The sequence below is a fragment of the Medicago truncatula genome, chromosome 2 (assembly GCF_003473485.1).
Source record: "Medicago truncatula cultivar Jemalong A17 chromosome 2, MtrunA17r5.0-ANR, whole genome shotgun sequence".
Lineage (NCBI taxonomy): Eukaryota > Viridiplantae > Streptophyta > Magnoliopsida > Fabales > Fabaceae > Medicago > Medicago truncatula.
The window spans coordinates 39,152,488-39,266,233 of NC_053043.1; the positions used below are offsets into that span (position 1 = coordinate 39,152,488).

General features: G+C 32.3%; 12 protein-coding genes and 3 pseudogenes across 12 annotated transcripts; 8 read left to right on the top strand and 7 right to left on the bottom strand.

Moving 5' to 3' along the window:
• The first annotated feature begins 1,601 nt into the window (after nucleotides 1-1,601).
• On the top strand, nucleotides 1,602-5,642 carry LOC25487319 (protein DETOXIFICATION 19). Its single transcript, XM_013609218.3, has 7 exons — nucleotides 1,602-1,953; nucleotides 3,442-3,986; nucleotides 4,192-4,278; nucleotides 4,370-4,426; nucleotides 4,539-4,777; nucleotides 4,877-4,995; nucleotides 5,380-5,642. Exons 1-7 carry the CDS (start codon nucleotides 1,657-1,659, stop codon nucleotides 5,509-5,511), a joined length of 1,476 nt encoding a protein of 491 aa, XP_013464672.1. The 5' UTR covers nucleotides 1,602-1,656; the 3' UTR covers nucleotides 5,512-5,642.
• Nucleotides 5,643-14,949: 9,307 nt separating this feature from the next.
• On the top strand, nucleotides 14,950-20,094 carry LOC25487322 (protein DETOXIFICATION 18). The gene is made up of 7 exons (XM_013609221.3): nucleotides 14,950-15,390; nucleotides 16,556-17,100; nucleotides 17,974-18,060; nucleotides 18,147-18,203; nucleotides 18,510-18,748; nucleotides 18,846-18,964; nucleotides 19,620-20,094. The coding sequence occupies exons 1-7, from the start codon at nucleotides 15,124-15,126 to the stop codon at nucleotides 19,749-19,751; spliced, it is 1,446 nt and encodes a 481-aa protein (XP_013464675.1). The 5' UTR covers nucleotides 14,950-15,123; the 3' UTR covers nucleotides 19,752-20,094.
• A 3,077-nt stretch (nucleotides 20,095-23,171) lies between these two features.
• On the top strand, nucleotides 23,172-27,430 carry LOC25487323 (protein DETOXIFICATION 18). Its single transcript, XM_013609222.3, has 7 exons — nucleotides 23,172-23,593; nucleotides 24,603-25,147; nucleotides 25,821-25,907; nucleotides 26,008-26,064; nucleotides 26,343-26,581; nucleotides 26,676-26,794; nucleotides 26,943-27,430. The coding sequence occupies exons 1-7, from the start codon at nucleotides 23,333-23,335 to the stop codon at nucleotides 27,105-27,107; spliced, it is 1,473 nt and encodes a 490-aa protein (XP_013464676.2). The 5' UTR covers nucleotides 23,172-23,332; the 3' UTR covers nucleotides 27,108-27,430.
• A 4-nt stretch (nucleotides 27,431-27,434) lies between these two features.
• Nucleotides 27,435-30,062, bottom strand: LOC112419212 (surfeit locus protein 6 homolog; annotated as a pseudogene).
• Nucleotides 30,063-31,561: 1,499 nt separating this feature from the next.
• LOC120575767 (protein DETOXIFICATION 18) lies at nucleotides 31,562-36,862 on the top strand. The gene is made up of 7 exons (XM_039830713.1): nucleotides 31,562-31,927; nucleotides 34,544-35,088; nucleotides 35,486-35,572; nucleotides 35,672-35,728; nucleotides 36,006-36,244; nucleotides 36,341-36,459; nucleotides 36,619-36,862. Exons 1-7 carry the CDS (start codon nucleotides 31,649-31,651, stop codon nucleotides 36,781-36,783), a joined length of 1,491 nt encoding a protein of 496 aa, XP_039686647.1. The 5' UTR covers nucleotides 31,562-31,648; the 3' UTR covers nucleotides 36,784-36,862.
• A 262-nt stretch (nucleotides 36,863-37,124) lies between these two features.
• LOC25487325 (ribosomal RNA-processing protein 14-like) lies at nucleotides 37,125-38,341 on the bottom strand (annotated as a pseudogene).
• Nucleotides 38,342-40,901: 2,560 nt separating this feature from the next.
• Nucleotides 40,902-45,847, top strand: LOC25487327 (protein DETOXIFICATION 19). The gene is made up of 7 exons (XM_013609226.3): nucleotides 40,902-41,591; nucleotides 43,028-43,572; nucleotides 43,958-44,044; nucleotides 44,131-44,187; nucleotides 44,647-44,885; nucleotides 44,989-45,107; nucleotides 45,287-45,847. The coding sequence occupies exons 1-7, from the start codon at nucleotides 41,313-41,315 to the stop codon at nucleotides 45,464-45,466; spliced, it is 1,506 nt and encodes a 501-aa protein (XP_013464680.1). The 5' UTR covers nucleotides 40,902-41,312; the 3' UTR covers nucleotides 45,467-45,847.
• A 1,137-nt stretch (nucleotides 45,848-46,984) lies between these two features.
• LOC112419434 (surfeit locus protein 6 homolog) lies at nucleotides 46,985-49,179 on the bottom strand (annotated as a pseudogene).
• Nucleotides 49,180-49,558: 379 nt separating this feature from the next.
• LOC25487330 (proline-rich extensin-like protein EPR1) lies at nucleotides 49,559-52,945 on the top strand. The gene is made up of 2 exons (XM_039830714.1): nucleotides 49,559-49,890; nucleotides 49,977-52,945. Exons 1-2 carry the CDS (start codon nucleotides 49,722-49,724, stop codon nucleotides 52,661-52,663), a joined length of 2,856 nt encoding a protein of 951 aa, XP_039686648.1. The 5' UTR covers nucleotides 49,559-49,721; the 3' UTR covers nucleotides 52,664-52,945.
• Nucleotides 52,946-55,017: 2,072 nt separating this feature from the next.
• On the bottom strand, nucleotides 55,018-63,109 carry LOC25487331 (uncharacterized). The gene is made up of 12 exons (XM_013609230.3): nucleotides 62,818-63,109; nucleotides 61,895-61,959; nucleotides 61,653-61,751; nucleotides 61,017-61,152; nucleotides 60,856-60,915; nucleotides 60,653-60,712; nucleotides 60,246-60,368; nucleotides 59,257-59,325; nucleotides 58,809-58,946; nucleotides 56,451-56,606; nucleotides 56,079-56,180; nucleotides 55,018-55,537 (listed from the first exon to the last, which is right to left on the bottom strand). Exons 1-12 carry the CDS (start codon nucleotides 63,040-63,042, stop codon nucleotides 55,505-55,507), a joined length of 1,266 nt encoding a protein of 421 aa, XP_013464684.1. The 5' UTR covers nucleotides 63,043-63,109; the 3' UTR covers nucleotides 55,018-55,504.
• A 4,581-nt stretch (nucleotides 63,110-67,690) lies between these two features.
• On the bottom strand, nucleotides 67,691-69,443 carry LOC25487332 (GDSL esterase/lipase At5g45910). The gene is made up of 5 exons (XM_013609232.2): nucleotides 69,206-69,443; nucleotides 68,670-68,888; nucleotides 68,425-68,570; nucleotides 68,027-68,300; nucleotides 67,691-67,893 (listed from the first exon to the last, which is right to left on the bottom strand). Exons 1-5 carry the CDS (start codon nucleotides 69,441-69,443, stop codon nucleotides 67,691-67,693), a joined length of 1,080 nt encoding a protein of 359 aa, XP_013464686.2.
• Nucleotides 69,444-77,431: 7,988 nt separating this feature from the next.
• LOC25487333 (GDSL esterase/lipase At5g45910) lies at nucleotides 77,432-79,167 on the bottom strand. Its single transcript, XM_013609233.2, has 5 exons — nucleotides 78,930-79,167; nucleotides 78,409-78,627; nucleotides 78,166-78,311; nucleotides 77,768-78,041; nucleotides 77,432-77,634 (listed from the first exon to the last, which is right to left on the bottom strand). The coding sequence occupies exons 1-5, from the start codon at nucleotides 79,165-79,167 to the stop codon at nucleotides 77,432-77,434; spliced, it is 1,080 nt and encodes a 359-aa protein (XP_013464687.2).
• A 3,637-nt stretch (nucleotides 79,168-82,804) lies between these two features.
• LOC25487334 (F-box protein PP2-B11) lies at nucleotides 82,805-86,254 on the top strand. Its single transcript, XM_013609234.3, has 4 exons — nucleotides 82,805-82,921; nucleotides 84,067-84,207; nucleotides 85,016-85,134; nucleotides 85,735-86,254. Exons 1-4 carry the CDS (start codon nucleotides 82,805-82,807, stop codon nucleotides 86,171-86,173), a joined length of 816 nt encoding a protein of 271 aa, XP_013464688.1. The 3' UTR covers nucleotides 86,174-86,254.
• Nucleotides 86,255-88,191: 1,937 nt separating this feature from the next.
• Nucleotides 88,192-97,103, top strand: LOC25487335 (probable bifunctional methylthioribulose-1-phosphate dehydratase/enolase-phosphatase E1). The gene is made up of 12 exons (XM_013609235.2): nucleotides 88,192-88,531; nucleotides 89,309-89,445; nucleotides 90,157-90,252; nucleotides 91,311-91,430; nucleotides 91,555-91,644; nucleotides 91,832-92,008; nucleotides 92,191-92,346; nucleotides 94,406-94,555; nucleotides 94,634-94,735; nucleotides 95,644-95,753; nucleotides 95,828-95,946; nucleotides 96,689-97,103. Exons 1-12 carry the CDS (start codon nucleotides 88,309-88,311, stop codon nucleotides 96,778-96,780), a joined length of 1,572 nt encoding a protein of 523 aa, XP_013464689.1. The 5' UTR covers nucleotides 88,192-88,308; the 3' UTR covers nucleotides 96,781-97,103.
• Nucleotides 97,104-101,354: 4,251 nt separating this feature from the next.
• Nucleotides 101,355-102,592, bottom strand: LOC25487336 (VQ motif-containing protein 4). The gene has a single exon (XM_013609236.3). It carries the CDS (start codon nucleotides 102,398-102,400, stop codon nucleotides 101,660-101,662), a length of 741 nt encoding a protein of 246 aa, XP_013464690.1. The 5' UTR covers nucleotides 102,401-102,592; the 3' UTR covers nucleotides 101,355-101,659.
• Nucleotides 102,593-113,746: the final 11,154 nt, after the last annotated feature.

Genomic DNA, 113,746 nt, shown 5'->3' on the forward strand with positions numbered 1-113,746 from the left:
CACACCACGTACATTTTTGTGGTAAAATTTACTTTTTCTCTATTATATTTAAATATTCCACCATGAAAACACACCCACTGTACCATTGCTCACATGATTCAAGTGGTTAATTTAACTCTTATATAAAAAAATTAATTTAACTCTTATTTTAAATTATAATATTTTGCATTGTTCTTACCAACTGAGCTATGCTCACGGGACATATCACAATATATATATATATATAATAAGAATGACTTCTTTATATGAGAATCCATTATCAACCCTTTAGATTAAAATGAATGGCTTAGATTTAAACTTCCAATAAAACATCACATGGACCCTCGCCATCTTCTGTCCATCTACAAGATTGAGAAAAAACGATTGATTTCATGTACATGAGAACCGAATCCTCTTTTCCTAATCTCCAAGAACAAAGTCATTTTCATCAATTCAAGAAGGGGGCAATAGCACACTGAATCGAAAAATATAGATGCATCCGATAGACATTATGGTAAAAAGAGGGATAGTAATACAAGGGAAATGAAACAGAAAAAAAAATCTGCTAGCACCAGATCTGACACCCCACCGTCGTCGAACTGTTCTCCGACGGAAATCAAGGTGTCCCATTGGCTATTCCTTCCTTTGTGTGTTTTGAATTAGAATTTAAATTGTTGAATTGGACATTGAAAAATGATATTTGAACATCCATTTTTGTGTAACTTTTGTAACAACTTTCTCTCTCATACTCACATCATATTCTCATTTTCTTTCTCTATTGCTTTGGTTTCTGTACCAAGACTCACATTTCTTTCTATATTTTGGTTGTCCCACAAATTGTCATACAAAATGGTTGTTTAAATAACACTCCTCTTGAACATTATACCTTTTCTTCGGTTGAATATTTGTCCAGAAGTTTCTTGGCCCCATTGTTATATTTTCTTCTTTAATGCTTCTACCGTTAGTTATTGCAAATTCGCAATCAAAACTATTTTTTTATCTCTTTCACTTATTCACTTTTTTCTTAATATGTGTGAAATAAACGAAAGACTCAGTTATAAAAGGACGAATGGAGTATCTAAGAGGAGTAACATCTATCTACTATTAATAATGTCAGAAGTCTGACATATTTGTGATCATAGATCACATCTTATGTGCATCACATATTCTTCAATAAATATTACTGGTTACTCTCCCATGTTAAGTGACACAGTTGACTTTATAACACATACCAATGCATAATTTCGATCTTAAATAACTTTACTAATCTATTAGAAAAAATTATAAAAATTTGATATTTTAAAAAAATTCATCGAGATAAATCCAACGACATCTTATATAAGTATTATTTATCTTTGTATATTAGTAGAAAAATATAATCAAAATATGCTAGGTTAATATTACACATTTTTAAATATGCCATCTACAAGATGGAGAAAGTACTACAAAACGACACTTCTAAATTTGTCAATTAAGTTGCGAAAGCTTATCCATCAACTTATTCAGTAGGGCAGATGAAAATTTATTGGTCCCAAAAAGAATGATAGGGTACAGATGTCACCAAATAATTTATTTTGAAATGCGTGCACACACATTGACGAGTATATATACATATAACAAAATCATAACAGAACACATGAAGGAAGAGAAGATAAGTACTAGTATTTCACAATTCACATGGCAGCAAGTACTATTTTAGACGGCACAGAAACACCTCTATTACTGCCAACAACTCATGATAATGGAAAACAAAACACAAGACCAGAAATGGAGAATAAATGGTGGAACAAAATCTTGGACATAGAGGAAGCCAAAATTCAACTCATGTTTTCATTACCAATGATTTTTACAAACTTATTTTATTACTTGATTACATTGGTTTCTGTCATGCTTGTTGGTCATCTTGGTGAGCTTCAGTTAGCTGGTGCTACTCTTGCTAATTCTTGGTTTAGTGTCACTGGCGTAGCAGTTATGGTAATTAATTTACAGCTTTTGCATTATTATGTTTTGTTCATGCACAATGTTATTAAATAACTTCAACATGATATGTGATGTCTCTTTTTTTTTTTTTTAATAAATATTGAACTCTTTATCAAAATAAAATTCTTGAACCCTTGTATGTCTCCTTTTTTTTTTTTTTTAATAATTCTTGAACTCTTTATCTAATAAATATCAGTTATTCAATGACTTTAAAAATTAAATTTTTTTCTTATAATAAAGACGAAAGAAAGTATTTGCTCTAAAAAGGCTTAAGAGGTCAGTGATTTGTTTAGAGATTTGAATGATGTTAGAATATTACTTCCTCGAATCTTTATTATACGAAAAAATTTACTTTTTAAATTCATTGAATAACTTATGTGTTTAATCTATATCATAAACTACATACATTAGTTATTCAATGACTTTAAATAATGATTTTTTGCTTATAGTAAAGATCAAATAAAGTATAGCGTTATCATGCCCGCCCGGCTCCACTTAGTGGAATAAAAGGCTTGACTTTTTTTTTTTGATCAAAAAAGACTTGACTTATTCATTTTGTAGTTGTAGTATTTACTGTACTATAGTATTTACTATATAATGGTTGATGTTTCACCTATTTAGCACCATATTAAGTGTGAGTTTGGTTGTATGGTGGAGAAAGTTGATTTTGATAGAATTGCTTATGTCGAATTTATTTTTGTCAAAAGTAATTATGATTAAAAGTGATTTGTGTTTGGATACATTTATGTAAAAGTGAGGTGAACCGTAAATTTTTCTGTGAAAATCATTTCTAAAATCAAAAGCTACAAATCCTAATCAATTCTACTCGTCAGCAATCAAACATGTGAGAATCAATTCTACACCTCCAAAATCAATTTTGGTCCCTCTAGAAGCGAAACCAAACATAAACTAAAAAGACACCTCATTATGGAATATAATATTTGAGTGTCTATAGAGAAGGGTGGCTATCGAATCATAATGATAAAATAAATCATAATAAATCATTCTTGTGGGTCCTATTTAAAAAATCATAATAAAATAAATAAATTGTGTTTCAATATAATGATATAGAATTATTTGTGGGATTTATTTAGGAATTTTTTTTTGAAGTGGTTGGAAAAAAATGTTGCTTATGTAAGAATTGGTCATTGTAATATGTGTAATTTTTATTTAAGTCATTTATTTCACTCAAATTGGAGGGACTTTTTTCTCCCATAAAATAAACTTCAACTACACAAGAGGTGCTAGCTCAGCAGTAAGAGTTTAACCTTGTAAATTCAAGATACGAACTTTAAATTTTCTTGAAGACAGCTGTAAAATTATTGTTAATGTCACTTTAATCAAACTTATAATTGATATAACCAATGGAATCTGAATATCTAAAAATGAAGGATTAACATTAAATATTCTACATGTTACAAGACATAAATGTTGTCACAAGATTAAACTCAGTTCCTTGCCTTACTCTTTTCTTTGTCTTAGGTTGGTTTAAGTGGTGCACTAGAAACACTCTGTGGACAAGGATTTGGTGCAAAGGAATATCACATGTTGGGAATTTATCTACAAGGCTCTTGCATTATATCTTTCATTTTTTCAATATTTATATCCATTATTTGGTTCTATACAGAACACATTCTAGTTTTACTTCATCAATCTCAAGACATTGCTAGAACAGCAGCACTCTATATGAAGTTTCTTATACCAGGATTATTTGCATATAGCATCTTGCAAAACTTGTTGAGGTTTCTACAAACACAATCTGTAGTAATGCCACTGGTTATCCTTTCAGCTATCCCAACACTGATTCATGTTGGAATTGCATATGGATTTGTTCAATGGACAGGTTTGAGTTTCATAGGTGGACCAGTTGCAACTTCTATTTCACTATGGATATCTATGATATTGGTAGGTTCTTATGTCTTGTATGCAAAGAAGTTTGAGAATACATGGAGAGGATTTTCAAAGGAATCATTTCAGTACTTGTTTACAAACATTAAACTAGCTCTTCCCTCTGCAGCAATGGTATGGTATGTCCCTTTTGATGATTGATCTTAGAAAACATAGTTTGCAAAATTATTAGGCCCGGTTTACTTTGAGCAACATTTTCAAACCAGTTGAGTTACCCAATCCCCCGGTCACTTGGCTTCTAGTTTGAACACTATTAGACTTTTGTTATTTAATGAAAGATGCTTATATTATGAATCTTACTATTTTTATTTTATATTATGCAAGTTTGGAGTATTGGGCTTTTGAAGTTTTGGTTTTCTTAGCTGGATTAATGCCTAACTCACAAATAACAATTTCATTGATTGCAATATGGTATGGTTCTCATAGCTTTATATTTCTGCTACTAAATAAAGAGAAGAAGATTCATATGATTCACTATTGCTAATCTTAAAAATAATTGCAGTGAAAACACAGAATTCATTGCTTACATGATCACTTATGGTCTTAGTGCAGCTGCAAGGTTAGTTGGTCTAAGTTAACATAATTATTTCCTTCATGACATAAGCATTATGCACTTTAATCTATGTTCTTGTAAATTTATTGAAAATTTTGAAACTTGAACTTTTTTATAGCACAAGGATTTCCAATGAATTGGGGGCAGGCCATCCTGAAAAAGCTAAACATGCAATGAGAGTCACTCTAAAGCTATCTGTCCTCCTTGGATTTTGTTTTGTTTTGATGCTTTTGTTTGGTCATGATATATGGATTCAAATGTTTAGTGATAGTCCTATTATCAAAGAGGAGTTTGCTTCAATAACACCTTTGCTTGCTATTTCCATACTACTAGATTCTGTCCAAGGTGTCTTATCAGGTTTGAATTCCTCATCTCTTTTTAACTTAAGCTTTGTCTCAGCAACATTGTCATTAACAAAAAAAATCTTATGGGTAAAATATGTCTTGAATAATGCAGGGGTAGTTAGAGGATGTGGTTGGCAGAACTTAGTTGTTTATGTCAACCTTGCCACTTTTTATCTCATTGGTTTACCAATTTCATATCTCCTTGGATTTAAGACCAATTTGCACTATAAGGTATAATTCTCATTATTCTCATATAAGTGTCACATTTATATGTAATACTTTATCTCTTTTAAAATAAACGTCATTTTAATAAAAAAAAAAATGAAAATAGAGTTTTTAATAAAATGACAAGTGTAATAGTAAGCATATATACACACATAAATTGTTCAATGAATCTGAAAAGAGAATTTTTTTTATTGATTAGATACATTAGTTGTTCAATGAACTTAAAAAAAGAATTTTTGCTTATAATAGTGACAAGAGGATGTAAATACTATTTTATCATAAAAAATAATTCAATTAAGGATGCTTGTGTTGATATCAAGAAGAATGATTTTAATTTTGCATTATTTTGTTTAATCATTGTGTTTCTTTTTAATGTGGTTTATGATATAGGGTTTATGGATTGGTCTGATTTGTGGGCTGGTGTGTCAAATTGGGACACTCTTACTTTTGACAAGGCATGCCAAATGGACTAAACTTAATCTCTCAGGGGACAAAGATAAAGACCAACCTATTGTTGTTTAACAACTGACTGTAGGACTGAATATGTATGATGTGTTTGGAACCAAGTGACAGATCATATAAATGCGTGGACGCAAATATAGGATGAAAATATGATAGCAACTTGTAATAAACATGAATTTTGTATCTGAAAATGTTTCTTTCTCTTTTTATATGAAAACACCATTGAGAACACTTTTTATTTTTTATTTTTTTTAAAACAAAAATATAATAAATAAAAATAAAGAGATACAAAGACTGGGGACATATAACCTGATCTAGATACAACCCAAATGAGAATAATACAATACAATATAAACTAGTTAGCCCTACCCTAATTAATCTTAATAGAAAGAACCCTCATCACGAACGCAACCCAGCATGCCCGCGTACGAGCACGAAATCAGATTACAAAAAAAAAATGTGAAGAGTGGACAACAATAGAATCAAAAAAGGTTTTGAATTGGCGAATGGATCGACCGCCAACACGGTATCCAAATCCACGTACCAGTGATCCCCTGAACAAAGCAGCAGGTATAATAGCCCTTTCAAACTTAACAGTCCGATAACAATCACAATGACTGAGATCGATTAGAGGACAGTACCAGAAAAGGTAAACCATTGAGAACACATATTGTTGCAAAACAGAAATATATATCAGGAATTTATTCTTGTCATCTCAATGTATATTTCTAGACAAGTGTATACATAGATTAACATTTTAACATTAGTTTAACATTTTAACTAGTTATTTATTTCTTCCCTTAAAAAAGGCTAGTTAAATCTTAACTTGTTAACTAGTGCTTCAGGGGCACTGGTTAAGAAACTAAAATGGAAAAGAAAAGATATGATTTGTATTGAAAAGAACAATATTTCAACTTAAAAAAAAATAGAATACACAATTTTCAAGATTTTTTTTTCCTTTTTTAACTCCTATCTGAGGGCACCGGTTAACATTTCTCAATCTTAATTCATTTGCAACGATTGAAAGAATTTCCAAAATTAAATTAGAAGATTTTACATAGTTTTGGCAACTTTTTGCATAAATCTGATGTAGGAGGGTTTCCTTAGTATTTACTATTTCATTGTTTCAGCCTAATTTTATTATTTGTTTGTTTTGTTTTCAATTTTTTATTTTTGGTCTATTAGGGGTTGTTATTTTCCTATTTAAGCTTAACAATTGTAGTCTAAGAGACAACTTATATTCATTCAATAATATTTTAGAGAGTTTTCTCAATTTCTAGTGGATTCCAGAACCCTATTTTCAAAAGTTTGTCGCTTGCAAACTTGTTCTTTTTCAATTTAGGTTTAGCGCTTGCTAGCCTAAGCTTCCGTACTACGTCAGTTGGTATCAGAGCAGGTTTCTCCTGTTCTTTTCCTAACGTGATCAGCCATGAGAGATCAACAGATGACGGGGGTAGAGTTTGTCGGCATAACCGCGAATCATAGTTGACGACAACAACAACAGAAACAACTGAACAGGGGAGGAGGACAATTTTCGATTATTGGGGTTCGTAATAACAACCATACTATTGTTACGTACCGAAAATCAGAACATATCCGTGGATCTGATTTGGAATACTATGAGCGTAGATATTACAACAAGTTGAATGTTGATTACTACAAGTTTAAAATCTCTGATTCGATATATCGTTATCCATTTTGTTGCAACAAAGATTACTCCTTGACCAACCTTTTGAGACATGCTTCCAGAATGGCAGGTAACTCGCGTAAGACGATTAAAGATATTGTTAAACATTTTATTTTGATAACGTACTCCCTCCGTTTTTTAATATAAGCAAAATTGATTTTTTAGGTTTATTTATTTAACGATGTATGTGGTCCATATTATAAACCACATACATCATTAAATGAATGAATCTAAAAAGTCAATTTTTCTATATATTTAAAGACGGAGGGAGTATATTCAAAGGTATCTTAATGTTTAAGTCGATCAAACATTTAGCATCATCAATAATGACACAAATAAACAATGCATCTGTAGTTGAAAATAATCGAATTATCAAGGATTCAGAGTTTTTCAGATACTAACTTATGTGAATCAACATCGGTGTCTCCTTCTTTGGTGTTTGAACTTCATTATAATAATGCTGAAAGAAGTCGCCACGTAGTGGATGACTCGGTTGATGCAGGGGACATGAAAAAGTCACCATTGTTGGATGCTTTGGTTCCATCCTCAGACTTGACAAACAAAATAGATGTTGGCAATATTGAAAGAAGTAATTATGAAAATCCAATATTTAATACAGTACCAGAGATGCAATCAATTCAGATGGCTAGTGACGGGGAAAATATTTCAAGAACGGAGCTTTTCTAGTTTTTGGTGTTGCTTGCTTGCCTCATCCCTCTGAAACACTCGAAAGAAAACCAAGCAAGCCAATGAGGTCTCATAAATTCGATATACATTATTCAATACCCAAATGTCTATCTGATGTTGCTTTTGCATCAAATGACTCAAGGATATTTGGTTCATATACGCATGGTACAATTAACGTTTGGATTAGAAAAGTAAAGAGTCTACCTTGCCTCGAACTAACATCTGCTTCATTTTGTACCATTAACAACATCCAATTAGATGCAGAAAATAAGATTATTTATGGTGCTAGGAGGCATGGGATCGTGTATGTGTGGGATATTCGCGGTGGAAGAGCATCTACTACATTCCTTCAAGGGCATAAAGGTAACTGCTGTATTTTCGAAAGCAAACCGTCTTTGCATTCCACTCAATGGGATTCAGGAGGGTGGTCTCTTGTTTATTAGAGGAGTCGACATGAATGAGAAGCTCTTTATTAGAATAAGAACCGGGGTCGAGTTCTTCAGAGGTGGAGGAGACTGATGTAGAAGGGTTTCCTTAGTATTTTATTATTTCAGCCTAATTTATTATTTGTTTGTTTTGTTTTCGGTTTATGATTTTTGGACCATTAGGGGTTTGTTATTTCCCTATTTTAAGCTTAACAATTGTTGTTTAAGAGACAACTTTTATTCATTCAATAATATTTTAGAGGATTTTCTCAATTTCTGGTAGATTTCATAACCCGATTTTCATAATTTTGTCGCTTACAAACTTATTCTTTTTCAATCTAGATTTAGCGCTTTCTAACGAATCCTGCATTTGATCCGTCCACATTTGAAAAGACAACCCATTTGCCACCCCATCATATTCTTTATAGCCAATATTTTCGAGAACTTCATGTATGGCAGTCAAGTCCTTTGTTGAACATGCACCGCTAAGTGGGGACAAAGAAACAGCAATAGTAGCACTATGTTGGATACTCATCAATGAGTGGGAAGGCACCCCTGTTTCTTTTTGAAGAGGAGCCAAAGCAACCACTAAAAGACTTTGTATTAGGCTGTTTTCTAGGTTCATACTGCAAACAACGAGATGCCAATCACACCAATTAGGTTCCACCGTCATCAGAAAATTGTCCTTCCAGACAAGAATCTGTGAGCATTTGATGATGTCAGTCGTGAATCAAATCAAGGGCATTAATCTTCTCCATATTACTACAGATTCATCGTTTATTTCAGTTATGTCATTATTGATGATGCTAAATGTTTCATCGACTTTAACATTAAGATGCTTTTGAATATACGTTATCAAAACACAATATTTAACAATATCCTTAATCGTCTTACACGAGGAGTAATCTTTGTTATAGCAAAACGGACAACGATATATCGAATCAGAGATTTTAAACTCGTAGTAATCATCCTTCAACTTGTTGTAATATTTACGCTCATAGTATTCCAAAATTAGATTCACGAGTATGTTCTGATTTTCGGTACGTAACAATAGTATGATTGTTATTACGAACCCTAATAACCAGAATTGGTCATCCTCCTCTGTTCGGGTTGTTTCTGTTGCTGATGTTGCTCTTGTTGTTGTTGGTGTTGTTGTAGAACATTCATCTATATAAGTAGTTCTTCAACATTCATCTAAGTAGAACAATTGATATATTTAGAAGCGCAAGAGACAAGGCGAGCAATACTTGAAATATTAAGCAATATTGAAATCAGGGCCGGCCCTAGGCCATAGGTCGGGGTGCGACGGCCTAGGGCCCTTGCCGATAGGGAGCCTAAAAAATTATGAAGGGTGTGTATATAAAAATATTTTGTTTATTTGGGATATATATATATATATATATATATATATATATATAACAAATTTCACGTAAAGGCCACAAACATTGATATGGTGAAGGGATGGACTAAAGTATGTTAATGTTTTTGGTCTTTTTGCGTGAATTGCTATTTGTACCCATGTATAGCACAAAGATTTCTATATACGTCTTTCCTATGTTTTTTTTTTTTGTTCTTAATAATGTACCAAAAAATTGTCATCGTAGAAATTAGGGATATTTTTTTGGGCCCTTTGTTCCTAATAATGTGCTTCACTAATATTAAAAATATTGGTGATATTTATTATCCAATAAATTATGATAATTTTCATAACAAAACAAATTATATTTTAGTTGAAAATATGGTTGCTCACTCTATAGCTAGAGCATCCCTATCTCACCCTAGCCCCTATATCTTTGATGATGTACCACATATTTGTATTCTTTAATTATTAATGAAATGGCTTAAGCTTGTCTTTGCTCAACAAAAAAAAAATAAAAATCATAACAATGACTAACAAATTTTATGATGTATTATGCAAGGCGTCCTTTTCTCATATTATGCCTAAAACCTCTAAAATTTTATGAACGGTCCTGATTAAAATCTGTTTGAGAGAAACAAACATGCTAAGTTAGAAATAAATTCACAAGTTATATTCATTTCATATACTTCCCACCCAAAGATTATACACTTTTACTAAGCTATAAATTGTATCATCCTCTCTGTGAGAGTAAATTATGTACTACACCAAACACTTATACCTTATTATTGTTGTAACTCCTAAAAGGGCCAAGTTGTTGATGGAGTTTCGAAAGACATAGAGACTTAGTTTAGTCAAATCATTGTAGTGAAAAATCTAAGGTATTATAGAATAAAAACAAGGATATACCTTAGTGATTGTAACCGATTCCAATTTTAATGGATTAAGTCTTCGACTATGTTGAGGCGAAATTTCTCTATAATGGGAGGACTAAAGTAACTATTGGAGTGAACAAGGATAAACATATTGATGATATTATTGTTATGGTGTGTTACTCAGATCTCAATAAAATGATTGTATGATCTCATCTAAACAAATAATTTGTTTGTGATCTACCAAATAACATGCCTCTAAGGTAATAGAATAACACACATCTCTTTTAAAAATTGGACATCCACCAAAATATCATAACGAAAAATGAGGTTCATACTGAAGAAGGTCATACCGAAATCTCCGAGTTTAGAGCATAGATCCTCTCCATTTCAGAAATGAACATCCTTATTACTATAGTTTTAGTGTATAAATATTTAATTAATGTCATTTTTTTGACAAAAATAAACGATATTCATTCATTCAATGTAGATGTCTAGCCTATATTAATACTTCATCCGTTTTAAAAGAGTGTTGTTTTACTAAAAAAAAATTGTTTTGAAATAATATCATTTTTAATTTTCAATGTAATAATTTTTTTCTTTTCAATTAATACTATATACACTACTTTCAATGTATTATTTTTTCTTTAATGAAAAACAAACCAATAGTTGATTATGATAATTTGGTAAAATAACATCTCTCTTTCTTTTAATTAAGACATTTTTTAATATGTGTGTAAAATTCTTAAACGACATTCATTTTAAAACGGATGGAGTAGAAAAATGTTCTCTCCCAACAAGTTTTGTTCACTCCCAACCAAACTTTTGAAAATGTTCCCACGTAAATCACTACAAGAAACATTACCTTTTGCCAGGGGCAAAACCCTTGTCAAAAGGTCAGAATCCCTGGGAAAAGGGACGTTTGTGAGGGAACTTCCCAGGGGCGGAAGCAATGGCAAAAGCGCTCGTCGCAAACATTTTGCCAAGGGTTACACCCCTGGGAGAAAAACGAGGGGCTCAACCCCTAGTATATGGCGTGGCTTTATTCCTGTCATAACCCTTGGCAAAATCCCTCACTTTTTGTTGCTGTGCAGTCTGCTCTCTTCCGACACACTGTCGCGCTTCACACTTCTGACTGACTGATGGAAGGTCAGATCAGGTCAGGGAAAAAACCAAGGACTTGCGAGGGGTTTAACCCCTGGCAAAATGTATATTATTTTTTAAAATAAAAATGTATTCTTTTTAAAACCGAATTTTTTATTAATTAATTAATAATTTTACAATAGTTTTAATTAATAAAATGAATTTAAATAAATTTAAATAAATTAAAAATTCGATTTTTTTTAAAAGTTGTTTTTCAAATACAATTAAATGGTTCAAAAATCATTTTAATTAATAAAATATATTTTAAAAAAATATAAAATTATTTTTAAAACACAATTAAATGCATATAAATAAAGCAATATCACACATACACTACTATAAAGCTTAGTGTTTGACCATTTTTTTTCTTTTACATTCTACTATAACTATAAATTAATATACGTATAATAAACAAATCTACCTAGAAATAAGATATTGAACATGTATATCTTCCAAACAAAATCATCATACATATTTATTACTAACCATCAAAACATATATATTTTCTACAAATAATTTCATTTAACAACATATTTCCAAAAAACAATAACATATACATATTATATGTAAATACATGCATTTAAAATTCGAAATCATAAATTAAAATAACAGAATTAATAATTTTTTTTTTCTCTAATTGCAGTATTTTTCACTACCATAAAAATAATTTATTACCTAAAATCCGTAATAGATTTGCAGGAAACAAAAAAAACAGATCTACCATGCAAATAATTATAACATCATATACATAAAAAAATAAACAATATCATATATTTAAAAACAATAACAAATTCAAAAAAAATATATACAACAATCAGCATGTATAACAACAACAATATTTTGAAGTAGAGAAACTAATAACTTGTTGAGACTTAACAAATAACAGATCTAGAGAACAAGCTGCTTAGCAAGGATCTACACAAGAGGTGGTATAACTTTGACACTGATACAAATGAAATTAAAAATATTAGTGGAGTAGTAACAAAAAATAGAAACATGAAAATATAAGTTAAAAGAGTATTAACAAATTTAAGAGGTTTAGTGCTGCTGGAGAAGAGTAGTTTATATAATATAATGAGTTGATTTTTTTTTCTAAGTGTTAACTGCATATGAGAGCACCGATGCATGCTTATATAGGGAGAGAGAAAAGCCAGGGGTACTACGACGGAATCCCCCCTCTCATTTTGCAATCATAGGTTAGGCATAGGTAGCTCAGAACGGTCATATTTCTCAGAGAAAAAGCCAGGGATTTCATGCAAAAAACCACGGCCTAAACCCCTCACACGTCAGCTTTATCAGCTTTTTGCAGGCACCGGTCAACTCATCTGCATTTTGCAGAGATTCATGTCAGTCCGACGGGCTGTCCGTCGCAGAAGCCCTGGGTTATGGCCTGCAATGGGCTGACAGTCTGCATTCTTGTCTCCCACTTTGAATTCAAAAGTGGCGCCAAAAAAAAACCAGGGATTGTCTACATAAAACGACGAGTTTGGCCCTGGTTTTCTTCATAGGGTCCTACGTCTTTTTCCCAGGGGTTGTCCTTGGCATTTTCCGTGGTATATTTACCAGGGGTTTTAAAACCCTGTCAAAATCCCTGGCAAAAGGTAATGTTTCTTGTAGTGAATTAACTCACGCAAGTGTTAAACTCAACTTAATTAAGTCACACTGAAATACAACCTACTAACTTATAACTTAAGTGACACTAAAAACTCACATTGAACCCCAATATGAGCTAACTCAAGCTGGTTTTCTTTCTCATTTTTCCCATGAAAATCTTGCTCATTTAATTATTTAATATGTTTAATATATTGCTGCTGATATGATTGTGCGATAGGTTTAATGCAAAGTAGAAGGTATCCAGCATGACCCATACCATGATGCTAGCAGTAGTACATACGTTTGTGGTTAGGACAGCAAGAGATACAATGGTCCCATACACTCATTTAAACCATTATAAACATCAGAGGAGCAAGATTTTCATGTGAAAAGTGACAAAGAAAACCAACGTGAGTTAACTCTAATTTACACTGGCCTTCAACGTGATTTAAGTCACGCAACGTGAATTAGCCTCAAAATGAAAAACTATTATAATTAATAGCTTTTTCAAATTATATTAGTAAACAAACAAAAATAGCTTTAGATTTTTTTTTTGAAGGATAATTTTTTTTTTTAAATCTCTAAAAAAATCTTTATATTCTTTTAACTCAAAATCTATTTTTTTTAAAGCTGAAACAAATGCACCCTTAATCTTTATGTACATATGATATAATTTTTTGGGTTAGGGTAACAAGTGTCCTAGGACACTTGTTAAGGATTCAAAAAAGGAAATGATTTATAAATCTTATGTAATAAAAGTTTCTTTTTAAAATATGAATACATTGAATATACAACTCTCAAAAAAAATAAAATTCTTTTAGCTTCTAAACGGGCATTTGTTAGCATTTCCTTAATTTTTTTACATATACATTCAATCAAATTACTTCGTTATGCATTTTTATAAGTTAGTTTCCGAAATGTTTAGACATATTTTCATTTAGTGTGATTTAGTGAGATGCATGTGTAGAAACATTTTACACTATCAATTTAAATTCTATTAAACATATGTTATTGTAATGAGTTTTAGGGATAATTTATCCCTAGAGCTCGTTTACATCTTTAACGCATTTCTTCTTCAACCATTTGCCCCATTTTTCTTCCATTAAAAAACTTGTAAAGTATTTGAGATTGCAAATTGCCTCAAATGCCTCCAAGTTGGACACTTTCATTACCTCATATTTCGTATTGAAATTGTATTCAAATCTTTCATTATCAAGATGTTTGGTTGATGTGTATATACGTGGCTGTACTCTTCCATTCTTTAAGTTGGAGTGAGATTGGAGGTCATTTAACAAATCCTTTTTCACCCATTCTTTTTCCTTCTATTTTTTGTCATGACAATCATTCGGTCCAATTTATTTTTGTCATGACTAAAAATTTTGTTTTTATTAAAAAAAACATTCCTTGATTTTTGTCGTAAGCTATAGCAAAACTTGTATTTTTCTGAGAAAAAAAAAATGATAGGTTGACACCCTGTTTTATGTACCACTCATATACACTTCTGTATGGCAAAGATATTTTAGTCATTTCATTTTACACCATCACTATTTTTTGGATGAGTTTCACTATTTTTGTCACACGTCACAATTGTATGTACATGTCAAGGTGTGTATGCATCTAAGATGATCTATCTATGAACGCTCTTTTAAAAAATAAGATATTGTCTCCAATTTGTACAACTCAATATACTATAAATAATAATGAATAATAAAGAATCATTACTTTTTACCAAAAATAAAAGAAAAAAGAATCATTACAAAACTCGTGATGTGTAACCGCCACCAAACATGTTGAATCACACAGTGACGTGTGTGCGTGCCTATATACACACACACAAATGAAGAGGAAGAGAAGCTAAGAGTAAGATTTTGTCAACAAATAAAAAATCCGAAGAGTAAGAAAGTTCACATGGCGGCAAGTATCATTTCAGATGGCACAGAAGCACCTTTATTAGCAGATGATCATGCACAAATAGAGAAATGGTGGAACAAAATCTTGGACATAGAGGAAGCCAAAATTCAACTCATGTTTTCATTACCAATGATTTTTACAAACTTATTTTATTACTTGATCACTTTGGTTTCTGTCATGCTTGTTGGTCATCTTGGTGAGCTTCAGTTAGCTGGTGCTACTCTTGCTAATTCTTGGTTTAGTGTCACTGGCGTAGCAGTTATGGTAATTAATTTACTATTTTTCATTATTATATTTTGTTCATTTCCATAGATGTTCATATGAAAAATTCTTCTTGTGTGTGTTCATTGATTAGACACGGTCAATCAAAAACATGAGGTACAATGTTATTTAATTATAACTTCTTGTGAAAGTTATGTCTCTTTCTTTATTATTTTAAAAAATGTAGAACTCTTGATCAAAATAAAAATTCTTGAACCCTTATTGATTAATTTATATCCAATGAATATACATTCTTATGTATGAATAACTAGTCAAATGTAAATTTATATGTATGTTTGTATATATGACAGAAAATCAGAAATTTCTTTTTTTTATTTATATGTATTCAAGTCAATGGTTTGTTTAGAAATCTGATTGATGCTAGAATATTAGTATACGAGGTTTGACTTTATTACTTTTGATTGCTTGCAACAACTTCTCCTCTGAAAGCACCAACTGTGACAGAATAAATCAATTAAAGTAAATTTGGAAACGCACCAATTTAGATAAAATTTTAAAAAGTACTTTTTTGTTCATAGTTTTATAAATTAGATGAAGGAAAAGAAATATTAAAAAGGGGTATAAGGTTGGCAAGGGATAAGGTGATGGAGGGTTCTATCTCTATTCTTAACAATTTTTTTATTGACAAATGTTAGTTTCTAGGCATAGGACCCGGGACCTCCTCCTTCAACGTCCCTTAGCTCATCAACCTAGCTCCCTACTCGGAACAATATACTCTGAACATAATGCTAAAATGTCAACCATCGTTTCTAAATTCTATATTCAGAACTGGATTTTGGCTTCATTTACCATGTGCTTAGATCAATGTGAGTGCATGTTTAACATCATAATCACGGTCTCAAAGCTTGTTCAACTGAATACAACCTGATTGAATTGCCTTACTACAGTATATCCACTAACATAAGCACATGTCTGACTGTTTGAGAGAGTTTATGGAAAGCTTATCAAATGTTCATATATTGTTTTCAACTTATTATTAATATAAGCTCTTCAAGATAGCTTATGAACACAGTTTAACTTTGCTTTATCTTTTGTTATAGAAATAGTGATGATAAATGTTATGCTATAAACGCTTGTTTATCCAAACACACCTAAATGTTGTCACAAGATTAAACTCTATGCTCTTTGCTTTGTTCTTCTGTCTTAGGTTGGTTTAAGTGGTGCATTAGAAACACTCTGCGGACAAGGATTTGGCGCAAAAGAATATCACATGTTGGGAATTTATCTACAAGGCTCTTGCATTATATCTTTCATTTTTTCAATATTTATATCCATTATTTGGTTCTATACAGAACACATTCTAGTGTTACTTCATCAATCTCAAGACATTGCTAGAACAGCTGCACTCTATATGAAGTTTCTTATACCAGGATTATTTGCATATAGCATCTTGCAAAACTTGTTGAGGTTTCTACAAACACAATCTGTAGTAATGCCACTGGTTATCCTTTCAGCTATCCCAACACTGATTCATGTTGGAATTGCATATGGATTTGTTCAATGGACAGGTCTGAATTTCATAGGTGGACCGGTTGCCACTTCTATTTCACTCTGGATATCGATGATAATGTTAGGATTTTATGTAATGTATGCAAAGAAGTTTAAGAATACATGGAGAGGATTCTCCATGCAATCATTTGATTACCTGTTTGCAAACATGAAACTAGCTTTGCCTTCTGCTGCAATGGTATGGTATGAGCTTCTATACGCCTCTCACTTTATTTAACCTTTTGGTGATTGATCTTACAAAACCTAGTTTTCTAAAGGCTTATTGATGTGTTTAGCCCTTGCAATTAGGCGGCATTTAAAAATTCGTCCCTGTAATTGCTAATCCTGGCATTTTAACCCTGCAATTGTTAATCGTTTAAAATTTGGTCCTTGGACCAAATTAATCACTGCCACGTCACTAATTTGATGACGTGGCAATCACTGTCACACATGAAATTCCAATTTTGCCCTTAAGAAGAGGACAAAATATTGAAGAAAGAATTGGAAACCCAGGGGTAAATTTGGAATTTCATGTGGCGTGGCAGTGATTAAGTGGGGAGAGGGACGAAATTATAAATGATTAACAATTGCAGGGTTAAAATGCCAGGATTAGCAATTACAGGGACGAATTTTTAAATGCCGCCTAATTGCAAGGGCTAAACACATCAATAAGCCTTTTCTAAAATAGGTTTGAATATGTTTTTGTCCTCTACAAGTACATCATTTTTTTCTTTTATAGCCTTTAAGATTTTTGTTTGTTTTATTTTAATCTGTGTAAAATTTGTTTATGTTTGTTGTCCATGTAATATGTGTATAGTATTCATTTTGGTCCTCATGTAGACCATATTGGAGTGACTAAAATCAAAACCACTGGATATTACAAGGATCAGTTTCAACGTGAACAAATATTTTAGGGACTAAAACAAAACAACAAGGACCAAAATCAAAAATCGATATATTTGCGTAGACCAAAAACATATTAGCTTCTAGTTTGAACACTATCAGACTTTTGTTGCTGTTTAATGTAAGATCCTTAATATATTATGAATCTTACTATATTGTTTTATGTTATGCAAGTTTGGAGTATTGGGCTTTTGAAGTTTTAGTTTTCTTAGCTGGATTAATGCCTGACTCACAAATAACAACTTCATTGATTGCAATATGGTATGGTTCTCATAGCTTTATATTTCTGTTACTAAAATGAATAGAAGAAATATTCCCTAATGATATTCTTCAAAACAACCATGCAGTGCGAACACAGAATTCATTGCTTACATGATCACTTATGGTCTTAGTGCAGCTGCAAGGTTAGTCGGTCTACTTTAACACACTCTTTCGCGGCATTGTTGCATAAATCCTTTTCGACCTGGATTTCCTATAGTCTAAGAAATCGCGCTGTCAAGATATCTCAATCGTTAGATAAAGATCGATGACTCATATGAGACATTAAATTTTTATCCAACTGTCGAGATCCATGACAAAGTGATTGTATGTACAGACAGTCCAATTTCCTTCATAGGGGCAATTTTATTTGACTTGTCTTCTGACATAAGCGCTTTTTTAATCTACATACTTGTACATGTATTGAAAGATTGAAACTTGAACTTTTATAGCACAAGAGTTTCCAATGAATTGGGAGCAGGCCAACAAGAAAGAGCAAAACATGCAATGGGAGTCACTTTAAAGCTCTCTCTCCTCCTTGGTTTATGTTTTGTTTTGATGCTTGTATTTGGTCATGATATATGGATTCAGCTTTTTAGTGATAGTCCCATTATCAAAAAGGAGTTTGCTTCAGTGACACCCTTGCTTGCTATTTCCATACTACTTGATTCTGTCCAAGGTGTCTTATCAGGTTTAAATTCCTCATCTCTTTTAGGTTAAGCTTTCTCTACAAGATGATTATCATTAACAAAAACAACTTAGGGGTAACAATGTGTTAAATAATGCAGGGGTGGCTAGAGGATGTGGTTGGCAGCACTTAGCTGTTTATGTCAACCTTGCAACTTTTTATCTCATTGGTTTACCAATTTCATGTCTCCTTGGATTTAAGACCAATTTGCAGTATAAGGTAAAATTCTGTCTCGTTTCATATTAAGTGTCACATTTGTAATATTTGTTTGTCTCATTATTTATCATTTTAGAAAATCATTAAAGTATTTTTTTTTTTCCATTAGTATACCCCTACTTATTAAACCGAAACCCTAGATGTCCTCGTGAGCTTAGCTCAGTTGATATGGACAATGCATAATATATGCAAGGTCCGGAGTTCGAACTCCGGCCACCACCAAAAAACGGAAACGCTAGATTAAGCGAATGCGTAATCATGATAGGGTTCACGAATATGTGACAGGCTTCATCAAAAAAGAATATAAGTACAGCACCCCATGATTTCCGGTCAGACAAAAATTTAATTGGCCGCCAACCTGTTTTTTGCAACTGTATCATAATAAATTTCTTCTAGATTTATAGCATTGCACTTTACTATATTAATAAGGTTACTTTAGTAAATAAATCTTAATTTATCATAGAAATTATCATAGTTAATGGTTTTCTTAAGCAGTGTGCATAAACTTAAATAACAGATATAATGTAAGAGGGAGTAATGTAGTTATTATTTCACAGAATCAGTGTAATTATGTTTGTGTTGATATCAAGAAGAATCGTCTTGGTTTTTCATCCATTTGTTTCACCATTGTTTTTCTTTTGAATGTTTTATGATATAGGGTTTATGGATTGGTCTGATATGTGGATTGGTATGTCAAACTGGGGCACTCTTGCTTTTGACAAGGCATGTCAAATGGACTAAACTGAATCTCTCGGGCGACAAAGATAAAGGCCAACCAATTGTTGTTTAACAACTTAATGCCTGCCAATTAGGACTATATAAGTTTGTGTTTGGAACCACCGTGGCAGCTCATTTAGATGCACGGTGTGAGCGAAACAATATAACTTGGAGTTTCAGGCTCAGCGAGTGGCAAAGACTCTTCGAATGTGGAGTTTCTATCTAAAAATGTTTCTTGCTCTTTTACATTTAATGAAAATGAAAACACTAATTTTTTTAAGACGTCTTGGTGAGTTGCATACATAAATATTCATTATGTAACAAAGTTTTCTACAAGATGATTTCTATTCTGGAGTTTGACAGAAGTTCTTATTGTAGCAAGCATACTCTTTAAGGATTCTCCCCTGTCATACTAATTTATCATTTATCATTTATGACTTCCATTTATGATTCATTTTTTAAGTTTGGTTTGTTGATTTTATTCAAGTTTGTAAAAAGGCTATGAATTTTCATTTATCTAAACTCTCATATCAAGTTTTTTAATGGGAAGTTAATATAGTTGTCCATGATGAGCTTGTCAAGCCCGTCATATATAATTTTAAGGATCTTGTTAACACACTTTCAAGAATTCAAAATAAGACATTGTTTATTTAAAAAGTTAAATACTTTTTTTTTTTGGTCAAGTAGCCTAGTGGCTAGAGAAATTCACCTTAAAGATGAATAAGTAGGGTGTTCGGAGTTCGAACCCCGACCCCTACACACATTGTGCATTATCCCTTGCCAAATGAGCTAAGCTCATTCTCGAAAGTATTGAATATATCAAATTTTATATAAAAAAAATAAAAAATTACTGTTTAAATAGTTAAAGAATATATAAAAGCATTCATTAGCATATTATATCTTTTTTTGGTAAGGAGCATTTATTATATCTAGCATCACGTGAGAATTAAGTTTCTTCGCCAAAATTAGAGTTTCACCTCTCAAGGACAAACTAAGACCGTCATTGGAACAATATCACTCTCTTTGTAAAAATAATTGTGTAATATATATTCTTGAAACTTAAACTAAAATGACATACCAATGGATGATAAAAATGTACTATGTACCCTACTTTATGAAAATATGTTTACAACATATTACATTAAACTTCAACTCTTCTTAGATTAAATCCTAAAACAGAAAATATGAAAAAATTGTGTTTCTATACCAAATAAAATAATTAAAATTCACCGAAAGCAATTCAAATTAGAAGAAAGTATGAATTATGAAAGCAACAAAGAATATAAATTCTTATATGTAACCAACAAATACGTTGAGCGAGAGCAAAAAAATTTATCCAAAGGGAAAATAGGAAGATGATCGGGTGATACATTATACATATTAATCTTGATTTCATTTCCTAACCTTCCCTCCCCAAAAGCTTAAACTTCTTCAACAATATCTTTACCAAAGAATGCATTTTGTGATGCTTCAAAAATTATGTACCTACAAAAAAGAATATAGCCAAGAATTAGCAAAAAATAATCAAATTATAAATAGAATAAAATAAAAACCGAAAAGTATAGGCAAGATACCATAATAAAGAACATGGCACTATTTTTTTATTCCAATGTTTCTTTAAATATTTTAATGTTGGCAATCATTTTAAGTTCACTTTGTTTTGCATCGTATTTATAGAAGTGGGGGAGGGTATAAGATGAGAGAAAGAAAGAAATAAAAGAAAAACAATATAATCAAAGAGAGAGATAGGACGAGAGCAAATGCCAAGTTATGATTTTAAAATTTTAAATACATTGTTTTAAAGAGATTCTAATTCTAATGGAGCTACTAATATATTGAAATAATTGAAGCTAAAGGTAAAGCATAGAATATATAAGAGACTCTAATAGAGCTACTAATATATAGAAATAATTGAAGCTAAAGGTAAAGCATAGAATATAAATAGAGATAGTAAGAGGAAAAGTGGGTGGGGTAACTGGGGTTTAATGGAAAGTTATTATGTGATAATAACTTCTTTAATGTAAATATCTTGAATTTGAGAGAATCCGGGTTCGAGCTTCACTAGTGTCTTTGGAGAGAGGTAAATGTAAATATCTTTGTAAGTGCTCTTTGAGCCTGAAGGTCTTCTCTACCTTGGACTGGGGCACCATCCCCTCATCCTAAAATTTTGTAAAAAAAAACGTGAGAGTTATGTAGTTGAAAGGAAGAAGGAAAAAAAATCAAGGGAGTGTGGTAGATTTCCCATATTTAATTATTTAATTAATTGTTAATTAAATAAAGAAAAAAAAAACTAAATTATGTGTGTGTGAAAGTTATGCATTAGTGGGAGTATTTTACAATAGTTAGTGGGAGTCCTCTGCATCATTTACGCATTTTGTTTACACATAAATCAATGATTTGTTGTGTTATTAATTAAAGAATATAAAAACACGTGAGTTGTTATATTTATTAATTGAGGTGATCAAACATCGTATGTGGCAAAAAAATTTACATTACTGATATATATATATATATATATATATATATATATATATATATATATATATATATATATATATATATATATATATATATATATATATATATATATATAAATTAAACTGTCATGGTGAGTTTAACTTAATTGGTATGGATAATGTATAAAATATGTAAGGTTCGAGAATCGAATTCCGGCCACCACAAAAAAAAAAATATAATTGCTAAACTCGTGATAAAATTATGAGTTTAATGATGGTGGATTGACGGTCTAAAACAATTTTACATACAATGTGCAAAGTTGCATCAAATCACCATCATTAAACTCTAAAATTATGAAGCATCTCATTTTCAAAAATAAGACTTTTGTATTATTGAAAAAATAAATTAGATTTTGTATCCAGCCTGTACCCGAAGTCAGCATATTTTCTAAAGCCGTTAAAAAAAGAAAACATGTTTTATAGAACTAAAAAACATGGTACCAAAAAAAAAAAAGAACTAAAAAACAATCATTGCAATAAGCCAAATGAAATATCTATGAAACGTGTGGTAACCGAAACCACCGCCCAACATTAAATCCATAAATACAAGACACGATAACCAGATAATAACAAAATCTCGTAGATGAGTTGGTGGCTACCAAAAATAATTTATGCAGGGCTTGGGATTCGAACCCGGATTCTCCACAGATTATGTGTGTGAATTTAGTCACTAACCTATTTGACATGATAGTATATATTTTTGTTGGTTAGTGCTCTCGGCATTCTTTAAACACTTTAAATGATAAGTTTCTTATTAAAAATTGTGTATTTAATACATTATAAATTGTAACAATTGACTTTTTAAATGAATAATTACTGAATTTAAAATCCATAAAAGTCTTTAAAAGCACCCCTTTTCATTATTTCATAAATACCAAGTTTTTGTGTACTGATCTGATCTCCATAGAAAAACCTAAACGTGTTAAACATAAAAGTTGTGGGTCCTTTCCTTTGGATCGAAATTTTTCCATATATAGATTCAAATCCTAACCATTTGCTTAAGGGTTCACATTTTTTCTTTTTTTCAAAGAAGGGTCCACATATCTTATCATTTTTTTACGTGATCAATACGTTGTTATTTGGATACTAACTTAATCATTTAATTATCTGTAGAGAAGCTCAGAGTAAGATAGTTCACATGGCAGCAAGTGGCATTTCAGATGGCACAGCAACACAGAACACAGAACCTGAAATGGAGAAGAAATGGTGGAACAAAATCTTGGACATTAAGGAAGCCAAACATCAACTCATGTTTGCACTGCCAATAATTCTTACAACAATATTATATTACTCAATTACTTTGGTTTCTGTCATGCTTGTTGGTCATCTTGGTGAGCTTCAGTTAGCCGGTGCTACTCTTGCTAACTCGTGGTTTGGTGTCACTGCCGTCGGGGTTATGGTAATTTACTATTTTTAACATCCGGTCTCGGATATAAGCAATTTGTTCAAAGAAAGTTATCATGTATCTTAGGTTTCATCAACTTTCTTTTGATATTAAACTTTTGCTTATATTTAAAAGGGAAATATTAACTATTGCCCCAGGGCGCTGGTTAAGGACCATAAAAAGTAACTTTTTATGAAAGTTTGTATAATCAGTGCATTAGAAATTGAAAACTTTCACATTTTTAAAAAATAATTACTTAATTTAGCATTCTATTTAACACTCGTTAACAAAATCCTATTTAAAACCATAATAATGCTTATGTAAGAATTGATAAACATACTTATGTTGTTTTAAGTTCTTCGCTTTTATGTAGATTTATGGGTTAGGTATATGTCCTCCTATTTTTTTATGCATTTTTTTTTAATAATATATACGAGCACAAATAATTAGAGTCTAGTTGAGACATCTTCTATTCTTTTTAATATCATTGTGCTCTTAATTTTAAAAAAATAAAATGAATTGATGGTCGAATGAACAATTGTATATAAATTTGACATGCTTTATTTTGTTTGTTTAGTATTTGCACTATAAAAACTTAATATTGTATTATATCATTGTTTGATCTACGTAGATGATTGATTCCATCTCTTCAATCGTAATTTTTTGAATATTTAATATATAACTTTTAGTCCACTATAATATTAGTGTTTTCCAAACACATGTTTAGCATTTAAATATCCATAAGCTAGTAAGGGTATTTTAACGTTGAAAAATGTTAGCAACACACATTCTATCACACACTTTTCAACACACTTTCTTTGATCGGTTAAAATTCACATTAGACCCACCAAGTTTATATGGGACCCACATAATTTAGTGGGACCCAAGTGATTTTTAACCAATCAAAAAGAGTGTGTTGAAAATTATGTGACGCTAGCATTTTTTTTAAATGTTTAGTATTTACCCGTTTAGCTCATTTGTCTTTTGAAACATGTATAAGACTAAGGTCATGTTGTTTGCCTAGGTTGGTTTAAGTGGTGCACTGGACACACTCTGCGGACAAGCATTTGGTGCAAAAGAATATCACATGTTAGGAATTTATCTACAAAGCTCTTGCATTATATCTTTTATTTTTTCCATCATTATATCAATTATTTGGTTCTATACAGAACCCATTCTAGTGTTACTTCATCAATCACAAGACATTGCTAGAACAGCTGCACTCTATATGAAGTTTCTTATACCAGGATTATTTGCATATAGCATCTTGAGAAACATGTTGAGGTTTCTACTAACACAATCTGTAGTGATGCCACTGGTTGTCTTTTCAGCTATCCCAGCAATTGTTCATGTTGGTATTGCATATGGATTTGTTCATTGGTCAGGTCTTAATTTCAAAGGTGGACCAGTTGCAACTTCTATTTCACTATGGATATCTATGATATTAGTAGGTTTTTATATCTTGTATGCAAAGAAGTTTAAGAATACATGGAGGGGATTTTCAATGCAATCATTTCAGTACTTGTTTACAAACTTGAAACTAGCTCTTCCCTCTGCAGCAATGCTATGGTATGAGTTTCTAAAAGCCTTTCACTTTTTTTGTCCCTTTTGATGGTTGATCTTAGAAAGCATATTTTGCCTAAAGCATATTTCTGCCTTAATTGTGTTTCACACTAGCTGCCTAATTGTGACGTCCGGACTGCATTCATTGCAGCGTCCATTGCGTTCATTGTTAGGATGTAAAGGGGTGGATTTAGTTCCACATTTCTTAGAGATATGGCCTAAGTAGAGCTTATAAAGTTTGGATAGTTTTCATCTTACAAGTCAGTTTTGTAAGATTAAGGTCTAATCCTAATTTTAAGATGGTATCAGAATCTATCATAGATTTGTTGTTGGGCTTCTTCTATCGTACATGCTTCATGTCTGAGCATGAGAGGTGTGTTGGAAGTTCCGCCTGAATTAACGTTAATCCATAGATGTCTAATTGCGGCATTTGGGTTGTCTCCATTGCATCCTTCAGCACCTTCATTATGTTGGGTGTGAGGAGGTGAATTTAGATCCACATTGTCTAGTAGAGATAAGAGTTAAGGAGTGCGCATAAAGTTTGGACAATCCTCGTCTTACATGTCAGATTCGTAGAATTGAATTAAGTTCAACTCAAGTTTAAAGAACTACCATACATATGTTTAATTTAAGATAAGATCCTTATATTTATGAATCTTACTATTTTATATTTTGCAAGTTTGGAGTCTTTGGCCTTTGAAGTTTTGGTTTTCTTAGCTGGATTAATGCCAGACTCACAAATAACAACTTCATTGATTGCAATATGGTATGATCCTTATATCTTTATATTTCTGTCACTGAAATGTAGATAATAAATATTCATATGATTCACTATTGTAATTCTTCAAAAACTAAAAATTGTGCAGTGCAAACACAGAACTCACCGCTTACCTGATCATTTATGGTCTTAGTGCAGCCGCAAGGTTAGTTGGTCTACGTTAACATACTCTCTTTTGCCGACATTTTTGTATATTCCCTTCTAGACCTAAATTTCCTATAGTCTAGGAAAGCACATAGTCAAGAGATCTTGATCGTTAAATGAAGATCGATGACTCATATATTAACTTTACCAAATCAACTTTAAAATATGAGACATCCACTTCTCATCCAACGATCGAGATCCCTGACAACGTTATTGTGTGACTGCAAGCAATCAAATTTCCTTCATATAGGCATTTTATTGAAACTTGAACTTTTATAGCACAAGGGTTTCCAATGAACTTGGGGCAGGCCAACCAGAAAGAGCCAAACATGCAATGAGAGTCAGTCTAAAGCTCTCTATCCTCCTTGGATTCTGTTTTGCGTTGATGATTGTATTTGGTCATGGTATATGGATTCGGCTGTTTAGCAGTAGTCCTACTATCAAACATGAGTTTGCTTCAATAGCACCCTTCCTTGCTATTTCCATACTACTTGATTCTGTCCAAGGTGTCTTATCAGGTTTGAATTTATCATCTCATTTAACTTAAGGTTTCTCACCAACATGATCATTAACAAAAAAAATCTTAGGGGGTAAATGTCTTAAATACTGCAGGGGTGGTTAGAGCATGCGGTTGGCAGCATGTTGCTGTTTACGTCAACCTTGCAACTTTTTATTTCATTGGTTTACCAATTTCATGTATCCTTGGATTTAAGACCAATTTGCAATATAAGGTAAAAAAATTATTTCACAAAATCACAATTTAAATATGTTGTCATTTTACAAATAAAATGTTAATGGTCAATTTATTAGCAGTAGGAACTTAATACTCTTTATTTTGTATTCTTTTTTTAATCATTGTGCTTTTTAATTATGATATAGGGTTTATGGCTTGGTCTGATTTGTGGGCTGGCATGTCAAACTGGGACACTCTTACTTTTGACAAGATATGCGAAATGGACTAAACTGAATCTCTCAGGAGACAAAGATAAAGATCAACCTGTTGTTGTTTTGACGACTGAATGCATGCCAATTAGGACTGAATAAGCTTGTGTTTGGAACCACAGTGACAGCTCCTTTGATGCACGGCGTGAGCGAAACTATAACTTGGAGCTTTAGACTCAACGTGTGGAGAAAACTCTTTGTATGTGGAAGCTAACACAGGCTAAAAAATGGTTACATGTTGTAATTAACATGATTTTCCTATCTAAAAACGTTTCTTGTTCCTATTCATTTAGAGAAAATGGAAACACTGTTTTCTAAGGGGTGTTGGTGAGTTGTGTACATTAATATTGACATACCGACATACATGATGTAACAAAATGCTAGAATTTCAAGAATTTCAAAAGGGGTGCATAATTCTTAACATATATCATGGGATTGAAAAAAAGAAACATAAATTGATAAATATAAGCAAGTATACCAAACCAGACATTGAAATTTATAGATATTTTCTTGCCTTACCATTACGAAAACCTTCCTTACGACCTTCAAATCCAGGCCGTAATAGCTTCTTCTCTCTCTTTGCAATCTTCCTCAGTTTCTTATCATTAATCCTCTCAGCTATATTTGCAAACCTTTTTTTGTTGTTTCTCTGCCTTCAACTGATCCCTTGATTGAACCCTCTCTTCCCATTTCTCTGCATTTTTATGTTGCCTCTTCTTCCTTTTCTGTACTTTTCCTTATCAATTTAGGATCATCATGATTCATGAACCTTAATTCCCGAAGCTCTCTTTGTTACTACTTTCCATGCTTCCTTCTTAGCAATAGCTTCACCCTTCTCAGAATCATTCTTCTTCACTTCCTCTAACATCTTAGCTCTTTCAAGTTCCTTATGCTTCAAAACTTTTCTCTTCTACCCTTGCATGTAACCATCCTCAAGTTTAACATTGCCGAACATAAGCTCCTTGGAAGCCTCTGTGGCATCCTTTATCACCTTCTCCGTCAAGTCACCAGTTGTCGGCTTACTTTCATCTGTCTCATAAGCTCCTGAAATTCTTTGAGAAGGTCAAGTGTTGTAGCAGCTGGTTTGTTAGGGGTCTAAACGGTCTCTCCGAAACTTCATAATGTTGTCTATCGTTTTTCTCTTTGCCTTACCTTAGACCCTGAAACCATGGCTTCTCGTTATCATCGTTGACAGATAAACTTAGGTGGAATAAGCTCGATCAATTTGTCAAAAAAATGGGCATTCTCATGGATCATAGACTCCAAGTCTTGACAAACACCAAGATACACAACACCCTTTTGCTTCTCAATCTCCATCATTCCAGAATCTCATTGTAACAGCATGAGAGAATAAAAACCTTGTACTGACAAAATTCCAAAATATATGTCACAAGTCACAACAACAACACATGTAATTACATTCGAATATTTTGAACCTTTCAGCACTTCATTATTCAATGTTATTCCCAAATTATTATTGTTGTTGACGTGTTAATGTTAGTATGATGTAACATTGATTCTCGCTTAAGTGCATTATAAGAACAAGTCATAGGAGTGGATTTAATATTATAGGAATCACCGTTTCTCCACTTTTTAATCGAAATTAGCAATCGACATAAACAACAAATAATATAAAAACTAGGAAATTCCAGAACAGAAGAATAAGACAATTTCCAAAGGATTTGAAGAAAAATCTTAACTTCAAAATTAAATCTATAAATAAAATTTAGAAATAGAAGTGAATAAGAAAGTAAGAACTATCAGATCCAAAATCCAATCAGAGCAACAAAATAAGTGAAAATCATATAGTATAACAAATAAGTCAGTCTTGTCCCCCTTGCACTTCCAATTAGAGTTCACTATGTAATATCTGATTACAATTGCTCACTACTAAACTTAGTAAGAGACTTTAAATGCTCAAGCACAACTGCAAGAGATTTCCTATGCTCCTGAACACAATCAAAAGACTTCTATTGCTCAAGCACAACTGCAAGAGACTTCTTAATTCAAACAGAATTACAAGAAAAATGTTTGAGGTTTAACACTTGATATACAATCAATGGTGTTCACAATATAAATCAGATACAGACTCTAAAATTCCTAAGATATGAGCTTTGATAAGAAATTCTAAGTGAACTTTGAGTGCAGAACAATTTCAGCAGAGTTTTGGCTTAGTTAATTCTTGGTATTGTTCTTATGAAACTCTGAGTCTTCACTCCTTTATATAGAGGTGTGAAAGAGACGTTGAATTGCCAGCACATTCAAAATAGAGTCGTTTGAAGCTTTTGATCAATCACCAATGATTCTTTGCCTGATATGGTTATTGTCCTAAGAAGAATCAATTTCAAATGTATTCCCACTGAGAAGAAACATTGTTGCAGGCAGAGCTGTTTTTCTTGTCTTGTAGCAGAGACAAAAACAGAGTAGTGGAGATAGTGGTTGTACACTTCGTACAATCGTATTATGTCAACGTTTTTTGAAGAATAAGCATCTAATGCCTTCCAATCTGTCCAAAATAGTCGTTGCTATACTTTTCCAGTCTTCTGCAATCTTTAGACGAGTTTGAATCCTTTAAACAGCTTTTGAAGTTTTAAGTTGCATCTCCTGATGAACTACAACTTCTAGTGATTCTCAGCTTCTGATAAACTTGCTTCTGATGAACTTGCTTCTGATGACGTCATCACTTCAGGAGCACTTTGTCTTCAGGAGCACTTTATCTTCAGGAGCAATTTTCTTCAGACGTTTTAAGCTTCCCTTTTTGTTGATGTATTTGCTCTTTATTTGTTTTCCAAGACCTTTATAAGATGTTAAATTTTTGTCTATAGTACTGTACACTTGAACAAATATTAGCATATCCAATTGACAATTTTTAATATTTTGTTATTATCAAAACTCTTAAGGGTTATTGCTAAACACATTTTGTTCCAACAAAGTACCCTTAACGGAGTACCCGTTAATGGGATCGAGTAACCACCTCCACTTGTCAAAAGTGTGATCCAGCAAAACAATATCATGCAGCAATTCATCATGGAAAATGTTAACGAGTGCTTTCGGCATTCTTTAAGTACTTTAAATTATAAGTTTTTATTAAAAGTTGTGTATTTAATGTATTAGAAATTGTAACAATTCCTTTCAAAAAAAAATAAAAATTGTAACAATTGACTTTTTAAATGAATAATTACTAAATTTATAATCTTTAAAATCTTGAAAGACACTCGTTAACAAGACCCCTTCAAAATTCATAAATACCAAGTTTTGTGCACTATAAAAGTTGTGGGTCCTTTCCTTTTGATGGAAAATTTTCCATACATCAAAGTTATAGATTCAAGTCCTAACCATTTGCTTAAGGGTTCACGTCTCTTTCTTTTTTTCTTTGGCTTAAACTTACTTTTTACCTCCTAAGTTTGTAAAAGTTGTAATTTTGACCCTCTATTAAAAAAATGGCAAAAGCTACCCCCATGTTTTCCCCCTTTTGCAAAACGTCGATTTTGACCGAGTCAACCATATGTGGCATGCCACATGTGTAAATTTTTAATTAAAAAATATTAAAATTGCCACGCGTGTATCTTTTGAATTAAAAAAAATCAAAAAAGAAAATAAAAATGGAGAGGCACGTGAGTGAGAGAGTCTCTATGCTCTCTCTTCTTTCTTTTCCTCCCAATTCTTTCTTCCTCTTCCTTCTTTCCTAATTGCCGCCTCCCTCTTCCCTTTTTCCGGCCACTCTTTCCGGCCACCCAACGTGGTGCTTCCAACCATCCTTTGTCAAACAAAATACATAATATTTATTCACCCTTCCTTCTCTATCTCATCATAAATTTATTTTTGGATTGGAGATATTTTGAGTTTTCAAACCACCACCTTCATTGTTAGATCTAGACCACCACAAAACGTTTTTCGACAAATTGCCACAATAAAAGTACTCTCCTTCGTATTCCCTACAAAACCCACAAAAAATCATGTTTGGATGACATTTCTCCGACGACCACCGCACCGGTAAACATCACCACCGCGCCGGAATTGAAATCTATTGTTTTCAGTTTGTTTTTCAGAAGTTACACTTCTTATGACAGTTGCCGATGATGAACTGCTACGTTTTTCCATGGATTGCTTCTCAGTGTTGATAATTTTAATAATTTGCAAGTCTTGGTTAGCAAAGAAGGAAGAGGAAGAAAGAATTGGGAGAATTTTTTTTTGCAAAATGCATTCTTTCCAGCATTATGGACAAAAGAAACAACAATGGTGTTATGTTCATTCACTCACGTGCCCTCTCTTCTTATTTTTAATTTTTAATTTTTTTATTTCTTTAATTATACATGTGGAATTTATGGATTAAAAAAAATAAAAAATAAATACCCAAGTGGCATGCCACATATGGTTGATTCGGTCAAAATCGACGTTTTGCAAAAGGGGGAAAACATGGGGGTAGCTTTTGCCATTTTTTTTAATAGGGGGCCAAAATTGCAACTTTTGCAAACTTAGGGGGTAAAAAGTGATTTTAAACCTTTTTCTTTCAAAGAAGGGTCCACATCTTTATCATTTTTTTTACGTGATCAATACGTTGTTATTTGGATAATAACTTCATCATATAATTATCTATCATAGAACAAAACAGATGTATAGAAGCTCAGAGTAAGATAGTTCACATGGCAGCAAGTATCATCATTTCAGATGGCACAGCAACTGATGATAACGGGAGACTGAACACAGAACCTGAAATGGAGAAGAAATGGTGGAACAAAATCTTGGACATTAAGGAAACCAAACATCAACTCATGTTTTCACTGCCAATAATTCTTACAACATTATTATATAACTCAATCACTTTGGTTTCTGTCATGCTTATTGGTCATCTGGGTGAGCTTCAGTTAGCTGGTGCTACTCTTGCTAACTCGTGGTTTGGCGTCACTGCCGTGGGAGTTATGGTAATTTACTATTTTTTGCATCCGATCTCAAATATAAGCAATTGTTCAAAGAAAGTTATCAAGTATATCTTAGGTCAAGTACATCAACTTTCTTTTGATAAACTTTTGCTATATTTAAAACCATAAAAATATTTTTTGTCTATTTCTATAGATGCTAATTTGAACAATCAATTATTGTATCTGTTTATCAAAAACATCAGATAAAATGTTATTAAATAACTTCTATATAATATTTGATGTCTGTTTTTTTTATTAAATAATAAATCTTGAACTAGTATTGATAAATTATATACAGTAAACATACATACTTATGTAAGAATTGATAGTCAAATGAACATTTGTATAAAAATTTGGCATGCTTTATTTTGTTTGCTCTATAAAACTAAAAACTCGATGTTGTATTATATCGTTGTTTGATCTACGTAGCTGATTCCAACTCTTCAATCATAATTTTTAGAATATTTAATATACAAATTTTAGTCCACTGTAATTTTAGTGTTTTCCAAACACATGTTTAGCATTTAAATATCCATAAAGTTCCTTCAGAGTTGATTGTTTCAACATTCATCTCTCCTCACAAAGTTCCTTCACAATTGAGAAACCATTGGCTCCATTGTTAAATATTATCAATGATTTCTCTTTGATTGTGTCTCCTATCAACGGGGAAGAAAATCATTGTGCATACAAGCTTCTTGATTATACTTTTAATGTGTGGGGCTTTACTTAGTGGAATGACATTCTTTCTTTTGTTAGAGATGACTTTTGAATTCTGCTCTTTACCCAACAAAAATTGCTCGCTCTCAACTGAAATATCGAAATTACCTCTGCATGAGTTGATTCATGCTAGTTATGTTTTCTGCATGAGTTAACTCACGCTGCGTGATTTAACTCACGCTGCTTTCTTTTTCTATCAGTGGTGTTGCTTTTCAACCAAAGGTCAGTTGCGTTGCTTTTCAATCTTCCTTTTCAATCTTTTTGTCATATAGTGAATTAATGGATGAATGCTGTTTGCTGCAAGGAATCCTTATTTTATGTCCACGATATTTACTGCAAGGAATTCATTATTTTTCCTTAAAAAAAAAGTAATTCATTATTTTAACAGATAAACTAACTAATCCGATAAATTGAGCCGCGTTGGCTATGCTAATCTAATATTTTAATAATCTTTGGGACGTTTCTACGACCAATTTATGCTAAAACCTGCTTTAATGGAATCTGAATCATATCATTCCACTTATGTCTTCCAAGTCTACTACTCTTCTTCTCTCTCACACATACACACATGACACACACAAAGAAGAGGGAAATTAAAAAAAGTTTCATGTTAACCGGTGCCCGCAGACACCGGTTAAGGAAGCAAATATAGTAATATTTGCATTGAAAGCTGAGTAATCAATGCATTAAAAGATTAAAAAGTATCTTTTTTGACTTTCACTTTCTTCTTTTGGCTTCCTTAACCAGTGCTCCCACATGTGCTTCGAAGGCACCGGTTAACATTTCCCATTAAAAAATATGGATGAAGGTTGCTAGAAAAGTGAGAAAGAAACGTGTTGGGAGAAATAGAAAAAATGAGAAAGAAAACCAGCGTCACGCTGGTGTTAAATTTTAACGTGAATTAATTCACGCAGAATTTAACACTAGTGTGATTTAACTCACACAGCATGGAGTTAACATGCGCAGGGACATTTTAGTCTTTTCAGTTGGGAGCGGACAATTTCTGTTAGGTAAAGAGCAGATTTCATGACTTTTTTCGTAGTAGAATTAGTGTTCCTAACTTTCCTTTTCCCTAATTTTGTCGGGTTTTGGATTTCACCCTTTTGCTTGTGACAATATTGGATGCGTTTGTTTTAACTTAAAAATATATATATATATATATATATATATATATATATATATATATATATATATATATATATATATATATATATATTGTGTTAAAAGAATCTAGAGATTAATTTTTAGAGATTTAAAAAAAAAAAAAATATATATATATATATATATATATATATATATATATATATATATATGAAGTTATTTTTGCATGTCAACTAACCATAAAAATCCATTTTTTTTTTAAAGAAAATGAGTTTTAACATGTACATGTGTTACCTCCTTGTTTTTAAAAAAAAAAAAAAGATTTTGAGAAAAGTTAATCCTAATAGTTTTTCATTTTAGGGTCAAAATAGTTTTTTTTTTTTAGTAAAACGATTTTTCTAAAAATCCTAAACAAACAATTAAAAATGGAAAAAGTGATTTTTTTTTTTTAGAAAAAATATATTTATTTTCTTGGAAAAAATCCAAAATAAACGGACCCATTATCACTTACAAAAATGTTAAACTGCACGACATCAATTTCTCGTGCTACCCGCACGACTTTCCACCAGGGCGTAATTTCATATTGTTTTCATTTATTTTAATTAAGTTATATTTAAACAATGGATAATGATGCCACATACATGTCGTGTGCTTCGTGCTGCATAGTGTCGTGTGCTATAGCATTACTCTATCACTTATATGATAAACACTTGTGTAGTTGTGTTATAAGTGCTTAATTAATATGTTTATCCAAATAGGACGTAAGATTAAAGGTTATGTTGTTTGCCTTATTATTCTTAGGTTGGTTTAAGTGGTGCATTGGATACACTATGCGGACAAGGATTTGGTGCAAAAGAATATCACATGTTAGGAATTTATCTACAAAGCTCTTGCATTATATCTTTTATTTTTTCCATCATTATATCAATTATTTGGTTCTATACAGAACCCATTCTAGTGTTACTTCATCAATCACAAGACATTGCTAGAACAGCAGCACTCTATATGAAGTTTCTTATACCAGGATTATTTGCATTTGGCACCTTGAGAAACATGTTGAGGTTTCTACAAACACAATCTGTAGTGATGCCACTGGTTATTCTTTCAGCTATACCAGCAATTGTTCATGTTGGTATTGCATATGGATTTGTTCAATGGTCGGGTCTTAAATTCAAAGGTGGACCAGTTGCAATTTCTATTTCACTATGGATATCTATGATATTGGTAGGTTTTTATATCTTGTATGCAAAGAAGTTTAAGAATACATGGAGAGGATTTTCAATGCGATCATTTCAGTACTTGTTTACAAACTTGAAACTAGCTCTTCCCTCTGCAGCAATGCTATGGTATGAGTTTCTAAAAGCCTTTCACTTTGTTTGTCCCTTTTGATGATTGATCTTACAAAGCATATTTCGCCTAAAATATTAGCTTCTAGGTTGAACACTATGGTTGGCAATTCTGCCTTAATTGGGTTTCGCCCCTAGCTGCCTAATTGTGACGTCTGGACTGCATTGATTGCAGCATCCATCCCCTTTATTGTTAGGATGTAAAGGGGTGGATTTAGTTCCACATTGTCTAGAGATAATTAGTGCACATAAAGTTTGGACAATCCTCGTCTTACATGTCCGTTTCATATAGTTGAATTAAGTTCAATTCAATTTTAAGAACCACCATACATATGTTTAATTTTAGGATAAGATAAGATCATTATATTATGAATCTTACTATTTCATATTTTGCAAGTTTGGAGTCGTTGGCCTTCGAAGTTTTGGTTTTCTTAGCTGGATTAATGTCTGACTCACAAATAACAACTTCATTGATTGCAATATGGTATGATTCTTATATCTTTATATTTATGTCACTGAAATGAAGAGAATAAATATTCACATGATCCACTATTGTAATTCTTCAAAACTAAAAATTATGCAGTGCAAACACAGAATTCATCGCTTGCCTGATCACTTATGGTCTTAGTGCAGCCGCAAGGTTAGTTAGTCTATGTTAACATACTCTCCTTTACCAGCATTTTTGCATATTCCCTTCTAGACCTAAATTTCCTATAGTCTAGGAAAGCACACAGTCAGGAGATCTTGATCGTTAAAGAAGATCGATGACTCATATATTAACTTTACCAAATCAACTTTAAAATATGAGACATCCACTTTTCATCCAACGATCGAGATCCCTGACAACGTTATTGTGTGACTGCAAGCAATCAAATTTCCTTCATAGAGGCATTTTATTGAAACTTGAACTTTTATAGCACAAGGGTTTCCAATGAACTTGGGGCAGGCCAACCAGAAAGAGCCAAACATGCAATGAGAGTCAGTCTAAAGCTCTCTATCCTCCTTGGATTCTGTTTTGCGTTGATGATTGTATTTGGTCATGGTATATGGATTCGGCTGTTTAGCAGTAGTCCTACGATCAAACATGAGTTTGCTTCAATAGCACCCTTCCTTGCTATTTCCATACTACTTGATTCTGTCCAAGGTGTCTTATCAGGTTTGAATTTATCATCTCATTTAACTTAAGGTTTCTCACCAACATGATCATTAACAAAAAAAAAATCTTAGGGGGTAAATGTCTTAAATACTGCAGGGGTGGTTAGAGCATGCGGTTGGCAGCACGTTGCTGTTTACGTCAACCTTGCAACTTTTTATCTAATTGGTTTACCAATTTCATGTATCCTTGGATTTAAGACCAATTTGAAATATAAGGTAAAAGAGTTATTTCACAAATCATAATTTAAATATGTTGTCATTTTATAGATAAAATGTTAATGGTCAATTTATTAGCAGCAGGAACTGAACCTCATCCGTAATACTCTTTATTTTGTATTCTTTTTTTAATCATTGTGTTTTTTAATTATGATATAGGGTTTATGGATTGGTCTGATTTGTGGGCTGGCATGTCAAACTGGGACACTCTTACTTTTGACAAGATATGCCAAATGGACTAAACTGAATCTCTCAGGAGACAAAGATAAAGATCAACCTGTTGTTGTTTTAACGACTGAATGCATGCCAATTAGGACTGAATAAGCTTGTGTTTGGAACCACAGTGACAGCTCCTTTAGATGCACGGCTTGAGCGAAACTATAACTTGGAGCCTTAGACTCAATGTGCGGAGAAAACTCTTTGAATGTGAAAGCAAAAACAGGCTAAAAAATTATTAGAGGTTGTAAATAACATGATTTTCCTATCTAAAAACGTTCCTTGTTCCTATTCATTTAGAGAAAATGAAAACACTGTTTTCTAAGGGGTGTTGGCAAGTTACTTACATAAATATTGACAAAATGCTAGAATTTCAAAAGGGCTGCATAATTTGCGACATATATCATGGGATTGAAAAGAAGAAACATAAATTGATAAATGTAAGCAAGTATACCAAACTAGACATTAAATTTATAGACGTTTTTTTTCTTCTTGCGTTTGATAAAAAAGCAAAGCAAAGGCACAAAATCAATAAATTTCACAGCCAAGTTAGCCAGAAATACCATTAAGAAATCCTTCCTTACGACCTTCAAATCCAGGCTATAATAGCTTCTTCTCTCTCTTTGCAATCTTCCTCAGTTTCTCATCATTAATCTTCTCAGCTATATTTGCTGACCTTTTTTAGTTGTTTCTCGGACTTCAACTGATCCCTTGTTTGAACCCTCTCTTCCCATTTCACTGCGTTTTTCTGCTGCCTTTTCTTCCGTTTCTGTATACTTCTCTTTATCAGTTTAGGATCATCATGAACCTTAATTCCCGAAGCTCTCTTCATTGCCGCTTTCCATGCTTCCTTTTTAGCAATAGCTTCACCCTTCTCAGGATCATTCTTCTTCACTTCCTCCAACTTCTTAGCTCTTTCAAGTTCCTTGTTTTTGAAAACTTTTCTCTTCCCATGCATTTCACCTTTCTGAAGTTTAACGTTGCCAAACACAAGCTCTTTTAAAGCCTCTGTGGCCTCCTTTATCACCTTCTCCTCCGGAAACTCTATCTTTCTTTCATCCCTCTTCTTAGCATTTTCCAGATTTGCTCAGTTAGGACCTAACCGAAACTCTTCAAGTTTGCGGTGAAGCCTTTCACGTAGTTCTTCAAAGGTCGCAAACCAATCATCTGCTTCCAACCCCGACATGAAAGGCTTAACCGCAGGGTGAAGCCTTTCACGCTGTCATTCATTTTTTCTTTTCCCAAGCATTCTTTGAGAAGGACAGGGTGGTTGCAGATGGCTTGTTAGGGTCCAAACGGTCTCTCCGAGACTTCATAATATTGTCTATAGTTTTTCTCTTTGCCTTAGCTTTTGCACCCTTGCTTAGACCCTGAAACCATGGCTTCTCATTATCATCAGTTGGTAGATAAAACTTAGCTGGAATGAGCTCGATCGATTTGTCAAAAAAATGGGAATTCTCGTGAATCATGGACTCCAAGTCGGAGTCTTGACAGGCACCAAGATCTGCAACACCCTTCTGCTTCTTCTTAATCTCCATCACTCCAGAATCTCATTGTAACAGCATGAGGGAATAAAAATAGTTGAATAAAAAACAGATATCTGGTTTTGTGTGTGCTCTGCTTGTATGATGAAGTATTAAAAAATTCTAGGGAATTCAATTGCATTGCTGCAAGTAGCACCTACACTTCACATCAAAGACATGTCTGGAGTCTGACACGGACACAACAGCAACACATATAATTGCAGTCAAATATTTTGAACCTTTCAACACTTCCTTTTTCAACCTTTGATTCTTTCTTCCATCAAAAAACTCGTATCTGAGATTGCAATGATATGGTCACTTTCATTATCTCAGATTCTTTATTGAAGTTTTTATTGAAATCTCACGTTATCAAAGTGTTTGGTTGATTGATGTATATGTATGGTTGATGTATTGAACTCTTTTTCACCCTTTTTTTTCTATTTTATTGTCATGGTAATGATATGGTCCAATTTATTTTATATTTTTTTTTAGAATGATCCAATTTATTTTTTTTATTTTTTATTTTTTTTTTGTCTTAGATGAAGTGGTAATCCACTGAAAATAAACTCACACACAACTGTGAGGTCCCGGGTTCGAACCCGGGTCATGACGTCCGGCCTTGCAATTTCGGCATTTGCCAGTTGAGCTAGGACTTCTAGACCAATTTATTTTATTTTTACTTTTTGAAAGAATGGTCCAATTTCTTTTTGTCATGACTAAAAGTTGTATTTATATTTAAATAAAAATAAAAAAGAAAGTGACTGACTCTGTGATTTTTTTCCCTTATTATTACAAAACTTCCGTCTCTTTTCAATAACAGTGCTATATCCAGCAAAGGATATGCATGATCTAGTAGTGAATACACAGCGTGAGAGTGATCATCATGTTTCCAGGCGACAAAGTGGAAGTGAGCATCGACCGCGGCAGCGGCATATCCGCCTCATAACTCTCACATATACTCCGTCTTTTCTTACATCTTTGATTAATAGTTTTAATAAATTTATGTCTTGGATTCTGTCCAGTAGAGATCACTCCTGTTCACTACTTAATCTTACTGTTGATGGTTGGATGCTGGAAGGAGACCTATGTAAACTCGTTAAAATAAATCCACTTCTCTCTTTGAAAATTAATGGGCGTCGGTCGTGCTGTCCAAAATCTGAGTTACGTACTCCCTTTAATCTTTGGCTCTCACTCTTTGACATTTCTTGAGCTTTCTTATGGTAGGAATGCAAAGTGTCCAAAATCTCTTCACTTGCCTGCATTAAGAACCTTGCATCTTCAATTTTTCAACTTCTTTGCAACTCACAATCATTGTGCTGACCCCTTTCCAAACTGTCACGTGTTGAATACTTTGGTTCTCAGTGGTTGTTCTTTGATTGAGGATGCACAAGTCCTCTACATGTCTAATCAGACACTATCCAATTTGACTATATGTTACATATCAACTGACCAATATTCACTTTCTACTCCAAATCTTAGTTCTTTTACTATCAGGGATTGTCCTATTTTTCAGAAATCCTTATCCTCCACATGCAATCTTTCTTTTCTTCAACAAGTAAATATGTACGGCTTTTCCAATGACGGAGAAGCTTCAATCTTCCTAAGATGGCTGCAAGTGCTTTCCAATGTAAAGATTTTGGAATTTGGTTATTCTATCATTGAGAAAATACAAAATGTAAGTGACTTTAGTGTACTTTCGCATCTATATTTTGATTACACAATCATTTGGGTCGTTGAATATGTTAGTCGGTGTTAGTAGTCTTCGATTGTATTACAAAAACATATCTGAAATTGTCATTTGCTTATCAACTTGATCCTCTAATATGTATTTCATTTGTTAGTTTGATGTATGAAATTACTAACAGATTACACACTTACGGATGTTTTTGAAGTTCCGTACATTCAAATACTGTAGGGAAACTGCCCCACACGTTCAACGACTAAACTCATTTGTATTTTTAATGTTCATAACATCTTTGCATTCACGTAAAATATCCATTTAATAATGTCTCTTATTCATTCGAATTGTGCAGGAATTCCTCTTAAATCCAACTTCGAAGAATAATGTCTCTTAGATTGGAGTTGTTTATAGTGCACAAGAATCTATTTGCAGATAAGGAACAAGAAATAATGGAAGCAGTGAAACACTTGCTTCAAAACACTACTTCAATATGTGATGACCCACTGGACCAATGCATGCTCAGTCGGACCGACCTATTTAACAACTCTATTAATAAGGGTTATATTTGGAAAAAGAGTAATCAATACATATAAAAATTTGTATATGATCTTATAATTAAAGGTAATATTAACCAAGGCACTGGTTAAGGAAACTAAAAAATAAATTTTAAAGTGAAAATAACACTTTTATATTTTTGAGTTGACATCACAAGTTTCATTGCAATACTTACTACATTTGAATCTTTAACTGGTGCTTCGGAGGCACCGATTAACATTTTCCTCTAATTAAAAAAAAAAAATTATACTAAAGGGAGTATATTTTTTTTTTTTTTGGTTACAAAAGGGAGTATCATTTAAGCACACTAGCGTGTAACAAAAAAAAAAATTAAGCACACTCGCATTAAATATGAACAAAATTTAAAAAAAAAAAAAACATTTAATCACATCAATTGAGATTATTCAATTTTATTCTCTTTTAATTTTGTTTTAGTTTTATGTGTCATCATTCTCTTTGTTCTCACTTCGTTGTCGTCACTAACACCTTTCTCTCTCTTTTCCATTGAACCTTTCTTCTTCCATCTACCTCCCTGCATCGCTCTCTCTTCTTAGCCTTGCCTGCTGAAAAACCATCACCTATTCCATTATTCTGACATATAGACCACAACCACTCAATTCGTCGCCCCTTATTTGCATCTTTGTCACATTTTTTTCTGCATTGGCTATAGGTAGGAGAATTATCAACATCATGGAATCAGTTAGTGACAAGAAAGTGAGATTAAAGAGAATGTGACTCACTAACAGAAAAATCAATCTCAACTCAACCATTTCATTTAATCCAAGTGCTATTATTTCACCCTCTCATCGCTCGTTATAAATACTGCTCTCACTTGATACGTAACACGTGAAGGGAGAGTGAGATAGTTCACAATTCACATGGCAGAAAGTATCATTTCAGATGGCACAGCAATACCTAATGATAACGGGAGACGGAACACAGAACCTGAAATGGAGAAGAAATGGTGGAATAAAATCTTGGACATTGAGGAAGCAAAACATCAACTCATGTTTTCATTACCAATGATTTTTACAAATTTATTTTATTACTTGATCACTTTGGTTTCTGTCATGCTTGTTGGTCATCTTGGTGACCTTCAGTTAGCAGGTGCTACTCTTGCCAACTCATGGTTCAGTGTCACGGGCATAGCAGTTATGGTCAGTAATTTACTATTTTTGCATTACTATAATATTTTGTTCATGTACAATGGGATTAATCAACTTCAACGTGACATGTGATGTCTCCTTTAATAAATGTTGAACATCAAAATAAAAATTCTCGAACTCTTATTGATCGGAATTAACCACAACCTTGCACAATTACCGTCACCACTTCCTCTCACTCACCCCATGCCTATACCGTTTTGTAATGGCCTTTATCGCAGTAACACCCTGTTTTATGTATGAATTAGTCAAATGTACATTTATATGTATGTTTGTATATATTGACAAAATCAGAATTTCTTTTGTTTATTTTAGTATTTGCTCTTAAAAGACTTGAGAAGTCAATGGTTTGTTTAAAGATCTGATTGATGTTAGAGTATTGCTATAACGTTATGAGTCTTGGCTCCATTGCTTTTGTAGCCTGTAGTTGTAGTATTTATGATACTATTAGTTTCACAATAAATACTTTTCCTCTGAAATGTAACCAATGGCTCATTAATTAATGCTTGCAACAACTTCTCCTATGAAAGCACCAATGGTGAGAGAATAAATCAATTAAAGTAAGGGAAACGTTAACATGTGCCCTGGAGTAAGAATCCTCTAACGGAGATGATCCTCTAATATGAAAATTCTGTTTTGAAACTTGTGGCAATTTATTTCCCTAAAAAGTTAGATTTACATGAAGAAAGTAAATTTGGGAAAGCATCAATTTAGATAAAATTTTATTAAGTACTTTTTCATGCAGAATTTCATAAATTACACAGAGAAAAAGAAATATTAAAAAGGGGTATAAGGTAGGCCAGCGGAGAGATAAGGTGGTCGAGGGTTAGATCTCTACCCGGACAATTTTTTTTATAGGCAAATGTTAGTCATGTTAGTTTCAGGTGATCTAACCCAAAACTTCCTCCTCCTTCAACGTCCTTTAGTTCACCAACCGAGCTACCTTAGTGGGACATATCTACTCTTAACATAATGCTAAATGTCAACCATTGTTTCTAATTTCTATATTCAAAGTTGAATTTTGGCTTCATTTACCATCTAATTTATGCTCAATGTGAATGCAAGTTTAACATCATAATCACTATCTCAAAGCTTATTCAACTGAATACAACAAGACAAACCTGATTGAATTGCCATATTAAAGTTTATCCACTAGCATAAGCACATGTGTGACTATTTGAGATAGTTTATGGAAACCTTATCAAATGTTCATAAACCGTTTTCAGCTTATTTACATAAGCTCTTCAGGATAGCTTATTAACACATTAACTTTGCTTTATCTTTTGTTATAGAAATAGCTTATATATAACACTTATATGATAAATGTTATGCCATAAACGCTTAATTAATTAAGTTGTTTATGCAAACATACCTAAATGTTGTCGCAAGTTTAAACTATATGCTCTTTGTTTTATTCTTCTTTGTCTTAGGTTGGCTTAAGTGGTGCATTAGAAACACTCTGCGGACAAGGATTTGGCGCAAAAGAATATCACAAGTTGGGAATTTACCTACAAAGCTCTTGCATTATATCTTTTATTTTTTCCATCATTATATCAATTATTTGGTTCTATACAGAACCCATTCTAGTGTTACTTCATCAATCACAAGACATTGCTAGAACAGCAGCACTCTATATGAAGTTTCTTATACCAGGATTATTTGCATATAGTATCTTGCAAAACTTGTTGAGGTTTCTACAAACACAATCTGTAGTAATACCACTGGTTATACTTTCAGCTATACCAGCATTGGTTCATGGTGGGATTGCATATGGATTTGTTCAATGGACAAGTCTGAATTTCAAAGGTGGACCAGTTGCAACTTCTATTTCACTATGGATATCAATGATAATGTTAGGATCATATGTTATGTATGCAAAGAAGTTTGAGAATACGTGGAGGGGATTTTCAATGCAATCATTTTATTACTTGTTTCCAAACATGAAACTAGCTTTGACTTCCGCCGTAATGGTATGGTATGAGTTTCTAAATGCCTTTCACAAAACCTAGTTTGATAAATCGTTTGAATATGTTTGTCCCTGCAAGTATATCATTTTTTCTTTCTTTTAGAGCCTTCAAGATTTCTGTGCAAAATTTGTTTATGTTTGAATTGGTCCATGTAATATGTGTATAATATTCATTTCGGTCCTCATGTAAACCATATTGGAGTGACTAAAATCAAAAGCTCTCCCTATTACAAGGTTTAGGGACTAAAACAAAACAACAAGGACCAAAATAAAAAAAAAATGATATATTTGCAAGGACTAAAATAAGACAGTTGTATATTTGCATTGACCAAAAACATATTAGCTTCTAGTTTGAACAATATCAGACTTACTATATTGTTTTATATCATGCAAGTTTGGAGCATTGGGCTTTTGAAGTTTTGGTTTTCTTAGCTGGATTAATGCCTGACTCACAAATAACAACTTCATTGATCGCAATATGGTATGGTTCTCGTAGCTTTATATTTCTGTTACTATAATGAATAGAAGAAATATTCCCTAATGATATTCTTCAAAACAACCATGCAGTGCGAACACAGAATTCATTGCTTACATGATCACTTATGGTCTTAGTGCAGCTGCAAGGTTAGTTAGTCTAAGTTAACATACTCTCTTTCCCCAGCATTGTCACACATTTCTTTCTGGACATGGATTTCGTAGAGTTTAAGAAATCACGCAGTCAAGAGATCTCCGGCGTTAGATGAAGATCGACGACTCGTATGCTAACTTTACCAAATTGACTTCAAAATAGAATTTAGGTCTGTTTGAATGGACTTATTTGAGGTTATCTGCTAGCATAAATATTTGAAAGACTGTTTACTTATATGATAAGCACTTATGCTTATAAGTGTTTAATCAAACTATTTAAAATATGATACATCCAATTTTCATCCAACGACCGAGATCTGCGACAACGTGATTGTATGACTGCAGAAAATCCAATGTCCTTCATAAAGGACATTTTATTGGAATTATCTCCTAACATAAGCACTTTAACCTATGTTCTGTACATGTATTTAAAAATTGAAATTTGAACTTTTATAGCACAAGAATTTCCAATGAATTGGGAGCAGGCCACCCCGAAAGAGCAAAACATGCAATGAGAGTCACATTAAAGCTCTCTGTCGTCCTTGGTTTCTGTTTTGCTTTGATGATTGTATTTGGTCATGATATATGGATTCGGATGTTTAGCAGTAGTCCTACGATCAAACATAAGTTTGCTTCAATATCACCCTTCCTTGCTACTTCCATACTACTAGATTCTGTCCAAGGTGTCTTATCAGGTTTGAATTTATCATATATTTTAAATTAAGCTTTCTCTACAACATGATTATAATTAACAAAAACAACTTAAGGGGAACAACAATGAGTTAAATATTAATGCAGGGGTGGTTAGAGGATGTGGTTGGCAGCACTTAGTTGTTTATGTCAACCTTGCAACTTTTTATCTCATTGGTTTACCCATTTCATGTCTCCTTGGATTTAAGACCAATTTGGAATACAAGGTAAAAGATTTTTTTTCACAAAATTATAATGTAAATGTGTTGTCTTTTTATAGATAAATGTTAATGGTTAATTTATTATGGGAAAAAGTATTTATTAGCAGTAGGGACTGAACCATGAACCTCATTCTTAATACTCTTTATTTTGTAATTAATCATTGTGTTTATGAATTATGTTTTAGGGTTTATGGATTGGTCTGATTTGTGGGCTGGCATGTCAAACTGGGACACTCTTACTTTTGACAAGATATGCCAAATGGACTAAACTGAATCTCTCAGGAGACAAAGGTAAAGATCAACCTGTTGTTGTTTTAACAACTGAATGCATGCCAATTGAGACAGCTCCTTTAGATGCAGTGTGAGCGAAACTATAACTCGGAGCTTTAAACTCAGCTTTCGGAGAAAACTCTTTGAATGTCGAAGCAAACTCAGGTTAAAATGGTCATAGGTTGTATTAGACATTATTTTTCTATCTAAGAACATTTCTTGTTCCTACTCATTTAGAGAGAGTGAAAACATGATATTTTTTGTAAGCGGTGTTTGTGAGTTGCAGAAATAAATATTGACATGCACACATGATCTAACAAAGTTTCTTGTCAGTGGTTTTTGTTCCAGAGTCTAACATGAACTTCTATTGTTGCAAGGCAGAAATGTATCTCACAGCAAAATGTGGAAACAGTTAAAATACCATGTAATCGCGCTACCAGTTAATCAATATTGTTGGATAAAGATTGAATTACTCATATGGCGAGATGTTTTTTAATTTGATTTACTAAATTTAAACATTCAACTGTTTAATCTTTATATAACTATTATGATGTACTAACTGCAACATATGGGTGGTATTGTGACGGTAGTCAATCCGGATCCAAATAATATAGCCTCTCAGTATTTGCAGAAAATCTAGTGTTAGATAGCAGGCCTGTGCAAAAAAAATCTGATTCAGCAGAACCATTTAAAAAAAACCGGTGCACCAAACATTAAAGACAACATATTCAAGAGAAAATCTGACCCATAACCATTTTCATTAAACTAAAAAAAATCAAGAAACGGAGTTCTTTGCCGATCTCATCGTCAATTCCCCTTGCGACGTTTTCAGTTCCGATTATTTTTTTCCCCTATTTTCACATTCAAATCAAGAACATGTGAGAAGAAGGAGAATTCGACCAGGTATTGAGAGTGAAATCGATTCGGATTCAAGTTTGGAATCGCGTTCACATAATCACTTTGGCAGATTTGCACCGCAAAATCATCAGTCACGAAATCACGGTTAGGAATTGGCAGCATCACGTTTTCTTCTTCCTTGCAGAAGCTCGTTTCGAATAAGTTGTTTGGAAAAGCACGTTTTGTAAAAGTGCTTCTGTATGAAGACATTAGGGTTGGTGTGTGCTGCCAAATCAAGGAGAATCAGCAGGAAACGTGTTGTGATCTCAGTTTCAGATTCTCTCAATATTTTGGTTGAAAAGCAAACCAGTTCATATTGAAAACCGGTTCTGAACCACTTATGAACCGGATTGACGTAAGTGGATCTATGAACCGAACCAAACCATAAATCTGGTGCAGTTTGGTTTGGTTCATACCAATGCACACCCCTATTAGATAGTAAACAATGAAGAACTTTGTTCCCCATTTTGGTCTTATTGTAAGTCGTAACCTTATAAGACAAAGCAACAATAAGCATGCAGCATACAATATCAATAGACTCCAGCACATTTTATTATTGAGTACAATTTATGTGACTGCTATTAAATCATGTAGACTCATTCTCTAATCACAGTTTAACAAAATACTAGAATTTCAAAAGGGATGCATCATGCATAATTGCCAAAGTATACCATGGTATTAAAAATAGGAAACATAAATTGATAAATGTAAGCAAGTATACCAAACTAGACATTAAATTTATAGACGTTTTTTTTCTTCTTGCGTTTGATAAAAAAGCAAAGCAAAGGCACAAAATCAATAAATTTCACAGCCAAGTTAGCCAGAAATACCATTAAGAAATCCTTCCTTACGACCTTCAAATCCAGGCTATAATAGCTTCTTCTCTCTCTTTGCAATCTTCCTCAGTTTCTCATCATTAATCTTCTCAGCTATATTTGCTGACCTTTTTTAGTTGTTTCTCGGACTTCAACTGATCCCTTGTTTGAACCCTCTCTTCCCATTTCACTGCGTTTTTCTGCTGCCTTTTCTTCCGTTTCTGTATACTTCTCTTTATCAGTTTAGGATCATCATGAACCTTAATTCCCGAAGCTCTCTTCATTGCCGCTTTCCATGCTTCCTTTTTAGCAATAGCTTCACCCTTCTCAGGATCATTCTTCTTCACTTTCCTCTAACATCTTAGCTCTTTCAAGTTCCTTTTATATATATATATATATATATATATATATATATATATATATATATATATATATATATATATATACCATCACCAATCTATTACATCGTGTTTTCTTTTTCTCTTTATCTTAAGGTGTACACACTCCAATCAAGTGTACACAACATTTTCCTATGTAAAATATATCTATAGTTGCAACTTACTACTATGCATCCAACTAAAGATTCCGCTTAAAAAAAAAAAAAACTAAATACTAAGGGCCTGTTTGATTGGGTTTTGATTTTTAGTTTTTAAATACTCAATTGAAAATCAGTTTTAAAAAATTATTTTTAAGAAAACAATAAAAAAGAAATACTGTTTGGTAGCTCCACTTGACTCGATCGTGTTCAATTTTTATAAAACTTGTTGCTATATTTACAAAATTGCCATTAATGAAATTTGTCACAAAGCAAAACACGTTTTACGTGTTTCCATTTCTCAGTTTTAAAAAAGAGAAAAAGGAGAACAGTTTTTAAAACTATCCATTACAAAAGAGTAATCAAACAAGTTTTATTCTTTTTTAATTTTCAAAAACTGAAAAACTGTTTTCAAAAAGTGAATCAAACAGGCCCTAACTAATTTTTGTCAGTAATTTTTTTTTTTTTACCGCAATAAAATCGTAAATACATCCTATACCTACATTTTTCCTAAAAAAAAAAAAAATTCTTATACCTACATTTATTTATTTATGAAAGCCTATTACACAGGTAAGCGATTGGTCAAACAAAATACCATAAACAAAACTAATTCTGATCATCTTTCAATAAAAAAAAAATAACTAATTCTGATCAGGAAAGTTAATTAATGCAATTAAAGTGGACTCAAACAACCCGTCCTGGATCACTAATTTCTGCTACCAAAAAAGTTTATGTAAAAGCAAAATAGAGAATTATGCAACTTTGAATACTTGATCATCCGCAAAAGAATTATACTACTAATCATAGGCTAAAGTAAAATCATGATTAATATTCAACAACTTTTAGTTACTTTTCTCACAACTTTTAGTTATCTTTTATTACTCCCTCCGTTTTAAAATGAGTGTCTCTTTGACTAAAAAAATTTGTTTCAAAATGAATGTCACTTTACATTTTCAATACAACTTTAATTTTTTTCTTCCAACTTTACCCTCAATAAATATTCCAACTTTTCTCCCTCACACAATTTTCAATGCAACTTTAAGTTTATCTTGATGTTATAAAGTAAGGTTATTTAGTAAAATTGTTATGACATTTAACTACTTTATTTCATTTCTTAATCCGTGTACAATTGGCTAAAGCGATACTCATTTGAAAACGAATGGAGTACCTTTTATACCGCTCTATCTTTATGCTAATTTCAAATTGATTAACTTTACAAAAATGTTGATAATCTTTTCAAGAACCAATAATAATTACTCACATGAATATACTTGCAAGTGGAGTAAAATTTAGTTTGTAGACACCTTTGATAAGTTTATTCTTATGGTTAATTTTTGAATAAATTATCCATAATTGTTTAAAAATAATCTAGAGGGAAAAAACCTTATTTAAAATAAGTGCAAGGTAAAACTTTTTTTTTGTTTTGAACTATTTAAAATCAATTAACTTTCTCATATTCCTTTCCAAAATAATAATCAATTAACTTTCTTATATTCCAACTTCATATTTCCATCAGATTTCACCACACACGTAGTACCATATCTCTAGTCTGATCTAGCATAATTAAGTTCTCACTTCACATCATTTCATCACAATTCTCCCACACGACACGACCCACAAAATAATGGCCACGAAACCAATAAACTCTCCTAATTAATGCTTTTCCCGTTACTTTTGAAATTTCTTTGCATTAAATATCTACTAGTACTAATTCATTTTATGATATCATATATTCAACCCCGACATAACCCTATAGTAAATACACTTTATTGATCAAATTAACATCTCCATCATTTGGCCAATGCCACTTGTAATCCCCTCATCATTCACACGTAATCCCCCTTGCCTTATACACGCTTGCTAGTACATACATCAATAATTCATTCATCACTATACAACGGTAACCAAAAAAAAGTTTCTCTTTATATCTCACTCTCTTCTCCATCACTTTTCCAAACCTCACTTTACACAACTCTCTTCTCACTTCTCACTTCTCACTCTCATTCATCTCTAGAAAAAAGTCTTGAACCTTTTTTGTGAACATAGTAGCACATCAAGTTTATGTACAATATATACTATATGTATAGAACTTGTTGATTAGTCATGAAGCTTCATAAACATATTTGCCTATTTTTGTTTCTCTTTAGTTTAATTTCAAGTTCTCAAGCATATACATTCTATGTTGGTGGAAAAGATGGATGGGTTGTGAATCCCTCGGAGAGTTACAGTCAATGGACAGGGAGGAATAGGTTCCAAGTCAATGATATTCTTGGTAAGTTTAATTTCATTTAATGCAAAAATCTATTTTTGATTTGCTTGTGAGATAGATTTTAATAATGAATTTCTTGTGTACTATAGTTTTTAAGTACAAGAAGGACTCAAATTCAGTGTTAGTGGTGAACAAGGAAGATTATGATAAATGCAACAAAAAGTATCCGATCAAGAAATTTGATGATGGTGATTCTGAGTTTCAACTTGATAGATCTGGTCCTTTTTATTTCATTAGTGGAAAAGATGATAATTGTGAAAAAGGTCAAAAACTAATTGTTGTGGTGCTGGCTGTGAGAAAAATATCTCCTCCCTATGTTCCAATTATACCACCTAAAACACCTTCACCTATTCATAGTCCTCCCAATGTTCCCTATACTCCTCCAAAGGTACCTTCTCCTGGAAATCAACCACCATATGTGCCAATAACACCACCAAAGACACCTTCTCCTATTATCAATCCTCCTAATGTTCCTTATACTCCTCCGAAAACACCTTCTCCTGAAAATCAACCACCATATGTACCAATAATACCACCAAAAACTCCTTCTCCAATCTATAGTCCTCCTAATACTCCTTATACACCTCCCAAAAGTACTCCTCCCTCACCTAATCAACCTCCCTATGTTCCTACACCTCCAAAAACTCCTTCACCTATTTACAATCCTCCAAATGTTCCTTATACTCCTCCAAAAACACCATCTCCTCGCAATCAACCACCTTATGTACCAATTACACCACCAAAAACTCCTTCTCCTATTCACACTCCTCCTAATGTTCCATATACTCCTTCCCCTACCAATCAACCACCTCATGTTCCAATTACACCGCCAAAAACTCCTTCTCCTATTCACACTCCTCCTAATGTTCCATATACTCCTTCCCCTACCAATCAACCACCTCATGTTCCAATTACACCACCAAAAACTCCTTCACCTATTCACAACCCTCCTAATGCTCCATATACTCCTTCCCCTGCCAATCAACCACCCCATGTTCCAATTACACCACCAAAAACTCCTTCTCCCATCCACACCCCTCCTAATGTTCCTTATACTCCTTCCCCTACCAATCAACCACCATATGTGCCAATTACACCACCAAAAACTCCTTCACCCATCCACACCCCTCCTAATGTTCCTTATACTCCTTCACCTACCAATCAACCACCTTATGTTCCAATTACACCACCAAAAACTCCTTCTCCCATCCACACCCCTCCTAATGTTCCTTATACTCCTTCCCCTACCAATCAACCACCATATGTGCCAATTACACCACCAAAAACTCCTTCACCTATTCATGCCCCTCCTAATGTTCCTTATACTCCTTCACCTACCAATCAACCACCTTATGTTCCAATTACACCACCAAAAACTCCTTCTCCCATCCACACCCCTCCTAATGTTCCTTATACTCCTTCCCCTAGCAATAAACCACCATATGTACCAATTACACCTCCAAAAGCTCCTTCCCCAAGCAATCATGCACCTAATGTTCCAATTACACCTCCAAAGACTCCTTCTCCTACTTACAATCCTATTCCTCCTAGTAATGTTCCTTACACTCCTCCAAAAGCTCCTTCCCCTAACAATGAACCGCCATATACACCAATTCCTCCAAAAACTCCTTCTCCCGTCTCTCAACCACCCTATGTACCAATTACACCACCTAAATCTCCTTCTCCAATTCACACCCCTCCTAATGTTCCTTACACACCTCCAACAACCCCTTCCCCAAGCAATCACCCTCCGCATGTTCCAATTATACCTCCAACAACACCCTCTCCTTTTTCTCAACCTCCATATGTGCCAACACCTCCCAAAACCCCTTCTCCAATTTCTCAAGCACCTTACATTCAAACACCTCCAAAAGCTCCTTCCCCAAGCAATAACCCTCGAAATGTACCAACACCTCCGAAAACCCCTTCTCCCATTTCCCAAGCTCCTTATATTCAAACACCTCCAAACACTCCTTCACCAACATCACAACCACCATACATTCAAACACCTCCAAACACTCCTTCTTCTCCGACATCACAACCACCATACATTTCAACACCTCCAAAAAGTACTCCTCCATCCTCTCAAACACCATATATTTCAACACCTCCAAAAAGCACTCCTTCTCCATCTTCAAATACACCTTATATTCAAACACCATCAGGAGCTCCTTCTCCAATTTCACAACCTCCATATATACAAACCCCACCAAACGCTCATTCCCCAACATCTCAGCCACCTTACATTCAAGCACCAAGCACCTCTTCTCCATCATCATCTCTACCTCCAGGAGTAGCACAAACACCCTCTGGAAATGGAATAGCACCATCTCCTTATCAATTTAACAACCCAACATCACCTTCATCTTCACCTTCAGCTAGTTCACCGGTGTCAACCACTACCTCGCCTCCAGCTTCCACTCCAGCTAGTTCACCGGTGTCAACCACTACCTCGCCTCCAGCTTCCACTCCGGCAAGTTCTCCGGTGCCAACCACTACTTCACCTCCAGCTCCTACTCCGGCTAGTTCCCCAGTGTCAACCAATTCTCCAACAGCATCTCCTGCGGGTTCCTTGCCGGCAGCAGCAACTCCATCACCTTCGTCTACTACTGCAGGAAGTCCGTCACCGTCCTCCACCCCTCCAGGAACGCGTTCGTCGAATGAAACCACGCCAGGGAGGTCAATCGGAGTGGCGTCTGCAAGTCCATCTGGGGTATGGGCATACTCCATTACTATTTTGGTCGGTGCTGCCCTCGCTAGCACTATTCTTGGATAGAAAAATCGAACATATATTATAATTATTATATAGTATTATATTACTTTTGAATTTTCACATATATAATTTGTGAACATTTTTGTTTTGTAAGTATTGTTGGACATAATCAAGAGATATCTATCTCATCTCATAATTAGTTTTACGTGTATAATCTGGTTGCAATGTGAATTCTCTTGTTTCAACTTTTTGCTGCTTCAGTTTACTAGCATTATTGTTCTGTTTCCAGAAGCTACAGAAATCGAACAGGGGACACATTTATCAAATTATATTTATTTTATAGTATGTTACATATTGTCTCAAAAATACTTTTCATGTTAATGTTATTACATTCTCTCAAAAAAAAAAATGTTAATGTTATTACATAATTATTATGCATATAGTTTTACACGTATGTCTATAGTCTATACACTATAAGCACACATAAATAAGATTCTGTAAAGTTTGCTTCTTATATGATAAAAATTGGTATTCCTTTCTTAATCCAAAAAAGTGATGCTCCCTTAGTATAAAATGGTACATAAAATTTATAATGAAAGTGCTTGTAAGTGAAAGTTCTAGATTCTTAATCCTATACTTTTGATAAATAACAATGATCTTCTATACGATTGTATTTGGACATCCTCAACTTTTAAACATTTATCTAATATCTTATTTTCTATATATTTCTCGCTTCCTATCTTATCATAAATATAATATCACTCGTTCTATTTCTTTCTCAATCGTGATATCAAAGACATGTATGAATGTCTAAAATATTATTTTTCCTATTGAAACAAGGAGTAGTGAAGACAACACTATTGAACATTAATCAAATCAAATTCAAACAATGAAGATATAAAATAGTTAATTCTCTAGTTAATTATGCTATTTATTTTCAACTTTAGCAATGTAGCAATGTCTTAATATTGAAGATATGGGAACAAAAATCGTATCTATGTCTATATCATGTTACTTTTTTTTTCAATATTCCTATGCCCTGCCAACAGATATGTCGGTTTAATGTAAAGTTTGACTCATTATATGCCATCATTTTCAATGAACAGAAGTTAGTGATATCTTCAAATCACATTTTTTCCGTTCATTAATTGAAAGAAAAAGAGGGATGGGGCACACCGTCGGTAAGAGGCTTAATTAATAATTTAGTATGGGGGCCATGACCTATAATAGTAGAGGATAGTAACGTACTATAAAGTGGAAAAATCCATGCAACTAATTCCCTCTATCCAAGTGTTAAAGCAATGATAGTGATGTACTACCAAACATTGTAATGATACATCCTCACAAACGTTAAACTTCAATTCAAGCCATGTGAATCACCATTTTACTCATTTTTTAAACGTTAATTACTATATACTATTTTGTATATCAAATTGTATAAATGTATTAATATAGTATAGAACTATCTACAAACTTTTGTCAGTAACTTCTGTTATCATCTCATGGAAGAAAAAAAAGTCACCTGATCACTTGAATTGTGTCCAATCAGATATATATGTAATCGGATTAACGATAATTTAAGAGTTTGGATTGACGATAAATTTAACGAAATCACGGTGTTATCTTAATTTCATCTAACGCATTATGAATCCACATATTGTAAATCCAAACATACACTTAGTAAATTAAAGATCAAATGCATCTAAAACTCCTTTAAGTTTTTCATTTTTCCCAAAGTCGTCCTTTAAGTTTCAAAAGTCTCAAACAAGTCCTTTTAGTTTTTGAATCGTTTCAAACGAGTCCTATTGTAGATATCATAGTTGGTAATTGCTTCCTTGAACTCATCTTTGGTACCAAATATGGCTCCTAACACCCACTTAAAATTAGTCATCTTTTTAGGCATGACAAATGGTAGATAATGCTCTTTGTTGCTATCATCTAAATCATCACCATCATCCTCTAAAATGACTTGTTTGAAACGACTCAAAAACTAAAAGGATTTGTTTAAGACTTTTGAAACTTAAAGGACAACTTTGGAACTTTTGAAACTTAAAGGACGACTTTGGGAAAAACGAAAAACTTAAAGGACCTTTAAATGCATTTGACCTAAATTAAACATACAATGTTTCATAAGTGCATATATAACACTCATCTTGTCGAAGTAAACCAAAGATTTGATGCTTTCAATTTCAACTTACACTACTCCTTTGCCACAACATTGATGTAAATGCTTAATCAAATTTTACTTGTCCTTTTCAACCCAAATTGTAGTAAATAATTTCTCAGAATAAGACTTGGTACTCAACAATGCACAAGACATGCATGAAAGTTTCAGTATCACAAGAGTAAAATGTGTTTGAAACACAGATAAATAAATATTTATTCAAATAATAAACGATTCTAGGTAAGTTTACAAATTTTCTCAGACACAAATTCTTATGTTATGTCATAAGATAAACACACATAAACTGTGAATAAACACTTCAAAGCATACATACACATACCATTCTGGAAAAAATATTGAAAAAATCGAAAACTTAGTAATGTCATAAGTTATTTTTGCAAGTATAACAAAACACTAACATAAATACTTATATCATTAGTTAAAAGGAAAAAACACCCTGGAAAATGAATAATCTAAATTGAATATTGTTTGGCAAGTGTAACATCAGCTTAGGTTTGGGTGCATGCAGGTTTGAGTTGCTTCTTGGATGTTCATTTAAACCTAGCAGAAACCTTTCCTTTTCATAAAGTGTATTTCTTGTGTCGCCAACAATAGTTTCCTCCACAAAAATGATGAGCATGACAGCTAGGCATAACATGTGAGCTTGATTATGATTGAGTGCTGCATATACAAAATTAAGGATACAAGCACGTTCTGGCAACCAAAATCATCCCATCATGTCAAAAGATGAACCACCTCCGTTGTCGATGTTTCTGCAAGAGTAACAGGCAAGATTATGGAAGTCGTCATTATCACTGTGACTACTGGGAGAAGGATAGATTGTAGAGAAAATAAAAACATCATATTAGACACTTCAAATTCCTTTTTCTTTTCTCAAAAAATGTGCGTCTAATCAACCTTAAGTTTCAGTATCTGTTTCATGACTTCTACTGAATGCAAAACTTCAAAGTTTGGCATTGTAAAACATCCAGTGACCCCAGAAAATGTCAAACACTTGGAAGGAGTGTTACAAAAAAGCTCGCAAGACTTTGTTTACATTAATTACTTTTCATTTATCTTTTAACATAGCACTATACTTCAAAATAGAAACATGTGCAAACCAATAACCAACAAACAAATAAGTTAATGAGTTAGAGGCCACAAGTAAATAAATCTTCCCACATACATATACTCATTGAGTAGGAGCGTGACATTCCAAATAGAAAATTGTGAGTCACTGTCCTAGTCAACATGCATAATCAATGAACGCAAACCCAGATAAAACACGGAGAGAGAGAGAGAGAGAGAGAGAACCTTTTCTTGCTTTTGTGATTTTAATAAAATAGGCTCAGAAAGAACTTCATTGTCTATATTCTGAATGTATGGCTGCAACTTTTCCTCTAGCATCTCATTCACCTTAAGGTCAAATCAAGCATCAGTCAGCACAAAAAGATAGAAAATTAACATGGAAGAATCAAACACTAATTGAGGGGAAAGAACCAAGAACACCCTATGATTCTGAACTATCGGTAAGAGCACAAGGTATGCTAAGACAGTTGTAATGTACATGCTGTTGGACATAATAATTTCATTGCATGAAAATGAGTGACTAGGACAGGTCTGATAAATTGATCCTTTTTGGCACGAACAAACAAACGGGAGATGGAAAGAGAAAAGATCACCAACCTTTTCTTGACGCCATTTAGTTTCCCACTGTACATCCAATATATTTTCAGAGATTTCTCTTTGAGCATTGAGAAGAACATTCATTTCATGGAGTTTTTCTGGATTTTTGAGATCCTCTTCATCCCAAGATGATGGACTCAATGGAAGGTCCAGTTCCTGTCAATTCTGTGGTTAGTTATGTCTTGTTTCAGAGCAATAGTGACTACAATTTACATTACTTTTCAAAAAAAAAAATGCAAAGGATATACATGTACAGACACAAATAAAATGAGAAAAGTGTTAAATTCTCCACTTATAAAAAATCCTAATAAATTTTAAGGTGCTTATCGAAAGAAAAAATGTGGGAAAATATGAAAGGATTGAGGTGTAAAAGCTAATTTCAACATATGTGAAAAGTTATTATTTATAAACCCGGTCATTGGTAAAACCAATTCAACATTTCTTTTCCTATAAGTGATTGTTGAAAGTTTATCCAAACTAACTCTATCATACTTCGTATATACTGTATTGGTATTATGTTCTCATCCATTCTAATGTCAGATGTTTTAACTACCAGGTCAACGTGATACTTTATCGTTTCAATTCTTACTGTTTGTCTTTAAATACATGATTAGGCATCAACACGAATCCTCAATTTATTTGCATCAATGAATGTAATCTTCCCCCTCAAGATATAATGCCAGAGATAGCATTTTACCACAAAGCATCCATGAGCCAATAGCTATATTAACCAATCTATTAGGTATGAGTATGACAATGTTTAGTGCACAGTGCAAACTTTTAAGGCTTTGTTTGGGAGTTTGAAGGGAAAGGAAGGGGAGCGCTTTGACGATAAGGGAAGAATAAAGGGAAAGGGAAGGGTGAGTAGTCCCTCCAACTTGAATGAGATTTTATTTTTCTTCATTGGACTAAAACCCTCCAATAGGGGAACTGAAAAAATGCATTGGGGGAGAACTTGGAGATTTTGAATAAATTTTCAAATTCATTACTTCTCTTGAAAATACTTTCAAAATAAATGATATATTACTCACAAGTATTTTCATCCCACTCCCTTCAAAATCCTTTCCCAAAAAAATGTGAAGAATTCTCTAATATTTCCCTTCCTCCCCTTCCCTCCAAAGCCCTCCCCTCCAATTCCCTCTTAACTCCCAAACAAAGCCTGAGGGTTTGTTATTTGGCCCATGACAATAGAGACGTGATAAAATGAGCTATCATATCCCATCTCAATCCAATGTTTGACGAATGACGAGTCAACAAGATATGATAAGTTAATCTTGTCACTTTATCATATCCTAACTCTCTAGCTAAATTCTTATCATTGGATGATGGTTGGGTTAGAAACTAGATATGATTAAAAAAAAAAATGAATTCCTCATAATAGGTAGCAGGTTTATGAAGTTAACACAGAATGTAGTGGGTGTGAGATTAATTTAGTCAATTTATGAAGTTTATATAACCAGCATTTTTGAACACAATGCAAAAAGGCTCACATATCTCAACTGAAAACTTTTAAACTGTAGAGCTTTCACAGGAAACTCAGCCGTTACTTTTGAATATTTTATAACCACATTTTTTTCAACATAATCTGGAATTTGTTTCCTTATTTTCATCATCTCCCAAAGTGATTTACAGAAGCTTATCATCGATTGATTTACCATTCAACTGTTTTTCACATACACACAACAAGTTTCCTTTTGTGAAGCTCAAGTAAAATGAGAAATGCTAGCAGCACACTCTTTGAGACACTTTTTTCACACACTTCCTCCTATTAGTTGAAAATAATGCAGGTCCCACCAAATTTATGTGATCCAAATAATTTTGTGGAATCTTTTTCAAAAGAATGAAACTCATTTGAATTTCAACCAATAGGAAGAAGTGCATTGAGATTGTGTTAAAGAATGTGGTGCTAGCACTCCAAATAAAATGAAGTTAAACCACCCTAGGCGTTTCATCTGGGTTTGACAAATTCAGTGGAAAGGGCGTACATGAACTTGTTTAGACCAGCTTACTCGCAGGTTACAAGTCAAACTGGCCACAGTAGTCTAGTCCAGACAACTATGGTTTTTCTTAGAATTTTGATTTAGGATTTATCTCAATCCCACAAAACTGACTTGTAAGGTGAGGAATGTCCATGCTTTATAAGCACTAAATCATCTATAGTTGATGGGAACTCTAGACACACTCCCTCACACTTAGCACTAAACATCTAAAGTGTGGACTAATGTTGGTGGAATAACAAGGAACTCAACAGTCATATATGAAAATTTTAGACAAATGAAAAGGGAAACATTCAACAAGTACACTTAACAAAAGCCTGTAATTATGTGACAGAAAATTATGAAGATAGTGAATACATACACCCCAATTTGATGGTCTTGGTGGAGGATCAAGCTTCATAACCTCCTCCTCCAGTGCCTTCTTAGCCTTGTAGTAAGGGATGTTTTTACCTATGACAGGATCATCCCTTGCACGGTCAGGATCTATAGATATCAAGGCCTGTGATAACAGTACGATTATAAATTATGTATTAAAAAATATATAAATTTGTGCAAGAGGTAAGAAAAAGAAGAAAATTGAGATGCTATAATTTCAAATACATGAATAACACAAAATATCTAGCATCCAACTATTTAAAAAATCACCTTGATTTTCAACAAAATTGTAAAAGTTTATCTGTTTTCCATTTATCAACTAGCTAAATATTTATTCCTACATAGCTACATTTATGTGCTTGCGTCCATAGCCAAGAGCATAACCAGCCATGAATACAAGCAACAATATTCAGTGCACAGTATACGAAACTTACATCGTTCAGAAACTCCCACCCAGGTTTTCTCGTGGCCACCTCATCTCGAAGTTGGTCCCACCTGGATTCCTAAACCCACACGCAAAAGAAATACGAATATTATTTATGGAGGTAAAATAAAAACAGCTTTGAATTGATTTGATCAAAAGCTTTAGAGCATAAATGTTATAGGTAATGTGTAGTTAGGCTGCATGATGCCTGGTTAACTTGAAAAAGCTACTGTATGGGAGGATAGAATAATCAACTTTATAAGTTACATAATCAGAGGTATTATGCACCTTCTGCCTTTTCTTCAAATTCTTTTTAAATACTCAATCTTGTTTTCTGCATCACCTTCCCCACCAATATAAAATCCATTCAAGGGTTACTCAAGCCCGTATAAACGTTTCTTCTTACAATTGACTAATAAAACCATATGCCTAACACACCATTGTGCAAAAAATGAATGGAATGCATGTGATTAGCAATAAAGAATAGTTATGGAGTTATTTCCTTGTTGGCATATAAGCTACACCATTTTGTTCAAAGAACGTCTTCTAAGAGATTATGCTTGTCAGTTAGAGAAATTACTGGAAGTGGAAAATAAACTTCGACGCATTTCCTCAGCAAATTGCAAAGGATGATTGTTTTGGGCAAATCATTTTCATACTTCACTCCTCATTTTCTAAGATGTTTTCACGCCCATCTTCATCACTACCGAGCACAACCGTGTTATTGTTATGTTAAGCCTAAAACCCTTGAAGTCAGTAGGCCAGCTCCATTAGTTTTGTTCTTTGATGTTTCTCTATTTCAGAGCACATATTCAAGTGAACTACTATCCTCTAAGTAGTTCAGTACTAGTATTGATAAGTCCAAAAGGAATAATTTGAACGAGCAAAGAGGACATTCAAAAGGAAAAATAAAAGCATATCAAAACCAATAAGGGGACAAATCAATACATGAATAGTTGAACTGAAACTGAAAAATAAGAAGGAATATGAACAAACAACCTCATACTCTGACAATATTGTCTTCTTTGCATTGTCGCCATAGGTAAATCCATACATAATCTGTGGATAGGCAATCAACCAAAATTCAGCAATATCGGGATCTTTCATGCTATCCCTTATGTGCTGAAAATATTAAAAACATAAAAAAGATTAAGAATACGGTGTCAAATAAGAGTGAGAATCTCAAATGAAAAAAATACTAATTAGTAGTTTGCATAAAATGTAAATCTAAGAGAAGCATTCACTCCGATGGTAATAGTACAGAGAGGTTAACAAATGACTATAAATGTATGGCATCAAGGTTTGTTTTCGTAGTATATGAGAGAGGTCTACATTATCTTATCAATTTTGACAATAATAGCAATTGGTCGGATAGAATTAGGTGAGAATTTAGAATGACGACTGACCTCATATGGATAATCCATCTTTTCCAAGACATTACGAGCTTGCCAATGGGGCTCCATAATCTTAAACAAAGAAAGGGCACGTAAAAATGGTAAGAATTATCACAATTTCAAATGATATTTAAGTTTAAAATATGAATCAGCAAAAATTAACAATTTAGAAAGAAAGAAAAAATAGGTTCAAGGAATTAAAGAAATTAACTCACACCATCAGCTGAAATCTTAAATGGTAATTTGTTTTTACATTCAGGACATCCCATTACACCCTGTGCAATATCGAAAAATTCTTCAACCACAAATCACAACAGCATTGGCGTGCAAAATTACTAGATCAATCATGTTAACAGCCATTGTATTGAGTTCATACCGTTCCATCGCAAATTGGACAGTCTTTTGATGGTAATGGTATCTGAGGATCGAAAGAGGATGATGGTATGTGCACTAACTCAGCCTGGTTGTTGACAATGGCATCTGCAACAGATTCGGCCGTCGCTTTCTCTCCACTAAAAGTGAATAAATAAATTGAAGAAGAAAATATAAGGTATTTATATATTAGTTCGAAGAGAGAATCCTATGAAATTATGATTAAAAAAATATGCTACAAGGAATCAAAATGGAGGGAGTTATTTACGGAAAAACACTTTACTGCACTATCTTACATACCCAAATTGTTCTAAATCAGATGTACGTTTTCTTAAGAGGCCTTCTAAAAGACCATCTAAGTAAGAGTCACTATAATCGTTTATAGTGCAAAGTTTATTACTTTAGAAGTTTCCTTGAACTATCTAGACATGTAACCAAAAATGAACCGAAAAGATAAAGATTGCAGAGTATTAAAATACAACTAGAATCTCAATTTATGAGATTGGAATCAACTGTTTTACAAGTTTGTGAGATCATTAATTCATTATTAAAAACTTCAACAATAACACTAAATAAACCACAAACTACATTGGAATAATGCCTGTAAACTCTGACTTTTTTCCACATGGAGAGTACTCACCTCTTCAGGTGGCAATTCTTCACTTGATAGTGGACTCTTCCACTTCCTCGACACATGGTACACCGCATGGCCTGCCATCCATTACATGTCACACAGTCCCTGTTCTTGATAACACATTTAGTTAGATTTCAATAATTCCAAAGGCAACAAACAACACTACACTAACCAAAGATTATACACATCATGTCCTCAAGTGAGGAAACAACAATCTATCTATTAATAAATACAAAACAAAACAGCACCTTTGACATATCACCTTCCTTCCCAAGTTTAATGCAATGTCATAAGTCCCCAAAGTAGCAACCGCCTACAATCAAGCCATGCAGCAATATTCATTATCAAATAAAGATAAAAACAAAACAAAGAACTAACAATGGTGATACTTGCATACAATGCAATTCCTGCAAACATCAAAAGAAGAACACTAGCAACACACTTTATAACATTTTTTCTGATACACTATCTATTATTTGATAAAAATTTACTCAATACATTTTGTGGTAGTCATTGACTAATTGATGAACTCAAATAAAGTCCATCAAAGAGTACAATAAAGGATGTATCAGCAGCAATTTTCAAAAAAAAATAATAATCTCATTTGATGAAACTAACATGTGCCCTTAATGTTAAGAAACTACATACATTATCCTTAAAAAAAAAAAAACTACAGTTGTGTAATCAATTTCTTAAATGTCCAAAAGCTGCTCTTTTCAATGCAAAATTTCTACATTCAAGTACCTTAACATGTGCCCTTATGGCAAGGGCACATGGTAGCACCCTTGATGAAATTACCTATGTAGCACCAACCTTCAAATTTCCATTTTTTTCAAACTATCATCGGCGTTGAAGTGTTAGTGCCATGTCTCGTGTAGGTGTCACAGTTTCATAGCAACATAACATTCATTTCAATTTTCGACAAAGCACCCAACATTAAATCTCATTTCCTCCAAAACCCAGAAACTAAGGAAAAATAAATAAACAAAAAAACATCAATAATTTCCACAAAACCCCACAAACCCAAAAACATAACCTCAACAAAACAACACAATTCACCTTAAAAAACACAAAATTGACAAATAGAACTAGTTGACGATAACCCAGATAAGCAAAACACAAAAAGAATCGATTTTTAAAGCTAAAATACAAAAGGGTAAGCAAAACTAACAAAAACAGAAGCAGCAGAGAGCTTAGAAACAAGCTCAGGAACACCAAAGCCACGAGGAGCAGAACCAGCAATATCAATTGCAACGGTCAAAGGAGTGAAGAGAACTTTGAAGGGGAAAGCAAAGACATCGCTAACTGTTTCGCCATAAGCGTTGTTGAATTCCTTGAAGCGATTTCTGAAGAATTTCTTGACGAAATTGCCGAAACCGCGAGGTCGTTTGGGCATGGCGTGGCGGGAGGAGAGTGACTGAGTGAATGAAAGGGAGTGGATAGAGAAGATAGATAGAGTTCAAAGAGGGAAAGGAGTTTAATAAATTTCACTACCTCATAATTTCATAAATCAATTTTAAATGTTTTTGATTAATTTTGTGTGAAAAGTTAGTTTTAGATCGTCAATTCGGTATCATAAAACTCTTATTTTATTGCGGTATTATTTATTTTTATGGAAATATTTATATAGCAATATAAAAACTCACATTTTGCATTTTTGGTTAAAAATAAATTCAATGATAAAAAAAAAAAAAATGTATCATGATAGATTATTTAATACAAACTAGTAGAAGACCCCTGCGGTAATTATATAAAAAACAAAATTTATATGTGTATATGAAAAAAAAGTCGATATGATAAAATATTGAAAATTTGAGATTGTCTTCTTTCTTCTTTTTATAAAAGCTTATTAGGTTAAGCTTTTGAATAATCCTGATCATAAGCTTGGTTTCCCTCCCCCTCACATGAGCTTACGTAATAAGGCTCACGCCAACATTAAATGCGGTTTTTTTTGTCAGGTAATCTAGTGGCCAGAATTTACCTTATAGAATGAATAAGTAGGGTGTCCGGGGTTCGAACCCCGGCCCCTGAATATAATAATGGACTGCGGGTTCTAACTAGCCATTTTCCTCCCAATTCTTGCTAACCTTGCATATACAAGTTTGAATTTGAATTGTCATTTCCGTCTTCAAAGCAATAATTTCGACAATAATAAATTCTCATGAACTCTACATTACTTATACACGAAGTTTACCAAATAATACTTTGTACGAAGCAACCAATTGTTTTTACCAAGGCACATTTCTTTGTCCATATGCAACATTTTGATTTCCATGACACCCCTATCTCCACTCTCCTTTGTTCCTTCTAATTTTTGAGAAACTTCTATGTGTTGCGCGTCCACCCCTCTACTGCCCTCACATGGCCATCCCAACAGAGTCTTTGCCTCAACAACACACAGTAATCAAACATCTATAGGGTTTCTGATTTCCTTATGCTTCAATATCTGTTAATATTCTTCTTTCTTTGTTTTCATCATTTCATTTGATTAATTCAATCTCATAGCTTCATTTTATCATTCTTGATTTCATCTTAAAATATTTTTCCTTTATCCCCCTTCTTCTTCATATTTGTCTCAAGAATTAGCTACGAAATTAATGGGACAAATATGGAATTGAAGGAGGTCAAGTGGTGGTTGATAGGAATTCTTGGACGCAAAACTAGATTGAACGAATACGGTGGTGGAAGGTGACTCAAACAATTGTAAATGCGACATTTATTGTTTCCTCAACGGATTTCCATGTAAAGATGTGTTATGAAACCTTTTTTTAATTATGTGATTCAAGTTGTTAGATTGACATTTATTTCTTTGTTCAGGTTTGAACTCAAACCTCCAACTTCTTATTCCTTAACAATTGATCTATACTTAGTTATTAGATTAGTTTTTCTCTTTTACCCGAGTTTGAACCAAGACCTCCAACTTCTTATCGTTCAAGATCAAACTATTGAGCTACCCAACCCCATCTCTTTTTTTTTTTTTTTAAGGAAACCCATCTCTTTTATTGTTGATTGATGCACAATCGATATAAAATACTCAATTGGTTTCCTATTATAAGTCCCTCTGACCAATATGAAATACTCCTAGAGTTATTTACTCAACAAAATAAGTTCAACGATGGCATTAGATTTGTTGCATGTTAAGAAAAATACTTTTTTTTTTTTGTGGTAGCTGGGGTTTGAACCCCGGACCTTATATATTATTATGCATTATTCATACTAACTGAGCTAAGCTCACAAGGACATATTATGAAAAATACTTTACGAGAGGGGATAAATTTACTAATTTTATTAAATAAAAAAATAAATATGTAAATTATTATATTGTTTTTATTCTCTAAGAGAAAATCCATTAATTAACTAGTTTTTTTGGTCGGCTATTATTTAGTCTCAAAAACTATCACTCTCTCTTCAATTTATTTATAAATATAATAATTCATCTTTAAATTACATAAAATCTATCAATTTGATTGCTAATTTTAATATTAGCTACTAATTAATTGATGGATTTCGTATATTTATGAATATTTATTGTATTTTCATAGAGATTATAAACCAGAATGGTAGTTTGATAATTAAATTAATAGTTTATGTCAAGAAAAAAAAATAATGTATAAGTAATTAGTAATCGGGGAAAATTCTTAAGAAGGGCATTTGGGTCATTTCCTCCTACATATATATAAGCTATCTCGTGAAAATTTTGTGTCACTTGGCTGATCATTGTAGCAAAATCAGTAAAGGAGGAAATGAATAACAAAGATGTGTGGATCAAAGGAAGTGGTAATCAATAGATAAAGTGTCTTCAAACATCAACAACAAAAACAGACCTAAATCTAAGTGTAGAGCAACACCACAAGCATAATCAAAGTAATAAAGATAAGCAATGAAAGAAAGGAACAAACACACCAAGATTGTTGGCTCAGTTCGGTCCAATATGACCTAATTTGGGGGAGAGAGCAGCCCTCCAATCCACTATGATGAAAGAGTTACAAAATAGTTACAAGAAATTAGCTTATAAGCTTACACAAGAACAAGACTTAATTTCTACCCATTTTGTGTCACCCTCACTCTCAATGAATCTTAAGAGAAAACACAAAAGGAAGCTTTTTGATCCTTCCAATGGCGAAATCTCACTACCCAAGGTGTTTACAATGTTCCCCAACCCAAGAGATCCTCACTACAAAGACACTCAACCCTAAAGTTACCTCCTTTGTAATCCAAGTTTCTCTCTCTAAAAGCTCTTCTTCAAAATCTGCACAAGAACACTTATATAGCAGTCTTCAGTTGTCAAAATCGTGTCATGTTTGTCCAAATCGTGACACGATTGGTGCGTACGACCCAAGGTACGGCCAACCTTATCTTGAAAATGTGCCCAGCAAGTTGAAAATTGTGTCACGTTTTCCTAAAAACGTGACACGATTGAGCACCCTGAAAAACCATGCTCGCTGCCTGAAAATTGTGACACGACGTGTCACGATTTCTCTATTCTCCCAAAACACAAATTTGAAGACAAATTTCAACAATTATGTTTATAAGAAATTATATAAGCAGTTAAGTTATGGCATTCGCACTTCGCGTCAGTACTGGAGTTGAGGTTCCCCGTCAGTAGTGGACATACATTTTTCCAATGCAAGTCCTACATGACGATAAGAGGAGTTCCGATGTTAGCCTGATACAATATGAAATTTCATCAGACAACAGTGGAATGTGGTTGGGGTTACTCTACCCGATGCATTCCGTAAAATGAACTCTGATAATAATTGTGTGTTACACGCTCACAGTGCTAACCAAAAAGAATGATAACATGAAATATGATATGATATGACAAGAATTATGATAGTATACTGTCAATGATCCTAGACTTCCCCAGATCGATACGATGTGCAAAATAGAACAACAAACCCTAAATTATGTTTATGTACAAATAAATGACGATCATAGGTTTCCAAGATTGCCTATAGTCTAGGATAAGTGGAACTCACTAAGACATCATGTCTCACCCCAATCCCTTTATTTCATTTTAGATAAGCAGGTTGATCGTGGCAAAGGCAAGTAGAAGAAGCTGGATGACTATGTACAGTTGTCTCTTATTATGTCATCAATTGTATTTCCTTATGTATAGTGTACTCATTAGTTACTGTATTATTACTTAAACAAGCATTTTACATTTTGTACTTGCAAGATTACAAACATCATTAAATAAATGAACCTAAAATATTGAGTTTTGCTTATAACCGTAACTGGAGGATATAATTAATTATTTTTTCTTATACCTTAAAGTCTCAAGGAAGTTAGCTCTAATAACTTAAAGTTCACTTTAAGATAAGTAAAGTCTTATAAAAGATTGTTTCAACTAAAATATGAACTCGATGCATTTCAAGAGCGTTTATAATCCAATTAATAAATTAATTAACATATAGATACTGTAAAGTATTATATTGTTAAAAAAATAACTGGTAGTAATAAAAAATTTAGTACAAAGTCAAATAAACATAATCTACTAATTTTTTTCTTGAAGGAAACATAATCTAATAGTTATTATATCATGAATTTTAGTTTTTTTACTACTAGTGAGATCAATGTCTTTATTTTTTTGCAGGGATAGTTATGTCTTTAGGGTGCTAATGTTAAATCACACATTAAAATTAATATTTTCATGTAGTTAAAGTATATTATCGCATCCTTTTTTTACCCAAAAAAAATTCATTATTCTCATATAGCGATCAAGTTTATTATCACATCCCTTTTTGCACCCAAAAAGAAAAAATCATTATTCTCACATAATTGATTTAAATTGATTACTCATAAAAATACATTACAAATTTTTTATAATCGATGAATGAAAAATTATTATTAATTACAGTGAAATTAATGATCATTTTACAATAAAGTCAAATGTTATTTGAATTTTTCCCCAATAGTCTTCTATGGGATTTGAACTTCGCCCTTTGAGGTTACAAATTTCATCCATATCAAAACCTCAAGGACAAATTCATTACATTTTTATTTATTTATCTTTAGTAGTATCATGCATCCTAATAAGTTATCTAAGCTATTTTGAAAAGAGGGGATTTAAGAGAAGGATTTGAAAATGGACCCTCAACTAGCCCTTTTGCTATTAGCTTATAAGCTGCTTCAGTAAAGTGAGGTCCGTCCCAATTTATACGCTTTGAAGGATCAGAGCAAACTATAGCGACAAGTGATCCACATCCTCCACAACATGCTTTGAAAATAGCATCCTTATCAAAACCTGCATAATTAATTTGATTGATCCAGTAAGCATGCATAAATGAAATAAAAAGGAATAATTTTTGGTAGCAATAGCAATCAAATACGTATATTGTTATTTCCAACATATATAATTATATATAAATACTGCTCACCATATTGTTGCGGTGTTTGATATAAACGTTTGGCATCATTATAGTAGTCAAAGTATATTATCTTAACTTCAGGGTGCTTCTGTCTTAGTGTCTCTATAGAATTTTTTAGTTGCCCATTAAAGTACTCGACTAAATTATTGTAAGCTATTAAGCACCCAAATTCATCATAGTCTTCTTTCTTATTACTATTCACCAATGTTAACATTCCAGCACTGCATCCCATCGGAAAATTCCCAGGTACCACTAGCTCTACAGCTCCTTCTTCGACTAGCACCTAGCACATAGAAACAAAATCAATGTCACATTTTTTCACGCGGATGATCCAATCAATGATATTTCTCTTTGAATTATAATTTAGTGAAGTAGTCATTCCAAAACTTAATTGCAATAAAACATACATTTGTGGTGTTAGTAATGGCTTCAACCATAAAGGGAACTATTTCTCGAAGTTCTGTAACAGTTTTATTCTTCATATGCTTCATAATATCGTTGCCACCAATTTCTCCAACTATAAACAATGATTTCTTGAAGTAGATATTGCAATCTATCATACAATGAAGCAAAGTTTGTTAGCCATATCGAAAAAATTTCATGTATTTCATAAAAATAAAAAAATAAAAAAATCCACTACTTATGGTAAAACCTTCTTTGCTTTTACAGAGGAGGGGTTTGATATTCTTGAACCATCCAAGTTGAATGCTCAATGAGTTATTTGTATCTGGAAGAGGAAGCCCATTTTTGACATAATACTCAACATCGAGTACAGTGGCACCAGCAAATGCAAAATTTACTCCTTTTTTGATATCTTGGTCTATGCTTTTATTCTCATAGGCAGGCAAAAACGGCAACCCATATGCCTCGGCTACAATTGAAATGATCACATGTTAAAGAACTTTGATCAAAATTTAATTGCATATTACTCTTATTGATTTCCACAACAGAAAATAGATTTTTTATTTATTTTTAATAAAACCTCATTTCATTATTTTTTTTTTATCTAAATATCAAGTTAAGACATTAAACCATATTTCACGTATGTGTATCTAGGTATCTGTGTGTGAGAGAGAGATAATATATCAAATACATTTTGTAGATTGCATGTAAATAATTTTTATTGTTTCTTATTCTTATCATTGGAGAAAAACTAATTTATAATACTAGAAAAAAACTTAATCATACCAATAAAATCTATGATTAGTCGTCCATTTGACATACGTCCTGAAGGATGTTTAAAGTAACTAGAACCATAAGGAATAGGGTTAGGCATAGGTAGCAAGATAGAAGCAGCATTCCCAGTGTCACTTATAGAATCACCAAAGTTAAAGAAAGCTTCATATGAGAGAGGATTTGCATTTGAAACTACATTTTGTAGAAAACCACATGTGAAGGTGATGAGGAAGAGAGTGAATACATTCATGGTTTAATTGTAAGGAAGGAAATTATCAATATTATTAATTAAGATGAATATGATGATGGGTGATTGGCAATGAGATTGATCAACCTTATATATATATTGCCACACCAACGAGTAATCTTGTCATAAAACTATCATTCTAACCAGGAAGTAGTTAATTGTTTTGATTCAATTAAAGCTGTTATATTTTGTATTAATTAATGTTTTTGAACACGTAAGCATCCTTTAAATATGAGTTCATTAATTACCTCAACAATTTTTCCTACCCTTGTTTGGGCTGTTACACATGGCTAGTTAGTTTGCAACAATTCCCTACAACAAGATTCGTAAACTTAAACCAAATGTGTTACAATAATTTCCTTTAATAGATGTGTAAATGATTCAATGTACTGTTAGATTTGTCATAAATATTTTTAGAAAATAGCCGATGTATCATATATTTGCAACACTCATCATTCTCAAACTTCCACTCAACACCTTATTTTTTTTACCTCACTTTCAATATATTTACCACGTCACTCTTTCTATTTTTGACTCATGGTGTTGAATGAGTGTATGGGCATGCACAAATAATTTTACAATAGAATATTATCTTATATTTTCAATTAGTAATATAAGGACCCATAATATGGTTCAAAGGTGAACCACCACCACTTTTAGTAAAGCACGAGATTTTGTCCAATTTTTTTTTTTTGTCAATATCCACTATGTTACAAAATTTTGTAGGAGCGATTTTAATTTTTTTTGGTTACAAGGGAAAATAACATAAATAGGAAAAAGAAAACAGAGGCAAGGAACAAAGAAAAAAGTCTGAACAGACAAACAAAAACTAGCCCTTAGATAAAAAGGTTCCCCAAGCATCATTCCTTAGCAGGTCATTCATCCCAACAAGAGAAGACAAGTGGATAGATAACTCAAGATCAGACGAGACTCCCATTTTAACCAAAAAACCGGCGCATTGATTGCTCCTGCAGTGTGTGAACGATAGTAATATTACCGAGGCATATCATGTCCCTTATGTCTTGGAGAGATCTTAATTAAAATAAAACAAAACAAAACTCTCAAATTTAAAAGCTTATTAGTAAAATAAAATAAAATTATTCTCTATGAAAAAAATAAAGATTCCCAAGTGTTATTGCAACCCCCATTATCAACTATTTTTAAATCTTTAATTGTACTTTTTATTTAATCATAATTTATTTTTGAAACCATATAATTTATTAGATATTTAAAATTGATATTAGTATTCGTTCAATACATAAGTTTCTATGTACTTGCATGTAATATTTTTCAATTAATATTTCAAGAACTATTGAATATAATATTTCAATTAATGTTCTATGTACTTCCAAATTGACTCAAACACCCTCTCCTTCGACCGGCTCAAAGTGACATCCACATCTAATGATTGTTCAAGCAACATATATATATATGCCGACTTAACCGAGAAAACCCTGATTTCGTCCACTTTCCACCACCACTTATCCTCCCAAACCAAAACACTCCACTCCAGGATCACATCCTTCAAATCGTTAAGCAAATTCAATTCCCGCACGAAAAGCGGTCTTCGCCACAATAAAGACCAAGCATCAATATCTTCATTTGCACCTCACAAATTACCCACCTTCGCTTCCTTTTGAAGAGAAATAGAAAAAAGTCGAGGGAAGGAAGTTGATTTCGCACCCACGTGTCCCTCCAAAAACTCGTATTCTGTCCATTCCCCACCTTTCTAACAACACAATTATTAAACCAACTTGTTCCCCGTCATCATGAATTGCCACAAAATAAGAAAATATTTTGTAGACACTTATACATCAATTAATAATCTTGACAAAGAATGAAATAGAGGAATATTGTGATATATGTAATAGGTTGATGATATGATAAAAAGAGAGATAAAGAGAAAAATAAAGCATTGAATCAGTGTTAGAAAAATAGTGTGTCAATTATTGTTAATATAGGTCTCTATTTTCCTGTCAAAGGAAAAATCTGTGTACTCAAGCTTATTTCTCATGGCATGATTTGCTTTTTTCTAGAAGGTGATGGCGCTGATTTGAGTGTTTTAAGACTTGGAAAACATTGATGTCTTCCGGGATAACAGGATAGTCAAAGGTTATGTTATGCTATGTTTTTTTTTTCAATTTATTTCATTCATATCTCAATTTTATCGTCAAGTTATTGTCGATAGATGTTTGCTATTTTGCATTTTTACTTAATTGTCAAGCAATTTTTTAGTCAATTCTTAAGATTTTTTTATTAGGCATTATTGGCTCCTTTGAATGTAAGTGTTCCACATAGATCAATTTTTTTGTTTGGTCAAGTAGTATAGTGGTTAGAATTCACCTTTTTTAAGGTGAATAAATGTGGTGTTCGGGGTTCGAACCTCGGCCCCTGTCAACTAAGTTAAACTCGTGAGATGCATAAATCAATTTTTAATCAAGTGACATGAGTTTTTTTTTTTTTTTTTATATATATTTAGTAACTATTTCATGGTAAATTTATATTCTATTCCAGTTTTGTATTGATAATTAAAAATAATTTCATATCTTGATTATGTTATCATTCCTTTAATTCCAACACTGCCCTGAATTACAGGCATGTCATTGACGTACATAGTTTGCCCATTTTCTATTTCTCGATAAAGTTGTTATATTGACACACACAATGTTTAGTTTGTTTTCCATATATGAGGTCAAAATGTTTAGTTCGTTTTCCATATGAGATGAGAGAAAATAATGTTTTAACAAATTCAAACTCCAAATAAACAATGTGTTTAGTTTGTTTTCGGGAGGAAGACTTGCTTGAACACAAATACAAATAAATAAGATTTGGATACACTCACACAAGTAGAGAAAAATAAATTAAAAAGAATTAAGTCATATCATTCTATCATTTTTTTCTTGAATTTTGTTCAATTATGTGTGTATGTCTAAACACTTTTTACTTGTGTAAGTCACACAACCTGAACACGACCGCTCCCTCTAACAATGTAGGTAACTTGTAAAGCAGAATCACAAGATAAGGTTCTTTGTGTTCAAAAGAACAACCCTTCCACCATTCTTAATATCAAAACATCCAATGATGCCTCTAGACAATTCAAGGCCATCCCTTTCTTGTGTTCCTCTTTTGGTTGAGGAAGGTTGATGTTTCCTTCCAGCTTCACAATCCCTTTACCGGATTGTTTTCCAACGAGGGTTTTCACGTTGTTCTTGTCCAAGTCCTAAGCTCTTCCGACAAACTCAGTTGAAAATCCGGTAAAGATTCCATTAGGACCTGTGAGGAAAAAATCAGTAAACTCACCAGGCTTGTGTGCATTTGAAGTATCGCCGACAAACCCTAAATTATGTTTATGTACAAATAAATGACAATCATAGGTTTCCAAGATCGCCTACAGTCTAGGATAGGTGGAACTCACTAAGACATCATGTCTCACCCCAATCCCTTTATTTTATTTTAGATAAGCAGGTTGATCGTGGCAAGGGCAAGTAGAAGAAGCTGGATGATTATGTACAGTTGTCTCTTATTATGCCATCAATTGTATTTCCTTATGTATAGTGTACTCGTTAGTTAGTGTATTATTACTTAAACAAGGATTTTACATTTTGTACTCGCCGGTTAGTGCATTTGTATTCAGATACGGCTTATGGTTTGTACTCGTCAATTAGCATTTTTCCTCAGATGTATGAGACTGTGCTTGAATATAATTCATTTCAGACAAAATTCATGTTGTAATTTTAATATATCCAGTATCTTAATATAATTTATTTCAGACAAAATTCATGTTGTAATTAAATATGTTAGACAGTTTAGTATGGACATTACAGTTTATTCGTCTATTGTGGTATAAAAAATGAAATGCTTATACTAATTTGATTTACCAGTTTTTGTGAACCGTATGTGTAACGCTCCTATTTCTATTAAAGCAATTAAACATGCGAATAATACATTTATTCAAGAAATAGAGATTACGTCTTATTCAAAATTCAAAAACCGATAGACATGTATGTAAATCTCAACAGTTACAGCGGAATATAAATCAGAGTGATCGAATATATACATGCCATGAGCAAATAAATCATATCCCAAAGATAAATCTCAAAACCCAAACATACGGGTAGTCATCAACAAAATAATAATCCAAAGGAAAATATAAACAACCTAATCTAGACCGACACGACAAGCCTAGATCAGAGCCGACACGACACCGATATCGGAGGAAGCTCCCGATATCCCAAGCAAAGACTCACCGAGACTACTCCTACACAACGTCTACTCACCCATACAAGCAAGTAGGCGGTTAAAACCACTGGGGGTAAGCATTACATTATCATAATCCAGATAACAATTAAATCAAATAATATCATGTACTTGAATAATAATAGTCATGCATAAATACTTATATCACAACTTGATAGCTCATATCAACATATATCAATCACATGAGTAATTATCCAATCATAAATATTCATTCACAAACATCAATCATTGAGCAATCATTATCAACATTCATTCATCTCATTTATCACCAATCACATATTTCACATAGGACTCATGATATGATATGCACTTATTGACACATAAATGCATGTGGTACCAAATCTCAACAAGATCGTCACCTTTCGATGCCACTTGCACATCGAATGTAAGGGCTCACACCTGCCTTACAATAATCTCGAAGTAAAAGAGTTCAACCCTTTTACGGCAACAACGACTATGATGCATGAACATGTATAAGGACTCGATAATGCGACAACAATTCACAATCTCAACCCAATATATAGGACAACACCCAATTATATTGATTATCTCCACAACATTGCATTACCAAGGAAACATGTCCACACACAATTAAATCATAGTATTCATCATCACATAAACAACTTGATTAACAATAATCACAATATCGTCCACACAATTTCACTTAATCATATGAACATTTCACCAATTATCTCTACAACATTGCATTACCAAGGAAACATGTCCACACACAATTAAATCATAGTATTCATCATCACATAAACAACTTGATTAACAATAATCACAATATCGTTCACACAATTTCACTTAATCATATGAACATTTCACCACACCAACTTGAAACGAAACAACAAGGACAATTGAACACTATTAACCAATCTTAATCAATAATGCATACATGAAGTTAAGTCGTCTTCGAACCATCACATTAACCCAAGCACAACTTATGTTCATGAAAGAATCCTATTTTCACAACCTTTCACAATCCCACCCGAAATATCACTTTTTACATGATTAAGACATTGAACCAACTTTAGAAATCAAACAAGCAATATACAACCTTAGTCCTATGCTTTTTCTTTGAGAAATCGAGTTTTTGGAAAAATTCATGTTCTAGGACTATTTTCAAAAGTTATGATACGATTCACAAAACCGAGTCCAATCTAATTCAATTGATGTTACAAAAGGTTTAGAAAGCTCAAATACATTTAATTACATCAAAAGAATCAGTTTGGAACCACCCGGATTGATTCCCCATAGCCCAAAATACACGAAACGAGAAGTGCAGTTCTGGGCATCTCGCTTAAGCCAGATTTCTAGCTCAAGCCAGATTTCTCCAAGGAGAGCTCGCTTAGAGCTAGCTCAAGCCAGATTGACAGCACAGTAAAAATTCAGTTTTCGTTTCGCCATTTCGTCCGAGAAATTCAAACCGTTAATCCGATTTTGATTTCGTTTTCGTCTACGCGTTCCTTACACTTAACTCTATCTTATTCCACAGAAAATTCATGTTCCAACCATCCCAAAACAAATTACCCAAACCTCACATAAACACTTATTTTCAAAATAGTTCACAATCGAAGTTTCACACGAAACTCTCGTTTTCTTCCAAAAGACTCAACAACCATTTTCTTAAAGTCAAAACAGAAAATTCAATTTGTCTAACTCACCCAAAAACACCCAAAAACTTATTCAACAACCAATATTCAAAATGTTCATTTAACAAATAATTCACCCAATCAACACATTCCCACAAAACCGATAACAACAACTTATTTCAAATCACAAATCATGAGTTATGAACACCACCCAAGCCATGAATCATTAACAACAATATCTCTTAACCACAACAATATCAATTAAACATGATTCTCATCACAATTCAACAACAACATGTCATAAGTCATCAATTAAGCATAATTTCACAACAACCCATTTTCATACATTATGAACATGTTATTTCATCATTAACATACTCAAACTTATCACCAAAACAAGAGCACGAAAATTAAAGATTGGGTTCATACAGATTCTCGCTCAATTAAGCATTTTTTTTTTATACAAACCAAGAAAATTGCAAACAAACAATTATGATTATGATGAAGACTAACCCCCTTACCTTAGGTTATGATTAATCCAAACTTAGGCTTCACTTTAGCTCCTAAATCCTTTAATCTTCAAGTTTCTCCCTTTCTCTAACCCTTGTTCTTCCTTTCTCCCACTCTCTCTCTCTACCTCTCTCTAACTTGTGAAATGAAAAAAATGAATGAAATGAATTTCTCCCCCAAGTTTAGGTTTAGATGTGCTCTATTTCAATTGGGCTCAATTCTAAACTCTAGTGGGCTTAACCCATTTCTATTCAAACCAAAGATATTTCTACACTCCAAACGATATTTTAACTAATAACGGTAAAATGTAACGAACGGTCACTAGCGGTAAAAACTAATCACTACACTAGTAACTTAGTAAAATAAGGGTTCTCACTAAATATTAAAATAATTCTCACCAAAATTACCATTTTACCCTTACTCGCCAAATGACCAAAATACCCTTCTAATACGGTAATCCATTTAAATGCACCCGATGACAATAAAATACACACAATCACAATTAATCACACACAATCACACAATAAAAGTAATTAAAATAAAACTAGCTAAAAATCGGGCTGTTACAGTATGCATCAAAAGATCCTAATGATTAAGGAACTAAGATTGAACATAGACTATGGCATGGAACTAAGAGCAAAAGTTAAACATATTAAATATAGATTAGTTTTATTCAAAGAAGTACACCCCATCACTATTATAAGTAAAAATCAATATTTTAGGTTCATTCATTAAATAATATATGTAGTCTATAATAAAGACTAATTACATTATTTAATGAATGAACTTAAAATATTGAGTTTTGCTTATAACCATAACTGGAGAGTATAATTAATTATTTTTTCTTATACCTCAAAGTCTCAAGGAAGTTAGCTCTAATAACTTAAAGTGAACTTTAGGATAAGTAAAGTCTTATAAAAGATTGTTTCAATTAAAATATGAACTCGATGCATTTTAAGAGCGTTTATAATTCAATTAATAAATTAATTAACATAGATACTGTAAAGTATTATATTGTTAAAAAAAAAAAAACTGGTAGTAATAAAAAAAAATTAGTACAAAGTCAAATAAACATAATCTAATAATTTTTTTCTTGAAGGAAACATAATTTAATAGTTATTATATCATGAATTTTAGTTTTTCTACTAGTGAGATCAATGTATATTTTTTTGTTGTTGTAAGGATAGTGAAATTTTGCCTTTAGGGTACTAATGTTAAATCACACATCAAAATTAATATTTTCATGTAGTTAAAGTTTATTATCGCATCTTTTTTGTATCCAAAAAAAATTCATTATTCTCATATAGCGATCAAGTTTATTATCACATCCTTTTTGTACCCAAAAAAAAAATCATTATTCTCACATAATGATCTAAATTGATTACTCACTAAAACACATATTACAAATTTTTTATAATCGATGAACGGAAAATTATTATTAATTACAGTGAAATTAATGATTATTTTACAATCAACTCAAATGTTATTAGAATTTTCTCCCAATAATCTCCTATGGGATTTGAACTTCGCCCCTTGAGGTTACAAATTTCATACTTATCAAACCTCAAGGACAATTCATTACATTTTTTTTATTTATCTTTAGTAGTATCATGCATCCTAATAAGTTATCTAAGCTATTTTGAAAAGAGGGGATTTAAGAGAAGGATTTGAAAATGGACCCTCAACTAGCCCTTTTGCTATTAGCTTATAAGCTGCTTCAGTAAAGTGAGGTCCGTCCCAATTTATACGTTTTGAAGGATCAGAGCAAACTGTAGCGACAAGTGATCCACATCCTCCACAACATGCTTTGAAAATAGCATCCTTATCAAAACCTGCATAATTAATTTGATTGATCCAGTAAGCATGCATAAATGAAATAAAAAGGAATAATTTGTTGTAGCAATAGCAATCAAATACGTATATTGTTATTTCCAAAATATATATTTATATATAAATACTGCTCACCATATTGTTGCGGTGTTTGATATAAACGTTTGGCATCATTATAGTAGTCAAAGTATATTATCTTAACTTCAGGGTGCTTCTGTCTTAGTGTCTCTATAGAATTTTTTAGTTGCCCATTAAAGTACTCGACTAAATTATTGTAAGCTATTAAGCACCCAAATTCATCATAGTCTTCTTTCTTATTACTATTCACCAATGTGAGCATTCCAGCACTGCATCCCATCGGAAAATTCCCAGGTACCACTAGCTCTACAGCTCCTTCTTCGATTAGCACCTAGCACATAGAAACAAAATCAATGTCACATTTTTTCACGCGGATGATCCAAACAATGATATTTCTCTTTGAATTATAATTTAGTGAAGTAGTCATTCCAAAACTTAATTGCAATAAAACATACATTTGTGGTGTTAGTAATGGCTTCAACCATAAAGGGAACTATTTCTCGAAGTTCTGTAACAGTTTTATTCTTCATATGCTTCATAATATCGTTCCCACCAATTTCTCCAACTATAAACAATGATTTCTTGAAGTAGATATTGCAATCTATCATACAAGGAAGCAAAGTTTGTTAGCCATATCGAAAAAATTTCATGTATTTCATAAAAAAAAAATAAAAAAAATCCACTACTTATGGTAAAACCTTCTTTGCTTTTACAGAGGAGAGGTTTGATATTCTTGAACCATCCAAGTTGAATGCTCAATGAGTTATTTGTATCTGGAAGAGGAAGCCCATTTTTGACATAATACTCAACATTGAGTACAGTGGCACCAGCAAATGCAAAATTTACTCCTTTTTTGATATCTTGGTCTATGCTTTTATTCTCATAGGCAGGCAAAAACGGCAACCCATATGCCTCGGCTACAATTGAAATGATCACATGTTAAAGAACTTTGATCAAAATTTAATTGCAGACTACTCTTACTGATTTCCACAAAAGAAAATAGATTTTTTATTTATTTTTAATAAAACCTCATTTCATTTTTTTTTTTTAATCTAAATATCAAGATAAGACATTAGACCATATTTCACGTCTGTGTGTGAGAGAGAGATGATATATCGAAATACATTTTGTAGATTGCATGTAAAGAATTTTTATTGTTTCTTATTCTTATCATTGGAGAAAAACTAATTTATAATACTAGAAAAAAACTTAATCATACCAATAAAATCTATGATCAGTCGTCCATTTGACATACGTCCTGAAGGATGTTTAAAGTAACTAGAACCATAAGGAATAGGGTTAGGCATAGGTAGCAAGATAGACGCAGCATTTCCAGTGTCACTTATAGAATCACCAAAGTTAAAGAACGCTTCATATGAGAGAGGATTTGCATTTGAAACTACATTTTGTAGAAAACCACATGTGAAAGTGATGAGGAAGTGAGTGAATACATTCATGGTTTAATTGTAAGGAAGGAAATTATCAATATTATTAATTAAGATGAATATGATGATGGGTGATTGGCAATGAGATTGATCAACCTTATATATATATTGCCACACCAACGAGTAATCTTGTCATAAAACTATCATTCTAACCAGGAAGTAGTTAATTGTTTTGATTCAATTAAAGCTGTTATATTTTGTATTAATTAATGTTTTTGAACACGTAAGCATCCTTTAAATATGAGTTCATTACCTCAACAATTTTTCATACCCTTGTTTGGGCTGTTACACATGGCTAGTTAGTTTGCAACAATTCCCTACAACAAGATTCGTAAACATAATTAAACCAAATGTGTTACAATAATTTCCTCTAATAGATATGTAAATGATTCAATGTACTTTTAGATTTGTCATAAATATTTTTAGAAAATAGTCGATGTATCATATATTTGCAACACCGATGATTCTCAAACATCCACTCAATACCTTATTTTTTTTTTACCTCACTTTCAATATATTTACCACATCACTCTTTCTATTTTTGACTCATGGTGTTGAATGAGTGTATGGGCATGCACAAATAATTTTACAATAGACAATTATCTTATATTTTCAATTAGTAATATAAGGACCCATAATACGGTTCAAAGGTGAACCACCACCATTTTTAGTAAAACACGAGATTTTGTCCAATTTTTTTTTTTTTGTCAATATCCACTAGTTTACAAAATTTTGTAGGAGAGATTTTAATTTTGTTTGGTTACAAGGGAAAATAACATAAATAGGAAAAAGAAAACAGAGGCAAGGAACAAAGAAAAAAGCCTGAACAGGCAAACAAAAACTAGCCCTTAGGAAAAAAGGTTCCCCAAGCATCATTCCTTAGCAGGTCATTCATCCCAACAGGAGCAGACAAGTGGATAGACAACTCAAGATCAGACGAGACTCCCATTTTAACCAAAAAAACCGGCGCATTGATTGCCCCTGTAGTGTGTGAACGATAGTAATATTACCGAGACATATCATGTCCTTTATGTCTTGGAGAGATCTTAATTAAAATAAAACAAAACAAAACTCTCAAATTTAAAAGCTTATTAGTAAAATAAAATAAAATTATTCTCTATGAAAAAAATAAATATTCCCAAGTGTTATTGCATGTAATATTTTTCAAGAACTAGTTTTATTCTCCAAGCTAACACTTTCACACTTTAGAGTATTCTTATATTTGTATGTGTTAAAATAACTTAGATAATTTACGAACCTATCAACGAAAAAAACCCATGCACGGGAAAAATTATTTTTGAAATAAATTAAAAGTAAACTACTTTATACTTCATATCAAATTATTTTTAATTTAACGTGGGGTTTTAGGAGTTTATTGTAAAAACAAAAAAATTAACAAAAAAATAAGATAGTAATTGAAGCAAAGGAAAAATAGGGTTGTAAATTGCATAAAATATAGGAGTTACACAGAAGGTTTAGTAGAGCAATGTGCAATACATGAAAAATAGATAGCAAAACAATTTATCTACAATCAAGTCGAATTCTATCACACTAAACAACGCATAATTGCTTGAACAATTATCTCAATGATCTTTCATCAACCAACTGATCCTACTTAAAATCTTGTGTTTGACTACAACGCATACATCTACTTGGAATGATAAAAACAATGATAGAAACATAAAAAAGCCAACCCAAAATCCCCCGAAATTATAAACGATATCTATACTATACTAGCGAAGAGACGGGCACGTTCCGCTCTTTTATCGCGCTAACTTTTGAAAATTATGAATGATCTTTTTTTATGAAATTTTGATTATGATTAAAACTAAAAATATAAATGTTTGTTGCTTTGAAGTTATAACAAACCAAACTAACAATGATTATCTATTTTAATGACAACAATAATATAACAAATATAACAAAATTCTTATTTTTTTCAATAACACCAACAATAAAATATTATTATAGAAAAATTTATTTAAGGATATAATTGGAATAAAAAGTAAACCCAAACTCCCTCCAAAATCCATTATTTTCTTTATAGATAACTAGCGAAAAGACGAGCACTCACGTGCCCGTCTTTCCGCTCTTTTTATTGCGCTAATGTTTTAAAAAAATTAACAGTGTTTTTTTTATGAAATTTTAATTTTGATTAAAAGTAAAAATATAAATGTTTTTTGCTTTCAAATTATAACAAATCAAACTAACCATGATTATTTATTTCAATTGTTTTTTTTAATAATGATTATTTATTTCGACGAAACTAACAATATAACAAAAAAAATATATTTAAATTCTTATTCTTTAAATGACACCAACATGAATCTTTGTTATAGAAAAATTTGTTGTTTAAGGGTATAATTGAGATAATGAAAAAGTAAGTGTAGATACACTCATCTAGTTTTTAAATGATAAAGGAAAAATTGGACATTTGTGTTTGTTACACTTTTATTTTAATATTTAAATTTATTCTTATCTATTTTTTATATGTGTTATTTGTATTGAAAATTATGGACATTTTTGGAAAGAAAAATCTAGCCCAAAAGAGTTGAAAGGGGTAGTTTTCTTTATATATAACTAGCGAAAAGACGGATACTCACATGTCCGTCTTTCCACTCTTTTTATTGCGCTAATGTTTGAAAATTATGAATGATATTTTTTCATGAAATATTGATTTTGATTAAAACTAAAAAAAAATATAAATGTTTGTTGCTTTCAAGTTATAATAAATCAAACTAACCATGATTATCAATTTCAAAGACACCCACAATAATACAATATAACAAAGAAATATAATCTGAAAAATACTTAATTGGGCACAAGGGTTTGAACACATGGTTTGAACACACACACATGATTGAAAAAATATAGAGAGAGAAAATAATTAAATAATATTTTCTTTTTAAATAATTAAATGAAATATAATTTTATGTGTGAGTGCCTAACTGATGTGTCTAAATGTTTGTGCCCAAGCAAGTCTTTCTCAATATAATCTATCTCTAAAAAAAAAATATAATCTTAATTCTTTTTTTATTGACACCAACAACAATTTTATTATAGAAAAAGTTGTTTAAGGATATAATTGAAATGATGAAAAAGTAAGTATAAATATACTCATCTAGTTTGTTACACTTTTTAAATGATGAAAAAGTTGTTTTAATATTTAAATTTATTCTTATCCATTTGTTATATGTGTTATTTGTATTGAAAATTGAGGGTATTGTTGAAGAAAAAAAATTCAGTCAAAAAATGCTGAAAGAGATAGTTTTCTTTATATACAGTATAGATATACATATAGAATAAATATAATTTTCTTTTAAGGAGATATAGAATAGATATAGATAGTATAGATATATATATTACTGTTGTTTTTTTTTTAATTAATAATTTATTTAAATACCAAAAGATAAATTTTTTTTGAAAGAGGAACAAAAGATAATTGTTAACCCTAAAAGAACCTCTCAAACCGTCAAACAAATCCCTAAAAGAACTACGATAAATACTCCTCTAAAATAAAAAGTAAAAAAGTACTATAAATGCTCAAACGACTTCCTTTATTTAGTGGTTTTTGTTATTCTGTGTGAACCTTTATTTCGCAGCTTATCGTGATTTTTGCTATTTCGAGGCAACCAGCTTAAGCAAAAGAATGACGAGCAAACGATCAAGAGCCATTAAGGACTTGCCGGAAGGATGTATTGCCGCGATACTCTCTCATACAACTCCGGTTGACGCCGGCAGATTCTCTGTTGTTTCTAAGGGGGATGTATTGGATTAGGATTCTATAGGATTTTAAAAGACTTTTTAATTATGAAAAAGTCTTATGGTATTCAATCAAGACTTTTTGCAATTTAAAAAAAGTTTTGTGGTATTCAATCAAGACTCTTTGTCATTTTAAAAAAGTCTTGAGGTATTCAATCAAGACTTTTCATCACTTAAAAAAAGTCTCGTGGTATTCAAAATCATTCAAATTTCGAAGGATTGTTTAATAAATTGGATTTTGATGGATTTTGTGGGATTTTGTAGTGTAATTTTAACAAGAAAAAGTCTTTCATAAAAAATGAGATTTCTTGAGATTGTTTTTCTTTTAAAAGTTATTATCTCTTTCTTCTCCTTTCTCTCTCTCTCTCCCTCCCCTCCTTGTTCTCTCCCTTCTCTCTTCTTTCTCTCTCTCTCTCTCTCTCTCTCTCTCTCATCCCCCCTCTCTCCCTCTCTCTATCTCATAAAAAAATAAAAAATTGTATTGAGAATATTATTATACAGAGTATGTCGTAATCAATGTTCCGCAAATCGAGTGTTAACTCTCTGAGAACCGAGTTTATGTTTTTAGGTACAAAAATCGTGTTAACTCTGAGGTAAACTCGATTTCTGGTATAATCGGAAGGTTTAACGAATTTGACTAAGTTAACACTCGGTAAACTTGTGTAAACTCGACCGATCTGTAATCGCTGACACAATTTTTTTTTGAAAGATTTGTAACAAATAAAAAATATGTATTGAGAATAATGTGTTAGAGTGTTTTTTAATCCCGTAAAATCTTATAAAATCCATAAAATTCTTAAAATTTGAAAATAATAGTAAAAGAATTTTTTATTTATTTTATTTTTCTTTATTCAAACGCTAGAATTTATTTGTTCATTATTTTTATCATTCACGCTTAAAAGTTTGTTGTTTTTCCCCTAAAATTCATTGAATCCTTTGAAATTTTAAAATCACATAAAATCCTTTGATATCCTTAAAAGTCAGTGTGATAAATCCTTTAAAATCTTGAGTGTATAAAGTCTTTTACATAAAAAGTCTTTTAAAATCTCATAGAATCAATACAATCTCACACAGTCTTTTAAAATCTTAAAGACTTTTTTTTTTATTAAAATTGTCTTTTAAAATCCTAATCCAATACACCCCCCTAAGTCTTTTCATTCTGCGGCCGATTCCGACACGGTGTGGAATCGTTTTCTGACTTCCCATCCTCAAGGCATAACCGCTTCTACCAAAAAAGCTCTTTATCTCGCTCTATCTGATCGCCATATCATCATCGACAATGGTAAAAAGGTATTCTTCATTATCTACCAATTTCTTGAATATTAGGCTTATTATTAATGACTATGCTGTTCAGGAAGTTATTATAGGGCTTGTTATTTAGCATTGTTTCCTGTGATCCTCCGGCCTGCAGTCTTGTATTTTCGTCTGTGTCGTTTTTGTCTGCTATACCAGTTTTTCCGTAGTTATTTTTGCTCTTTAATTTGTTATTTGTAGACCGTCTTAGTGGTTAGTAGCTGCTAGAAAGGGTTTTCTGGTTTAGGGTCAGTTGGGTTTGGCTTGCTTGCACACCTTTCTTGGATTGCCTTTGTTCTCAGTTGCTTATTATTGTATAATTCATTTTTTACTAAAAATGGTAAAGATTATGTGAGAGATTCATATTAGACGCAACTTGTTTATAGCGTGTTTGGGTTGAAGTGTTTAATTACGACAGAATTCTATATTTTGATATTAAAAAAAAAAAACAACTAAAAGAACATTATGACTAATAATCATATAATAGTCCGATCACACTTAATTGATTTAAAGTTTTTTTCTAGAATCAATAATTTAAAGAAAAGTAAATTTCATGCTCCTAAACCTTCAATTCAAACACACATCTTTGGTGTACATTGGTGTGTTTTTGTCTAGTTTATCTGCTAGTGTAGTGCTTTCTTATTTTATTTTCCCTCTTTTCTCGGTATGTCTTGTACTTGGAATTGAATGTTATTTATATTATTGTTTGTTAAACAAAATAATCAAAACACAAGAAGTGCAAACATTAAAAGAATAAAATTCTTAGTTCTAAATGCTAATAGCAATTGTATATGTTGAAATGCAGAGCTTTCAATTGCACAGAAAGAGTGGACAAAAGTGTTACATGCTTGCTGCTAGATCTCTCACCATTGAGTGTCGTTGTGTGTATCGTGTGAAAGAGTTGATTCCTATGGATGATTCTAGGTTAGTTCTTTAGTTTTTTATTTGTTTTTTTTTTTGTCAAGTAGTCTGGTTGTAAAAATTTCCGATTTATGTTGAATAAATGGAAAATCCGGGATTCGAACCCCGACCTCTACACACTGAAATGTTCCGGCCAACTGAATTATGCTTACAAGATGAATTATTACATTATTTCCTATTACCATCCAATGCCTTAATAAACTTAATTAACTCTTGATAATAGTTATTTATACTGTTATGAATACTAAATATGTGAATCAATGGATCACAGTCAACATTTTTTATAGGCTTGAATGATTTTATTTCCTGTCTTTTGATTGGTCCTGTTCCCCTCATTAAGGAAATTTACCCAGTTGCTGTTAAATGTGGTGTTCTACATCTAGACCATGCCATATATAAATGTCTCAAAATCCATAGCTTAACTCAAAATGGTGGTCCACTGTCTGATAATTCTTTATATTGATAGCAAATAATATAATCATATAACTGAGAAGTTCATCATATAATCAGTTAGGCTTGAAATAATTTAGTTATCCATTTTCAACTTTTTTTCTCTGTTCTTGTATTCTTATCTTTGCAACTTTTTGCACAACTTTTTTACAGGTTTCCTGAAGTTGCTAAGCTTTCTCTTTTGTACTCGCATGAAATTCGTGGGACTATTAACACTCTTTCCTTGTCCCCAAATACTCAGTACGCGGCTTATCTCGTGTTCAAGATGATCCATGCCTATGGACAAAAGAACAAACCCGTGTGCTTTAATGTTGGTGTTGATGGTGACCGTAGAAGCGTTAAATCCGTTTGTTTGGATCCAGACTTGGAACATTGGCGGAAGTCGCACTACAATGAAGAAGGATTGCAGCGTCCTACTGTGAGAAGTGATGGGTGGTTGGAGATTGAGATGGGAAAATTCTTCAATTCAAGCCCTAAAGATGAAGAAGTCCGTATGAGTGTTCTCCAGAGGAGTGGTTATAGGATCAAAGGAGATTTGTTTATTGAAGGAATAGAAGTTAGCCTAAGTAAGAGAATTAAGCAATATTCATAGAACTGTACTAAGGTCTCGTGTCTTGATTCTTGAATGGCAAAAACAATGCTTGTATAAACTAAATATTTGTGTTTTTATGTATATATACTATACATTTGAGGCTTTTTTCAATAGAAATGTTCTCCTCTCTAATGCATTTTCTTGACACTATAAATTAAATCAAGCAATGTCATGCATTTGATATTTAATGAAATTAACTTATTTTTTTTATTTTCTTAATCATATGAAGCATTTTTAATATGCTATAGCCCTCCCCTCACAATTTCGGTTATTGAATGTCAAACAAATATAAATACAAATCAACGTCTTAATTGATATTTTAATATTTTAAATTTTGCCAAACAAAATCGGTCACAAGAAATTGTATCCAATTAGTTTTTCAAATAAATTATTTGGTTAAAACCACGAGGATGTTTTTATTTTTATTTTTATCCAAAGTGGCATTTTCCATATTTATCCAATAAAACTTTGCTTATGTTTACTTTACTCTATGGTCAAGTAACTTCGACAATCCTCTAAATCACATGGCTGCAGTAACAAATTACTCATTTAAATTGTTTTTCTCTGTGTGATAAACTGATCTTTTAAGTCATGAAATATTTATATCATTACTATTTTTTCATCCAACTTTGTTAAAAAGTGTTTCCTCTATCAATTAAGTTTGAGATAACATGTCAAAATAGTGTTTATGACATCAAACATACTATTAACATTGTAAAAATATTGTATGACTTTAAAGACCAAATTATTGCGGAAAAAAAACTTAATGAATAACTTGTATAAACATATAACTAACTTAAAGAGTTGTCGATGATACTCTCTCTCTCTCTCTCTCTCTCTCTCTCTCTCTCTCTCTCTCTCTCTCTCTCTCTCTCTCTCTCTCTCTCTCTCTCTCTCTCTCTCTCTCTCTCTCTCTCTCTCTCTCTCTCTCTCTCTCTCTCTCTCTCTCTCTCTCTCTCTCTCTCTCTCTCTCTCTCTCTCTCTCTCTCTCTCTCTCTCTCTCTCTCTCTCTCTCTCTCTCTCTCTCTCTCTCTCTCTCTCTCTCTCTCTCTCTCGTTGAACTTTATGATAGCAAACTCACGTTCTCTATTTTCTCAAGTAATTTTGACAACAATACGCGACACCTGCGTTGTTCGTCGTATTTATATGAAGAACAAATTTTCTTGTCCCTATTTTTTCTTATTTTTTTAAATATAGATGAATTTTGTAACACAAATTCCGAGTTGTCTCAATAATGAATTTTACAACTTCGTTAACCATAAAAATGTATATTTTTAACTATTATTTTAACATGAAATTCATTTACCACTTTGACTAATTCATCAATAAAAAAAAGCAAAACATAAACCGCTTAATGTAGATAAATAAATGTACTTCGGTCAACCTTTCTCGAGCTCCTTTCTCCCCAGCAAACCACCCTAATTTTCTGTCTTCCATTTTTTCGTCATTGAAATAGGTGGTTTTGGATCAATTTTTGACCTTAAATCGTCGCTTGTTATCTTTATTTCTCTATTTCAATCTAAACAAGTGATTTATACACAGATCTAAGTTTTTTCTTCTTCGTGGTTTTGTCTCCTAAATGTGACATTGCGTTGTTCGCTGTCTTGTGCGGCGTCGTTTGATTTTCAGTCTTGCTTTGGTGTTTAGTTGATTCCTATTAAAATGTCGCTTATTCAAATCAATGATTTGAGCGTCAACTTGATTCAGATACATGAGTATTTCAGTCATATTAATTTAATCATATTATTTGTAGGCATTTTGTGGTTGTATGTTATTGAGTTTGTTTGCAAATCTATCATTTATATTTTTAGCGATGATGAATGGTGTAATATATGAATTTGAATGAACAAATATCGTATTTTTAGTAAGTAAAACTATGTAAAAAATAGTATTATTAAAAAAAATTGTAAAAAAAATAAATAACTTTTTTTTGAAAGAAAAAAAAAAAACTATTCATTGTATAAGTGCAGATTTTTTTTATTTTTTTGTATAAGTGCAGATGTTATGTGTGTATAGTTGTCCAGAAATCGTGTCCAAATAGCATTTCCCTTATTTTAAGTGTCACAAAAGAGTAACGAGTTAGATTGATTCCATTCCAACACAGAACATCTTTCACTCTCTTTCTCTCTCTAGAAATGGCTGCAGCGATTGGTCTGAACGGAGCAAAGCTGGGAACAGCATCATCTCAGGCGTATCTTGAAGGGAAGGCAGTGAAGGAAACCAAAGCTCTGATGGCGGAACTGTGTCGCCACTTTTACAGTTTGGGATGGGTTTCAGGAACTGGTGGCAGCATCAGCATCAAAGTTCATGATGATTCCATTCCCAAACCTCAACAACTCATTCTCATGTCCCCTTCTGGTACTTCCTTCTCATTTTCGAATTGCTTTCTTTAATATTCGCTTCAATTATTCTTTTCAGTTGGAGGCTTGGTGCGCTGCTTCTCTGTGCAAGTTCTTCTTTATGAGTTACTCCGCGCTAATCCACCCTGTAATTATTGCCATAGATATTAACAATCAAATACAAAGTTTAATATAAGTTCAAAAATTCATAGCTATGTAATCTAACCATTGATATTTATTTACTTATATTTTTTTTAAAAGTTTATTATACATTCATTTGAAATTATTTAATATAATATCAAATAGTTTTAAAATTTTATAACAATTGGTAGAGTCAATCTACTTAATAAGAACTTTTGATTTGACAGTTAGATTAATGAAATTCATTGCTTATAATATAATGAGTTATTAAGCGGAGTAATTCGTGTCAGAGTTACTCCTGGAGTCAACGGATCCCCAGTCATATACTCGCACACACACAATTGATTGTGATTGCTTGATAGTGTTATAAGTTTACACTGAAAATTTATCAAAATCAAACTTATCGTTTTTAACTTAATGTCGTTATGATAAATTTCTATTCCAGATCATTATCTATTACTTATTAGAAATTTGTGCTTTGCTCTCCTTTATTTAATTAAGATGTCACACTTTCCAAACTCGTGTTGCAGCAATATGGATTACTAGTTCTAGTTGGTTTAAAATTTGATATGGTTTTATCTGCTAGAAAATGAAATTCAATTATGTATTGATTGTTGTGTTTTTTGGGTGTGTTTTTGCTGAAATAACTGTGCAGCTGTTCAGAAAGAAAGAATGGAAGCAGAGGATATGTATGTGTTATCCGACAATGGGTCAGTTTTGTCTGCCCCATCTCCCAAACCTTACCCACATAAGCCTCCCAAGTGTACTGATTGTGATCAACTTTTCATGAAGGTAACTTTGGTTTCACGTTATAGTAATTACTGTATTTTCTGGGTTATTAAGAGTTTGTATGCTCATTATTCTTGAGATTTCAAAATACTATGTTACATATTGAAGTTATGAACTGAGAGTGATGATGAATTATAAATCTTGAATTCATTGTATTGAATGAACCATTACAACAGAGAAGAGATTATATAGTACCCGAAGTTAACTCATAAGTTAGCTTCTTCAGAAACTGATAAGTTAGCAACAATCTAGCTAACTATGGCTACTATTAGTAACTATATTAAACATACTTAAACTGACATAATGGTAATGCCATGTGGCATGATCCACTACCTGGTATACAACCTTAGCATTTTAAGAGATGGTTTTATATGTACAATTTAGGTTTTTCTTGAATGGTTGGATATTTGGACTTAGGATGGTATTAGTTAACAGTAAGCCTGTAACATTCAGTTGACAAATGCTTTGCTGTACACTAATTACTAGACTCACAACTGGTAAATGCTATAATATCTATATATTTTCACTTATTATAAGATATAACTATTATTTGGTTATTGAATGGTATGGCTGTGAAATATTTATATGGATAGTTCTTTTGAGGTCAAAATGTGTGTACTATTGACTGACCTTAGAAACTCACAATTCTTATGTTTTCTTTCTTTTCTTGCATAAATTAGCAATTGATATACGTTTCTTTCGCTTCCCTTATAGGCATATGAAAAGCGTGATGCTGGGGCTATTATCCATAGTCATGGGATGGAATCTTGTCTTGTAACAATGATCAATCCATTTTCAAAGGAATTTCGAGTAAGTACTTGTACATGGATGTCATTTGGTTTTGCAATCTTTTGATGCCTTGAGAAAGATGGAAATTCAAATTGATGATACACAATTATTAATTGCTATTTGATCTTTGAGTGCGTTTTGAGAGATAATAGAACATGAAGCTGAATGCAAAAAATATTATATTTGCTTGAGCATAAGACTATTTGTGAAACGCTAACTTCCGGTCAGGCAAACATCTATGAATGAGGAAGAGCCTCTTTATCGAACTTAAGGAAATTTTTTTATTTTGGTTACTTAAAGAATTGAAAAGGAGAAAATATGCAAGTTCCTAATAATATGATCTGTAATGACATGAGAATGAGACATCCTTCTTGGAGGTATAACTAGTTCTGTAGTTGTGTTATCCTTTTGTTTTGAAAGTCTCTCTCCAGTCTCCAAAACTCAAGTTTTTAGGGGAAAAAAAATTGTATGCCATTAAAAAGTAGTGAAATAGTTTAAAAACTGGAGAAAGTCTAAACTAGAGATATTGACATGTGATGAACATTTTGCTGATCATCTCTGTCCTCTTTGAATATGATTACTGGCTATTTTCTCAATCTAAGTAACTTTCTTTCTTGAAAATTTTGGCTTCTGTCTTGTGCAAAGAGGAATTTGTGCGCACAGTTGGAAAATTTAGATCCGCTTCTAGTGCTGAAAAAATTAGGAAGGACATTTGGTTGGGTGGGTGGGATTGGGATAAGGCAGTTATATGTTCTGTGTTCATAGAAATACTTTTAAACACAAACAATTTTGAATGAAGAATTTTCATATTTTCTTTGGGAGAGGGTGAAATGAGATGGCACCTGCCAACCTTCTTCCTTGTGGCTTTGTCAAGTTGTTTGTTGTTATTTTTTCCTGATCAAGCATAAGATGGTGATTTTTTTTGTTGTTACAGCTTATTATATATTGCTCTGAGAAAACTAAACATAATTTTGTCTTTTGAAATGGTTAACACACCTCCTTCACATATTATATCTTGCTCTGTGCTTTTGTGTCCTCTTCCTATTCTGATTGGATTCTGGCCGTCTTCACAATTTCAGATTACTCACATGGAGATGATAAAAGGGATCAAGGGGCATGGTTATTATGATGAACTAGTGGTCCCAATTATTGACAACACGGCCCATGAACATCAACTCACAGAATCTTTTACTAAAGCAGTATGTTTCTTTCTAATGGTTCTGCATACATCTTACATATATGTTCGAAACTCTAATTTTCATGAACATTTTTTCACATCATGTGCAGTATAGCTTGATTGTTCTATTTGTTCACAATTTGTAGATTGAAGACTACCCAAAAGCAACAGCAGTGCTTGTTCGTAACCATGGGATATTTGTTTGGGGAGACTCGTGGATCAGTGCTAAAACTCAGGTTTTTGATCTCCACAATCCCCAAGATTCCATTTTATATAAGATGCCTGTTTGTGCGCTCTGCATGGAGTAACCATAAAATATAATTTTATGAGAAAATCTAAGATACTTGAGATTATAAATTAATGTTACGAGATATATTCTAACAATGATGAGGCTCTTTGGTAAACTGATGATTTTTCTTCCAGTCCGAGTGCTACCATTACCTCTTCGATGCTGCTATTAAACTTCACCAAATGGGATTGGACTGGTCAACTCCAAATCATGGTCCGATACAAAGTGCACGAAGGGGTTTAAGTATTGCTGGGGAGTCAAATATCTCCGCAAAGGCAAGAAAAGATAATGGTGACATTGATCCACATCCAGTGAGTTCATATAACCCTCCCCCATTTTTTTTTTTAAAGCTTTTGATCAAAAATTAGTATCTAAATTTGCTTAAATTTCTGAACCTGAGATCCTCTATCCCCATCAGACTGTCTTATAGTTTCAAATTAAATTTAATAATTTCAATTTAGATTGTTAATTATCCTCTCTATTTGGATTGCAGCGTTGCATTGTTCTTGACATTGAAGGAACTACTACTCCCATATCATTTGTTTCAGAGGTTCTCTTTCCGTATGCCCGTGATAATGTTGGGAGGCATCTTTCTGCAACATATGATACCGCTGAAACTAAAGCCGATATCAAGTTGCTTCGCTCCCAAGTAAGACTTTATTTGGCTGTATGGTTACGGCATTTATATTCCTTCAGTTGAATTATATGGTAGGTCTTGAATGGTAGCAGTCTCGTTATGTGGAATGTTATCCCATATTTGACACTGGAATGATGTGTTAGAGATGAGAATTACATTTCAGTTTTGTAATTTGAAGTACAAACATCCATAAATATTAAAATCACTAATGACAAAAGTTGTTTACCATGTTTATATTATTCAAATTTTCTTCAATTTATTATAATTTATACTTGTTTTGGGATTCATTAAAGGATAAAGTGAAATAAAAATGTTCCATTCGAACATAAGAGTAAAGAGATAAAGAAGAAAGTAGGGTGCTGCACTGGCTCTCGAAAGGTGGTGCATTGTTATAAGTTCCCTTTTGGAGTGTCTCACCTAAAAAGCGAGGCTTATTAATATTAGGTTTTTACATTGAGCCTACCTCATCCATACAAAATCGACTTGTAAGGTGAGGGGTTCCACTCTATAAGCTCATTTCAGTCCTTATCTCTATTCAATATGGGACTTGAGTTTTTCCCAATACTCCACACCCAACAAAATTGAGCTTGGTGCACAGATATAAATGATGGGTGGTCCCATGGATAGGATCTGATGCCATATTAGGTTTTTATATTGAGCCTAACTCATTCTTACAAAACCGGCTTGTAAGGTGAAGGTTGTGACTCTTTACAAATTCATTTCAAGCCTTATCTCTATTAAATATGGGACTTGAGTCTTTTTCGGTAACAAGTTAGGTAGTTCTCCCACCTAGTAAGCTAGTATCTTGGGATAAACTTTCCTTATCAGTTTAACAAAACATTCTTTTGTTTTCATTTGTAGTTACAAAAATCTCCTTGTTTTTAGTTTGTTATGTCTTTTCAAAGTTTTATATGGAAGCAAAAACAATAAAATAATGTGTCATTTTTGTTATTATTAGTGAAATTAGCTAAGGGAAACATTTTCTTTTTCTCGTTTTTATAAAATATAATTTCATTTAGAGTAAATTACACTCCCCTCCCCTCAAAGATGCTTGAATTGCACTCCCCTCCCCTCTTATGTTAAAATATACACTCCCCTCCCTTGAAAAGGAAAATTTATACCCCCCTCCCCTATAAGATGCTTGAATTACAACCCCCTCCCTTAATAATTAAATATGGACTACACTTTAATCTATTTTAACATAAATAAATATTTTTATAATATATATTAATTTTGAATCACCATTTAAAAAATATAAATTCGTTTCTTTATAATCTAAATGTCAATGACAATTAAATTTAAATATTTTGTAATTAATTTTATAATTACAGTACAAAATTCACTTTTAAATAACCATACTTAATCGACTTTAGTAATTTTTCACATATTTTAATTTTATTTTGGGTTGTTTCATATTTTATAATAGGGTTTAAAACTATATGTTAATGAAATTGTGAATAAAAAATAGAGAAAGATATGTATTCAAAGTTTGATTATATTAAAATGAACCCGCAATGCTATTTTTCTTTGAAGTGTGCTCGATTATTTTTTTTCTAGATTATTAGAAATAAAAAAAAAATTATTGAGGGACTAAAGCGTAGATTTTAACTTAAGAGGGGAGGGGAATGTAATTCAAGCTTCTCTCAAGGGAGGGGAGTGAAATATTTTCTAATATGTTTTGAATAAGAGGGGAGGGGAGTGTATATTTTAACATAAGAGGGGAGAGGAGTGTAGTTCAAGTATCTTTGAGGGGAGGGGAGTGTAATTTACTCTTTCATTTATAATCACAAGTCTTATCTTGCTTTCATCTTGATTCCTTCATTTTGAATTTATGTTTATAAAGAAATTCGTGAAAACTAGGTATGAGTTATGACTTATGGAGATTCCCTAAAGTTTCATATGTGAACTATATGGTAATAGTAGCGAATCCAGGGACCAGCCCACTTTCCTTAGTGCAGTTTGTGTCCCAACAAAAGAATAACAATCTTTTGCCGATTGAGATGTGGAGATCTTATTTATATGTTGCATTTAGATAATCTAGTGGTTGACTTCTCTTCTGTTCTGATACCAGGTTGAAAGTGACCTTGAACAAGGGATTGCAGGTGCTGTGCCTATCCCCCCAGATGATGCTGGGAAAGATGAAGTTATTGCTGCTATAGTGGCTAATGTGGATGCTATGATCAAAGCGGATAGAAAGATCACTGCCTTAAAAGAGTTGCAGGTAGTTAAGCCTAATGCTGCAGACTTCTTCTATCTGTTGAATTCATATCTTTTATATTACTGACAACTGGCTTTGCAGGGTCATATATGGCAAACGGGTTATGCGAATAATGAATTGGAGGGAATAGTTTTTGATGATGTACCCGAAGCTCTGGAAAAGTGGAATGCCTTGGGCATAAAGGTTGTCTAATTTACTGATTATCAGCTCTATACCTCTTTTCGGTTCCTTTGTTTGCTTCCTAAAGGATTGTTGCTTTTTTATTCTTCATGTATTTTGACCCTAGGCATCTTTGTTGCATACGTAAGATGCCAATATTTGGTACAATGGTATAAGATGACCATAGGTTGATATTCCCTCTATTAGCTAAAGGGAATAACTTGTGTGGCTGTGTGAGTATATGATACCTTTCCCTACCATTAGAATGTAACCATTTTATTTGAATTTCCATATATATTGTCTTACGTATACTCTTTCAATGTTCAATCTCTTCATCCATTGATTTGGTCTTACCTTAGGTGTCTACAGTGGGACCCTGTGTTTGGATGTCCCCACCCAACCAAAATTCCTTTGTAACATATGCTTAACACTGTGAGCCACCCATTACATCCTTATCTCCTTTATCCTACCATAATACCATTCTTTTTCCCTTTGTGTCACATGTTGACTCACTCATGGACCCACTATATTGGCATCACATGACTACTAATTTACTATCAAAGAATACGCATAAAGAATTGGCCTGAAGGGACATTCCAGCAATTATAACACAAGACATAAATACCATACAGTATATACTTATAAATATGGTAAAACTATAAAATGACACATGATTATAATACCTATTTAGCGTACAGTTAATATTAATATAGAATACAAATTCAAATAGATCTCTGTCATACTTTTTAATGTAAAAATACTCAACTCCTCTCATTCGGAGTTTGTTGAGGGTAAAGCAGTTGTTATTTTTAGTTGCGCAAGAATGAAACAACTTGAGCAATCACATCACATTTTATATGCAGTGTTTATCAAGTGTTTTGAGAGCATATTTTCTTGTATTTCAATTGCTTTTTCTGATCTAAATGCGACAGGTGTACATATATTCTAGCGGCAGCAGGTTGGCGCAAAGGCTAATATTTGGAAAAACAAACTATGGGGACCTAAGAAAGTTTCTATCTGGGTTTTTTGACACCACAGTGGGGTAATGCCGATATTGATGCTTCCCTTTGATGATTGTCTTAAGTTGCCTTGTATTCACTCAAAACTCTTTTGTAGGAACAAAAAAGAGACACAAAGTTATGTTGAAATTTCTCAGTCACTTGGTGTTGATAAGCCATCGGATATTTTATTTGTCACTGATGTATATCAAGAAGCCACAGCTGCAAAGGGAGCAGGTATGAGCATTTTTTTTTTCCCCCCGAATCTTAACCCATCATTTTATTGAGTTAAATTTTATCCATCAGTTATAAAACTTGTTACATTTTCTATAAGCCTAAAGTTTCACATGATTGTAGTAATTAATTAATTTTTTTACTTGCAGTGAAGACAATATGAATTTAGTCCATTATTTAAACTTAAAGTTTAAATTATTTTAACTTATAGTAAACAAGAAAATGTCATATTATGATTCACATAAAATAGAAAATCAACATAAAATTTGGCTTAGTAAATACAATAGTCTTTTTGAACTTCATCCACTTGTATACCAATTGCACCTAGGCACCATCTCTAGTCAATACAGAACATGGTTTTTTTCCAATTCGCCTTCTCACACTCAGCACTTATGAGCTTGGTCAGTGGCCCGGCAATGAAACTAGGATAGCCATATTAGATTTTGAGCCTAGTTCAACCTTACAGAAACGGCTTTTAAAGGGAGCTGTTCCCAAGCTTTAAGCCTTGATTAGGTAGTATCTGTAGGGGGTTTTCACAAAAGTTTGCATGTCTTTTGGGACTAACTGCCGGCCAAAATTAAGATTTACCACCCTGCAAACAAGCAATTGGTGTGAATGAAACCCTCCAATTGGTATGCTAGAGCAATTTATGGTCTTCTCTTGAGATTTCAATTTATATGAACTAAAGAAAAAACTGCTTATTTCGTCTCTGCGTCAATTTGTCGACAATTGTCTATGTTTTCAGGTTTGGAGGTGATAATTTCTATTCGACCCGGAAATGGACCTCTCCCTGGAAGCCATGGGTTCAAGACAGTTAAGTCCTTCTCGGATATCTAAGAGTAGTTGCAGTCATCTTTGATGATATTAAACGTTATGATAATTAAGGACATTGTAACGTTTACTTCTTAATATGAAATAATGTATTTCAAATCTCAACAAGTTTCAGATATAACTTGCCTCTTTTCGAAAACAAAATGTAAATATGGTTATGTTGCATGCATTCTCATTAGCATTATTATATAAGGCACATTCTAGTGCAGATGAGGCATATTCTTAGTTGTCAAACAAAATTTTACTTGTGAATCATGAGTCAAAAAGACTTGTTAGATCGTTGAAGACTTGTCATGGATATGTGCTAACTGTAAGAAATTTTTCTCGAATTGTAAACTGTCAAAAAACTGTTATTTTTTTTTTTTTAAATCAATATTTAAAATTCCTTCTAATCTTTTATTACTTATGATAATTTTTCTCTGCCGATGATGTCAATTATTACTCTTAATGACTTCATTTTGTTAACATATTAGAATAGTTTATTTTGATTATGGCTTAATCTTTCTAAAATTAGTTTGATTTAGTCATACTCTTTTTAAAAAAATAATAATGTAATAGTCAAACTTTAGTCAAGTCCAAACATCTTCTCTGCATAAAAATCATCGCCTTATCATTCCACATACTTCCTCCGTTCCTAAATATAAGCAAATTTTACTTTTTAGGTTTATTCAATTAATGATGTATGTAGTACATAATACACTTCTTTTTTTTGAGAAAAATACATTTGATATGACGAAAAGGATTTTTTTTCATTGAATTTTCATCTGAGGTCGTTGCAATAAAATTGTGATTATTTTTTGCTTATCCTAAAACTGTATGAATGAGATTAATGATCCTTTTTTTTTTGTTTTGAAAAAACAAGATAAAATTCCAAAATAAGATATTTTCAACGTATGGTATTCATTTCCAAAATGAACAGTGCTATTTTTACAAAAGTTTTACCAGCAAAAAGCTATTTTAGCCTTTGAATGTGCGCGAGACGTTACTATGATCACGATCCTTAAATATATCAAAATTGCTAATATATCCATAATTTCTCTTTGGTTGGTAATTTTATAGATTAAATTGACCAATAAAAATACATTCGAAACTAAATTGATATTCTAAATATAAATTTGATGACCAATACGACTAATAAAAAAGACACGTGCGTACGCTTTGCAATTTTTACGCATTCAAAGATTATAATGACAGAATCTTACCTATTCAAGGACCAAAATATCCATTTACCCAAATTTGACATCCCTGTTACTCTCTTAGTATTGCATTATCCTGGTTAGATTGAGATTACTACATAGCATATGTATAGACCTTTTGTTCATGCATAGTATGGTGTATCATTGAAATCAACAATATTGCGGTAAGTAGATATAATTCGTTGGACAAAAATCAAATGACTCATGTAGTGACTTTAGCAAATTGAATACTCAAAATCTAAACTATTTGATATTCACAAATGGCTGAGATTATTGACCAAAGTGATAGCTTAATGTATCAAAGTTATTCAAAACCATTTCCATAGAAAATATACACCATTTTAAGAATATTGTTATTTTTGCTAAAATAGAAAGAGAGAATATTGTTATTTATGCATATGACTGTTTCTCTTCAGCCGTTTATCTTGAACTTTGAAGGAGTTATTTTATGGGGCATTAAATCATAAAGAGTCGAAGATGTACACTCAACAAAAGTTTTAACTATTATATATAAAAAAAAAAAAATCAACTATTCAAACACACCAAAACAAAGTCATTGTCAAATTAAAATAGGTACCTTAAAAGCATTTCATCCATTGACTAGTGTAGCATGTTGTATCTTGGAACAAAACAACCCTCCAAAACATTGTTATCACAACCCAACTTTCCTCAAGACTTGTTTGATTCTCCATTTTTTTCACATTTCCCTTTTTTCTACTTTCATCAATAAATTATTTAAAAAGAAAAATCTATTATTTTTTTCATATCTACCTATTTCCACATATAACATAACATGGAGTAGCAAACAACATGCCTAATCTCAAGTAAACAATTTAGCTTGATGCATATGTATTCATTATAAAGTGCTTATTATATTTGCTTGAATAAGGAAGTGGTCATAGTAACATGGTCTTTTCATAAACCACCTAATTAGCTCCCATCTTTGTCAAAAAAATGTCTAAGATGCCAATAAATATCTACATGGATTTAGATTTGGTGCATTAACTGCATCACACGGTTTTTCGATCTCAACCACCTGATCTTAAATTAATGTCCGAGATCGTTTAAAACTGATTTGTTATTGTGTAATTTAAACCCTCCGATTTCATATGAACGGCCAATATCATTTACCGCATGAAATCACGTGTTTTTTCCACTAGTGTTAATCTAGATCCTATATATAGAAGATATTTGAACATTGAAGTTGCATAAAAACTAGAAAAAAAGAAAAAGATATTGGCGGTTTTGTTGTTCAATGCATCACTAGCAATAGGGACCAACCAAGATGTACCTAAATGACAAAGCAAAGTCTAAAAAGGAGGAAGAAAAAGAAAAAGGGTAGTGGTCTTCACGTTTTCTCTGCTTTTGTAATTTACATTTTGTTTCTTTTTAGCCTCACTTTCTCTTAGCAAGATCATTGTAAACAAAAGTCCCACTTTCTCTCTATCTTATCTTTCTCTCTTTGTCATTTTGTCAACCCTACTATGCTTCTCATTCAATCTTAGAAAATTCAAATAATGAACATAGAGAGTGAAAAATGAAAACAAGAGAAAAGAAACATTTTTGGCTGGTTCAAGTTTATAAAATATATAAATTGTTGCTAATCCCATTCAACATTTATTACTATGTTGATTAAAGATTCCATGCAAAGCACATAGAAAAAAATTTAATATTCAATAATAAAATTCTGTTACATCATTAGAGAAAGACTTTTCTTAAAATAGATAAATTTCAGTTTTAACTGTATCATTTTATAGGATAGAAAATTTACTCTAAAATATATGATCCAAAATATTTTCAACACTAAGTTCTTTTAGGACCAAAGACATTTTCAACACGAACATCTTTAAGGATTAAAGACATTTTCAATACTACATTTTGTTTCCTTCAATTGTGATTTGATCAAAACTACAAATTTGAAACTTCCAATAATAGACGTAAGATTTTGAAGAACGGATTGCGACCCTGACGTCAAGGTTTTTGATGTCTTCGCGATTGCATCACAAATGCAATTTCAGCTGCATTCGTTGTATTTGACTGTAATTTTCTACAATATGGTCACCTAAATTAGATGTGATAACAAAAATTCAAACAAGTATTATTCTACTACTTGTTTTTTTTTCTTTTATTTTTATTGTCCTTGTTTCCCTTCTCATATCACACACAAGAAGATTTTTCTTTTTGCATACTTTGAAATTTATGTCTATTGTGAGAATTTTCATGTACTAAGGGAACAGTCACTGAGTACAAAAAATATTTATTCATCTAATGATTGAAGGATAACTGTTCTGAACAATTTTAATTAATGATCAACACAGACATAGATCCTATACTAGTTACTAAAAAATATAATTTTTATGATCAATATTCATAGTCTCATACATAGGTCCCTTGTCTGAATTGTAAGAAGTACAAGTTGGTAACATTATTATGCATAAATGTTCTGCACTTAAAAAGGATGCAAAGACAGGAAAGTCTTTGCAATATTTCTTCATCAGAAGGGGATATTGAGAATTGATACAGAAATATACGGGTTTTTCTTTCAAAAAGGAGTTATATGAAAAACAAAAACAACAAAAAAATTAAAGAAAAAAAGATAAACCAAAACATATATGATCGTATATATGTCCGAGTTAGGTCTTAACCCTCCGGTTCCCACCAAAATGGGATATGGTAATCAGAGTTCGACTAGAAAGCCAGTAAAGTCGGATCAGTAATTGTTCTAATCCTATGAAGCACGAATACGGACACCAGATACGACAAGATATTGACACGCCGAAACATCTAATGATTTAAAAAAATCACATAATTCAGTGTAATTACAAGTGTCCGTGTCGTGTCGTCTGACATCGGGACACGTCTAATTCAAGGAGTGTATGTGCTTCATAGTTTTAATCGCTATTCGAACTCGAAATCTTGTCAATGATTCGCCTTTAGCCTTAAACTTAGATAGTGGCATAAAAAGAAGATGGACCCCCTCAACCTTCACCAAGCTAAACACCCCACCTTCTTGTTGGTTCAGCTTTATATGATGATGACCACATAGTACATGGTTTTGCTAAGTCTTTCTGAAGACTGATTTCCAGTACAATGTGTCAGTGTCCCCCCTCAAAGCTTCCTTATTTTTCTCAAAAAAAAATCTCTTTTCTTCTCTTTGCCTTCTTTGGATTTTGTTAATCTCTCAACACAACTTCACATGTGATGTGGTTGGTGTGAAACATGAATCACACACACACACACAAAAAAAACTTTGAAGAACCTTATTGATTAAATTCATCGTATAATGAATAAATTAAAAAGACATCTCATCTTATAATTATTCCTAAGATGTGATTTTATAACAAAAATAATAATTGAAGAAGTAAAGTAACTATTCATGAAATATGAATAAGGAAAATAAAACAAAATTCATTAGACAAAGTGACTTTTTTCTTCTTCTTTCATTTATGGAAATGAAAATGATAGCAAATAATTATAGATTAAAGACAAAACATAAGATAATTAAAGAAGAGAAAAAGGATCTTGACCATTTCATGGTTAAGACTAAGAAGAAATCCACTATTACAAATGAAACCAAGCTATGTATTGTACCTTGTTTCAAAACCCATGTAGTAAAATTCTCAATTCTCAATCTAAATGACCCACATAGCAAGTTTCAATCTTTTACACAACAATCAATTATTTCCTCTTCAAGAATTTGATTGTGAAACTCTAGGTGAAGAAAGAGGAAACAAAGGAAGAAGCTGTGGCTCTGCATCTCTTGGTGTAGTAATAGGAGAGGGGTGCAAATAGTAACCCCTTTCAGCAATTGCTTTGTCTTCCTCTGATGAGTTTCCTAATGAAGGTGAAGATTTATCAAAAGGGTCATCATTCAATGGTGTGACAGGGCTAAGAGCAAGTGAAGGAAAATCAAGCAAGCTTGGAGAGAGAATTTCTTGTTGTTGTTTCCTTGGTGAGAAATTGGAATTCTGTGAAAAATTTGGCATAAGGGTGTTCAGCATAAGAACACTGTTTTTGAGACTGTTTCTTCTTTCATATAATTTGAAACCTTGTTTCTTAGGTGCTGTTTTGATTGGTGGGATGTTAAAGTTTCTTGTTTGTTGAGGTAGATCTTGTTGTTGGTTTGGTTTTGTTGTTGGTTTTGTTGTTGTTGGTGTTGTTGAGGTTGTTTCTGACGAACCAGTTAACATTTGAACTACTTGTTTGAAAGTGGTTGTGTCAGCTTGAACAAAGGTTGTTGGATAAGGATTTGAATCAGATCTGGGGATTGTTTTTGGAGTGAGAGGTGGTGTTGGAATTTGGATTCCATTGCTGTTGGAATTGCTGCTACTCATGCAGTTGCTTACATTGCTTTTTGGTGAGTTCATTGGTGATGGATTCTCTCTTTCATGATGATGATGATGATGATGAAGTCTTGAGCTGATTTCCATTGATGAGGGAGAGATTTCTCTCTCTCTTTTTTCTCTCTCTCAAAAACAAAATTGAGAAGGGAGAGAGGAAAGAGGGAGAAAAAGGGGAGATTGGACAAGAAATGTGAAAGAGTGAAAAACAAGGCTTTGAGGAAAGAATGAGGGGTTGGGAGGGTGAGAGTTGCTTATTGTGACCTTGTTTTGTTTGGTTGTGCCTCTTTCTTTCTATATACTATTTTCTTTTTCTTGTAGACTACTATTCAAACTTTACATTTTCTAATCAAGAGTGTTGAAAATGATGTTTAAAATACCAGTTACCTACGTGATCAAATGTTTGAGTTCACGTGGTTAATGATGAATGATTCGTAAGAATCAATATTCAAATCCCGACTATATTAATTATTGGTTAAATTTCATTTATCTTTCGGCAAAAAAATTCACTTACATCGGTTATGACTGTCGAGTTTGTGGAATTCACTTCATTTTAGTATGTTTTTCGTGTAAATCAAACATCTTATATGCGAAACTGTAGAGACTAATTAATTAATCCTCGGGTCAGATATTATGTTTAATTTTATATGAGAATGTGTATATTTTAATCTTTCCTAATCAATTTTTTCATCTCTATGTAGAAAAATGAATTTTGTCATATTTTAATTTGGTTGGCTAGAGAAAAAAAAAAAACATGCACTCAAACGGTTTTAGGATTTATAAAGACAGAAAGCAAGATAATTGGATTTTTTTAGCAATAAGAATGGTGATTATTTTATTTAGTCATAATTTTGGCGTTTTAATATAAATGTAGCATTGACTTCAGAGCCAAACCACAAAGACTAATGTATACTTTGATGGGATTGGTGATGAATAAGTTTTGATTGCAATACCAATTATTCATTCAGTCTTAGATTGTGGCTTTTGTTTTTCTTTGTAACAGAGCGTGTACTTCACGCACTAATCATGCAATGAGTATGGACAAACTCTACCACCATACATACATGACTGTGTAACTATGACAAGAGGAAGATATTATAAGAGGGTGACGAATTTTGTTTGAGAATTCAAAGTATGAAAATTATTTATTTGTATATTTTTTTATGTCAATTTAATACTATAATCTAGTTCTCTTATCTCTTTCATTTCTTTTACTAGATTATTACTAGCTGACTAATATACATCTTGTATGTATATACTTGGTGCTTCAAAAGATTTACATAATACTTGGAGTATGTTAAAAGTCACATATTCATTTGTGTGGTTAATTTTGGCTTAATCCAATGGTTTAGGAGGTTTGTAGACATATTAAGATAGTAAATTATATTACTTAAAATATTTTAAAAAGTAGATAAAAATGAGTTTCAAACGATCTTCATCTTTTGTTTATTCATCTTAAATGGAGTCCTCAATTTCTTTTAAAAAATGATAAAAATCTCAGCTTGTATTTTGAGTTGACTCCTTGATTACATACTAGAAAACAACTCATTTAGGCTCAATTTGGTCGAACTTGCTTGGTCACGCCGAGACCTGACCATGTGTGCTTTAGATTGAATTTGATCAGGCTTGATAAAACTATGGGTTGGTTTAGCCTGACTCAATTTTGTGTGCTTTATATTGAATTTGGTCAGGCTTGATAAAACTATGGGCTGGTTTAGCCTAACTCGATTTTCTAGTTTGACATGTTGAACTAGGACGGGAAGGACGGTAACTCAAATATTCATGAACTAAGAAGAAAACAATGATTAAATTTGACATTTATGCATTTGTAAGAATCTCGATCGTTTTTAATAAATCTCAATCCTTTAATCTTATTCAATGATATTTTTTTTGTTACATCTTTATTCAATGATTGGGAACACATTAGTGAATAGTATTTTTTTTTTTTTAGGTGTGAAATTTGGACAAAAAAATTGATTGTAGTAGTAAGGAAACTCTACAAGCAAGAAGAGAGTCAAAGTTATGATTTTGGTTGTGTATAGGCTTCCAAGACAGGAATTTAAACAATCTTATCTCAACTTTTGAGTCACGAGTTGATGATATTTGGAGACAGTTTTAGTGCGATTTAATGTAATTGGCAAGTCCTGTAATATCTTATTTTCTCTATAAACAGTAAATATTCTACTTCAGTGGCTGATCCTGTATATAATAACAATTGGTTTCAATACTTCAGAGTATTTTTTTATCTTTTTTTGCTTGAGATGATTCATAGTTCAGATAGTATACACTCTTTACTTTGATCTGAATAAAAAAATTTAAGGTTAATTAGATTAATTTCATCATGATTAAGTACGGTCACAAACTTCTAATTTAATGTTTTGATTTTTGTAGATTAATTTATCTTGAGACTATTTTATAACAGAAATTTAAGAAAATTCAAAATGAAGGAGTGGTATATATTCAGCATATAATTTAAGAATATTAGCAAATAAAAAAGTATATAATTATGGAAAATACAGTACTAGTACTAGTATTAGTATAGTGCAACAATTACGTCATAAGAATATTTTTTTTGACAAACGTCATAAGAATATTAAAGTGTGCTTGATTTGAGATGTAATCCTTGTATATATATATATATATATTCTCACATATTAGATGGATGAGACTTTTGATAGAAATCACTTACTCAAACAATTTGCATTGAATGAACAGACCAAATATTCTCAAGAATGGAACAAAAATTCATTCTGTACTCATATTAACTCTTCAAACATCAAACGTCTGGTACATTTGATTTTCTTTTTCTTCATAAAGAACAATCGTATATCATATCAAAAGATGGGTGGATTTTACCCTAGATCACCTTAATAGATGTTTTATTATGAACAAGTATTTGAAAATCGTATAAAACTCCAACAACGACATACATACGAAGTCAAAAGTAGAAGATCACAATGCTCATCATCTTCACAAGGATGACCTGATCGGTGTTGGTTCGACCACAAGGATGACTTGATCGATGTTGGTTTGACTAAAACAAAGAAAATAAATATTATTTGAGTTTTAAAGCACTCATATTTGGTTCTGATTGTTTTTGTCGAACCGACATCACTCACGAAGTTGTGAGGACGAAGAGGACAGTAAACTTCTATTTTTAGAAGGTGACATAGATCACCATTGCAATTTTTTGCTTTGAGTGGATCAAAGTGTTCCGCCGCAGAAGTAGCTTCAATAGAATATGTTATTGGCATGCTAATGCTTGTTGTCTCCTCTTGGAGAACCATATTTAAGTTAGATAAATAAAAGCTAGTTGCAGTCCATATTGGAGGAGATGCATGCACTTATGGCACTGTAATCAGTTGGTAAAATTCTACAAGGACTTTTTCATGTTCCTCGATAATTAAAATATGATATTGCATCGTCATGCTAACAAATATCATAAAAGCATTTTTCTTAAAATTTACAAAAAGAAACTTTATCTTGGAAATTAATACATACTTGTTAACGTTTTCCTAAAAATAATACTATTAGACTTCTAGTTAATTTATATGGTACATCCTCATGTTTTTCTCTTTAATAACGTGAAACTCATAGGTTTCCTCACGCTCGAGGCAATATGTTGGATGGGTGAGTCGTTGACAACTAAATGTGGACGCTCCTCTTAAAAGATATTCAAACCGTGATTCATCATGTTACAAGATCTAGTCTTTTCTGTTAGACATAATTCTTTTTTCTTTTGTTGACGTTAATCCTCCGGTTCTCAGGAGAAATGAGTCCTGGTAATGTGGAGTTCGGCCGTGAAGTAAGGATAACCTGACCAAATTCACTTAAGAATCGAACTTGAATTCTCCTAAATGATTCGTCCTTGGTGAAGCTCATTAACCACTTGAGCTGAATTACTTAATTTTGTTCGACACAATTCTAATATTGGATTTTTTGAAGTATCTTGCCTTCCAAATAGATGCTTTTATGACAAATTTTGTAGTTTCAACGGTCCATTATTTTCAATGTGTCTTTAGATTTAATCCACAAATCTTCTTCCAGTCATTAATTATATAATAATGTTAGTATTAATTTAAGTTTATTTAATCATTATTTGCACCTTAATTAATTTCTCATGTGAATCAGTTCTGTTCCTCAAACAAATGCAGAAGGCTGCACTTATGGGATTCCATGACTTTCATTCTCCAAAGCTTCTGATTGGTAATGTATAATTTCATGTCAACTTTCCACTTGAGTAAGTGGTTTAAATTGTTCTTTCCACACTTTAAAAAAATCTTGTAAAAGCAAAAAAAGAAAGGGGAATCAAATTCTGAATTATATTTGTATTTTTTTACATTAAAAAAAGAGTAAGGTGGGGGACCAAATGCCAATAAGACAAAGTCACTGTTTTTAAGAATTGTTTTACTACCCTTGAAATGTATAATAATCATTATTATTAGGATTGTGGAATTCCTTTTAAAACTCATCTGTTATGTAAAATTATGAATTTATTACTATCTTGAGTGACAAATAAGAAACGTACTAGTTATGATTGTGGTCAAATTCATTGAATTCTCTCATCATAGGGAAATATTAAGGGGCGTGGAAAGTAAATAACACCATCCAAAAATGTATTTGTTGACATAATCTTACTCTCTGAGCTTGGAGAATGGATTCTCTAATGTGTAATTTACACGAAAAACAAGAAAGTGTTATATATAACCATTCAAATTTACTTTATCCAAATATCTTATATGTTTCTTTCTTACAATGAATGGTGAGCGATCACAATTTTTTCTGTTTTAAATTCTTTGACAAATATTTCGATCTCTAAGTTTATTTTTACATTCATTCAATAAATGATGTATCTAAAAAAATGAATCTAGGACGACATTGGTTTATCACAATTTTGTTTTAAGTAAGCACAACTAATGAAAGAGTTTATGGTAACTAGGAAATCAAAGAAGTTCTTTAATGATGATTAGAGAACGAAAAATACACTTTTTTTTTTTATCAAGAAACAAGTCTCCAAAAAGGGTTGATGAGATACTAAAATCAGTGAAAGTTTAAGTGTCAAGAAGCTATAAAATGGATTTGAGGGAGAAAGTGAGATACCATGTCCACCTTCAAGTGGGAAATGAGTAAGCATTGATGAATGACTAGCAATGAATAAGATGACAAAGCGCAATACCAAACTATATGAGACATCTTGATCAACAAAAGAGACCAATACTAAAGTCAAGTCATGATCTATATTTCTGAAAATGACCCTTTATTTATTTTTTGGTTCCTCAACTCTAGTGTTGGAGACATATGATTGGAGAATTCATGTTACTAGTTTCAAATTCATCATCAATCAATGACATTATTAATGGAATCAACCCATTTGCTTACAATAGGAAAATATGTCTTGTGTTTGTTTATCTCTAAAGAAACCAAAAAGTAAAAACAAATCTTCATCACCAAGCACCTTATTCTTACATGAGTCAATTTCAAGCTTCAATTCATGTAAATAGAACAATAACCCTTCAAAAGGGTAAATAGACCAATTGCTATCCTTCTAGGTAGTATGTCTTCATAATAATGGATGGATATAATTTCTTAGTTAAGTCTTTCATTTCTTGTATCAAATTTAGCTTCCACAAGAAACTTTTGAAATGATGCAGTAGCTATAAGTTTATTATTAATTGAGTAAGTATACAAAATGAAACTCTCACACTTGGATCAAATCAGTCTCCTGCTTTTAAATTGGTCTCGCGCATTATTAGACATCGATAAACCTATGATATGTTTGTTTCTACGTTGAAACATGAAAAAGCGCACATCTAGTGGAAGCCACTATTTCTTACTTCAACTCTTCTACGGTGAAATTGCATCAAAACGTTACAAAAACATAGTGGACGCTAAACCAAACAATCACTTAGTCTATAGTATTATGGACAATGTTAGAAACTAATTTGATTCAGAGACTATTTTGATAAAAGTTTAGAAATGCCATAATCCAATTTGATATATATCTAAAGTGAGACACTTGATTGATTCAAGTGTAAAATTTAAGGAACCATTTAGAGTTTTTACACATTATTAATTGTATATAGTTAGTGCTTTTAGTTAACTACACATGAGTGAGTCAGTAGTGTAATAAATTTATATATATCTCAAGAACCATGTAATATAACCTTGAAGACACAAAACAAATTAAAATATTTCATGATGCCATAACTTTATCAAACCTTAATGTATTTATTTATCTTCCAAATACTTCCATGTGCTACTTTCAAAGAATGTGTCAAATGTCAATTGGTCAAGACACATCTGTTGGTAAGTTATGAACTATTTTATCATATCAAATACAATAAATTAACCAAGAAATTAGAGAGGGAAAAGTAATAAGAAAAAGTTAATTGGCCGGCTTGACTATAGGAACATTAACAATGTAAAGTATTAGGTGTCACATTATTGGTCATATGCAAAATTATAGTGAGAATCCTTAATTGCTTTGAAATTTTGAGATATGCTGGCTTTGCAGGGTCCTCCAAACTTAGGCTTTAATTATGTCACCGTCACGGCCGGTTTAATTTTAGGCATGTGTATGTTGAGCTCTTTGTACTACAACCATCTTTTCTTGACAACGTACAACTGGAATTAGATAAAAGACCTAAATGTTACAAATAAATAAGATAAAAGATCTATGGTATAATTTTACCTAAAATGTATGATGTGAGTGGATCATTCTAATGTAACAATTTTTTTTATTTTTTTATTAATCTCATGTAATTATTATATAAATAAAGAGAAAATTGTGACTTTAGTCTCTAACTCTATAGCTCGTTGTCACAAAGGTCTCTGCCTTAGGATTAAATGCAAAGAAGTCTCAGACTATGTACTTCCGTTATCACTTTAGTCCTTGACGTTAAATAATTTTGTTAAGTGATGATATAACACAAAATTTTACAATGACATGGCATATGAGGTGTCACAAAGACTAAAATGAAAGTAGAAAATCATCACTTTAGTCCCTGAACCAAAAATCGATATCCCCAAATCGAATCTCAAATCCTTAAATGTCATCTAATTATCTCTTTTGTTCAAAATCAATCTTATATTTTCTACACTCAACCAAAATTAACAGCTACAACGACACATTTTCTGCACCGTATAACATCAAGAATTTTTCTAAAATTAAATATTATCAATTATTCACAAAATTTAATATCAAGTATCCTAACATACATATGAAGACATACTTATTTTTAGTTCCACAAAAATCATTATAGAAAAGTGTTGTGAATTCGGACTCAAAATCACATCAATACAAACTATGATGTGTGGAGCAAAGGAAAGTAGTAACCAATATCAAAGCAAACAACAAGCAACAACAATAATAACAACACCTAGATCTAATCTAGTAATCAAAGTGAAAAGCTCAAAACCACAAGCAAAAGATAAATAGAGAAGAGAAACAAACACACCAAAGATTGTTGACCTAGTTCGGTCCAACTTGACCTAATCTAGGGGAGAGATTGATCTCTCTAATCCACTATCAATGAGTTCTTACAGAGAGATACAAATGGGTTACAAGAAATTAGCTTCAACAAGCTCACAAAGAACAACCCTAATTTCTACCCATTTTCCTAATTTCACCAATGAACAAGACACTCGATGATTTTCAATCACCCAAGGTGTTTACAATGTTTCCCAACTCAAGAGAACCCTAATCAAAGACCCTCAACCCTAAAATTACCTCCTTTGATTTCCCAAGTTTCTCTCTCTTGAAATTCTACTAAAAAATGAAGAATGAAGCCTTAAATAGTGTTCAGGAATATGCAGCATCGTGCCACGATGGAGCGGGTGATAGTACAATGCTATACCTTATCCGTCTGCATCGTGCCATGTTCCTCCTGGATCGTGCCACGATTTTTCCAGTGGCAACCCAAAAACTGAACCATTCAATCGTGCCACGTTTCCCTACAAACATGCCACGATTTTTCCAAACTTCATCATCAATTTTGAGACACATTTCAACAAAAAGTTTAGAATCATTAAACTATAACTGGTTTTTGGAGCTTTTAACATAAAAAACTAGTTGAACATTTTATCACATTTGACCCACCAAATGACCTCGGTGGAAAATTAGAGAAAAATCAATCAAGAAATTAGAGAAAAATCAATCAAGAAATTTCAAATGACAAACTTTTTACCGGAACAAAACCACATAAGCAACAAACTTTAAAATCCTATTAGTGAGGAACAAAACGAGAACAATTGTGAACAATAATAAGTTGATGTTTAATGGAAGATTGATTTTGAACACAAGAGATAATTATATGACATTTAGGAATTTAGAGATTTGAAATTCAATTTGGGGATATTGATTTTTGGTTCAGGGACCAAAACAACATTTTTCTACTTTGACTTTGGTGCCTGTGACACCTTATATGCCATGTCATTCTAAAACATGTGTCACTTCATCACTTCACAAAATTAATCAACGTCAGAGACTAAAGTGATAACGGAAATGCATAGTCAAATACTTTTTTTGTATTTAATTATGAGTCAGAGAACTTTGCGACAACGTGGTGTAGAGTCAAAGACTAAAGTGATCATTTGCTCTCTAAATAAATAAAACAAACAAGGGAATTAAACAATGACGGGTTGATTAAATTTCCAATCTCGACAAGGTTATGCCGAAAAGTTTGACATTCTTGGTAGGCCAGTCCATATTGTTAGGCAAATTCCATAAGACTCGTGATCTTTTTCCTCCTTTATAATCAATTAAAAATAACCTCTCTTTTAGAAATACAAATGTCTCTTGTACTTGCAGATTTCTCTTACCACATGAAATGAGGCAACGGTAAAGGCAATCTGTTTAATTCCCATCCATTTTTGTGCTTTTTTAGGGTATAATGTCTACCTAACACATCTGGAGACTTAAAGCTAATTTTAAGGTGAAATGTATTTCTAACAAAAAAAAATGTTAGAATGTGTATAACTTTTTAAATAGGTTTTAGGGCCGGTAATGAACCGAACCAATTCGATTATAGTTCGACATTCGACTCGATATCTAATCCGTTGAACTTGGTTCATGAACCTAACGAGCTGGACTTGAGCTGAAAATTAAGTTCGTTAATTAAATGAGTTGAACTTGAGCTGCATATAGTTCGACTCGTTAGGTTCATGAGATGGCTCGATTATTGATTATATATATAAATCAATTTGAGTTAGTTTTTAAAAAAATTTAATTCAAATGTGGCAAACGTGGCTGAATACAATTTTGTCTTGAAGGGAAGAGCGGTTGGAGTTTAAAAGTAAAAGAATATTATGAATTTTATTCACAACTAATTGAATTTTGTTGGATTTTTTTGTCTCTGTTACTTGTATCAGATATTTTTCTTCGTATTTATGCAATCTTTAACTTTATATAATTTATGTCTATTATATGCATGTTTGTGGGAACTTTTATTTTAATTCAATATTTAATATATATATATATATATATATATATATATATATATATATATATATATATATATATATATAATATCAAAGATCTATAAATTAACTTTTTTTTTTTATATAATTTTTTTTGGACGAGTTGAGCAACCGAACTGAACCTAACGAGCCGAACCGAACTGTTCGTGAACTTTAAACGAGCCGAACTGGAGCTGAAAAAATAGTTCGTGTCGAACTCGAGCCGAACCAATTTTTATCGAGTCGAGCCAAATTCAGACAGATTCGGTTCGACTCGACTCATTTCCAGCCCTGTCTTGGTTATTCTGTGAGATTAACATGGTCCCTATAGTTACAGAAAATTTCAAATATAAAAAAACAAAAATCATGTGGATTAAAGAACAAGTTTGGATTGGTCAGTATCACCACTATTACCTAAGCCGTAGCAAAAGCAAATCCTAAAGAGGTGTTTTGTTGGATTATCAACAATTATATTCACTTGGACTTGGACGTGGACGAATGAGTTTGTATGAGGTAAAAGTTTGGCAGGTATAGAGAGAATGAGAGAGCAAATTATGTAGGAAACTTCTTGGTTGGTAAGAGTCTTGGCATGTTGAGCATTTTTTTTTATGGCAAAAATATTATAAAAGATATCTGAAACACAAAAGTATGAAGAGTATAAGAAGTAGAATTCTACTATTCTTCCAACAAAAATCGCTCTTTCTCAATTGAAATATCACTAATGCTCCTGCTTGAATTAACTCACAAAAGTTTATTTTTCTTTCTAAAATTAGAATGATTAATACACACAAAAAACTTGTTGCTTGCTTGCTTGAACACTCTTCTCTCTCTTGCAAGCCAAAAAATGAGCATAGTATAAAACGGCTGCTAAGTCAAACTAAATGGCCCTACACAGGTCATTGCTTTCAAGTTTCAACAATCTAGGGACATAAATGGCCAAACCCCCTAACTCTTTTCTTTGACAGAAAATCCCCATAACTCTTGTTTGTTGCACAAAAAAGCAATTTTAAAGTTAAAGAATTAATAAAAATTAATATTAAATACTAGTTAAATTATTAAATTAATGATATTTTAATGTCTTAACGATGACACATCATTAAAAGAGAATATAGAATAAAATAGTAACAATTTTTTTAGAAGAGTCAAAGTATAAAAGATAATTTTAGAAGAACTAATAATAAAAATTGATATATTTAGAGAAATTAAAATTACTCCATTATAACTTTTATAGACAAATATTAACATTTTTAGTTTCTTCACCTTCTACAAGTTGATTTAATAATTATAGTTTGCTTGATTACTAAATATTTATCTCAATATTTCTGATCCAATAGATTGAGCGACAGACTTGAAGTTCCTTAAGCAATGAGAGAGGCTGGCATATTCAATAAAAAAAAAAGGAAAATAAATTTTCGAACCCTTTTATGGACTAGGAACCTAGATTTTGGAAAAACATACGGTTCAAATTATATAATCCATAAATTTTTGGAAGCGGGAAACATTTCTAATTATAATCTGAACTGTATCAACATAAAGACTAAATATATTTGTGTGGATCGTCAGTTAAAGAACCATAATAACCATTCTAACTCACTGCTCCGGTGTGTTTCAGGTCTTGCAAGTGCATTGTATCAATTTTCAGATGGAACCATACTAACCATTCTAGTTGAAAAAACAGTTTCGAAAAAATCTTCTTACGAGACTTCCCTAAGAAGAATCTTCTTATGAGACTTTGTCACTTAAAATCCAAAATTTCATTGTTTTTACCCAAATTAATCGGTCTCTTAAACCTATCACAGAAAGCTCCCCCCTTCATTCACACGTCCTACCAAAAGAACGTTATGGTCCATCACAATACCGCACTAAATCATCATAAAACCACCTACCCACTGCCATTTCCTCCCCTCGCCGAACACCTACCAACCGCCTCCACCAAATTGACCCTGACCGCCCACCATCCCTCGCCCACCTTCAACCCCA

Bases quoted from the DNA above. Each gene is read 5' to 3' on its own strand.
- LOC25487323 (XM_013609222.3), top strand. From the start codon at position 23,333: ATGGCAGCAAGTGGCATTTCAGATGGCACAGCAACACAGAACACAGAA. The intron at 23,594-24,602 runs GTAATTTACTAT...TTGTTTGCCTAG, and splicing joins TCACTGCCGTCGGGGTTATG to GTTGGTTTAAGTGGTGCACT. The intron at 25,148-25,820 runs GTATGAGTTTCT...ATATTTTGCAAG, and splicing joins CCCTCTGCAGCAATGCTATG to TTTGGAGTCTTTGGCCTTTG.
- LOC120575767 (XM_039830713.1), top strand. From the start codon at position 31,649: ATGGCAGCAAGTATCATCATTTCAGATGGCACAGCAACTGATGATAAC. The intron at 31,928-34,543 runs GTAATTTACTAT...TATTATTCTTAG, and splicing joins TCACTGCCGTGGGAGTTATG to GTTGGTTTAAGTGGTGCATT. The intron at 36,245-36,340 runs GTTTGAATTTAT...TAAATACTGCAG, and splicing joins TGTCCAAGGTGTCTTATCAG to GGGTGGTTAGAGCATGCGGT.
- LOC25487334 (XM_013609234.3), top strand. From the start codon at position 82,805: ATGACGAGCAAACGATCAAGAGCCATTAAGGACTTGCCGGAAGGATGT. The intron at 84,208-85,015 runs GTATTCTTCATT...GTTGAAATGCAG, and splicing joins TCATCGACAATGGTAAAAAG to AGCTTTCAATTGCACAGAAA. The intron at 85,135-85,734 runs GTTAGTTCTTTA...ACTTTTTTACAG, and splicing joins ATTCCTATGGATGATTCTAG to GTTTCCTGAAGTTGCTAAGC.
- LOC25487322 (XM_013609221.3), top strand. From the start codon at position 15,124: ATGGCGGCAAGTATCATTTCAGATGGCACAGAAGCACCTTTATTAGCA. The intron at 17,101-17,973 runs GTATGAGCTTCT...ATGTTATGCAAG, and splicing joins CCTTCTGCTGCAATGGTATG to TTTGGAGTATTGGGCTTTTG. The intron at 18,965-19,619 runs GTAAAATTCTGT...TTTATGATATAG, and splicing joins AGACCAATTTGCAGTATAAG to GGTTTATGGATTGGTCTGAT.
- LOC25487333 (XM_013609233.2), bottom strand. From the start codon at position 79,167: ATGAATGTATTCACTCACTTCCTCATCACTTTCACATGTGGTTTTCTA. The intron at 78,042-78,165 runs GTATGTTTTATT...TCTATGTGCTAG, and splicing joins CCATTACTAACACCACAAAT to GTGCTAATCGAAGAAGGAGC. The intron at 77,635-77,767 runs GTGAGCAGTATT...TTAATTATGCAG, and splicing joins TCAAACACCGCAACAATATG to GTTTTGATAAGGATGCTATT.
- LOC25487319 (XM_013609218.3), top strand. From the start codon at position 1,657: ATGGCAGCAAGTACTATTTTAGACGGCACAGAAACACCTCTATTACTG. The intron at 1,954-3,441 runs GTAATTAATTTA...TCTTTGTCTTAG, and splicing joins TCACTGGCGTAGCAGTTATG to GTTGGTTTAAGTGGTGCACT. The intron at 4,427-4,538 runs GTTAGTTGGTCT...ACTTTTTTATAG, and splicing joins GGTCTTAGTGCAGCTGCAAG to CACAAGGATTTCCAATGAAT.
- LOC25487327 (XM_013609226.3), top strand. From the start codon at position 41,313: ATGGCAGAAAGTATCATTTCAGATGGCACAGCAATACCTAATGATAAC. The intron at 41,592-43,027 runs GTCAGTAATTTA...TCTTTGTCTTAG, and splicing joins TCACGGGCATAGCAGTTATG to GTTGGCTTAAGTGGTGCATT. The intron at 44,886-44,988 runs GTTTGAATTTAT...ATATTAATGCAG, and splicing joins TGTCCAAGGTGTCTTATCAG to GGGTGGTTAGAGGATGTGGT.
- LOC25487336 (XM_013609236.3), bottom strand. From the start codon at position 102,400: ATGGAAATCAGCTCAAGACTTCATCATCATCATCATCATCATGAAAGA.
- LOC25487335 (XM_013609235.2), top strand. From the start codon at position 88,309: ATGGCTGCAGCGATTGGTCTGAACGGAGCAAAGCTGGGAACAGCATCA. The intron at 90,253-91,310 runs GTAAGTACTTGT...TCACAATTTCAG, and splicing joins CATTTTCAAAGGAATTTCGA to ATTACTCACATGGAGATGAT. The intron at 92,009-92,190 runs GTGAGTTCATAT...TTTGGATTGCAG, and splicing joins GTGACATTGATCCACATCCA to CGTTGCATTGTTCTTGACAT.
- LOC25487330 (XM_039830714.1), top strand. From the start codon at position 49,722: ATGAAGCTTCATAAACATATTTGCCTATTTTTGTTTCTCTTTAGTTTA. The intron at 49,891-49,976 runs GTAAGTTTAATT...TGTGTACTATAG, and splicing joins CCAAGTCAATGATATTCTTG to TTTTTAAGTACAAGAAGGAC.
- LOC25487331 (XM_013609230.3), bottom strand. From the start codon at position 63,042: ATGCCCAAACGACCTCGCGGTTTCGGCAATTTCGTCAAGAAATTCTTC. The intron at 61,960-62,817 runs GTTAGTTTTGCT...GCTTGATTGTAG, and splicing joins TCTCTGCTGCTTCTGTTTTT to GCGGTTGCTACTTTGGGGAC. The intron at 58,947-59,256 runs GTAAGTTTCGTA...CTGTTATCACAG, and splicing joins GGTGGGAGTTTCTGAACGAT to GCCTTGATATCTATAGATCC.
- LOC25487332 (XM_013609232.2), bottom strand. From the start codon at position 69,443: ATGAATGTATTCACTCTCTTCCTCATCACCTTCACATGTGGTTTTCTA. The intron at 68,889-69,205 runs GTATGATTAAGT...TTTCAATTGTAG, and splicing joins ACTAATCATAGATTTTATTG to CCGAGGCATATGGGTTGCCG. The intron at 68,301-68,424 runs GTATGTTTTATT...TCTATGTGCTAG, and splicing joins CCATTACTAACACCACAAAT to GTGCTAGTCGAAGAAGGAGC.